Source organism: Papio anubis, chromosome 5 (genome assembly GCF_008728515.1).
Source record: "Papio anubis isolate 15944 chromosome 5, Panubis1.0, whole genome shotgun sequence".
In the NCBI taxonomy this organism is placed as follows: Eukaryota; Metazoa; Chordata; class Mammalia; order Primates; family Cercopithecidae; genus Papio; species Papio anubis.
The window spans coordinates 147,796,507-147,940,685 of record NC_044980.1 but is presented as its reverse complement, the minus strand read 5'-3'; the positions used below and the strand labels follow the sequence as shown (position 1 = coordinate 147,940,685).

General features: G+C 41.0%; 1 long non-coding RNA gene across 1 annotated transcript; it reads right to left on the bottom strand.

Moving 5' to 3' along the window:
- Positions 1–31,607: 31,607 nt before the first annotated feature.
- On the bottom strand, positions 31,608–127,473 carry LOC110743555. Its single transcript, XR_002522826.2, has 3 exons — positions 126,222–127,473; positions 94,597–94,741; positions 31,608–31,626 (listed from the first exon to the last, which is right to left on the bottom strand). It is a non-coding gene; the product is annotated as an uncharacterized LOC110743555 (long non-coding RNA).
- Positions 127,474–144,179: the final 16,706 nt, after the last annotated feature.

Genomic DNA, 144,179 nt, shown 5'->3' with positions numbered 1-144,179 from the left:
GGGGAGAGCAAGCCTAGGCACCAGCCCTAAGCAGTCTTAGATGACAGAACAACACTGAGAAGCTGGAGATGGACCCAAAGAAGGAGGCACAAATCAGAAAAGCATCACCTTCCTCATTGCTTTGCCAATAGCACGCCCTGCCCTGCACACCCTCGTTGGGCCTCAGTCTTCTCATCTACAAAATGGGCATAACACAAACCACTTGTTAAGATTGGGTAAAGATTAAGTTAAGGAGCATTTGTCAAGCTGGTAGAGAGCTTGGTATAGAGTAGACATTCCATAAATAAGGGCGGCCTTCTCTTTCCTTCTCACAGGAGTGGCTAATTAAAAAAAAAAAAAAAAATCATAATAAGACGATGACAGAGTAAGCGCACAGAAAGAAACCTGAACCCTGAACAATGAAGACTAATTCTTTTTTTTTTTTTTTTGAGACGGAGTCTCACTCTGTCACCCAGGCTGGAGTACAGCGGCACGATCTCGGCTCCCTGCAAGCTCCGCCTCTGGGGTTCACATCATTCTCCTGCCTCAGCCTCCCGAGTAGCTGGGACTACAGGTGTGTGCCACCACGCCCAGCTAATTTTTTCTATTTTTAGTAGAGACGGCGTTTCACTGTGTTAGCCAGGATGGTCTCGATATCCTGACCTCATGATCTACCCACCTCTGCCTCCCAAAGCTCTGGGATTATAGATGTGAGCCACCATGCCTGGCCAATGAAGACTAACTTTATATATGCAGCCCAAGATGCAAGACACTTGCTTTAAAATCATTCCTCTGGAGAAGGCAGGCAGTTTAGAGATGGGTAGATGGAGCCTCCCCCACACTGAGTCAAGGTATCTGTGGGTCTGAAGCATCTCAGGCTTGCCTGAGGTAGACGAATGTTTCTACTTTATCAGTGGATTTCTCTTCTAATTAAAATGCATGAACTCCTGTAAGCCCCAGATGCCCAGGGGAAGGAGGGGGGGCAGCAGAAGGGGAGGAGGAGAGAAACAAACTCCAAAGATCCTCTTTCGTTTAAAATCCAACTTAAAAAAAAGTGTATTACTCAAAAATGTAAGGAACTGACCTCGCCAGAGCATTCTCTATGGAGACACAGAGACACTAAAGGAGAAGGAAAGATAAAAGACAGGAATAGATGCCTAGAGGCACTTCCCCAACGAGGTGGGGCTCCTTATGGACTGGTGGCACCTTAAGAAAAATCTTTCTATCTCAGCTGCACTTCCCAAGTGATAGCATGGTAGGGCGCCAAGAAGTAGTTTCCATAAAAGGACTATGGATTATAATAGTACTAGTTAACCTTTACTGTGTAATCCCTTTGTGCCAGCACTTTGAATTCATCATCTCGTTTAGTTCTTACAATTCTTTTACTATTATTATCCCCACTTCACAGATGAGGAACCTGAGAAACGAAGAAGGTAACTTTCTTAGCCCTCGTAGCTAATAGATGGTGAAGATGGGATTTAAACCCTAGAAACGCAATGATAATCACGAACATTTATTGGGCACTAACTAAATGCCGGATGATGCAAATACCTCAGTACAACATTTCATTTAATCCTTATAACAAACCTAGGAGGTAGCTGTTGTCATGACATCCATTTTACAGATGACTAAGCTAAGTTCAGAAACTTTGGTGACCCACTCAAGGTTACACAGCTGGTAAGTAGTAGAAACAGGACCCAAACCCAGAACTCAAATTCGTCTAGTCAAAGGTCATACTCTACACACCACACCAACTAGACAAATAGCTGAGTTCAAAGAAGAGGATGCAGGGTCTTATAATGGAAATATTATGGGTTGCAGAAGCCTAAGGGGCTGGGGGAAATGAATTTAATGAAGGCCATTATATGAAAGGCTGCATTGAGAAATGACCTTTGTTCAGGACCTTGAATTATGCCAAGGGTAGCAAGCCTGTTGGCATAAAGCATTCCAAGCAGAGGAGGGTGTGCAACAGGTGGAGAATGCCATACCCATTGAACAAATATGGAGTCACCCAGGGCAGGCTTTGGCCCTCATCAGAATCATGTGCAGGACTTGTCAAAGCTCAGACTACTGGACCCCATCCCCAGAGTTTCTGAATCCAATAGATCTAGGATGGCACTCAAGCAGCTGTCTTCCTTACAAGTTCTCAGAGGAAAATGATGTTGCCGGTCCAAGAATCACACCTTCACATAAGAACAGGTGATCCAGGAAGCCTGGCATGAAAGATGAATGTGCAAGTAGGAGGAAGATGAAATGGAGATGAAAATGGGAAGGAAAGAGATGGAATACTTAGAGAGCAGCTGCTCTGTGGCACACACTTTATAAGACACTTCATAGCACAAGGCAGTTTGAGGCTCTGACATCACCCCCTGTACAGATGAAGTACTTTTTGACCCAGCCCCTGTCCTCTGACCAACCCAGGAATCTTCTCTCCAAACTCCTCCTGAACTTGGAGTTAGATGTGCTCTCCCCTCCAAAACCAGCATCACACTGCATTATAAAGACTTGTTTTATGTGTGTTTCCTCCTCTGTGCAATGTTAGGCTTAAAATTAAGGACCAATATTATGTGCCCCTTTAACATCTGAAACCAGGAAGGCTTCAAATGACCAATCACAAATTAGCCTCCTAACTCTGCCCCTACAGGTAAGGTCCTCCTGATCAAGGGAGACCAGACGCTGTTCTTCCTGATTCCTGAGTAGTAGCTTCCAGTTCCTAGCCAGCCCGTGGAATTATTCAAATCAGCCAATCATATCCTCCTATGGGAACCGAGGGGGCACCACACCCTCTTGATACTACAAAGCCTGCCTCTCATAGACCCTGGTTTTTCACTCTTCCCAACTACAACCCCCTCAATGAGTATATATGACTAATAAAATGCTGTTGATGCTATTTGTCCAGTGTCAGGTGTTATGCATTCACTCATCTCCATAGCCCTAGGGTAGGAATCCTTCCACTGGGGTGAAGAGGAGCGGATTAAAACACCCTAGATGATGAGCCCCATGAGGGGAACATTCTGTCCGTCTTACTCATTGTCCTCTCCACAGCCTGGCACAGCCCCACAGCATGGCAACAGTGCATTAAAGACACATGAGATTAGTTGCTTCAAAACCTCATAACCACCCTCCCAGCTCTTTTTTTGACCAATGGAGGAACTGAGACTGGAGGGTTGACATGAGTTGCTGGGCCTGCTGTCAGTCCACAGCTGAAGGACAATGTCGGGGGGGAACACAGAGTTTCCCTTGCTGGTAAACAGGACCCTGGGGGCAGACCCATTCGCTCTGTGGGCAACCCTGTCACACCAGCTGCACAGTTCAGGGGCTCAGTGGCTACAGGAAGCTGTCCAGCGTGGTTTCAAATCACCTTCCCTTTCTGCCTAAGCAAGTGCAAACATGAGCAGTTGGGCCTGATGCAGTGAAAAATTTCATCTCCAGGGAGCCCTGTTCAAGGCACATGACCTTTGTGTATATTCTCATAATTCCAGAAGTAGTACATAGTGAGTTATACGAGGGTTGGCCAACGTGCAAAAGCATCAGGATGAAGTGCTTTGAAACTGAGATGTCCTGATTGTACTCCAGGAGTGATGCCAGGGAATTAGGGATCTACTCAGACCTTACCAAGCTCATACCATAAAAATCATGCAGCAACAACCATGACCTCCACTTCCTGCATCCAGCTCTGTAGAAGGCTCAGTGTGTACAATATGCCATTTCATTTTTTATGTCTTTGTTTGTTTGTCTGTTTGTTGTTTTTTTGGTTGTTTTTTTTTTGTTTTTTGTTTTGTTTTGTATTTTTTGAGACTTGGTCTCGGCTCTGTTGCCCAGACTGGAGTGCAGTGGTGCAATCACAGCTCACTGTGGCCTCGACCTCCTGGGATCATCAAGTAATCTTCCTGCCTCAGCTTCCCATGTAGCTGGGACCACAAGCGTGCACCACCAAGCTCAGCTGATTTTTTGCTTTTTCATTTTTTATTTTTTATTTTTGGTAGAGACAAGGTCTTACTTTATTGCCCAGGCTGGTCTCAAACTCTGGCCTCAACTAATCCTCCCACCTTGGCCTCCCAAAGTGCTGGGATTCCAGGCATGAACCATCATGCCTGGCTGCCATTTAATCTTCATGGCAGAGCTGAGAGGAGGGTATAATTATTCCCCTGTCACAGATGAGGATTCAGAGGCCAAGAGGCCTTCGTTTTAGAGGAAGATGAAGGTCAAAGTACACACTGAGCGGCACAGCTAGGGTGTGAACCCCAGATTTTGTGGCTCCAAAGCCTGTGCTACAAATGTTCTCTTTGTGTCCTGGGTATGATGGATGGAGGGGGATCCAAAACAACAGATGGCACAAAGCTTGTCTGCTGAGAATTTACAGCCTACACAGAGAAGAGAGAACACACACAGGGAAAAACAACTTAAGAGATCTTATAAAGCAACATACAAGGAGGTTGGAAGTCTCTTTTCCCACTTTGGAAATGCTGCGTTTGCTCACACCAAGTGACTTCTCTTTGGGGATAAAAAAAATTAGTATGAAACTTGCAGGCCCATTTAAAATAACATCAATAAGAAGAGCAGCTAATATTTAGTGTGTTTTCCTATGTGACAGACACTGTTAAGTGTTCCTAGGGAAAACTGAAGGCCCATTTGGAAAAATAATACTTTCTTCCATTCATCAAGCACTTCATTATATACCAGGTATTGTGCTAAGGGCTTTACATACACTTATATATAGTCTCAAAATTACTCTAAGAGATCACGGAAGTATTTGGTCCATTTTACAGATGAGAGTTAACACAGAAAGGTTGAGACTAGAATTTCAAACCAGAGTTTGTGACCCATTTCTGGGTTTTGAAATTAATTCTGGAGGTCATGGCAAGCTAGATGAGAGAGGAAAGACTATAGGAGGCGGGAGGGGAGTGAAATGAAACAGAACATATCAGAATGTATCACATGTGGTAAGGGTGTTATTTCATCAGTTTTATCCATCTGTGTATGTAAGTGTAAAATGTTATAAAATGAAATGAGTACAGTGGGTCTCTGTGGAAGGTCTGAAAGCCACTTTGCCAGGGGTCACACAGGCAGTGATTTGGAGCCAGGGTTTAAATCAAGATAGACTATCTCCAGAGCCCACACTCTTCACCTCTAAACCAGTGCTGTACAGTAGATATATAAAGTAAATCTAGACATGTAATTAAAAATGTTCTAGTAGCCACATTGAAGAAGTTTTAAAAGCCACATTAAAAATTAACTATTAAGGCCAGGCCCTGTGGCTAACACCTATAGTCCCAGCACTTTGGGAAGCCGAGGGGGTGGATCATGAGGTCAAGAGATTGAGGCCATCCTGGCCAACACGGTGAAAACCCGTCTCTACTAAAAATAAGAAAATTAGCCAGGCATGCTGAAGCGTGTAATCCCAGCTACTTGGGAGTCTGAAGCAGGAGAATAGCTTGAATCTGGGAGGTGGAGGTTGCAGTGAGCCAAGATCGCGCCACTGCACTCCAGCCTGGCGACAGAGCAAGACTCCATCTCAAAAAATAAATAAATAAATATTAACTACTAAAATTAATTTTAATAAGAACACAAGGACACATAGAGGGGAACAACACACACTGGGGCCTATCAAAGTATAGAGGGTAGGAGGAGGGAGAGGATCAGGAAAAATAACTTGTGGATATTAGGCTTAATACCTGGGTGATTAAATAATCTATACAACAAACCCTGAAGACACACGCTTATCTATGCAAGAAACCTGCACATCCTGCACATGTGCCCCTGGACTTAAAATAAAAGTTAAAAATATTGATTTTAATAATACATTTTATTTCACCCAACATATCAAAAATATTATTTCAATATGTAAAAACTAATTTTGAAATTAAATCAAAAAATGAGGGTTCTTTTAAACATTTTTGTACTAAGTTTTGGAAATTTGGTGTGTATTTTACATTTTCAGCACATCTCAGTTCAGACTAGCCCACCTCTGAGTGACCAGCAGTCAGAGGTAGCAAGTGATCACCACATTGGACAGTGCAGCTCTAAACTGTGCTATCTCCAATATCCCCTTGGGCCCAGGTCCTCGTCCTCAGATTTCACCACAGTGGAAAATTCTCTGTTTTTTTTTTTTTTTTTTTTTTTGAGATGGAGTTTCACTCTTGTTGCCCAGGCTGGAGTGACATGGCACAATCTCGGCTCACTGCAACCTCTGCCTCCTGGGTTCAAGTGATTCTCCTGCCTCAGCCTCCCAAGTAGCTGGGTTTATAGGCACCTGCTACTATGCCTGGCTAATTTTTTGTATTTTTAGTAGAGATGGGGTTTCAACACGTTGGCCAGGCTGGTCTCAAACTCCTGACCTCAGGTGATCCACCTGCCTCGGCCTCCCAAAGTGCTGGGATTACAGGCGTGAGCCACTGCGCCCAGCCTTCTCTGTCATATTTCATTCATGCCTATTAACTTCCAGTGGCCTCCTCTTCAAGTAATTCTAGAATATTTAAACCCAAATGCAATGTCCATTGTTATTAGTTTCTGCTTACCTTAGCTAGTTTCAGATGTCATATCTTTGCTAGGCTTTGAGGGAGAAAAGCTGGTGGGAAAGGCGACCACAGCAAAGGTGTGCTGGAACAGGGTGGGGACAGAGACCCCAGATAGTAGCAACTGTGTGAAGCATTGGTCTCCAGTGAGCTGTTTGCAAAGCTGCAGGCTCACTGGCAGCCGAACACTAGCTTTTAATAGCACATTCTCCTGTTCAGTTTTGCAGACACACTCTTGATACTTCACACTCATCTCTGACAGAAATCAGCTGACCCCATTTCCATTTGTTTGCCAAAATAAGCAAATTGTGGAATTGCAAAAAGACTGGCGCCTGGACAATCATTAAAAGAGGAAACAGCTATAGAGGGACTTGAGAATTACCCATTAGACACTCTGATAAATATCACTTCTAAATATACTGTAACCACGGTTCACGACAACCCTGCCAGGATCACAGTGCTCCAAGGCCCAAGTGGCCATGACCTAAGGGGCTCCTGTGAGGTGAGGGAGCTTCGTGCAGACATGTGGAAGGGTAGTGCTTCGGTGTCCAGCTGCTGCCAGGGCTGGGCAGCCAGAACGGACATCCTCCTGCTTCCTGCACTGAGACCACCATCATGTATTGAGGCCAGAGTGCTTGTCAGTCTATTGATCTGTTTTTCAAAGGGACTGGCAATCCTCACACTGGACGGGAGAGGGGTAGCCTCACCATGGGGAAAACAAAGCCAGGACTGAGAGAAAACTATCAGTCACGCCTGCCTAGATAGTGTGGTATCACTCCCTCAGACTGAGAAATGACATTGTAAGTCATGAGGGGTTTCTTTATAGCAGTGGAACAGATCAGAAGTTCCTCTACCTTTCACTGGCTTCCCATTTACTGAGCAAATTCTGTGTGTCAGGCCCCCTACCTGGGTCCTGGGTGCTCAGATGCACTGCTTGCCCTCCTTGCAGCTGGGAACTCCCACACCAGCCAACAAAATGGACTGCAGAGAGCACAGCATAGCCGGGGCTGTGGGAGCAGGGGCAAACCATATAGGGTGGGGACTTGGAGGAAGAGATAATTAATGTGCCTGGGGAGGGTCAGAGGTGGGCAACTAGTGCATAAGGGATCCTACAGCTGGCGCCTTACAACTTAGGAGCACTTCTGAGCATTGTATTTGAGTTTCATAATTTCATTAGGTTCAATAGGATATACACTTCAGCATTGAGGAAGCTGAGGCCCAGGCATCAATGTACTCATTCACAAAATAGAAATAAAGCTCATATGAGGCACAGATTGGATACTGGATAAGGGATAGCCAAGCATAATTATTTGATGATAGAGATGCCTGACCTGTCTACTCTGCCTTCCTACATCCCTGTAAGAGAAGCTGCCCCACCCCTACACCACAGAGTCTGCCTCACAGCCTCTGCACAGGACAGCCACCACATGACCATACCTATCGGAGTCTCTTCCCCAGGAACTTGGAACTGAGACCAGACACTTATTTAACTCTCTACGGACTACCTGGACTGAGATGTTATGGAGAATTACCTAGACAGCTCTTTCCTCCACATTCGTGAAGAAGCAAAATTTAATAGTCTGTTTATAATAGCCAAGTGGAAACAACCCAAATATTCATCAGCTGATGAATGAAGAAACAAAATGTAGTGTATCTGTACAATGGAATATTACTCAGCCATGAAAAGGAATAAAGTACTGATATCTACTACAACCCAGATGAACCCTGAAAACATTATGCTAAGTGAAAGAAGCCAAACACAAAATGCCACAAGTTTTATTTCATGTAAAGCATGACCTTTACATGAAATACCCAGGATAGGTAAATCCAAGAAGACAGAAAGTGGATTAGTGGTTCCCAGGTAGCAGAACGAGAAAGAATGAGGAATACCTGCTTAATGAATGTGGGGATTCATTTTGGGGTGATGAAAATGTTCTGGAACTACATAGTGGTGACATGCCATTCTTTTGGGGAAAAAAAAAAAAACTGGTTCAGTAAGTTTGTGTCCCTCATAACTAAAAATCACTAAAATATAAATGGGTATATTAAATGCCTTCTCTAGGGTGCGCAGCTGTTAGAATCCACAGCCTGGACTCAGAACCTGTGTCCTGTGTCCTGCTGATTGCCAATCTAATTCCTTCTCCAAACCACTTCCTTAATTAGCCTGGAGGGGACTTTTGCATATCTTAAAGAGATCGCTGGCTACTTCCCCAAACCTACCAATGGGTGGTAAGCGCCCATCCAAGTGCGTTTACTTTGGGTCCTGTCAGCAAAAAACAGACTTTATTAAGAGGATGTTAGCAGGCCTCTTTGCTTCCCTGCTTTTGTGAGAATTCTTAATGGCTCCAATGCGCATATGTCGTTTTTCAGCAAAATCTAATATTTATGTCATTTCCAGGGGAAGAACATTTGCAGCCTTTGTAATATATCACTTTCTCATCGTTTTGCTGCACAGCACAGGATGGACAAATCGCTCAGGTATGTGTCAGTACACCTTCCCTCACCCACCTCCGAGGTGCAGGGTTAGGCACGTGGTTCACAGAGACGGAAAAGGGAGTGAGATGCCAGGACAAAAACTGAGCCAACATGGCCGACACTTCCTGATCTGGCATTTTTTAGAATCCTGGATAGAGAAGTAAAGATCTTGGCAGTTTAAAAAGTCATAGAACTTTTGTATTTTTTTTTAAAAGGTCAAACCATTGATTTAGCTATAAAGTTTTAATGTTTAATATTTATGTAAAGTCAGTGATTCCTGTTGTTACAGCTTAAATTATAATATAAATAGCTAATGTTTAGAGGAGCAAAGATGGAGATAAAGATGGTGGGGTGAGTATATATAGCCTGCTTCCGAGTCACTTACAAGAAGATGAGGGTGTGTGCATATGAGTGTATGGTACCTTCTAGGTACACACTTTATGTGCATCATCTCATTATCTCATGATCTTATCTCACTTTATGTGCATTATCTCAGTACCAGTGAATGGTATTGTCTTCCCTTTGCAGATAAAAAAACTGAGGCTAAGGTTTCAGGATCTGCCCCAGGTTGCAACATTAGATTAGTGAAAGAGATAGCTCTGATCTCAAAGCTCCATATTCTCAATCACCGTAATATAATAAAATGATTATATCATAAATATTTTAGAGTCACATATTGAGCAGAAGACATAGTGCTTTTTGGCACTTTATAATTTGCAAAGTGATTTCACACTTAGATTGCTTTACTGTACAGACCGTGAAAGCTGTAGCACTTCTGAGATGAAAGAAATGATAAGGGGCTAGAGATAACACCTAAGATTCTATAGATGGCATGGCCTTCAGAGGATGGGTTATATTTTAATAATTAGCAAGAGAGTGACGAAGGCAACATAGGATTGGGAAAACAGCAAAGGCAAAAGCATGGGAGGTGGATAATAAACAGCTGTTTGGGTAAGGAATGATTCTAGTCTCTTAATTCTCAGTATGGAATATAACCACTAATTAGGTATTACAAAGACACTTGTTTTGGGCTTCCTTCTTCATGGGCAGTTGATGATGATGATGATGATGATGATGATGATGATGATAGTGCCAGCTACCATTCACCAGGCAGTTTAAAGTTCAGCCAATCACTAGGCTAAGCACGCATGGTGAATTATCTGTTTTGATTCCCTCCTCTGGTAACCAACCACAATTCTCCTGTGGGTAATCACAGGCACACATTTTCAGGCCACATGGTTCTGTCAAAGCTGAATACAAGCCCAGCTCCTAGGGTGACTTATGGGACCCAGGTCTATGACAATGGGAGCATCATATATGAACCAATACTGGCCTCGATATTGGTTCAGAGATGGACATGATAACCAATCAGTGCCAATGATATGACTTTTTCCCTGAAAGGAAACAGGGGTTGGAACTACCACTGCTATCTTATTCAAGGTACAGAGTTCAGATAACATTGTCTGAGCCTGGAATCCAGCCCTCGCCCCAGACTTTTGCATTTTGGTGACCAATAAATTGCCTTTTTGTTTATGCCAATTTGGGTCAGGTGTTGGTCATTTTCAACGGAGGAAGTCTTAATCAATATAAGCACTTACAAACTAACAGTTAATCCTCACAAAAATACCATGAGGTAGGTATTATTTATATGGTATTGTTTTCTCTCCCACCCCACATTTGTTAGATGAGGAACTAAGGCCCAGGGAGGTGACATCAACCTGCCCAACTGGTAGAGGCAGGATTTGAACCCAGACAGTGTAGCTCTAGAGCCAGCATTCCCAACCACCTCAACAGCTGTCTGGAGTCTAAGTCTGCTCTTATGAAACAGGACTCTCCATAAGCCCCAAATAAGTCTTTTTGCTCAAAATAGTTCTGAAGGCTTAAAATACCTTAAAGGGTGTAAATTTTCTCAAGCTTCTTTAGGTTTGCAATGATCCCTTTTTGGCTTCCGTTGTCTCCCTGAAAGGAATCATTTAAGCAATAAAAATGTCTCTTTCCAAGTCATCCTTCAAATGCTGATACTTCACTTTCCCAAAAATTACAGATAAAAATAACAATGCACAGAAGCGAAGACTACATAGCTGCTAAAAGGGATAGGAGGGAAGGAAATAGGAGATCCTGACCAAATGTTTTCTGTGTTGGCATACAAGAAGTTTTGAACCACTCTTCATGGTCATTTTAGAAATCTGTTTCTTAATTAAAGTGTGTTTTTGTCCATCACAAAAAAAAAAAAAAAAAAAAAAAATCTTACACTGGTGGCATAGTGAGCCACAGCTGCTACTTCCTAAATGCTTTGGAAATTTAAAAATAAAATAAATACTGGCAACAAGGACAGTTTGACATGCATACCTCATCTGGGTAATTTTCTCTCTTTGTTCAGTTTCGAAGCAATTTACCAGAGACTCAGGAACTTCCTGATGAAGGAATAAGTAGCAATCTTGAAATGCAGGGAAAGCAAGGAGACTGTGCCATGCTGGAACCATGGCCTCAAAGAACGAAAAGACCTATTGGTATTCCCAAGGCACATCAAAGGCACACACTGGTCATGAGTATTGCTTGGCTTAATCAGTTTAATCAAGGGAGAGAGCTTGGAACTGGGAGCAGAAGTTCTAGTTCAGACTGCCACTAACTAACTTTGAGCCTCAGGTTGGCAATTATAAAATGGCTTGAGAAGACCATATATATTTGCTTGGAGTCTAATAGTTAAGACTTTATATAGCATAAGGAATAAAACCATGGGCTTTGGAATCAGAAAGAGCAGAACCCACACCCAAAGTTCTGTGATTCACCATCGATGAGACCTTGAGCAAGTTACTTAACCTCACAAGTCTTAGTTCTTCATCTGTAATGTGAAATAAATACTGCCTACTCCTTAGAACTATTGCAAGAGTTAAGAGAGTGGGGGTAAATACATTTATCACAGTTCCTTGCCCAGTATGAGGAGAAAAGTAAAAAGATTAACCATCACTATTTTCATTAGCATTATTAATAAGGTTTAAATTTATGTATAACTACAAAAGCAATAATGTCCTCATCAAAGACCATATCACAAAGCTTCCTGGAAAATGTTGTCAATATAAAGATTTAGCCATGAAGAGCAAATCTTTTTTTCTTTAATCATCACTGTTCTTACTAAAATGCAGGGATGTGAGGATATCTGACTAGTCCCTAGCATATGTTGACATTATAAAGATTTGGCCTCAATTTGACTCATGTGAAACTTTGAGTGCCAACAGATGGACAGGTTACACTGAAATCCCGGCAATGCTGCTGAGCCCAGCCACTTTCCAGCGCAACCTTCATACTACCTTTAAGCTGACCTTGCAAGAAGTTTATACTTCAGTTGCATATTGAGTCAGGACTGTTCTCCCTCAAGGACCATCCGTTATCATCTGGACTCTGGTCAAATGATTAAGAGAAACATGTTTTGTCATCCACAGGACTTCATTCAGCCTAAGAGTAAGTCTGACAAACCTCAGGACTTTACAGCATCTGCTTGGCCAGAAATTTGATTTTGACCAGAGGGTATAAAACTCCCAAGATAGGGAACATGGCACGGGATGTGGCACTACCAGAGAAGTGAGATAAATTAAATAATTGTAGCTGTAGGTACAGGGGCTCCTTTGTCACTTGGTTTCTTGGCCTCCAGGTGGCATATCTCCCAAAAGAAACTGGATCTAGTTGAGTTATTCACCCAGCTGCCTCCAGTCTCTGAAACTCAGCAGCTCTCTGTGGTTGCACTTGACATTTAATGCTTAATTATACACCATCTGATGGTAGTCTCTGATTTCTCATGAGTTTCAAGGAAGAGTGAAGAGAACCCTAGAGTAGGAATCAGAACACCAGACCCCAGGCCCAGCTCTGAGCTCTTCCTCCATCAGACATCCTCCATGGTGCTCACATGGCCAAGGGCACGTACAACAGCCATGAGGTGTGCCATGTGGATCCCCTTTCAAGAAAGGAAATATAAGGAATGCAGTTATTTGAGTCTGCAGTGGCAGCACCTCTGGATCTGCTTCAGCTTTGAAGCTGAGGCCATGTTTTTGTAGGAAGCCAGTGACTGAACATGGCATAGATCCTAGGGGCTCGCCATTTCTGCTCAACATGGGGCTCCTCTACTGGACCATCTTTGTTCTGGAGCTCTCCACCTGTTAGATATGCACTGTGGTCTGAGGCTGTCACTCCCCCAAATCCTGCCCCCTCCCTGTCTTCCTTCCATAGGCATCAGATGGGCATGCTGATCTGACAGCTTGCCCTGATCCATCAGCTTCCTTTCCTTATACCTTTTGCAGGAGTCACCACTCACTCATGCTCCTATCTCAGTCTCAACATCTCTTTCCTGGAACACCCAACTGACACAGTATTCACTTTTCTAAACCTACTTACTCTTCTTTTAAAATGTACCTCCTCTTCTTCCTCCTCCTCCTCCTCCTCCTCATTAAAAGAGAAGAGGATGAAGAAGCAGGAGAAGGGACCAATAGTTTTGGAGGATAATATTTTGAGGTATAAACAGAACATACCCTCCCAATTTCTTCACACCCTATGATCGCTCCACCACCAACACCATGTACCCTGAGGTATGCTTTGCATTCGGGGATGGCTGAGAGGGCAGAAATGCAGAGAACCCGCTTTTGAGTTTCTCTGTTCCACCTTCTGAGTCATAAGAGCCAGGCTTTTTGATGTTCAGGCATTCAATGTCCCTGAAGCATTAGGAACAAAGTTTGTGCCCTAGTGAAATGGATTTGAAAGAGAAATTGCTACAGCTAGTGATCCTCTAAATAAGGATTAAATGGACTAAGAGGAAAGGGGAGGATGGTAGGTTGAGGGGCAGGTGTGAGTGGAGCTTGGCATTTTGAAGGCAATGGGCCTGGAGGAACCACTTGAGGGTGATTGGCTGCAGCATCATGCAGACAAAGCTTCCCTTTGAGAAAGCGCCAACATTCTTCCTGCCCCTGGGGCCCAGAGGGAGCCAAACCAGCACCACTGACTTCCCAGTCTTCATCTAGGGGAGTCCTGGGTGAGCACTGCCACTGACTAGTGCAGCTGGCAGGAGCGTCACCTCTCTGGGCTCTGAGAAATTGCTCAGTCGCCATCCAACTCACATGAGCAACCTCTTCCTCAACAACTTGGGGTGCCCATCATCAGCCTACAGCTTCCTGAAAGGATGAACCCTAAATACCTAGAGGAATAGAGTTGACGGTGGTGTGGAAAATAAAGCAACTGTCACCCCAACTTGAGACAGTGGTGAAACAGAAACAGTGCTAACAATAAACTATTTTTATATAGTTCTCTAGATAGCTGAATATATGCCAGTTACTGAAAGCTGTTCTTTCCAGACATAACTCTGTGAGTCCTCACAACAACCCCCTGAGATAGGTAACAATGTCATCCTCATTTTACAGACACAGTAACTGAGGCTCAGAGAGGCTCACTGAATTGCCCAGACTCGCTTAGCTGTGAATGGAATAGCAGAGTTCCATGTAATTCAGATTTCTTCCAGGTCTTTACACTAAACTCCTTGAGGACAGGAAATGTCTTAGACTTTGCCACCTCCCACCCCCAGTCAGCCTAGTGATGGGTAGCTAGAAGATTCTCAGTAAATGTTTTGTGCTTTTACCAACTGATTTAGATATTTTCCCCCTACAGAAGGAAAAAAAAAAAACTGCTTGAAATGTGTGTCTCCAGTTCCTTAGCACCAGGAAAACTCCTGGTGCCTCGAAGGAGGTGGGAGGCAGTGAGTGTACATCCACAGGAGAGATCATATTTCAGTCTTTTCATTTCATTTGACAGGAGAAATACTGATTAAAATCAGCGGAACATGTCACAAAAGGGTAACTGGGTTCTTCATTTTTTTCTGTGCAGAGGCAGCTGCAACTGTACTTTTAGGAGATAACTCTTCATGCATAAAATTACTAATAGACACCATCTATCTGATGAATGTCTTCTCCTTAATAATTTACATCACTTGATCTATTTTCAAAGGTTAGTCTTACATTAAAATTACAATTCTGAATAGGTCAGCCTGTTATTTAAGGATAAATTATTTCACCTCTTCATGTTAGTGTTGTGTTTGGATAATGATGAGGTTTTTATTTCTAGCCCCCAGTGAAACCATGGAAGAAATTGCTTGTTTGACCTAACCTCTGTCACTCTGATTCCTATTCTTTGATTCATGCTGACTCACTGACAGTTCTTAGCCTGCATGTTTCAAGACACTTCATTCCCATTCTTGTCTTCTTGTCACTTTTATACCTTTTTCTCACCTCTTTGACCATCTCTCCCCATTTCCCCTCCACCCCCACCATCTCACCTTTCCAATCCAAGAACATTCTTGAGTACTCTCACTGGACACACAGCCCTGTATTTGTGTCATCATTGGTCCATCCCATTTCATTTCTAAAGAGGTAGTATCAGGCCAGGCGTGGTGGCTCACGCCTGTAATCCCAGCACTTTGGGAGACTGAGCGGGCAGATCACCTGAGGTCAGGAGTTCAAGACCAACCTGACAAACATGGAGAAACGCCATCTCTACTAAAAATACAAAATTAGCCAGGCATGGTGGCACATGCCTGTAATCCTAACCACTCGGGAGGCTGAGGCAGGAGAATCGCTTGAACCCAGGAGGCAGAGGTTGCGTTGAGGTGAGACCACGCCATTGCACTCCAGCCTGGGCAACAAGAGCAAAACTCCATCTCAGAAAATAAAAATAAAGAGATAGTATCTTTACAGAAGGTTCACAATACCTCCTCTAGCTTTTCCCAGACTGAGACTTATTCATTTAACAAATAAGAACGTGAAGTTTCTGGAGTTAATGAGAAAAGGACTAGAAAGAAGCCAGTTTGAGCCCTAGAAGATCTAGGTAAATCAGTGAACCATTCCTTGTTCCCATTTTTTTTAATAGGATGGAAAAAGCACAGGCTGTGAAGTCAGATAGTATAATCTGGGGTTCAAATCCAATATTCCTCATTACTTAGCAACCTGGGGCAAGACAATCTTTGACAGTTGTTTTCTTTTCCTATAAAATGAGGATAGTAATCACTTAGCGATTTGTTGTAAGAACTTATAAGTTAAGTAGAAAAAATATTCCACAATACAAATGCAATGAAAGGCATTTAATAAAAATGTGTTAAATGAATGAGTGTATAATCAATAGGTGGCAACTATTATTATTGAGAAAATCATTTTTAATGAAATGTTTGCTTAGCAAGAAGACTAGAAATGGTAAGTTGAAGGAAACTAAGTTGGCCAGGTGAATAGTGGTTAAAAGAACGGATCCTTCAGGCCTAACTTTAAGCTCTGACCCCACCAATAACCAGCTACGTGACCTTTTGACAAGTTGCTCAACCCCCAGTTTCCTAATCTGCAAACGTGACAAATAATACCCACTTCATCAGCCTTGGGGAAGCTTAAAAAGGAAAATGCCTAGAAAAGACGTGACGCAGTGCCCATCATAGTGTAAGGTCTTTATAAAGGGAAGATCCCATTGCTAAGGTGAATATCAAAGAGAATGAAGAATCTCAGTTGCATCCACTTCATGGTACAATTACATAAGTCAACTGGGAAAATTCTTTGTTACCAGAAAGTATATAAACACATACGGAATTGTCATTGTTATTAGGAAAAATAATGATGCAACAAATAAATGACTTGTATTGGAACAAGTGCAAACCCCACAAGGCCCTGCAATTGACATGTGTAAATGTGCACATGTGCTTGAGAAAGGTATGGGTTTGGTTTGTTTAATTAAAGGATAATTTTTGTTATTGCTCTCTGAGTATACAAAGTCATAAAGTGTGGATGTTTAAAAGGGAGGCTGAAGTAATGTGTGGAGAATGTAATTGATACTCTAAAGCTGTTGATTGTAAATATGCTCAGGAGGTAGATAAGTTCACACTGTTTTCTAGCAGGAAGGCTTTTATTGGTAATTTCATGTAATTGTGAAACTGGAAGAATTACTGGACTGGAGGTTTTCTATGTTTCCAGCAGGGAGTATTTCCTGCTTCACAACCCTGAAGAGCCCCAAGCCCAACCCCACCCCCACCCCCCCAGCCCTACAGCCACTGGCCATGACTATCCATTTCCTGGGTACAGGGTTTTCTCTGAAGGGACCAAGAGAAGGAAACCAAGAAAGCTCTTCAGATGGAAACAGCCCCATTGGTTGTTTTCCCAGGCTGGTTTCCACATTCCCAAGGGTGTCCATTACCTATAAGCCTGTGTTTCTTAAGGTTCTTTCAACTACAAATATCAGAAAACCCCTCTACGAGGCTCTGCTGGGGAAGAGCTAATCTCACTGTGGTCAGACATTGCAAACTGACAGGAACCAAGACATACAAAGCCTTCATGACCCATGAGATTGGCTTTCTCATTCTCATGCCCTTATTTCACACTGTGTCCCCTCCCTCTATACTGTGGCTTTTCTGGTGTCTCTTCTACCTCATCTCCTTTATATCTGCCCCATTGTCTTTTAGTAGACTGGTTCCTCCTTTCCTCCACAAATATGGTGGAAGATTATTGCACCCCAGCTCTCAAGTTTGACTTATGCCCAAACATCTAGCAAAGGATTGGCCTCCTAGCTGAGAGCCCTTTGGGCCAGGTGTCCACCATCTTTGTCTATTGGGTCACATAGTAACAACATGGCTGCCATGACGTTCTGAGGCAGTAATCAGAGAAGGGTCACAGGTGGCACAGATATCCTAATAGGTCTCTAATGCACTGAGCTACAAATATATGACAGTAAGTTTTTAATTCCTAGAGATGAAGCCCAACTATTGAATTAAAATGTTAAACACAGAGAGGACTTAGCCATGCATGGTTTACTTTCTCCTCAGGCCTTAATGGAGCCAAGAGGTATATGATGCTCCCATTTCAAAAACCATCTTTCACGTACTCAAAAGAGGCATGCGGTGGAGTTAACCTTTCAATTCTACCTTAATGAGTCAGTTTGGCATACTCCCTTTTGACGTCAAACAAGTATTTTGATTACCTATGTATCACAAATTACAGCCGAGATGGAAGCACCCATTTGAGGTCAGTGTAGGTTTGTTTTTTTGCTTTGTAACAAAGCCACAGATAAAATCTGAGGAGCTCACCGTGACTTAATTTATATCTACACAATACAGAATAAATAGGATTAAATGCCAGATGTGTTGACAATGAATTTTCATAATGGCCTCTTTCTACAAACAGCATTGTTCTAAAAGTATTACCTTATCACTCATTTGGTATAACAAGCCAAGGGCTATTTCTTGCCATGTTATAGCTGACAAAACTGAGGTTCAAAAGGATGAAGCGTTTCCTAACGTCGACTGACTAGTAAATGGTAGTCAATACTAAAGTTCACATCTTCCCAGTTATAATCCAATTGCCATTTTGCTATATCACTTTGCTTCTTTATGAACTACTGGATCTTTTTCCCTCTGCCACTCCAGAGCTACCCTCCACTCTTCTCCATCCTGTTTGGTGCTCCAGGGGGATGACTTTATCAGTTGAATTCAGAGAATTCCTTGGCCTCTGGCTTCTAGGGAATTCAGTCAGTAGGAAGCACCAGCAAAAATCAGAGTGAGGTCATTTTTTGGACTCCTTCTTGCAAGATGTCTCTCTCTCAAAAGCCATAGCTCCTACCGGATAGCCCCTACTTTCTCTGGGTTTCAGTAACTCCCTCTTCCTCTCGACCTCGTAGGGATAACTGTGGTAATATCTCTCAACTCCTGCTAACCCTAAAGTGCTATACCACCCCTTGTTGGTTTTCCTTACCCCTTCCATCTCTTCAGCTCATCTGAATTACCCTGAGTGTCTTATCCTTTTCCTGCCAAAACACTGATCAACAAACAGTACGCATTAAACTCCTAATTATTGTGCAATTAAAGCTTATGTAGATATAATTTCTAATAGTGTAAATAATACCCTTTAAAAGAACAGATTTTACAATCTATTTACTTGCAACTCACTACCCACAAATATTCTTTTGATTTACTCAGAGCTTGCAAGTTTTTCCATCCCACATTCTAGCTTCTTTCCATCCATGCCAAAGGAAACATCCTTTACTGATCTGAGCTTTAAGCAGGTAGTCTGGGCAGCTGGAACTCACTGCCATGGTTCCCGTCTACCACATTTGGGATTATCTCTACTCCTCCACAAAGGAAGCTCAAAGAAGAGGAAATACGTAAAGGAATTGCCTTCCTTGAGGGACACGTGGGAAAAAAAGACTGAGACTGAGAGACAGAAAAGAGTGACCAAAAAAACAGAGACAGGAAGAGAACTTGATAGATTGCACATAAAACTACAAACTTGCACAACCACAAGAGACAGTCCAGTCCATCCTGACTGTGTATAGGCAGGAATTGCAGCTGACTTTCAGTCAACTGTTTATTTTCTGATATATTTGATTCTGCGTAAGACTAAATACAGAGGGTGTTAAGTGGGTCACCATATTTCTCTCTCTTCACCCAGATATACATACATCATAAGTCAATATTCCCCATGCAAATTACTCTGCATGGCTATTTTGGTGTTTACTGATCCCTGTCAGCCAACTGTGCTCAAAACACTAGCAACAATCATGCTCCAAATGACAAATTTATTCAATCAGAGTAGCTTTCCTATGTCTCATGACTGCCCCAGGATCCAGCACAGTGCCTGGTACACAGTGCACATTCAGCACATAGTTTACATAAAAATGAATGCCTGCAGGATTTTGGAAATGCTAGAACAGTGGAATCATGTCAGAATGGAAGAATGTGGAGGGGCTCTAAGAGAAAAGAGACAATGGAGGATGTGCTGTGAGATGGCTTTCTGTGCTCACCATCCTGTTCTCTCTCCAGCCACCTTGGGAAGAGTCACCCTCTCAGAAGCTGCTACTTCTAGAGCCCAGCAAACTTAGCTGCTTTCCTAATTCTAGCTGTAAATGAGCATTCATGCAGGCATTTCAACTCAATTTGTGTCAGGTTTGACCAAGAAATGCTTAACAATGGAAGAAAATAAGTCTTAAATTATTCTCAGAGGAGAGCACAGCATGGAGCAAGCTGAGAGGGTGGCTTGCACTGCATTCTGCCCCTTCACACCAAGGAGCCACAAACCTGTAAGCCACAAAGGCTGTAATGAAAGACACCTCCAGCCCTTCTTGGCAGTAAGCACCTTGGTTTTTCCTGGGTAACTGAAAGACTCAAAAATAGTTTTTCAGACACCATTTTGAGTCTCCACAAGAAATTCAGAATGTTGCTGAAGGCAAAATATTCAGCTCTCCAGAAAAGAGGATGGCAAAGTGAATTCTTTTCTGCTGCAGCAAAATGTTTTATTTTATCCTCTCTGGTAAAGAAAAGAGCAGGCACCACCCCCACCACCTTCTGCTGCACCCCCCTCCATAGAAATTTTGGGCACAGTCACACCACAGAACACTTCCCTATGCCTGACACTTCTTAATCCTCAGGATCCGGAGATTTCACTTCAACTAAATTTAAGATACTTTTTCTGGGTTCTAGAACCTGCAGAAAATGCTTAAACAAAGTTGGTTCTTACCTTGAAGGAACTTACAGTCTAGCATTTAATTTTATTTTCATGTATTTATTTATTTGTTTTTCAGCCTGAAAAGGATTGAGGTGGCTTACAGAAATGCAAATCCTACAAATGAGATAAAATGAAACTCAGAATAAGCTGGTGAAGAAATCAGGAAAGAAATAAAATGAGGACAAGAAACATAAGGTGAAGCTAGGAATGAAATTAACACCCAAATTACAGCCTGTAAGATTCTGTAGCTTGCTAGGTGTGATCCTCAATTTGACTCTAGGCTCCCTAGAAGACAGGATATGGTCTAGGAGAATAGACACGTCAGGCCTCCAAATAACCACAGAGATGAATGGTGTGAGCTCTGGAGCCAGATCGCCTGGGTTCCACATCCCAGATCACAGTTATAGGATCTAAGCCAAATCACTCAATTTTTCTAAATTGCCCTTTCTTTATATGCGAAATGGGGATAATAGTGCCTACTTCATAGGATTATTTGAAGAATAAAAGCATGTGTGCCTATAAAAATACAACGTACCCAGTACCCAGTAAGCACTTGCAGGCGAGTGAATATTGGCTTCCTTACTCTCTACTAAGTTCTTTGGCTGTGTTATGAATTAAATTGGCATAAGACAGAAGAAGAACCATATTAAATTATATATGTATGCAATGGAGTCCCACAAAATATGAGACTTGAAGAAGGGTCAGATGATTGAAGCTTATATAGCATCCTGAGCTACCCACACAAAGGAACGGGGGCCAGGGCTTCTGGAAGCAGGTGGCAACAAGTTATGGAAGGGTCAAGGGAGGAAATGTATGTTGAATAAAGATTGTCTCATTATGCAGATAAAAAGTCTCTCAGGTAATAAAGGTTGAATGAAGCAGCCCTTTTCCCAATACAGATACAGTTACTAATGTAGATTTCTCTTATAGTTATAAATTTTCTTTTATGACAGGGCAGCTTTTCAGAGCCACTCTTGTGTCTGCAGTTTCTCAGAATAACCAGCTCAGAATATACCAAAGAAGTATATTTTGGGGTGGCATATTTGGACTCTTACAGTCATATTTTGGGGTGATGTGTCCAGAGCCCTGATATGCTCCATAAGCGCTGCCTAGTACAAGACAGAATATGACAAATGTTATAACAGAAGTCCAAGTTTATTACCAAACATAGGAGAAAAAGATGGATTTTAACTAAAGATAGGGAAGGGATGTAGATCAGGGAGCATTTTGCACAGGAGACAGTAAGCAAGTTTACATTGAAGGAGAAGTCAGATTTTGTCCACCAGATGGAAGAAAAAAAAGAAATGGAAGGTATTTTGAGCAGAAGGAATAGTACAAATGTGAAAACAGAAGACCACAGCATGTGCTAAAGGAACAATAAGTATTCGAGAATTCAGACATGAAGACACTTTTATCATCACCGTATTAGTCAAGAAACTTGTAGGTATCAAATGGCAGAAACCCAATGCAAACTGGCCTAAGGAAACAAAAAAGGCGGGTTGTAGTATTTCACATACCTTCGAAGCCCATGGGTAGCTTCGGGCACAACTGGATCCAGCACCTCCAACAATATATCATCAGAATTCTATTTCTGTCCTTCCCTCAGCTTTACTTCCTCCCACGTTCGATTCCTCCTCAGGCAGATTCTCCCACTGGAATACTACCCAGCACATCCAAGTTTTCATGTCTCCAATCTCAGGTCGTGGAAATGGCCACATGATCATCATTTAAGAGATGCTATGGGAATTTTAGAGAATTTCAGAGAATATTTCTGTTCTTCTGGGAAAAAGACAGGATGGTCCTGTGGCCATGTGGCTAGTGTTAGCCAAAAACATATGAGTAGAGGTGACTTTTCCACATACCGGAGTTGTAAGCAGCTGTTAGCCATATTCCCTTCAATTGTCATTGTGATCCTGGTCCTCTCGTGTCAAGATAAGATTTCATCAACCTAGTGAGCAGAGGTTCCAAGCTTCATCTCCTCTCCCTCAAGTTAACCTAATGGTTTTCTCTATTCTACAGAAAGAGCTTGTTCATCTTACTTCCAGCATTGGGCCACTTGCCAACGAAGGCAGCACTTTCCACTCGTCCTGTCTTGATCTTTCTACAGTGTTGGCGAACTCTCTCAAGACATGTCTTCTAGAAAAATCTCTAAACTCCTTTAACACCCTCTTCTTTTCCATAGACCAGAGGCTTGTATTTCCTACTAGTCACGTACCAATACCACATGGCCTACCGCAAAATGCAGGGCAAGAGTTGGTGGCTTCAACTCTGTAGTCAGGTAGATTCGTGCAAATCTCCAGGAGCTGGTTATCCCAGCCCTGATTTGACAAAGTTTCCTTTCATCCGTGAACATCGGCAGGTTTTGTTTTTCACTGTTACTCATGAGTAAGTGAATCACCTGGTTATCCATTTTTTTGTATCTAAAAAAGGCAAATTTTCAGCCCTTCTGGGTTTTTACCCAGGAAGCAGCCTCACGATGTGTATAATAGTGCACTGGCATTCAGCTGGGTCCAGTACATGCCTGCGCTAGGTGCAGGTCATCCAGCAGCAAAGGAGTTATCAACACTTCCTGCCCTGCCCAAATTATAAAGTAGGCAACATCACCTTGACTCGCCCAGCACCTGAATGTCCTGAGCAACTTCCTTCTTTGCCGTCACAGCCTTCCTCACCTTTACTGCTCTCTGCTGACAATTTAAGAACCCGACATTTGTTAACTCTCTCCCTGTCTTCCAACCCACCCACTTATCACCTCAGTGCCACGCTCCCAGGTGGTGAGCAGAGAGGACTGTGGCTTGATGAGTTCATTCATACCATGGCTTTAATTACTGATAAGAGCTTGATTATACACATTCTCAAAGGCGTTGGAAAGTTAAAAGGAAGTTCTTTGACGCAGCAGTCCATGTCAAATGCAGCTCATGAAATCTGTGTCCTTTTCATTTCCTTCTGAGTAATTCCTCTCTGTCTCTATTAACAAAGCCTTGGATACTCCATGGTTTACTAGGCAGAAACTTATCCATCCAACACAGTCACAAGGATACAGCTTTGTGCTTTTAGACCATAACTACTTGAGAAAACCTGACCTTTTCCCCAACTCTTCCATTCAGCCTTTGTCCTGCTAAAAACAAAAGGACATCCTCCCCCATTGTCATCCACTGTGCCCTACTCTTGAGAAGTCTAGTGGGGAAAACAGGCCCTATAAAGAGAGACACTGCAATGCCATGGGGTGAGGATAATAAAAGTGATGGCAGCAGAGCACTGGAGAGCAGAGGTGGGGACACCAACTGCCCAAATGGCACTGTCCCCTCAGAACTCTTGCATTTGCTTTTAATGCAAAAGGGCCCACAGCAAATTATCACCATCCAAGAAAGAGACAGTTCGATGGGAATCTGGGCTGCCATGTTGCACAAGTCCAGGGGCTACACCATTCATCCAAGGGAATGGTGCTCCTGGAGGTGTGCCACAGAGTGATGCTGTTAGGAGGAGACAGCGCAGTTAACAAGAGGCTCTTTCAAAACTTAGCAGTCAGTTCCACCTACTCTGCTGGGCAGGTAAACCCACTCTGGGCAGTTGGTGGAGATTCTTCTACACTTCAGAAGATTTTCTAGAGATCTCTGAGTGAAAAACAAATTAAGAGAGAGTACCAAGTGGACATGAAACTTCCATATGTGACCTAGTCCCGAAGGAGGGGTTACTCCCTGACCCATCCACCCATCCTGACTTCTGATACCCTTAGTTTCTAATATGAGTCGCACTCATCAAGGCAAAGGTATTATTTTGCTCTATGACATCTGTTCCTTAAGGTTAACAAATATGTTGTGATGGAGTTAGGGTTGGAAATTTAAAACTCTTTCCCTGTGATTCACCACACACTACCTAAAAGTTTCTGGAATTCTTTTTTCAGTTCTGAATTTCTTAGGAATCATTTTTTAAAAGAATGTATTGTTTTCCCTAACAAAGGAGTTCTTTCTCCTCACTTGCCAATTTGTGTTCATGGCATATTTTCGTTTGGTGCTGCCCCCAGCCCTCTGAGCCACCCACGCTTCTGCCTCCTCTTTCCCACAGTTTAAATCCCCTCAATTTGCCCAGTTTGTTGATTCTATCTCTGCAAGTTTGTTGTAACCTGTTTCCTCATTTAGTCTCCCAAAGGCACCATCTCTCTTTTAATGGGTGACCTTGACTCCAATCGCTCTCTCCTCCAATCCTTCACAAACATTATTTCTTCCTTAAAAGGAAACCCCAGGCCAGGTGCAGTGGCTCACGCCTAGAGTCCTAGCACTTTGGAAAGTAAAGGTAGACACATCTCTTGAGCCCAGGAGTTCAAGACTAGCCTGGTTATCATAGAGAAATCCTATCTCTACAGAAGATTTTTTTTTTAATTAACCGGAAGTGGTGGTGCGTGCCTGTGGTCCCAGCTACTCAGGAGGCTGAGGGAAGAGGATCACTTGAACCCAGGAGGTCAAGGCTGCAGTGGACCGTAATGTCATTGCCCGCCAACCTGGATGACAAAACGAAATCATGTCTCAAAAAAAAAAAAAAAAAGAAAAGAAAAGAAAAAGGAAACCTCAAAAAGTTCTAGTGCTATGTTTAAATACCCTTAATGGCAATTACGTACAAATTAAGGACAGGTCGTCAGTCCGGCATGAAAGCGTCTCTACAGTGTGTCTCCAGGTTGTTGCATCTCCCATCATCCTCCCAGACCATAGCTTCTCAGAATAGGGCCCATGGAAATAAGGACCAGGAACTGATCCGAAACTACTAGTCTTTTCCTCAGACCTCAAAAGCTAATTATGAGCAATTTCACAGATGATTGTTTATGCCTATAACTGAACATTTTTACTGAAAATCCACGAAGTAGGCAAAGGGACCAAAATTAGGTAGTCATAAGTTCTCATGAACACCATACAGAGTTTCTCAAGAACTCCAATGCAGTATCCTAAACAGTCTGGCTGTTGTACAAAAGCCACCTGCACACATGTGGATAAGTGACATTCCTGTGGATAGGCAACGGGTGGACTGTGAGGTGTTTTGCCTAAATGGTCCCTAGTTTTAAAAAGTTTAAGTACACTGCTCTAGGAGTAATCTAAATTCCAGTCAAACTAAGACACTCTGTTCTCTGAATAAGCCTGTATGCTTTTCTGACTATCTACCTCTGTTAACTCGGTATCCTCTGCCTAGGATACCCTTCCTATATCTGACTATACAAATTTACCTCCTTCTGGGTTCATTTCAAACCTCCTCATCTTGTCAGATATGATGCTAATGTCTGAACCCTAGGTGGTCCTTGCAAATTCCTGTGAAACTTAATTCATCCTATCATGGATTACCATATTTATATCCTTGCATGAATTCCTCTAACAGATTGCAATCTCCTTGAAGGTAAGTATCATGCTTACGTGATATTTGCATCCCTTCAAGCACCTAGCATAATACACAACACATAATGATCACTCACAGATTTTCACTAAAAAAAAAAAAAAAAAAAAAAATCAGCCACAAAGATATAACTCTACAATGAATTTACCTTGGAGTAACAGAATAGTTTTGTAGAGTTGAGTTACTTTGGCTAGTGTAAATTGAACTATTCAATTCACAAAGATAGTTATCACACATATAATTTTAAAATTTAGCAACAGGCAGGATGAAGCATTTTAGGAAGGAAACGGTAAATATATCTAAGCCTGGGGCCTATTGAGAATTAAAGTACCCAAAAAATTACCACATTATCCTGAACATGAATCCTCTCCACTACTGAGCCTCTGCGCATTCCCAGAGTCATACTTTCTGCTTCCCTCTCCTCTTCACTTCCCTCTGCCACACACATGCGCACACACACACACACACATACACACATGCATGTACACACATACATACAAGTACATGCACACATATGTTGCTCCCCAGCCCATTTAGGGAGCTCCCCGAATGTTGCTTTTTCCTCATAATTTGCTTATGCCTTTAAAATTGCTTACATTAAACTACAAAAGTCACACTTTCCTAATGGGCCGATATTTAAAACTGTATGTTCCAACTTGAGTTCTAGAAGGCAGCTGGGATGTAACGAAAAGAACACTGGCCATGGACTCTCATTACTGGGGTTTCAATTCCAGCCCTGCCTCTTTCTGGCTGCCTGTCCTTGGGAAAGTCATCCTCTCTGAATCTCAATGTCCTTATCCTGAAGATGGGGATAAAAATCACTACATAATTCACAGGGTTCTTCTAAGAATTCAACACAATCATGAATATGGAACAGCTATGGAAGCTGTAATGTGTTCAGGAATCACCCTTGTTCTATAAAGTTACTGCAGAGAAGTTAACCTAAGCCCAGGGATTTTATCCGATTTTCACACCAGTGCAGAACATGTCAAGTTTCAGTTTTTAGTGTGACTTCAGCCCTTCTGTAAAGCAGAATGACTGTGAGTCTGGACTTGATCAGTGATCAGAGGAAAAGAGACACAGGGAAAGGGGAAAAAATCAGATTTTTTCTTGATGTTTCTCAGACGCTGATAAATGACAGCCTTCAATCCTGTGAGGACACATTTCTGGTCCTCTCAGAGTCTGTGTATCACTGCCTTAGTCACACGGTTAACCTGTCATGTGCACAGAGGTGGCAAGGCTCGAGCTAGAAGCAGAAGCCTCCCTGAATTCACAGACACCTTCCATAAGCTTCTGTTCTCAGGAAGTTCAGCCCCCGTCTCCTGAACAGCAAAGAACTCCTACGGCATTTCTGCCCTCTTGACTCCCCAACGAAGAGGCAGAGGAGAAGTCAAATGACAAACATTTCTCAACTAAAGGGTCATTGAGGCTAAAGCAGGTGCAAAACAGGGACAGCCAGTTCCCCCTATTATTAATATTTCAGGTCTGGCGGCATGGCTCTGTGGTACAGAATGTGACGCCAATGTAGATGCAGTTCTTAACGAGCCAATTATTTTCTCCCAGAGATGGGGAAGACTGGTCAAAGACAACAGATGTTGGACGCCTAGTACTCAACAGTCATCCGGCAAACATAATTGGGGGGAAAAATATTCATTCCTTTATTCACTCAACAAATATTTATCAGGCCTAACTATGTACCAGGTATTGTTTTAAGGGAGGAGACCACCCTTCATATTGTCTTATGCCCAATTTCTACCTCCAAAGAAAGAAGAAGTAAAAACTAAAAGGCAGAAATGAAATCTACGAGCAGACAGCCCGGTGCCACACCCTGGGCCTGGTAAAGATCAACCCCTGACCTAATCGGTTATGTTCTCTATAGATTACAGACATTGTACAGAAAAGCACTGTGAAAATCCCTGTCCTGTCCTGTTCCGTTCCATTCTAATTACCAGTGCATGCAGCCCCAGTCACATACCCCCTGCTTGCTCAATCGATCACGACCCTCTCACACAGACCCCCTTAGAGTTGTGAGCCCTTAAAAGGGACAGGCATTGCTCACTCGGGGAGCTTGGTTGTTGGAGATGTGAGTCTTGCTGAAGCTCCCAGTTAAATAAAGCCCTTCCTTCTTTAACTCGGTGTCTGAGGGGTTTTGTCTGAGGCTTATCCTGCTACAGTTTCAGGCTGTGGAAACTTAACCAACAAGAGCTCCACTGCTGCACACTATTCTTTCTGGGGCATGTGTGTATGTGCACATGGTTGTGTACCCATGTGTGTGTGGGTATGTGTAGGTGTGGGGGTGCGGGTGTGTGTGTGCACGTGCATTGGGGGGCAAGAGGGAGAGAAAAATGAATTGAGAAATTAATTTTAAAACTAGGATAATTTCAGACAATGCTGAAGGTCATTAAAAATGATACAGAGTAGGACCAAGCATGGTGGCTCATGCCTGTAATCCCAGCACTTGTGGAGGCCGAGGTGAGCAGATCACCTGAGGTCAGGAGTTTGAAACCAACCTGGCCAACATGGTAAAAACCCGTCTCTACTAAAAATATAAAAATTAGGCAGGTGTGGTGGCGGGCACCTGTAATCCCAGCTACTTGGGAGGTTGAGGCAGGAGAATGACCTGAACCCGGGAGGCGGAAGTTGCAGTGGGCCGAGATCACACCACTGAACTCCAGCCTTGGCAACGAGAACGAAACTCCATCTCAAAAAAAAAAGATACAAAGTAATATGATAGAGATTTTAGGGTGTAATGGGAGAACAGCTTTAGTTGGAGGGTAAAGGAAAAGTGCTTCAAAGAAATGACATTTGAACTAAGATCTAATAAGAAGGATCCAATTGTGCAAAGTTCTGCCAAAAGAGTCAGGTGGAAGTCATGCCATCATGAGAAACCCCACCACGTCTATTTGAAATAGTGTTTCCATGGTAGAGTCTCCATACACAGCTCATTAATACTTCAGGAATTATAGTATCTAAGTTGCTTATTCCTCTAATCTCCTGGAGCCCAGGAACACTCTTGGGATAGATCAACAAATTATCAAGAGCCTCATTTTGCCTCTTCCACATAGGATGTTCCTTAATCTTTTCAGAGTCTCTTTTCACAGAAGATCCCTGAAATTTACTTTTAAAAAGTAAGACAATGTATATGCGTTTGTGTGTGCCTACACACACATGCATATATATACACACATGCATATATACACACAGAGATGTATGTACACACCAATACATATATACACACATGTACACATATACATGTGTACACAGTTTAAACCCAACTTCTAAGCATGGCTGTCATAGACTTTGAAATGGACCTCAGAAGTTATGATGCTTGAGAGCACCTAGAGGAAAACACTCAGTCAAGTAGGGGAGTAGGTGTCTTTGTACCCCTTGACCTCCACCTACCTCAATACCTACCCCAGACTTGGACATGGATTAGTGTCTGAGCAACCTGGAGATGGCAGAAGCTAGAAGTGGTTTTAAACAGTGCAGGAAGCTGATTTAGAGACCAGGCAAAAATAGGCAGTTTAGCAGGGGAATAGGACATTCGAGGCAGGAAATATAGCCCCATTCAGGTATGGAGAGGATGTGCAGCTTTCTGCATCTCAAGAGAAAACCTCTTCAGGGACGTGTTTGTTTAATGTGTGCCTCCCCTCACTGGAATGTCCATAAGGCTAGGAACCCTGGTGCATTGAATGAAATGTAACGGATTCATAATGAACTTTTTTTTTTTTTTTTTTTTTTTTTTTTTTTTTTTTTTTGAGACGGAGTCTCGCTCTGTCGCCCAGGCTGGAGTGCAGTGGCCGGATCTCGGCTCACTGCAAGCTCCGCCTCCCGGGTTCACGCCATTCTCCTGACTCAGCCTCCCGAGTAGCTGGGACTACAGGCGCCCGCCACCTCGCCCGGCTAGTTTTTTGTATTTTTTAGTAAGATGGGGTTTCACCGTGTTAGCCAGGATGGTCTCGATCTCCTGACCTCGTGATCCACCCATCTCGGCCGAAGGTCACTGCCAATAATGACCAAAGATGGACATCACTGAGGAGTGTGAAGACAAAAGGGAAAAATGGGAAGGGATTATTTGTAGGCACCACAGGCAGTTCTTCATACACCCATGAACACATGGGGACAAATTATGCAAGTTAGGAGGGGGCCAAGAGGTAGCCAGGAAGAAGTAGGTTATTGCCATTAACTGGTTCCCCTTGTACCACACGATAAAGGAGTCTATAGACGCAAACACTATCCAGGCTAATGTGGCCTTTTAGGTCCTTGGAAGACCATCTAGATTCCATGGTCAAATTATGAGATCATTTGAAACTGTGAGGAAATACTCTGAATACAATCCCAAGTAGGCACTGTATTCAACACCAAACCCAGGCAAAAAACCAGTTCCACTTGTCCACCCTATTTTCCTAAATAGTTGTTGCCAGGCTCACCACCCTATTAGGAAATTCAGGTGATGTGGACATCCATGTTTTCTCAACAATTCTGATGTATTGAGCTATAGCTCTGTGCTCCCTGCTGAGAAGGCAGTGCAAGTTATTTTGCCAAAGAAAATTCACTGTCCTGTATGTCAATGCATTGGCAACCTGGTCAGATGTAGTTAGGAATCCTTTCCTGGAGAATTTGAGCTTGGTGACTGTGAGTCTCACCATGAGTCCAGCCGAGGAGTCAATAATTTTCCTTCCATCCACAGCAGGACTTTCCACTAAATGTATTTTGAGCCCTCTAAGTGCTTAACCAGACAAAGGTAAGCCTTTGGAGGCCGGTGTACCAGCTTGGTGCTCAAAGCCTAAATATATGCACACTTTACAAGGAATATTCATCCAAAACTTCAAAGTTATTAACTCTCAAAATCCATAATATTAATAATGCTAGCTTTAGACATAGAGAACGAGGAGCGGAGGTCTTCACAGAGAAAGGAAGATTTAAAGATTCAGTACTTCCATTGATGATTGGATTAAGATCCCTTACTAAAGGGCATAAGGATCTCTCTCTCTCTCTCTCTCTCTCTCTCTCCTCTCTCTCTCCCTCTCTCCCCCCTCACCCCCACCAGTAAAATGGGCATAACAAAGCCTACCTCCCAGCATGGGTAAAAAGATTGAAATAATGTGTGAAAAAATTCTTATCAAGAGTATCTGGCATTTAGCAAGCACTCCATAAATATTAACAAATAAAAAGGAATATAACAGAATTCAAGCTAACCCAATAAATTCCTTCCCATACCCTAATAAAAATGACCTGGGCAGCTGGTGATATGCCAGTGTAAAGCACTTGGAGATTCCAAAAAATTGTTGAGTGGGGGAGAGCAGAATCCAGTGGTACCCTGGCTTTAATTATTCGGATGACCTCATGAGACTCACGGGCTGAGTCATCTAGGGACACAAGCCCACATAATGGAGTCAACGAATGGTACCCAAGCCCAGTGACAGAGGCCATGTGTCCTTGTGGAAGCCCTGCAGCAGTTTCCTCCTCTAGCCCTGCACAGGGCACAAAGAAAACACATTTCCACCTCTCCATTTACCAAAAAAGGACTAGAAAACCTCCTGTCTCCAAGGCCTCCTCTTCCTCAAAGACTTCTAGTTCCCCTCTTACAGACACTGCCACCTCCTCCTAGTAGTGCCAGTTCCTTGTCACTACAGCTCATGCTCACTGTAGAGTATAATATAGTGGTTACACATACCAGCTCTGGAGAGATGGGCCTGGCTCAAGTCTCAGATCTGCCAGCTTCTAGCCAAAGGATCCTGGGCAAGTCATCTAACTTTTCTGCACCTTCACTCATCATCTACCTGTAAAGTGGAGAGAAAAGTTAATATCCACTTCCTAAGGTTGCTTCAAGTATTCAACAAGATGATGAATAGAAGCTGTTAGCAAGGGTCTAGTATACAGCAAGGGCTCAATGAGTAATATCATCCCCGTCACTCTTTATTGAATCAGTGCAGGGCCAGAGTACCAACGAAGAGTCTAGATAGAGCCCGACAAACCTTAGTGGCCACAGTGGTAGGTAAGGGCAGGCACAATGGAACCTCCAAAATCACTCTTCTTGCCTGCTTCAGCAAGACAAACAGGGAAAGGCCCCTGTGCCTGCCAAAACTTTGCCTGGTAAATAATTGATATCCCACCGTGTGTTCTTTTATTCAGAAATGCCTTTGAAGTTTCCTCTCACCCTTGCCGCAGGGATTTGGGGGATGGGAAGGATGTGAGGGAAGGAACTGCAGAAGAGGAACAAGCAGTGTGTGATCAGGAAGATGGAAAAACCAAAGCCATTTCTGCTACAAGTTCAAGTCTGAAGTCAATAATTGTAACTTTTAATCAAGCAAGGATTCCTAGCAGCCAAGTGCCAAAAAAAGGGAAGATCAGGAAGAATTCAAAAGCGATTCCTAGTAACAGCTGTGGGTGCTAGACCGACAGCTCCCTCCTGGGGAGGTGACAGTTGGTGAAAACAGTCTGCGGCAGGCAGGAGTTTACCTGGGCGAGAGCAGCCAGCAAGCCTCACAGGGACTAATTATGAAAATATGATTACAATGGATTAGTAATCTTGTCAATCAAAGCCACATGCCAGGTAGCACCTGGCAGTGGGTGAAAATGCCACTGGACAGAACAACGTGATGCTGTGGTTTTTTGAACAAAACGTTCTTCCCCAGGAGGGAAGGCCTTCCGGGGTCCAGGGGATGAGAACATGCAGGAGAGGCACTCACAGGCCCTCTGGGGAGGGGTGGGTGGGATGCTCAGCAGGACGGCCCTAGCATGTCTGCAATCAAAATTCTGCTTGGCGTCCCTTTATTGCTACCCATGAGAATTAGTCCAAAGCTTGCTTCCTGTATTACATAAGCCTGAACAGAAATTAGTATTATCTTCCCATGGCAGTCAAGGAGAAGTAAACAGATTTTAAGAAATGCTGGTAATTGTAATAATAATAACCACAAATACCTTTCCCTGAACACATAAAGTGTGCCTAGTTTGGTGTCCAGCATTTTACAATCTTTATCTCACTTAATCCTTATAAAACCCTGTGAGACGGAGTTATTATTCTCTATGAGCAGACAGAAACTCATGTATGTTTTGAATTGACCAACATCACACCATGAGAAAAGCAGATCAGCCCAACTCCAGAGCTTACTCCATCATCACCAGGTTCTGTTGCAAAATGGTAACCCAAAACCTGAACTCTTCCCCCTCCCTTGAATGCAGTCACAAAATATCCTGTGTCACAGTGACAAACATGAAAAAATGAAAGGCCAGAGTCCAGAGGGCAAGAGGCATAATTAAGAATCAGAAATATGTTTCTTTTTTGTTTTGTTTTGAGACAGAGTCTCATTCTGTCACCCAGGCTGGAATGCAGTGGCGCAATCTCAGCTCACTGCAACCTCTGACTCCCGGGTTCAAGCGATTCTCCTGCCTCAGCCTCCCACGTAGCTGGGATTACAGACACGCACCACCATCCCCAGCTAATTTTTGTGTTTTTAATAGAGGTGGGGTTTCACCATGTTGGCCAGGCTTGTCTTGAACTCCTGACCTTAGGTGATCCACCCACCTCGGCCTCCCAAAGTGCTGGGATTACAGACTTGAGCCACCACACCTGGCCAGAACTACATTTCTTAATAAGAACTACTTTTGATTGAGCATTTTCTATGTCTTGTCATTGAATTTGTTAAATTCAGTTTAACCTAAAGCTGCCTCCTTAACATATTTCAACCTAAAGTTTTCTCCATGTGTCGTAGTAAACTGTAACACTGTAACCTAACTGGATGTGTAAACCGACTGCAACCCACTCTTGTGCCAATCACTAAGTTTTGGCCAATCAAAGATGGCCAGCTGTTTAAACAGGGTTCAAATAAGGCAAATACTGACCTGTAACCAATCCAGCTATTTCTGTACCTCATTCCCATTTTCTGTAAGTCATTTTCCTTTTTCTGTCCATAAATCTTCTTCCACCCTAGAGCTATACTGGAGTCTTTCTGAGCCTACTCTGGCTCGAAGGCTGCCCAATTTGAGAATCATTTTTTGGTCAATTAAACTCTGCTATAGTTCATTTGTCGAAGATTTTTCTTTTAACAGATTAAATGCTTTAGTTGTATTTTGATATTAAATCCCTGATGTAAATGTACAAAGGAGGTATTATTATTCTACTTTCCAGATGAGAAAATGGAAATCTCAGAAAAGTTGGAGAAATTGCCCAAATGCCATAGAGCTGACAAGAGTCAGAAGAAGAACTCTAGACCAGGCTGCTCTGATCCCTGAGCTCGGCTTCTCAAGTTCGCTCTGTCCTGTGAGACACATGTGGGAGCTTTAACAAATCCTCATCAACCCTCACCCTGAACTTGTATGCAGAGCAGTCCACTAGAGACTCATCAGTTCATGCTTTACCTTCCCCCTCCACAAATAGGGATAACATTTGTCAAGCCATTTGGGGTGGGGAGACACAATTCTGTCCAAATTCATAGAATTACATTTGTGAAAATTGTTAGCGAAAAATTCTACAATGACCTAGATTTCATTCATTACTTCTCAATGCTAAAGGATCAGAATGAAGAAGAAAACAGATCTGTTTTCTAACTTATGATTGTTAGCATATGAAAAATGGAGGCATACTCAGCTAAAATTTGAAAAAAATGAAAATGTTTCTATAACACTGTTACAGCCAAACCCCCCCCCCCCCCCCCAAAAAAAAAAAAATAGTACTTCAGTGGAACATGGCTTGGGCTGCCATCTTTGCTTTACTCACTTCTTTAAAGCACTTACTATCCACCACAGTGATTTTTTATTTAGATGGTTTACAAACCTCCACCACTCCCCTGCGGGCAAGGGCTCAGTTTATAAATCATGTCTTGTGCATCTCTGTGTCCCAGCCCTGAGCACAGAGGCTGGTATGGTGCTGAGCAGTTATTCAGCCCAGCATTGTATTATGGGTTCCCTCTAGCTAATCCTATGTGGAAGCAGAGAGATAAAAGGATCTCTTCTCTTCCTTTTAAGGATTGACATCCCCCAGTCCTGGGGAGAAATTGATATAGGTGATGTATAAGAGGTATTCACCCCTCAGACTTACACTCCTTCTCACTGACCTGGAAGAAACAAACCTTTACAAAAAAAACAAACAACAACAACAACAAAGACACCGTGGGCACACTGGCCTTTTGCAGTGACGGATGACGTTGTCAGAAACTTGATAGGTAGCATGAACCGCCATGAAAAAGGATCTACACATAAAGTACACAACGAAATAAGGGGAGTACACTCCAGCAACATTGATAGATTCCCCCATTTCAAAGATGCCACTCCCAGTGTATATGCCACAAGCACAAAGACCGAAGAAAGAGAATTCTTATAAAGAGAGCTGATGAATGAATACTAATGCCTTGAATGAGACATGTGAATCCTGGGAATCAGAGGCTAAGTCTGTTGACAAACTCAGCAGATGCAGGAATGTGCCCATAGCTCAAAAACAGCCTTGATCCTCAATGTCTTCTCAGTGAACAGCATCTGGTTGGCCTTGAATATATGATTCACTATGTGAACCTAACTATTTCTGTACCTCCTCGTAAGCCTGCAGGATGAAACCATTGTGTTTCAGGGAGGGAAGGGGGAAAAAAAAGAAAGAAATCCTTAAGAGAGCTGAATCATCCCTTTGCAATATGCTGGTACCTTATCCAGACAGCAACTTCAAAAACAAGGGTGCTTTAAGAAAAGAGAACCCTCTTTGAGTTATGAAGAGATGAAAATCATGTTGTTCTTTAGGTCAAAGGATATGACTCGTGAGATTTCCTGGCAGTACGTAAAGCAGCTAAGTAGCTTCTTCTTTCCTCCAGGAGGAGGTCCTCCACCCCGTGAATGGCCTTTAACTCTCTGCCTAAAAGCATTGCCACCATTCACCCCTCACTGTCCTGAATGATGGCCCAGGTGCAGTCTTGCCATCACACCTCTATTCATATTATCATCATCTCCTGGACTCCTTTCCATTCCGGGAAAATCTCAGCTATGTATCAAAACCATATCAGATGCTTCCTTCCCAAATGTCTTAATCCACATAATCTCTTTTCTCTTGGAGTTACTGTTTAGGCTCTTAATCCTCCGGTGGGTGCCCCTGTGATTTAATTTTTCCCTGTGTCCACGTATTTAATCAACCCAACAAGATAAGAAAATCAATAGCTGATATTTACTGAGCACTTCATATATTTTGAGACATTAAACTAAATCTTTACAAGCACTATCACATTTATTCCTCACAATCAACCCATGTGGTAGCATCTGCTATTATGTCCATGTTGCAGATGAGGAAAACCGAGGCACAGAAAGGTTGAGTGTCTTGCTCAAAGTCACACTACCAGGCATGAGTCTGGGCCTGTCTGCCCCCAGATCTTGTAATTTTAACCATCATAATGATCACAGCCTATAATCCTCCTGGATCTCCCACAGTACTTTATACTGTTCTACATTTCATTCATTCTTAGTGAGAGAAACTTTAGAATTACCTACATTTTACTCATGACTTCACAACACTATTCACTTATCCAACATTCGTTGAGAATTTTCCATGTACCAGGCACTGTGCTAGGTCCTGGCACATGGAAATATGATGTAATATGATGATGAACAAGACACAGCCCCCGCCCTCCAGGAGCTCATAGTCACAGAGTAGGGGCTCAGTAACTATTGAAATCAAATTACCATAAGTAAAAGCCAATTACTGATAGCCTTAACCAGGTATGTGTGCAGTGGCCTCTTAGCTAAAGGAAGCATTAAGCTGTAGGAAGACCACTGGACTGCTAGGCAAGAGTGCTGAGGTTTCCCTGAACTGCCAATAATATGCCGTGTGACATCCAGCAAGGGATACCTTGTCTATCAGCTCACATATAAAATTGAGAGGCTGGACAGCATCAGTGAACTCACAACTTGCCCTACCATCAGAATCACCTATTCAATGATTTTTTTTATTGCCGAATAAGTATCTGGGGAGATGGATTAGGGAATGAATGACTGACTTGGCTGATCTATTGTGAGATTTGGAACAACCAAGGCAGAAGGAGGGTCTCTTCAACCATTGCCCCTTAATGAGGTCCAGTTGATCTTTGTTATTCACAGACTTTATAGAGAGAAATTTGCTTACCCACTAAAATGTACTTGTAACTTCAAAATCAATACAGTGGCACTTTCACAGTCATTCAAAGACATGCTTACAGTGACAAAAAAAAATTTAAGTTGCCCAAGGTACATGATTCCAGCAGAGGTCAGACAAAGAGATGCTCTCGGAACTCAGAATGTGATGGGGCATTTTGGCATGCTGAGTACTTTGAACTGAAGGACATTGGAAGGGTCAGCAAGTTCTCTCTAACTTTCTCCTGCCCTTCTGTCTCCCATCCCTCTTATAAATTATATACATCTCAGAGCCTCAGTTTCCTCTTATAGAATATAGGGGTAATATCTGCCCTGAACAATTGTTATGAAGATTAAATGGGATTGCATTAGTCAGGTCCTCTGAGAAGTAGATGTCAAGTCAGAATTAAAGTACAAGAAATTTATTATGATGGGGAATGTTGCTTGATGAGTAAAGAGTTTCTGTTTGGGGTGAAGAAAAGAATTTAGCAATAGATAGTGGTGATGGTTGTATGACTTTGTCAGTGTAACTACAGCACTGAATTCTGCACTTAAAAATGGTTCAACTGGCAAACGTTATGTTTTACATATGTTGCCATAATTGGTAAGAAAGCAATTTGTAAAGGGAATTACCCACGAAGTAAAATGGAAAGGGACTCACTGGGATAGGGTGGGAGAGCCATCAGACTATGATGCAGATCTGACCCCAAGCGAAGGAGAGAGGAGAGGAAGGAAGGAAGTGTGTTGGGAAAGTTTCAGACTGCAGTGCAATTCTAAGGAAAGTTCAGCAAGGCCATTGGTGGGACCATTGTCTCCCAGGAAGAGGCTTCCATAGTATCCCTGCCATGCTCAGTCACTGCCTGGGAGCAGCCTTCGGAAAGTATGTCATTGGCAAAGAGACACTAATGGATTTCAGCGCACAGAAGCTAGGGCCATTAGTCAAGTACGTTCCCCGCAGATGGGAATCTGAAAAGCACATTCTTACAGCTGCCCCAGGGGTCATGCATGTCAAGAAACTTATCACCCTGAAAAGATGGTGGAGAATAAAAGTAGTGGTGATTTCTGTACCAGCCATCAAAATCACCACCACTGTCATCAAGTATCAGCACTATAATCTTTATCTCAGTAAAAGTTTGTTCAAAGTCACATACAACCCACTTTAATTAAATCATTTCCATTTTGTGCTAGTTGTAATAAGTCTTGTTGATTATGATACTCATCCAGACAGTTTAAACTACATTGTAAACATCAGAATGCTTAAACCTCTTTATCTCCCACAGGTGCAGGAGGAGAGTAAGCTATGACTCAAAAGTAACACATGAGTCCTGGGTTGAATGGAACCTAGGCAGAGACTTCAAATCCCACAGCCTTCTACTGCTTTATATACATGGTGTTGGCCTCTGCTGGCTTGGGGATTGCCATATTACTCATCTATCATCTGCCTATATCAGTTCAGCACCTATAGGTAAAGTAACCAGAAGACAGAAGTCAGCATGGGCTTTCTTTCAACGAAAGTAAACCAGTATTCCATGGTGTATATGTGCCACATTTTCTTTATCCAATCTACCATTGATGGGCATTTAGGTTGATTCCATGTCTTTGCTATTGTAAATAATGCTGCAATAAACATACATGTGCATGTGCCTTTATAATGAATGATGTATTTTCCTTTGGGCATAAACCTGGTAATAGGATTGCTGGGTTGAGTAGCACTTCTGTCCTTAGGTCTTTGAGGAATCGCCACACTGTCTTCCACAATGGCTGAACCAATTTACACTTCCACCAACAGTGTAAAAGCATTCCTTTTTCTCCACAGCTTCGCCAGCAGCTGTTTTTTTTTTGTTGTTGTTGTTGTTGTTTTTTGACTTTTTAATGATAGCCATTATAACTGGTGTTAGATAATATCCCATTGTGGTTTGCAGGGACATGGATGGAGTTGGAGGCCATTATACTTAGCAAACTTATGCAGGAACAGAAAACCAAATACCACGTGTTCTCACTTATGAGGGTGAGCTAAATGATAAGAACACATGGACACATAGAAGGGAACAACACACACAGGGGGCTTTCAGAGGGTGAAGGGTAGGATGAGAGAGAGGATTAGGAAAAGTAACTAATGGGTACTAGGCTTAATACCTGGGTGATGAAATAATCTGTATAACAAACCCCAATGACACAAGTTTACCTATATAATAAACCTGCACTTGTACCCCATAATTTACAATGAAAATTTTTTTAAAAAAAGACATCTTGGTTGCTTCTGAGTTTTCGAATTTTTTAAATAAAGCTATTCTAAACAACAATAACAACAAAAGTAAACCAGGAAGCAGTTTCAAAACAGATAATCCCAACTTGCTGTTCATGGAAGCAAGATTATAACCTTACAATGCCCCATTTAGACACTTAAGGTGATTCCTTTGCCTGAAGACAATACATGTCTCCTTGCCATATTCCCTTCAGAAAGAAGACTGTGATACTTGATCAAATGTAATGGGGAAGAAATCCTTTCTCTGTCTTCCCATAAGGAGAAGTTTGTCAATTTTGTGTAAAAGGCAGAGCAAATGACTAGGAGAAAAAGGTAGACAGAAAAAGGTAGGCTTAGACAGCATTTTCAATTTTGAAACTGTTGTCTTTCCCCAGTAATTTAATTAGGTGATTCCTTTGTCTTTTATCTATTCCTTAGGAGAAAAATGAATCTATGAGGATAGAGTAAAATCTTCAGTAATACAGGTGGATGCTCATTTCTATTGCTATTCTTTCCACCAAGTAAAAGCTGTTGCTTGTCTTCCCATTATGACTCCCCTTGCTCCTCCCCCTTCTTATGAAATACCCATCTCCCTTGCCAAGGGGGTTAGGTCCTTGACTGGCCAAAGGCACAGTCATATCACTCAAGCAGGTCAATGCGAGTCCCTCCCTGGTATGTTTACAGACAAAGGGAAGAGTAGGAGAAACACAGAGCTTTCTCTTTCCTCTAAGGTAACTACCCTTGGATTATTTACCATTATACTACTTTGGATTATTTCCCTTTACCACCTGAAGAAAAACCATATGGTTTTTCATGTAAAAACCAAAATGACACAAAGTAGAGATGGAAGAAAAAATAGAGAAAAAGAGAAAGATTAGTTCGTCCTGATGACACTTGAATTATTGGTTTTATCATCCCAAAGTCTTTCTGACACTAACAGATGAGCTGTACCATGTAAGATGTCAAGGAAAAGAAAGACTACCAGATAAGATACCTGAGGACAAATGTCCCTGATTAGGGAAGAGGGTTACATGTGTGGAATGTATTCCCTGTATCTCCTGATAATTGCCCCTCTGCTTGTGATAGAATGCATTGGCAGAGAGAAGGGAGGGGACTAAGGTGCTTCAGGACTGAGAAATGCATTGCAATGTGGAGAAAGACATAAGCTATATAAAAGTTGGTCAATAGTTACTCCTTTGAGATGAATTAGAAATCTAACACTGCCCAGTCCATTGGTACAAGTGGAAATAATGAGGACAGTTAAGTTTCTTAAAGATTCTGCAAACCAGACTGGCCCTGAGGTAGGTCAGACTTATCAAGAGAGCCCAAGTCAAGTAGAATGATCAATCAATTGTGATCACAAGAAGCTGTGAATTCCAAAATTCTTAAAACCAGGATTCAAGGTAACAAGTCAAAATAGGAGGCTGATGCAGGGGCTCAAAGGCAGAAAACTATTGCTCACCCCTTCTCCTATGAAGATAGCACCTGGCAACCAGTTGTCCATTTGAATTATTTGATCTATAAGGCAGGTGCAGAATGATTAAGGAGGTTTTCAGCTCTCCAGGTAGGGAGGGAAGTAGAACCTTAGCAGTCAGCTGTCTTCATTCTCACCCCAAGCAGGATATGGTACACAAAACCAATGCTGTGCTGAGCAGTGTGGGCGGAAGAAGGTCAGAATTGTGCCATGCTGAGCACTCAGGTGTAGCCAACCTAGTGGTTCTGGTGCAGGTGCAGCTAGAAGAGACACACACTCCAGGAGCCCCTCAAGGAAGATGGCCGCGCCCACTTTCTATCCCTCTCTCTCCAGAGTGATCACCTGCTTTGGAGCTGGCGGCATCCTTGGGACAGAAAATTGTCCTGCCCTGCCTGCTGGTTACATTGGATGACACCATCTGCTACAAAGCCAACTCCAAAAATAGAACCCAGACCTTGTCTGGAAAATGTGGGCTAGACAGCACACCATCAAATAATGCAGTTATAGGAACCAAGAGATCTGGTCCAATTGTTGGAACACAAACCCCATCCTGCTCTCCATTCCAACACTAGCTCTGCTATTTATCATCACAAAGCCATTATCTTGATTACCCCACAGGTGCCTTGTAGGTCACAAGAGGAAATGATGAAACATCCCAATTTTCATAGTTATCCAAGTATAAAAATATCTTTCCTGAGCAATCTGAAAGGTATGATTTCTTACAGGTTGCACAAGCATATGAAACTCATGAAGAATGGACTTGCTTCCTTTCCTTTGAACCCCTACTGCTTTCCCTGCTCTGGGTCAGAGAAAAGCGCTGTAGGAGAGAGACAAAACATGCCTGATGGGATCTACCACCAGTCCATGCTGGCCCAGCTCTCCTGGGTCCTCACTGCTTTTGGCAATGCAAGGATCTCCTTATTCACCATCAGACCACAAGGAGGGATGTCTTTACCTTGAATCCAAATCGTGCTTCTATTTGCAACTCCTCTAAACCACTCACATTTTTTTCAAGCCTTCACCATGATCTTATCCTTTTACTCTGAATGCAAGACCTTCTTCCAAGACCATCCAATACAAGCTTCCTTATCTCACAGCTGCCCCTACTTCACTCTTCCCTTTGCCATCATCCTACCTACCTCCTACTCACCTCCCTAAGACAGTCAGCACTGTAGCCTCTCAACTATGCTCATTCTCCAGCCCCTCCCCATATCCCATCCATCCTGAAAGCTGCCTGCCAGGTTAATACTATTACAGCACCTCTTTGATCATTTCATACACATACTCAATTTCTTTGGCTCCTGATTACCTAAAGAAAGAATTTCTTAGTAGCTCGACACTCAAAGCCTTAACCACAACCTGCCTTTTCAGAACTGCATCCCATTGTTCCCCCATAGAGAGCTTGCTTCAGTCACACCTTGCACTTCCTTGCATCTCAACCTTTGCTGAAGCCATTTCTGTCACCTAGAGCGCTCTCTCTCCTCATTGCCAACTATTCCAGTCCTCCCTCCCCACCCCTACGATCCAGATTATATGCCACTGACTATATGAAGCAGTCCCTGTCTCCTCTGTGCTCCTGGAGCTCTTTGCAACATTGTGGATTTATACATGAGCAGATAATTACCAAGAGGTGTCCACATAACAGACACCATGTTATGTACTAGGATCATAGAAGTAACAAAGATAGAGTGTTGGGGTGGGGTGGACAGTAAATAGGCACTATCATAATATAGTAAGGAGTAAGACAAGGGCAAATACAGGATGTTATGGGATCCACATATGTGATCTCATTGAGTCTTGTTGGGTTCGGGTGTGGTTGAGGGTCAAGATTTCCTGGAGGAAATGACATACATACATCTAAGTTGAGTCCTTCAGGAGAAGTGGGAGTTACCCAAATGAAGAAGTGGAGAAATGAAAGACAAGTTTAGGCAGATAAAGAATGGTCTATTCAAGAAATCATACATTTGATGGTTCAGTGTAGCTGGAGCAGATAATTCAAAAAGATGCTGAAGTGATGTGAGAGAAGGCTGAAAGGGGAAACAGAAATCAGCTCATAAAGAGGCTTGTGGACCATATGAAAGAGTTAGGACTTGATCCTGAGGACACCAGGGAGCAGCTGAGGAATTATCCAGGAGTAACTGGCCCTTCTTGGGTGTGGTAAAACCTTTCTGCAAACAGTGTGGATTAAGAGATCAAACTACTGGAGTAATGTAGACAAAAGGTGAAGGTGGCCTCCACTAACAGTTTTGTAATGATAGGAGTGAGCTGCTTTGAGAGCTATTAAGGAGGTAGAACCACCATGATAAGCCATTGATTAGGTGAAGGTAGGGGTAGGAGTAAAGAGTGATGCTCAGGTTTCTGGCTTGGGCAACTGTTTGGGTGGGAGTACCATTTACTGAGATGAGGGAAATGGGTAGGAACAGTTTGGAAAGACTTAATAAAACGTCTTTGGAATTTTCAAAGCATGATGTCCAATTAGCCCATGCTTAGATAGAAGGGGATAGAGTTGAAAAGAATAACCTGGGCTTAAGTTTTCAATTTTGGAATAATCAGCTATAGGTAAATGGTAATTAAGGCACTACAAATAGAGTGAATCAACCTGGAAGAAGTGTAGAGCATGAGGATAAATGAGGGCCATGATGAATGCAGATATTTAAAGGATACACAGGGGGAAAGTTTCAGAAATAAGACAGGAAAGAGGAAGCCTGAGATCCAGAAGGAATACCCAGAGAAGGTGATGCCATGCAGGCCAAGGAAAGAGAATTTCAAGGAGAGACTTCTAAAAGTCAAGCAAAACAAGGGCAGGCATTCATCCTTTGGATTTAGTCACAAAGAGGTCACAGATGACCGTGGAGAAAGTGTTTTCCATGGAATGGTGGAATCAGATCCCAGTTGTGCTGTTATGATGCATATATGCAGCTTGACACAAGTTAGTCTACAAGTCTCCTAGCGCTCCTTCAAGAACCCCAGCTATGACTGAGGGGCCACAGAACCTCCACCTGTGCACCTTACACAGCCTCCTCATACACAGAAATCACTCAATAAGCACTTGTGGGAAATAAATGCAAATTGATATCCCCACTTTTAACAACTTCATTTGGAAGCCTAGTAAAAGTTACTGGAGAGAGGAGAGGAAAAGATACTTACATCTGCTCACTGACCTGTGTGGCATTTGTCTATCTCTCCCACCGATTTCCAGGCGTTAAATTAATTATGGCTTTTCTTCCCATCTCTACTCCTGGGTCAATAGACAAGGCCTTTCTGGTCTAATTAGACTCTAAAATGAGCTCTAGATGCTTAAGGAAGAGCCTAGGCCGAGGAATCCAAACCACCCTCCTTTCTTCTATCTAGTCCTGTTTAGTCGATGCCACAAAAAAATTAGGCTGGTTTTGCATCTGGTTATTTCTGCCTGGGCCCTTTGTGATCTGTCTCAGAGGGTGACCACTCATCACTCAAATGACACAGAGGAGATCCACACCAGCAACAGTCCAAGTAGCCAGCATTTATTAAGCATTTCCTACGGGCCAGAGATAGCATGCAGATGTTCCTACAGAACTTCTTCAATCATATCACAGTTCTGTTCAAAATCCTCACTGGCTCCACATTGTCCAAAGGATAAATGTAATTTGCATCTAATTCTTATTTAATGTCTTTAATTCATTCAAAACTAAGCAAAACAAAGGGATATATTAGGTTAAAAGGCTACTATTAGGCCAGGTGTGGTGGCTCACACCTTGTAATTCTTGCATTTGGGAGACCAAGGCAGGAGGATAGTTGAGGCCAGGAGATTGTAGACCAACATGGCAAGACCCTACCTCTATGTAATACAAAGAAAAAAGCTACTATGAGATTGCAGGAACACATTTGGGCTAAAAGTTACCTCTTGTTTGTTCCTCCAACAAGGTCATTCTAAAAGAGTGTCCTCTCTGATTAAATAAAACAGCAAATATATATATATATATTTTCTTTCCCCTGGAGTAATCAATTTGTTAATTATGGCAACAACCACATTCTATTACTATTGGAGCTCATTCTCATGAGAGATTACACAAATAGTCTTCAGTGCAAATCACCTTACAAAGGGAAGACATCACTTAAAACTGTAAGCCTAAACATCAGGGGGAAATGGAAGTATTTCACAGGTGATGCCAAGCATTAGCTATTATTGTGGATTATTTAGCGGTCTCACACCAGGGGAGCAGAAAACTGTACATGGTGAGAAATACTCAGAATTAAGAATTTGTTTCTTCACCATTTGTACCAGCTATCAATTTATTGCCTTTCTACTCCGAAATCACCCAGCATTGCCTGCTCTGTGAAAATGAGGTTTAGTCCTTTAAATAACTCATTCGCCAGCTGGCATAATGCTACACTTTGTCCATGGAGGATGCTGAAGAGACATTTGAGCTGGAAGGGTTTTTCTCCATTGAGGGCAGGCTTCTGCAGCACAGGTGGCTTCCCATGCCCAGTTCCTGCTGTGCGAGCAGCTTCTTCAGTGTCTGGCTTCTGCAGCATGCACGGCTTCTCTCAGCATCCAGCTCCTGCAGTGCAGGCAGCTTCCTGAGCACTAAGCTTATGAAGTGCATAGTAGTTAGTAGTACTTGGGAAGTTTACAGTAGAGTGCTCTACTATAGCAGAGTAGGGAGACGCTTCTCTGTAACAGTTTTCCTTAGTACCTTAGGACACATTGCCTACAAGCTCCAAAGGGCAGATTCTAGCAAGGTCCACCAGTGCAGCACCCCAACAACATCTCTGCCATTCAGTAAGTCACAGCACTGTCCTCTCCAACAAGGACTGGGTCTCAGCCTAGAGGGTCTCTTCCTGTGATGCTCTGTCTCAGTTGTATGGGTAGTGGTTGGCTGCACCTTATGTCTGATATTCCTATCTTCTTTAGAGCTCTCTTTTCTTCTTACTAGTCAATCCCTCATGACTTTAACCCCTGTAACAGTAAATTATTTATATTAAACTCTCCTTACTCAAGTTACCGTATGACTGCTGTCTCCTGATCGGTCCCTGATTGACATACTGTTGCATATGCACAGACACACACATACACACACACACACATACACACAATGACTTATAAACTGTAAAATGTGTACAAACTGTTTTTAAACCCTCCAGCCCCCAGCTCCCAAAATCAAACTTTTGCTAGGCTAGAGATGAACATACTAAATTATTTTACCCTCATAATACCCCTAAAAGCTGGTATTTTTAATCCCAGTTTTATAGATGGGGAACTGACGTATTGAGTGGTTAGATAACTTACCCAAGTTCCCAACACCATATAGAATATTTTATACATTAGTAGCACCAAGACTGTGCTATGCAGAACTCCTATTAATCTCAGTAGGGAAGGCACCATGCTCAAGTGGCCAAAGAAGAGACCCAGAGCCAGCAAATGAGACATGGGGTTTTATTGGGGGCTTCAATACAGGGGAAAGAGTCCAGTAGTGGTGGGCTGGATACGAGAACTGCCTTACATACAGAAACGGTCTAGGGGTAGTGGCCTGCACAAGATATCCACCTTACATACAGTCCAATGGTGGAAGGCTAGACAACATAACCACAGGGCCCAATGGCAGTGGGTTAGGCAGGAAAACCACAACTGCCTGCAAAAAGCATGAAGTTTATATACAGCATTTTCACTTAACACCATCCCCTTAATGACCTCCACCTGGCAACCTTCATTTAACCCAAAACCCAGGGCCTCAATCCCCTGTACAGCCCGTGTTTCACAAGATGGGCTGGGGGCTTAGATGTTTATCATACATAAGGAATGAATCTCCAGGCTGGCCATTCCAAGAATCCCTAGCTCAGAGCACACATTCAGGTGCATCTGAATACGGGGTGATTCTAAGGGTATGCTTGGATTATTGTTATCAGGTGCGTTTATGCAACACACTGAGAACTATATCTTTCTAAAACTGGAGAAGTTATTTACCTAAGATTAAGGATCGTTCTGACTTGTTTTTTCTTTTTTTTTTTTTTTTTTTTTTTTTTGTCTTTTTTCTTTTTTTGAGACAGAGTCTCACTCTTGTTGCTCAGGATGGAGTGCAGTAGCACAATCTCGGCTCACTGCAACCCCCGCCTCCCAGGTTCAAGCGATTCCCCTGCCTTAGCCTCTCCAGTAGCTGGGATGACACGCACATGTCACCATGCCCAGCTAATTTTTGTATTTTCAGTAGAGACAGGGTTTCTCCATGTTAGCTAGGCTGGTCTTGAACTCCTGACCTCAAGTGATCCGCCCCCTGCCGCCTCAGCCTCCCAAAATGCTAGGATTACAGGTATGCTTAACTTCTCTCTTAAAAGTCAGGATTCAAACCCAGGTTGATTCAGAAACACACACTCTCAACTGCTGTAATACACACACAACCTTGATGCTCCAACATTGTATTGCTATGTGATGGAGAGTGTGGGGGTAAAAATAATTCCAATAGAGACTTCAAGCTTGCCCTGGACTTCTGGGAAATAAACCCTTCATAAAATTCTACCCACGTCAAACTTCGTGGCTGCTGCAGTGAAAGAGGCATAGCCAGAGACCAGCAACTGAGGAAGGAGAGATGATGTCAATCAAGCATCTTTTCTGTGTTTATGTTGATATCCAATATCAAATTAGCAGCCAGCATTTTCAATACAGGGGACAATTAGTAGCAATATGACTGACAGATGTGTCTCTTCAAAACTGGGTAAGATATTTACCTAAGATTAAGGGCCATTCTCAATTTCTTTTTCCCTAGCCTCTCTCTTAAAAAAAAAAAAATTTAAAATCCACCTGCAAAGCATTTGTTGGAGAATTTTTAATGACTTATTAAATCCCAAATCATTATCAAAAAGACTCGCATCTGCAAAGGCTTAAATATTGTAATCCATTCTCCTCTCTCTAGAACTCACATTAACCCCCAAAAGAGTGGTGCCAACAGATAAACAGAGGAAAAGCCAAACAAACATGAATGTTTTAAAGCAAAATCCTTCCTTGGAAAAATAGCTACATCTTTTTATTTCAGTTAAGTCCTGGCTTAGAAGTCTGTTTTGCTTGAATCAAAGAGCAAGGTGGGCTGCCAACACTGACTTCCCGGTGCCTACTGGAGGAAGTCCAACCCCACAGGCCAGAACTCAAGGCCTTTAGAGACTAGCTTTGCCTTATTGGCGTAGATGCATCTTCTCCACGCCCAAGGCTAAGATTCAGCCAGGACTCACAGGACTAGCTCCTCCACTTACTAAAATATAGCAGTACTTTTGTACTAGCCCCTCCCCCATGACCTCACTACCTCACCCATCCTTCCACCATCCAGCAACTAATGGGGTAAATGCTGGCACAACCAAGAGAACTCTAGGGCCTGTTCCAGGCCTATGCCAACATAAGTCCTTGGTCATCAGTGTTTCTGCCAATCAGCCCCCAAAACTCCTGCTGGTTGTGTGGTCTTTGCCAGAGTAGTTGAGAACCCCAACAGAGGAAAGGGCATTCCTGACACTGGCATCTGTTACGGACATTCTGGTGGACAAATACATGATACCCACGTAGACCCCTGAGGCTGTGATCTTTCACTACCAGCCTGCTCTTCTGGGGTCGATCTCATGCAGCTACTGGTGGTAACTGCAGCCTCTGGGGACTTCAGCTATGAGACATTATGGGTTCAACAAAGAAAATGGAAAAGCAGGAAGGTTGGCGGTAAGAAGGCCCATCCTATATACCAGCCAAGAACTATGGGTTTTGTCCATCCAGTGGATTCTAGTAGGCCCTCCAGCAACAGAAGTGAGACTATAAATAACATAACCCAAGGCAGTGGTTTAGGTCAGGTGGCATCCTAGGCATGGGCCCCTAGGAATTTCACCTTTCATTTAATGGAATGCGTTGTTAAAACCTTCTGGATTCTTACCCATCATAGGCAATAACAACATTAATTGTATTCATAAAAATGAGAATTATCACATATACAGCATGAACCATGCTAAAGGCATATTAACTTATTTGAGTACTATAAACATCAATATAATTATCCCCATTTTACAGATAAATAAAACTGAGGCACAGAAAAATTATTTAAATTTAAGATACAGAACCAAATTTGAACCAGGCATTCCAGAAATAGGGCTGTGTTTCCTCTCTTCTAGCCTGAAGGATTAAGGCCTAATCAAAGATGACATTCCAAAAAACTGTTTTTGTGACACATTTCATAATAGAGATATTGAATATTTTAAAGCTGCAGAAAGAACTATTAATATAAGAGCTGGGAAATCTTGAGTGTAACTGGTGTGAGTTCAGCAGATGCCGAGATTATTTAACCCCATGAACATTACTGGGAGAGTCATTGCAAGGGTTTGATGCAGTTCCCCATGTCAAATTATGACTCAAATACGGGCATCGTTTAGCTAGGGATAGATCAAATGAAGGATCCCAATAATTTGTCAAATTAAAAAATTGTATGGAAGTGATTAGAATAATATCATGATTGATTTTTACTAAAAACTACATCGCTTGGCAAACAGTTTTATAATATAAATGTGATTTAGCAATATGTGAAAATCAAGGTCATATGTTACTTATTTTTGTTTACATTAATGTATTACCACCACATCAACAAATGTGTTTTCATTCCAACCCTATCCATGCCCCAACATCATATTCCCCACCAAGTCAAACTGGTCTATGCGTGTTACTAGCCTTCATTCCTGCGACAACCCCACCAGCCCCAAAACATCCACTTCTTTTTTTAGATGGAGTCTCACTCTGTTGCCCCAGCTGGAGTGCAGTGGCATGATCTCGGTTCACTGCAACCTCTGCCTCCTGGGTTCAAGCAATTCTCCTGCCTCAGCCTGCTGAGTAGCTGGGATTACAGATATGTGCCACCACGCCCAGCTAATTTTTGTATTTTTAGTAGAGATGGGGTTTCACCATGTTGTTCAGGCTGATCTCAAAGTTTTGACCTCGTGATCCACCCGCCTCAGCCTCCCAAAGTGCTGGGATTACAGGTGAGCCACCACACCCGGCCCCACCCACTTTTTTCATCCACTCAGATCAGTTCCTCAAAGACATCCCTAAAGCGCTTCCCTTGAGTTCTACCTAACCTCTCTTCATCTTAACTGCCTGTAGTGGGTTGAATAGTGTTCTCCAAAATTCGTGTCTACCTGGAACCACAGAATGTGACCTTATTGGAAAACAGGGTCTTTGCAGATATAGTTCATTAAGACAAAGTCATACTGGATTAGGGTGGGCCCAGAATCCAAAGAAGAAGAGGAAAGGACACACAGAGAGTCACAGAGAGAAGAAGCCACATGAAGATGGAGACAGAGATCTGGGTGATACAGTTGTAAGGCAAGGAATGCCAAGGGTGGCCTGGAGATGCAGAAGCTAGAAGAGAAGCATGGGACCAGTCTCTTCCTCAGAACCTGCAGAGGAATCAACCCTGACAACAGCTTTATTTGGGATTTCTGGCCTCCTGAACTGTGAGAGAACAAATTGCTGTCGTTTTAAGCCACCCAGTTTGTGGCAATTCGTGTGGCAGCCCTAAGAAGCAAATCCACCGCCCTTAACAGCTGTGGTCTACCAGTGGTTCTCACATTTTAGTGTGTTAAAACACACAATCCTGGAAGGATTGTCAAAACACAGAGCAGTGGGCCCCAACCCCAGAGTCTCTGATGCAGTAGGTATGAGGGGGAGCTAAGAATTTGCTTGTCAGGGCATGCTGATGTTGCTGATCTGAGGACCACATTTCAAGAACCACTGGTTTGTACCATCCATTTGAGCACTTAATTTAAATCTTCATTACATCATATTTTACATCATGTTTATAATCAGCTCATAAATGCAAGGTCTACCTTCGCAGTGATCCCATGTGTGCACAAAATCCACATTTTAACCTACTTTTATTTAGCCATAAGACAACATGGTGGCTGGCACGTTACTAAATTGAATAACCCAAGCATTACGGTTGACAGCATCAACTTTATGCTCTTAAATTTCATTCCCTCATTTGTAAAATGAGGTTAGTGGTATTTAATAGGAATCTTTGTGAAGATCGAATGAGATAACTTCAGTAAAATGCCTATTATATTATCTGAATTATAGAATGCATGCAATAAATGTTAAGTACTATTCTTTTGGGATGTTGTTTTTATTAATGCACACAAAGTCAGCTACATCTAGGAGGAATTGTCTGAAACAACAGACATGCCAAAACTGAAATCCGGAACTTGTAAGAGTCTAAACTCCAGTGGTTATGGACTTTGTGCATACCACATAGTTGGGAAGAATGCTGGTAGTCTAGGCTTTCGCTGCACACAAACCCGCTCTGCTCCTCCACTGTAACTCTGGATTGGCATGGCCTTGGCAAGGTGTTTATGCAGATTCATGCTTCAGCTAACAGCTATATCACACTTTATTCACTGCATTTATAATACTACAAAGGACCCTGAGTTTTAGAGAAAAACAGGATGTTAAAATCAAAACAAGTCAGGATAAGCTTGATACTGAAGCAACAAATGCTGAACTTCTCCCAGAAGGCCAGCTACTTTGAAGGTAATGAACAGAATTTAGGAGTGGAATACCTGGTTCAGAGCTTAGAGGTCCCCAAGAAATAGTTGACACAGAGAATTTCAGCTCAAGTCAGCAGAAATTTGTTGAACATCTACTATATGCCAGGCCATCTGCTAAATTTGATGAATACAGAAGGGAAGAATACCACCAAGGTTCCTACCCCAGTGAATCTCAGAGTGGAATGAGGTTTAAGTGAACTTCCAAAGTCACAGACTAAGCCAGAGGCAGGAAACAGAGTTCAAATAATGAAATTACTGGACTATTGTATCCCATTCCCTGGAGCTGAGTCATCACTACCTCCCAGAAGCCAAATGCCCAACTAACTCCCCAGATTCCAGCCTCTTACCCACCTAGAGACCTCCCCAGGTGCCAACTACCTGTGGCAGACCTCTCCTGATTGCATTGCCCACATGGTCCCAAAGTCAGTCTTCATCCAGTTTATTCCATTTAGCCACCTATGCTCTCCAAGCCCTTTTATGGAAATGTTCAGGTCTTAGTCTAACTGGAAAAGAAGAGACAAAAAATAGAGTCAAAAGGAGGCTGAGGGGTGTGGTGACGCATGCCTGTGATCCCAGCTACTCAGGTCGCTGAGGCAGGAGAATCACTTGAACCCGGGAGACGGAGGTTGCAGGGAGCCGAGATCATGCCACTGCACTCCAGCCTGGATGACAGAGTGAGACTCTGTCTCTAAAAAAAAAAAAAAAAAAAAAAGGAGGTCCCAAAGCCCAGCAATGATGGTGGGTGTCCTCAGGTGGCACCACAGCTACTGACTGCTATTCTGAGAGCAGTGCTTTGTCTTCTAAGGGTGGAGAGAAAAAGAACAATGAGTGTGCTGGCAACAAATGAAGGAAAAACACAGAAAAGGCAAAAGGAGAATAAGAGATGGGAAAAAAGATAAGACCCTAACCCATAACTGTGACATTTGACTACAGAAAACTAACCTCACCCAGTGACCAAATGTCCAAGCTTCCAGAGTCAATTAAATATGAAATATTCTTTCTCAATCACAAAATCATGTATTTTATTCTGCCGCCATTCCCCAAAGACATCGTGTCCTACTGGCTGGCAAATAGTTCACTGGAGTAAATGGAGACCTTTCTGTCACTTTCTCATCATGTGCCACTGAAGGTGTAAGAAAATTCATGTTGCAAGATACTCTGTCGCACATTCACAGTAGTGAACAGTGAAGGTCGATGATAATGAAAAAAGCAAGTACAGACAAAAATCTCAAAGGCAACAGGTAACATGAAGTGAGGATGTGGGTAATCCTCTGAATGAAAGTGCATAGTCATTTTCAGCGTCAAATTCTGGCCACTAAACTAGCAAGATGATACTCAAGAAGTTCATGTCAGGAAAATCACATGGCAGATTTGAAGGCAGTAGACCCAGGGGTCTGGTCTCTTCAGTGTTTCTGTTAAAGCCAGCAACAAAAAGGGAAAGCATCTTTCCACAAACTTCAACACTTGTCCTAGTCCCTTTCCTATACTCACCCAGAACTGAGCTCTCTTGCCCCTTCCTTGATGCTCACTAAATAGAAGCAGGCGGTGAGTGAGCATCTACCCTATAACAGCCACAGAGCCAAGTGCATGCAGGGGACTCAGCAGTGACAAGGACGTATGTGGCCTCTGCCTTCATGAAGACTGGATGGGAAGATGAATAAATATCTTTAAATAATAATTTAATGACACTGATGCCATAGGCTAAGGAAGAAGGCATGAAGAAAAACGTTAGAGTATGTTCAACACAGCCTGACTCCACTTAGCCAGAAAGAAAACTGCTGAAAACTCCTACAGCACCCAAGTCACAATGCTGACATAAACCCTATATCGACATGGGGTGTTATTTATGTCCCCATGAATTTAATTGACTGGTGATTTCTACTGGCTCAGTTCCTTTGTTTTCCAGTTGAGCAATTTTACAGACTGTTATGATCTCCCACAACTTGCAAGGTAAGGTGAGGAGCCTTTCCTTTAAATAGGGCCCTGAGGCTTCTCCATGACTTAGATACCGTTTTAGGAAATGCCTAAAGCACAGAACTTAAAACAAAAACCATAAAGGGAGAAGATTGCAAGAAGCAGACGGTGTCCGAGCATCCAACTGTAACATGCTTAAACTAAAGAAAAACATGATTACATTTTTAAAAATTGGGAGAATAGGCCTTATATATAATAGAGATTATAATGTCACTGTGTGACTTGGGTTTTCCCTTTGCCTCGGTTTTCCCAGCAGTAACTTAGGTTTATTACCTTTATTCCCATCTGAGTTGAAAATTATTATTATTGACTCCACAATGAAAACAATCTTCTATACAAATATTTCTTTTTTCCTTCTAAAGAGAGATTCCATCTAACCCTTGTGGAATATCTAAAGCCACTTTGAAGATAGGACCACAGGCATGTTCTAATCACCATCATTCACAAAAGGACCTATAAAATGGACAGCCCAAAATAGAGATGCTAATTCCTGCCCACAAGGTATTTAATGTGGTATAGCTCAACTTTATTCCTTTATTCTCTAGTGGGTGAGTGAATCCATGAAATTTACTGGGCACCCACAAAGAAACACACCCTAAGAATATTCAAAATGAATAGAAACTTGGCTCCTCCCTTCATCCATGGCCTCTGGCTTCTTAGATACAATTCAACGACTCTTAAGCTATAGAAATTAAAATAGTACAAATAATTTAAGTAGATTTAGGTAGGATTGCATGACAGCACATAAAGACTTTCAGAAAAAAGACTTACTGAATGAGAAACATAAATCAGTCCAATCTAACCTTAGTTTGAGCCCAGTAGCTTAACACTCTCTTTTCAGCTCAAAGTGGAAAACAGTCAGTGCAAAACATCTTATGTTAAGATGGAATCTATAGCATAATTGCTCTGGCACTCTATGGGCAGTAAAATTTCAGGAGGTGCTATTCAAAGTGCAAGTCTCCAAAATGGTTGTTACCCACGTGGAAGGAGATGAGGCGTTTGGAGGAAGACGTAGAACATGCACTGCTTCCTTCATCAACAGAATTTTGTCTCTCCCCTCCCCCATAAAAACGTCGTCTGGCCTAAAGATGTAGTTGATTTGTATGCTAGCTCAAGGTCATTATGTCATCAGGATGGTTACCAGTTTAGACGCTTCAGCCTGTCCTAAGACCGCATTTTGAATGGAACTGATTGAAGGAATAAGAGCTTGAAATCTGGAGTCAGGGAGGCTGGGGTTTGTATCACAACTTCATTACTTCTGTCTATATAACTTTGGGCAAATAACTCACCCTGCTTCAGTCCATTTCGTTGTAAGATGATAATAATAACACCCACTACAGTGGGTCATTATGAGGATTAAAGGAGAAAGTGTCTAAAACATTTAACAGGGCCTGGCACGTGATAAACAATAGAAGAATGTTACTCAGCTTCGTGATTTGGGTCCTTCATATTTTCTTTCTTTATACAGTAGAATGTTATAATTAGAAAAAACTCAGAGATCAGAGTGTTCCACTCAAAGCAAAATGGATTCTTTCTCCTGTGACTTTTATTTCTTGCTACATAGAGCAAAAGAAAAAAATTACACAATGCAGAGAAAGGATGTCTACACTAAAGGTCTCAGAATTCCTAGGTCCTAGTCCTGACTTATGACAGAGTCCCCTGGGGCAATTCATTCCATTCTTTGAGTCACAACTTCCTCATCTTTTAAACTAAAATAGTGAAGGGAGGGATTAATGCTTCAATCACAATAATAATATTACCTCTGCTGCCTACATCACAGTCACTGCTCAAATAAAACTGTGTCTGTGAAAGTATTTTATTAGCCACAGAACATGAATACATATGTGGGTGTTCAAGGAAGATGCCCCAAGTAAGTACTTCAGCTAGGAAGGAGCGTTCGTGCCCTCCTGGTCCAGAATCACCTATTCTCGTGTCTTCAGCTACTTGCCATACAGTATTCTTCTGAATGACTTCCACAGCAACTTCCCTCTGCATCCCTGAGCCAAACAGGGGAAGAGCTGTGAAAGCAATTCCCAGGCTCTGTCACTGCCGATCAGCTCTCCCAGCTGCCTCTGGAAACCCACTCCATGAGTTAATTACCCTTTGTGAGAAAGCCATTTATCCTCAAATCCCTGAGCACAGAGCCTTTCAGGTTGGTGCCCTCTAGTTTTTTGAAACTTGTTGCTTCTAATTGGTTGTGACATCTACCTTCTCTGTATGCCACGGAATATCTTCCCTTGCTTTCCTCTTCCCAGATTTCAGTACTTATTGCCATTGGAATTAATTCCAGGGTTTTCTGAAATCCTTGAAGACTTCATAGACACTTTAGGCCATCTTAAAATGTCAGCTGGTGAGAGGGGTGGAAAAAAGACACACAGAAAAACTGACAGACTCATCTAGAAAGATACTGACCTGAAACTGGAAATACTCACTGAGTGGGGTGGACACAAACAGAATATTCAGATAAGGAGCAGGGACTCGGAAGGAGTCCTATCCTACAGGTAAAAGTTGGTATCAGGAGGCATTAGAAGTGATATAAGTCAAACTTAAATATGTATAAAAATTCCCTGGGCCTTTCTCCTTACACCGTTTACTCTCTGCTGTATAGAGCAACAGAAAACAAATACATTATGAGTTATAGAGGAAAAATAACTAGACCACTATCTTTTTTTAAGATACAAAGTCTAATTCAGTCAGTGTAAAGTGGGACCTGAGATTCTGAATTTTTAACCAACTCTCAGGCAGTGCAGGTGCTGCTGGGCCCTAAGCAAGCTATAGAAGCGAGTGATTTAGAAAATGGAAATGCATGAAAGAGCAGCAGGAAAAGAGGCAGATAGTCTCAAAGACAGCCTGGTCTAGGGAAGAGAATCACATGGAAGGATTTAATGTATTTATGCAACAGATTCTTGAAGATTCCCTCTTTTTTATAGCAGATATGCTATAAGCTATATTCTCTAAACATAAACCAATGAACAAGACTTTCATCCACATACAGTCCATAATCTAATAGACTCTGATTTCAATAACAGGTGAGACCAGCAGGTTCACAAAGACAAGCACTCTACGTAGAACTCCCACATCAGAAAGTCCTTTCACCAATGCCTCAAAAATGAAACTCAAATGCCTCCACTTCTGTTCACCCCCACTGCTGTTGCTGTTGCCCATGTCTCCATCTACAGCTTCCCCTGGCCTGCCACAGCCTGTCTCCTAACTAGTCTCCAAGCTTCACCCCTCCCTTCCTGCTTCCAGGCCACACTCCATCAACAACTGACAGCAATCTTTTATACATATAAATTGGAACACTGCTTCTGCTCAAAATAGAGAAAGAGAGAATGAATTTACCCTGTTGTGTCAAACAAACAAAAAAAGACAAAATTTATGAACCAATAATTTTGAAGACACTCAACATCAGGCAATGGGAACAGTGATCCCTGAGAGATGTCAAACAAATGAGGTAAGCCCTGTAATTTTCCCCACTTTTCTATCTTGAGATTGTTTCCAGGCAGCAGCTCAGAGAAGGGGAACTTAAGCAGAGCCCATGGACTCCTGAGTTGAGACAGAGTTGGCAGTCTGGAGAGACCAAGGCCACTGAAGTCCATAGCACTGCAGACGAGAGAGCTGCATGGACTAGCCTGGATTGATGCACAGAGTCCCCCTCGTGTATTCAGCAGAGTACTGACTGGCAGGTATGTATGAAAAACTACCTGTGGCCAGGGAACATAAACATCCAAAAGGATTAGATGCCGGCTCCTTGTGCTCATCACCTTGGAACTCAGGCCCACACCAGCTACTGAATCAGAAACTCTGGAGGCAGGCCTTAGAGATCTGTGTTTTCACAAGGCCTCCAGGTAGTAGTCTTATGCACATTCAAGGCTGAGAATCACTGCCCTAATACAGTGATTCCTCGGGCAGAATATTGAACTATCTGGGAGATCCGAAAAATTCTCCCACCTATAACGTAGGCCCCACATAGACACCAATTATATCACTCTGTGGCTTAGTAGGTCTGGGTGTGGCCTGAAAATTTTCATTTCTAACAACTTCCCAGATGAGGCTTATAGCCACTAGTCTGGAAACTCTACTTTGAAAAACAACTGGTCCAGAGTCTGAGGAGACCGAACCCAGCCCTTAGGCATCATAGAGCTCTAACCATCGTGGGGTATATGGGGGATGGAATGCCACCGCTAGGAAATTAGGCAGAGGCTGACAGGTTGCCTTAAACCCCTCTAAAGAAGGTGGAATCACTATATTCCAAAGTACGCTATTTGGGGACAACTGTAATCATTAAAAATGTCTTACACAGATTGAGTCAAATCTTAGCTTCCTATAACCTTTCAGCTGTTAATCTTTATTAATTCCTTTTCCCTGTTCTGACTCTTCCATTTTTCTCCCTTTTGAAGAAATTAAAGCAAAACTGTTATCTCAAGGTGAAGTTAATTATTTTTAGTAATATGATGTTATTTGTTTTGTCAGTTTCTTAATATTCTGAACCTATTAGGACTGTAGTGCTCAAACTTCAATGTCCATAACAATGCATAGGAACCTGATAAAAATGCAGACAATTACGGATTCCAGGGAAGATGGCAGACAGGAGATAGGGCTATCATGTAAGCTCCCATGTGGACAGACAGAACAATGTGTGGAGATTCACACTGTAATCTTTTGCTCCAAGAACCACCACTGGAACATACCAGAAAAACCAAAATAATTCACAGACCCTTTGAAAGAAGTGGCACACCACTGCAAATTCCACAAACCAGGTGAAAAACTGAGTTCCCAAAGTGTGATCAGGGAAAACCTACCTCTGAACACATATCCCCAATGGAAAATCTGAAAATCCAGTTCACAGGAGAAGAACTTAACCCTGCCTGGAGATGAAACTGTTACTGGTAGAAGGCATCTGAATCACCAGTGGTGAATCCTTAAGGGTCTGCAGCAACCTCAGTTCTTGGCTCCTCAGAAGAAAGAATTGGATTGAGGGGCATAAAGCAGAGAAAGAGACCAAGGCAAGTTTCAGTGCAGGAGTGGAAGTTTATTTTTAAAAGGCTTTAGAACAGGAAAGAAAGGAAAGTACACTTGGAAGAGATCCAAGAGGGCAACTTGAAGAACAAATGCAGTGTTTAACCTTGATCTAGGGCTTTATAGGCTGGCCCGCCTCTAGCATCTTACACCCCTTTCCCATGATTCTTCCCTTAGAATGGGCTGTCCACATGCACAGGTGCCCTCCTTACTTTTGGGAAGTGAGAAGATGCAGTGTGTTCAGGAATCTGTATGCATGCCCGTCTGAGTCTTTCTTCCTTTTTCTGGTGGAGTGTCCTTGGAAGATCATACTCCACCATTTTTTCTCTTAATGCATATGGCCAGGAAGTTGCTTCTCCTTGGCATCTGCATTTAAATAACACTTAAAGGCAACTGGTGCCAGGAAAGACCTCTCCCTGGCACCAGCGGCCAATTTATCACTTTTAGAGAAGCAATGTGATCATTGCTAAACCATCACCCAGCATTCCTTGTGGGTTGGGGAGCGCCTTGTTCTGCCCTGTTCATGCCTGTCTATCTGTAACAAAATGGGTTTAGAGAGTCATGCGACACATAAAAGTACAACTAGCAATGGGAAGTGCCTTGAATGCACTCCCAGTCTCCAGCTTGAGCCCCAAGAAGCCATCCCTGACTATATCTCACAGGAGCCTTTGGGGAAGGCAGCCAGCAGATTTGGAAATGGGTCACAGGGCAAAGAAAGCTCTTCCCAACTGAAATTGGTAGTGGTTTCAACTTGGCCCAAATTTTCTTGAGTAGACTCCAGGGAATGAGTGAGAGCTGCTGTGGATACACAACAGGGAGCACAGGGGTGCAGGAGCTGCCTCTGACAGAGTGGGCAGACGGGGAGGGGCGAGGTACAAAAGCCATGCTTGCTTTCTCAGCAGGGTAGCTCACAACCTCACAACCTGGAACAAGATCTGAACAGGGACACTGTGGAAATGAGACTGGCCTTGCCAATGCATGGGAGCTGGGTAAGGCCTGTCACTACCAGCTATCCCCCACTTCCCTGGTGAACTATATAACACAACAGAGGCAGCCAAGATCCCCTCTGGAACATAACTGTATTGGCCTGAGAACCACCCCCCTCACCATTCCCCACAGTGGCCATGGCAAGCCATGCCCAAGGAGAGTCTGAGCCCAGACCTGCCTAATCCTGCCCCCACCTGATGGTATTTCCCTAGCTGCCCTGGTAGCTGAACACAAGAGACATAAATTCTCGGGAGCTTTATAGCCCCACCATTACCTGAGAAACCAAAATATTTACCCTGGCCGTCTTAGGGCAAGCTTAGAACCCCCTACTACTACTACTACTACTGCAGCTGGTGCTCTCTTGAAAGCACCACCTCCTGGCTGGAGGCCAACTAGCTCAGGCCATTACAGCAACTCAGGGCAGAATAACCGTGATCCAAGGAAGGAGAATACAACACTTAACTCCACTGCCTGCAACATCCTGGCTAACCAGAGGTCCTAAGGGTATCCACATGACACCTTCACCACTAGCATAACCAACATTCAAGAAAGCCAGCACACTAAACATATCTACAACCAAGGACTCTCACAGACTGTACTTCACTTCCCTACCACCTCTACCAGAGCAGGGGCTAGTATCCATGGCTGGGAGACTTGAAGATGGATCACATCACAGGACTCTTTGCAGATATCCCCCAGCACCAGCCTAGAGTCTGGTAGCCCTGCTGGGTGGTTAAACCGGGAAGAAAAAATAACAATCACTGCAGTCCAGCTTCCCTAGGGGAAGGGGAAGAGCACCACATCAAGGGAGCACCCCATGGGACAAGAGATTCTGAACAACAGGCCTTGAGTTTCAGACCTCTCCACTGAATCAGTCTATCCAAATGAGAAGGAACCAGAAAAGTAATTCCAGTAATAGGACAAAACAGGGTTCTACAACATCCCCCAAAGATCACATCAGCTCCCCAGCAATGGATCCAAACCAAGAAGAAAACTCTGAATTGCCAGATAAAGAATTCAGGAGACTGATAATTAAGTTACTCAAGAAGATACCAGAGATAGTTGAAAAACAACTTAGATAAACTTTTTAAAAATATGGGATATGGATGAGAAATCCTCCAGAGAAACAGATATAAAGAAAACACAACCACAACTTCTGGAAATGAGAGACACACTTAGAGAAATAAAAATGCGGTGGAAAGTGTCAACAATAGAACAACAAGAAGAAAGAATTTCAGAGCTCAAAGACAGGGCTTTCAAATTAACCCAATAGGACAAAGACAAAGAAAAAAGAACTTTAAAAAGTGAACAAAGCCTCCAAGAAATCTGGGAATACGTTAAACAGCCTAAGAAAAATTCGTATTCCTGAAGAAGAAGAGAAATCCAGAAGTTTGGAAAAGTTATTTGAGGGAATAATTGAGGAAGACTTCCCTGGTCCTTGGAAATCTAGACATCCAAACACAAGAAGCTCAAAGAACACCTCGGAAATTCATTGCAAAAAGATCATCATCTAGGCACATAGTCATCAGGTTATTTAAAGTTAAGATGAAGGAAAGAATCTTAAGAGCTATTGAGAGGTGAAGCTAGTTGGACTTCTGGGTCGGGTAGGGATTTTGAGAACTTTTCTGTCTTACAAGAGGATTGTAAAATGCACCAATCAGCGCTCTGTAGCTAGCTAGAGGTTTGTAAAATGGACCAATCAGCGCTCTGTAAAATGGACCAATCAGCACTCTGTAAAACGGACCAATCAGCAGAACGTGGGTGGGGACAAATAAGGGAATAAAAGCTGGCCGCCCCAGCTAGCAGCAACAACCCGTTCGGGTACCCTTCTGCGCTGTGGAAGCTTTGTTCTTTCACTCTTCACAATAAATCTTGCTGCTGCTCACTCTGGGTCTGTGCCACCTTTAAGAGTTGTAACACTCACCGCAAAGGTCCACAGCTTCATTCTTGAAGTCAGCGAGACCACGAACCCACTGGAAGGAACAAACTCCGGACACTCTATGAGACAAAAGCATCAGATAACCTATACAGGAAAACCTATCAGATTAACTGCAGACTTCTCAGCAGAAACCTTCCAAGCAAGCCAGAAGGGAAGCCATCTTCAGCTTATTTTTGAAACAAAATAGTTGTCAGCCAAGGATTCTGTATCCAGTGAAACTAAGCTTCATAAATGATGAAGAGATAGCCTTTTTCAAACAAATGCTGAGAGAAGTCACCACTACTAAGCCAACACTACAAGAAATGCTAAAAGGAGTTCTAAATCTTGAAGCAAAACCTCAAAATACACCAAAATAAAAACTCCTTAAAGCATAAATCTCACAGAGTGTATAAAACAATAACACAATGAGGAAAAAAAAAACAGGTGTTAAGGCAATAACTAATGTGATGAATAGAACAGTACTTCACATCTTAATACTAACATTGCATATAAATGGCCTAAATGCTCCAATTAAAAGATACGAAGTGGCAGAATTGATAAAAATCCACACACCAAGTATCTGCTGTCTTCAAGAGACTCACCTAACACATAAGGACTCACATAAACTTAAGGTAAAGGGGTAGAAAAAGATATTCCATGCAAATGGAAACCAAAGATGAGTAGGAGAAGCTATTCTTATATCAGACAAAATAGACTTTAACACAATAGTAAAAAAGAAAAAAAAGACAAAAAGGGACATTACATAATGATAAAGGAATAGTACAACAGGAAACTATTATAATCCTAAATATATATGCCCTAATACTGGAGCTCCCAAATTTACAAAACAAATACTATCAGACCTAAAAAATGAGATAGATGGCCACGCAATAATAGTGGGGGGTTTCAACACTGCACCACTGACAGCACTAGGCAGGTCATCAAGACAGAAAGTCAACAAAGAAACAATGGACTTAAACTACACCCTAGAATAAGTAGACTTAACAGATATTTACTGAACATTCTACCCAACAACTGCAGAATACATTCTTTTCTTCAGCACATGGAACATTCTCCAATATAGACCACATGATAGGTCAGAAAACAAGTCTCAATAAATTTAAGAAAACTAAAATTATATCAAGTATCCTCTCAGACCACAGCAGAATAAAACTAGAAATTAACTCCAAACGGAATGCCCAAAACTACACAAATACATGGAAATTAAATAATCTGCTCTTGAATGAACTTTGGGTCAAAAATGAAATCAAGATGGAAATGTAAAAATTCTTTGTACTGAACGATAATAGTGACACAACTTATCAAAACCTCTGGGTCATGGCAAAAGCAGTGCTAAGAGAAAAGTTCATAGCATTAAATGCCTACATCAAAAAGTCTGAAACAGTGCAAACAGACAATCTAAGGTCACACCTCAAGGAACTAGAGAAACTAGAACAAACCAAACCCAAACCCAGCAGAAGAAAAGAAATAACAAATATCAGAGTAGAACAAAATTAAATTGAAACAAACAAAAAAAAAAAATCCAAAAGATAAGTGAAACAAAAAGCTGGTTCTTTAGAAGGATAAACAAAATTGATAGACCATTAGCAAGATTAACCCAGAAAAGAAGAGAGAAGATACAAACAGACTCAATTAGAAATGAAATGGGAGATATTACAACTGATACCATAGAAATACAAAAGATCATTCAAGGCTACTATAAATACCTTTACACACACAAACTCAAAAATCTAGAGGAGATGGATAAATTCCTGGAAATATACAACTTCTCAGATTAAATCGGGAAGAAGTAGAAACTCTGAAGAAACCAAAATGGTAATTTATATGATTTATATAGAACAGTAATTTTTAAATTGCCAACAAGAAAAAAGTCCAGGACCAGATGAATTCACAGCTGAATTCTATCAAACATTCAAAGAATTGGTACCACATTTACTGAAACTATTCCAAAAGATAAAGAAAGAGGAAATCCTCCCTAAATCATTCTATGAAGCCAGTATCACCCTAATTCCAAAACCAGGAAAGGACATAACAAAAAAAGAAAACTACAGATGAACAACCCTGATGAACACAGATACAAAAATCCTCAACAAAATACCAGCTAACCAAATCCAACAGTGTATCAAACTATAATACACCATGACTGATATGGTTTGGCTGTATCTCCACCCAAATCTCATCTTGAAATGTAGTTCCCATAATCTCCATATGTCATGGGAGGGACCAGGTAGAGATAATTGAATCATGGGGGCAGTTTCCCTCATCCTGTTCTCATGATACTGAGTTAGTTCTCATGAGATCTGATGGTCTTATAAGGGACTTCTCCCTTCACTGGGCACTCATTCTTCTTCACCCTGCTGCCACGTGAAGAAGCACATGTTTGCTCCCCCTTCCACCATGATTGTAAGTTTCCTGAGGCCTCCCCAGTCATGCCTCTGTGAGTCAATTAAACCTCTTTCCTTTATAAATTACCCAGTCTCAAGTATGTGTTTGTTAGCAGCATGAGAACAGACTAATACAATGATCAAGTGGGTTTCATACAAGGAATGCAGGGATGGTTTAACATGCCCAAGTCAATAAATATGATACATCACATAAACAGAATTTATTTTAATCATATGGTCATATCAATAGATGCAGAAAAAGCATTTGACAAAATCCAGCATCTCTTTATGATTAAAACCCTCAGCAAAATCAGCATAGAAAGAAGATGCCTCAAGGTAATAAAAGCCATCTATGACAAACCCACAGCAAATATTATACTGAACAAGGAAAACTTGAAAGCATTTCCCCTGAGAACTGGAGCAAAACAAGGATGCCCACATTAACCACTTCTATTAAACATATTACTGGAAATCCTTGCCAGCGCAATCAGACAAGAGAAAGAAATAAAGGGCATCCAGATTGGTAAAGAGGAAGTCAAACTGTTGCTCTTAGCCAATGATATGATTGTATACCTAGAAAACCCTAAAGACTCATTGAAAAAGCTCCTAGATCTGATAAATGAATTCAGTAAAGTCTCAGGCTACAATATAAATGTACACATCTCTGTAGAACTCCTTTACACCAACAATGATCAAGCTGAGAAACAAATCAAGAACTCAATCCCCTTTACAACAGCTGCAAAAATAAAATAAAATACTTAGGAATATACCTAATCAAGGAGGTGAAAGATCTCTACAAGGAAAACTACAAAACACTACTAAAAGAAATCATTGATGACACAAACAAATGGAAAAACATCCCATGCTCACGGATGGGTAGAATCAATATTGTGAAAATGAACATATTTCCATAAGCAATATGCAGATTCAATGTAATTCCCATCAAAGTACCATCATCATTCCTCACAGAACTAGAAAAAGTGTTCCTGAAATTCATATGGAACAAAAAAGATCCCACATAGCCAAACCAAGACTAAGCAAAAAGAGAAAATTTGGAGGCATCACATTACCTGACTTCAAACTATACTACAAGCCTATCGTTATCAAAACAGCATGGTACTGGTATAAAAATAGGCATGCAAACCAATGGAACAGAATAAAGAACCCAGAAATAAAGCCAAATACTTATAGCCAACTGATCTTCGACAAAAGAAACAAAAGCATAAACTGGGGAAAGGACACCCTATTCAACAAATGATGCTGGGATAACTGGCAAGCCACCTGTAGAAGAGTAAAAGCAGATCCTCATCGCTCACCTTATATAAAAAATCAACTCAAGATAGATCAAAAAGCCAAATCTAAGACCTGAAACCATAAAAATTCCAAAAGATGACCTTGGTAAAACTCTTCTAGACATTGGCTTAGCCAAAGAGTTCCTGACCAAGAACCCAAAAGCAAATGCAACGACAACAACAACAACAAAAAACTGATGAGACCTAATTAAAGCAAAAAGCTTCTGCACAGCAAAAAGAAATAGTCAGCAGAGTAAACGGACAACCCACAGAGTGGGAGAAAATATTCACAAACTATGCATCCAACAAAGACCTAATATCAGGAACTCAAACAAATCAGCAAGAAAAAAAAAAATAAAGAATTCCATTAAAAGGTGGGCTAAGAACATGAATAGACAATTCCCAAAAGAAGATATACAAGTGGCCAGCAAACATGAAAAAATGCTTAACATCATTAATTATCAGGCAAATGCAAATTAAGATCACAATGAGATACCACCTTACTTCTGCAAGAATGGCAATAATTTAAAAATCAAAAAATAATAGATATGGATGTGGATGTGGTGAGAAAAGAACACTTTTACACTGCTGGTGGGAATGTAAACTACTACAACCACTATGGAAAACAGTATAGAAAGTTCTTAAAGAACTAAAAGTAGAACTACCATTTGACCCAGCAATCCCACTAGTGGGTATCTACCCAAAGGAAAAGAAGTCATTATATGAAAAAAACACTTGCACAAACATTTATAGTAGCACAATTCACATTTGCAAAAATATGAAACCAGCCTAAGTGCCCATCAACCAATGAGTGGGTAAAGAAAATGTGGTAAATATACCTCATGGAATACTACTCAGCCATAAAAAGGAATGACATAATGGCACTCTCAGCAACTTGGATGGAGTTGGAGACCATTATTCTAAGTGAAGTAATTCAGGAATGGAAAACCAAATATTGTATGTTCTCACTTATAAGTGGGAGCTAAACTATGAGGACACAAAGGCATAAGAATGATATAATAGACTTTGGGGACATGGGGGGAAAGGAGTGCAAGGAATGAAAGACTACACACTGGGTACCAGGTACACTGCTCAGAAGACAGGTTCACCAAAATCTCAGTAATTACTACTAAAAAATCTTATCCAAATAACCAAAAACCACCCATTCTCCAAAAACTACTGAAATAAATTAAATAAAATAAATCTATGAAATAGTAAAAAAAAAAAAAAAAAATGCAGACATATCAGCCCCCAACCTCAGAGCTTCTTATTCAGTAGGTCTGACGTGGGCCCAAGGTATCCAAATTTTAATAAACACCAGGAGTGCTTCTGCTGCTCTGGGCCATGCATTGGGACTTACTACCCTAAGATCTTGCTCTCAAGTTCAGTATCTCGTGAAGCATTATTTTCTGAATGAATCTTTTCAATAATATCTAAATAAAGATACAGTATCCTAAAAGCCTCTTCTTCCAAACACTAAAAATTCTGTTAAAATCTCCAGATACAATTATGCCAGCAAGGGCCCCTGCTGTTTCCAGGTGGCCTGGGATGACTACTGAGGTTTGTACACAAAGAAATAGCCTCCCTCCGCTAGGAAAGGTCGAGTCCCCTCCCCCTGCACCGGCTGGCTAACAGGCAACAGGCCCAGTGACCTTACTCACTGATGGAAATCTCTCATTCATTTCCCCCGACCTTTTTCCCTGAAGTTTTCTCCCTTTTTATTCTCCTCTTCATTTCCTGTCCCTCTTCTCTTTATCCTCTAACAATGACAATAGCTACTGTTTATGGAGCATCTATTTCAATAGCTAGGCACCACACTAAGAATGTTACAGACTCCATCTCATTTAGTCCCCACAGTTGCTAATGATTTTAACCTCATTTTACAGATGAGAGAAAATGTCACCTTGCTCAGGGTCACACAGCCAGTGCCTGGCAAGCTAGTCCCTATCCCCGACAGTCCTCATCCTCAAAGCCCATTCCTTTCTCCCCTGTACCCTTCTTTCTTTTCCAGCCCTTCTACATCCTCTCTTCCACTTTACCTTGTTTTTGCGTCTCTTCTCACCCTTTCATCCCCTCTCCACCAGTCTTGGAACTGAATTCACTGCTGCAGGTAACAGTGCCAGCCCAGAGCTTAGACTTAACAGGTGCTTTTAACACAATAACATGAGACAAAGAAGAAACCCTCATGTGGAAAACTTGAAGAGTTTTGGCTCATAGGCATGATTCCAACTCTCCTACAGGGTCAAGTACTCAGTACAATTCCAAGTGATACTGGGGACCAAGAGAGCTCCATAGAACTAAAAATTATCATGATACTCATTTGCTTAACACACATGTTTTAAGCCCTATGGATTTCTCCCAGGTCCTAAGCAGGCTGTCTACCTGTCTTCCACACCAAGAGCCACTGAGGCCTGCACGTACTGGATAGATGCTCCTCAAATACTTATCGAGTATATGAATGAATGAATGCATGAGTGTAATGTGTGCCAGGTTCTATGCTACATACCATAGATGAAGCAAAAATATACGTAAGTATTCTCTTCCTGTAGCAGAAGAAGGAAGGGTGTAGACAGGAGCAGGGACAGGGACTGGGGGAGAGAGACAGGAACAGGGAAGTAGGGACAGGAGCTGGATGAGGTTGGAGTAAAAAGGAGAAGGGGTGAGGGAACAGGAGGGGGAAAGAGGGTGGGGGACAGGAGCAAGGGGCCAGGGCAGGTAGGAGAGAAACAAAAGCAAAGAACATTACACTGAAAAGGTTGAATTAAGAACCACAGAGACCCAGGCCAAGGACATTTCATACACAAAGCATTCAATGTATTCAATCCTGTCCATTTACAGTTGAGGAAACTGAGGCCCAGAAGGAGACAGCATTTACTTGCACAGGCAGGTGGGAACAATGGCAGGATAAGAAGGACTCAGGAAGTCTGACTTCAAGGCTGTTGCCCATGATACCAAGCAGAGAACTATGTAGTAGTTTTCCGCACGTGTTCATTCTGAAGCCTGTAGTTCCTGTTCCCCAGGTCTTTGGAGCACAGTTGAGTGAGAGCAACAATGACAGGGCAAATCTGATGTGTGTGTCATCTATGGAGTCAGCCAGGTATATGGCAGCCTAGGTTTTGTGTGAGTGTCTATGCCATGGGCCAGGGTGGAGAGCCTGTGTCCTTTGGACATTTGTGGCCCCAGAGCAGATACAAGTAAAAAGCCAGGGATTGGAGATCCTCCAAGGTTTCGATTGGATCTTCTCCAACACTCTCATCCTTCCCAAACTGAAGACCTGTCCCCGTCAGCCCGGCCTAGGGACTTGTTCCCGCTTGCTAATCCTTGAATGTTCAGCAAGGGTCTCATCTGCAATTGGTACACTTAGTTGATACGAGGAAGAGCAGCCTAGGTAACAAGATTCAGCAACAGAAGTTCAGGGCCTGAATTCTCCCCCAGCAGCTTGCCTTGCCCAAGTTAGTGTGGCATATAGGACATTTGGCAGAAGAGTTTCCCGTCAGCTCTCATGCCAAGAAGTCAAGGCCATGCTAAGCAGAACATCCCTTAGATTCCATCTACAGCAGTTAGGGTTCCTTTAAGTACTGGTTAACAACCCAGGGTGGTGAGAGCCCAGACTCAAATAAAGCTAGCTGAAATTCTAGCAATCACTGCCTTGAAGAAGTTAAAGTCTTGCTGGCTATAAGCGGAGCTCCCAGACAGTTCAAGAATTCCTGTTTCTGGGAAGCCCTAGGAGATATGACCCAGAGACATGTACGCATGAAGCACTCAGAATGTGTGTAAGCATACAATTGTTCTTCCAATTAGCAACAGTTAGTATATATCACATTGGAGGGGGAAAAGTCCATCAAATGCAAAGATTTCTCTGTGAACTGAAAGCAGATTTAGAATAAATACTGAGCAGCCTAGCTAGGAACAGAGGTAAGGCCATGGACAGTTTAAGACTTTCGTCTGGAAAGTAAATCAGTGGAATCTAAACTTAGCTTAGCTAAGGGGAGTCACTCCCCAGATAATGTTGAAGAACCAATTCATGACAGCATAATGCAAGGGTAACTTCATATTCAAGACCCGCTTATAGGACTTTGGGCAAATCATTGATTCCCCTAATCCACTTTCCAAATCTCTGTAGAGGGGATGATTACCCTGTCCCTTAAATCTTAAAGCTCACTACAACCATAGAAAAATGTAACATAAATTATTTGAGCATGAACAGTGAATGCCACTTACATGTTGACATCATGTGTTTTTTAATTGACCCTAAGGGGAAACTTTTTTTTATGGTGGTGTTATCTGCAGTCATATCCCCAGCTAAAGACAAACTCCCTGCCATAGCCTTTGCTGGGGGGCAGCTGCATTCCATACCCATGACCCCCATTACCTTCTTCCAGTGACTCTGGTTGAACCAGGGTGACACACGTGTCTCAAGGCAGCCAATTCATGAGCTGGTTGGTCCCTCAAATTCTCATGAGAATAAAATCTCTGGCCAGAGAATTTGAAACAGGGAAGGAAGGGAGAATGATCAAGCCATGAGAAGAAAAATAATATGGCAGAAACCATAAGCAGGACTGAGGTGAAGACAAAGGTGTGGAAGGTTTGGAACACAGTAATGGGAGGAAATACATTCAAAGCAAAAGTAGAGGTCTCATTTGAGTTGATGGTAAAGCACCAGACTGCAGACCCACAAACTCCTGCTGCTGGATCCTGTCTCCAAGAAACAAGATTAGACTATGGTTTTTTTGTTTGTTTGTTTGTTCCTGCATTCCTGTGAAATCCCTGTTTTCTTTATTGCTACCTATCTCCTTTCCTAAGTGAGGTTTCTGTGCATCACTGTCTCTTGCAACCAAAAGAACTTAATGCATGTGACGTTAAACATGTGAATGTATGAGATTCTGGGCAGATATTAATGTGACAGGTGTTAAGAGGGGTCTAATTAATGTGACAGGTATTAAGGGGGCTCTATCCCCAATAATGACTTCCAAGACCCCTTCAAAACCTAGCCATTTGTCACTGAGTCTTCACAACTTCAAGCAAGATAAAATCTTAAAGATCCTCACCCTTCAACTTCCTCCCACACAGTAGGTTGGACTTGTCTGAGGAGCTTGGGCATGAACATCTCTAAGAGGTACTGATTTGCATAACAGTTATACCAGAGCTTCAGCTTATTCCCTTTTCTTCAAAATGTATCATGCCCTTTAAAAAAATAATCAAGGGAAGGGGCCTTTAATGATCTCTATTTTCTTCTCTTAGTTTAAGGCAGGCAGCAAGAGAGATGAGAATTCGTGGACTAAGCAATTTGCTGGAGTGGTTGTTAAAGTGATGTGTGGAGGGACAGCGGCAAAACCTGCTTAATGCTCAGAAACACCTGCTGGGAAATATTTTTTCTGCCTGGGTTGCAAACAGCATTAAAACAATTTTCTTGCCTCTAACAGAAGAGGAGGGGGTGGAAGGGGCAGCCACGTTTCTATGGGCTAGCTTCATGGAACAGAACTGGAGGGAATTAAGAGATAAGCAAGACGCTGGGAATGAAGGCAGGGGGTCTTCAGCTAACTTTGGGCGGAGAGCTTTGCTGAGTTGACCCTTGTTCTGCAGTTCCAAAGGGAATTGCTGGCTCAGGCCATGAATTCCCACTCGGCTGCCCTCATTTCAGAGTCTTAGGGGATTTCAGAGTGCCCTCTCAGCCTCAAATCCTCTCTATAGCTCAGTATGGCAAAAGCATTTGGTTGAGTGCAGAGGGTAAGGAAAAGGCATTTCCAGTTCCCCTGCTGTCTGGGGAGGTCAAGAGCTGACATACCCCTTCTGTCTACCCCGTCAGTCCTAGTTCAGGTTATGAACATTTTTCCACAGAATTATTCCAGTGGAATTACTCCTAACTGGTCTCTCCAGCTCCAGTTTCTCCCTTCTTCCATCAGTCTCCAAACTGGCACCATGACCATTTAAAATGAATCCGATCCTATCTGGCCAAGGCTCAAAAACTTCTATGGTTTCCTTTTCGCCATAGAATAAAGTACTAACCTTTCAACACTGCAACCCAGGCTCTCCACATCTGACTCCAAGCTACCAATCCATCTGTATTTATTTTTACTTTTTTGAGACACGGTCTCACTCTGTTACCTAGGCTGAAGTGCGGTGGCATGATCATGGCTCACTATAGCCTCAACCTCCCAGGCTCAAGTGATCCTCCCACCTCAGCCTCCCAAGTAGCTGGGATCTCTGTCATATGCCACTGTGCTGAGCTAATTTTTTTTTTAATTTTTATAAAGATGGGATCTTTCTATGTTGCCCAGGCTAGTCTCAAACTCTTTGACTCAAGCAATCCTCCCACCTTGGCCTCCCAAAGTGCTGAGATTATAGGTATGAGCCACCATGCCTGGCCACCTATCCATCTTAAATCTTTCACTATTAATCTGTGCTCTGCAGCTCATGGTTCCCTAAGCCCTCTTTCAGGTTCTCTTCCTCTATGCGTTTGTTCTTGCTATTGGCTCTCCCAGGATTGCCTTTTCCTACCTATAGGACTCTAAATGTCAGGCCCTAAGAAACAGAAAAGGTAATGATATCATTGGCATAAATAGAATGTCTGGAAAGGAAAGTGCCAAGTTCAGGTTCACATCATGTTAGGTTTGAGGTGGTATTGGGGCTTCCCCCAAATGTTCAGGGAATGGAAAAATACTTAACAGATCCAGGAAGGAGAGTCAACGCCAGTGGGATAGATTTGGGATGCATTGTCTAGAAGATAATAAACAGCTAAACCATGAATTATTTTGTTTGCTAAGGGAATGGGTGCTTTTGAGATTATTTCTATCTTCTCCAACTCTGAGATTCTTTTTTGTAAGGCTCTTGTTTCATATAATTTTCTTTTCAAAATTTCATCAGGCTAATTTGGACCTCAGAAGAACCTGAATAATTAATTGATTGATGAAGAAGGCGTGATGCATGGGCTGCTATGGTGATGAAACATTTCATAGATTATGTCAAAACTCATATTCTAAGATGAACTCCTCCTCTGGGGCACTGTTTAGGATATCACACACAGATATCCTCGGAACAATAAACTGCATTTTGCTTGGTATCTGTTCCCCAGAACAGAGCTTTGAACCTTTCCTCCCCCTCAAATTGCCATCATCATCTCAGTGGAAATAAGTAAAGAGCTAAAGAGCTTTCATGAATACACATGCAAGCTGGGAAGAGTTCCTTAGGTTTCTCATCTTAAAAATATGTAGAGGAGTTGTGTCAGTCCTAATAGACAAGCTTATGCTAAGGTAACAAATGACCCCAAAAAGCTCAGTGGTTCACAACAACAAACTTTTATTTCTCACTTATACTACATATGCATCAGTTGTTGGCATCTGCTTTGTTCTACATAATTTTATTTGGAGACTGAGGCTGACAGAGCAACCTTTATCTGAGACGTGCTTGTTTTCGTGGCAGAGGGGAAAACAACGTGAATCACACAATGGCTCTTAAAAATTTCTAAAACAGATGTATAATCCTTCCATAGGAGGGACAGGTAACAATGTAATTAATAATACAATCTACCTGCAAGGGCAAACATCATACATGCCAGATTGTCCTCTTATCTCTGCAGTTTAAGTATATTCACTTAAATTGGTAGCCACAAACTTAAATGCCTTTAGGAGTCAGGCAGATCACATCAATCTGTGAGTCAGCCAGAAGGAAAGACAATAGGGAGTAGTGAGGCCTAAGGCAAACGGAAAAGAACATACCCTGACCAGCACATTCAAACACAATTTAAGAAAAAAAAGCCCAAACAAACCATGTTTGCAGAATAGTTTATGACCCTTAACTTAAATCTGGAATTATTTTTTTTCTTTCTGAGGGGGACGGAGTCTCATTCAGGCCCAGGCTGGAGTGCAGTGGCATGATCTCAGCTCACGAAAACCTCTGCCTCCAGGGTTCAAGCAATCTCTTGCCCCAGTCCCCTGAGTGGCTGGGATTACAAGCGTGCACCACCTTGCCCAGCTAATTTTTGTATTTTTGTACAGACAGGGTTTCACCATGTTGGCCATGCTGGTCTCGAACTCCTGACCTTAAGTGATCTGCCCACCTCAGCCTCCCAAAGTGCTGGGATGATAGGCATGAGCCACCGTGCCCAGCCTGGAATGATTTTTTCTGGGAGAAGAGAATATATAATTTGATGAAGAAAAAATAACTTACTTATTACATGCTTGTTATATTTTAGGTACTGGGCTACATATCACTATACAAATACTAACTTGACTCTCCATATAATCCAGGGTTACCTGCCCTTTGATGTTTAGATAAAACTGACCCAAGACCTCTATCCCATATCACACAGCGAAAACTATGACCTCCTCAAGATTTCTGCGAGGCCTTCAGGTCTAGTTCTCATTTGTGCTTCTGCCTCCAAGAACGCTCAACCAACCTCATTAGCATCTCATTTCCAGGGGTTCTTCCCTCTGCCACAGTTGGTCACAGGCAGGGAATTCAGCCTCCTATCTTTGGCTTTCCCCAAAATCACTCACATAACATGTGACTGAAGGTTTGGCCTGACGAAAGAGGAGGATTATATCACAGCAACACAAATAAAACATCAGACTCTCTCCTCCCTAAATGCCGTCTTGCCCGCACGGTCACTGTTCCCCTGCCTCTACCCTAGCCATTACACAATCCCATTCACCCCGTCTCCCACTCCCCTCACTTCTCTCCCCATCCCTAAATTTATGCATGTCTTATACAGAATAGTTTTTTCCTTTGCTTTGCTGTCTCATTCTAAACTAGGAAAACAGTATCTACCTTCCATACTCCCAGAGCCATCTTCTGACCTTTTTCTATACACGTAAGTTCCCTCCCCAAGAGGAAGTCTGGGACCAGTTGTTAACAAGAAAAATACACTTACAATAACCTTTTGAAGTAGGTTTTATTGTTATAAAGTCTGTTATGCTACTTTATTTATTCATTTATAAAATGAGAACAATAAAGTCTACTTCAAGTAGGACTTTTTTCTTGATGTTAACCATGCACCTCACCCGACCCAGGTCAGTCATGACCTATGGAGCATCTTACAGGAGGAGAGATTCGTTCCTCTTTATCATAGCACAATAGCAGGCAAAGCAGCAGGGAGCCAATATGGCAGACATATATGAATACTGAAGAGTTCTGGAAAAGCCTTTCTTCTTCTACAACTCCCCTTGAGGAAGTTGTTTTCCCCTTCTTCAAGAATAAACTGTCACTCTGAACTGATCCGAACAAGACTTTCTAACCTGAGTAAAGTGTACGTCTTTAGAGTCAAAGTTAGTCCCTTGCCACCTTCACAGAAAAGCCAACATTAATCAGAAGTGTACCTGCCTAGAAAGCCCAAGAAAAGTGATACAGGGGCACTGTGGCCACTGATGACAGCAGGCTGCATTGGGACCCAGCACCCTCAACTCAGAAAGCCACATAAAGACACTCTGAGATACACAACTAGGTCCCCAGTCCAGCCCTCTGGGCAGAAGCCCTGGCAAGAATCTGGCCTGACCAACACTATCTCATCTCAGAATTCATGTTTACTGCCTCTTTCCCCTGTATTCAGCAGTCCCCAAAAGTTGTTACTATGAACTTAATCTTGCACATTTGTTTGTTTATAAAGCAAATATTTAAGGTGTGCCTACACCACACAGGATCTATTCTAAGCACTTTGGAAATAGTGAAAACAAAAAGGTCTCTGCCCTTGGGAAGTTCACATTCTAGTGAATAGAGAAAGATAACAGAAAATAAACATGAACTATATAGAATATTAAGGGGTGACAGGTGCTATAGAATAAAAAAAAAAAATAGGTCAAGGAAAAGCTGCCCTTATTCTATCTTCTCTGTAGGAAAACATCAGAAGTACATGGGTTAGCCCAAGATTTCTAAACCTCAGCACTATTGACTGGGACTGGATCTGTGCTATGGAGGGCTGTTCTGTGCATTGTAGTATGTTTAGCAGCATCCCTGGCCTCTGCCCACTAGATACCATTAGCACACCCCTTCCCTAAGTTGTGACAACTAAAACTGTCTCCAGACATTGACAAATGTCTCCAGGAGGGCACAATCACCTCCAGTTGAGGACCACTGGGCTAGAGACACATTATTCATGTCCTCGAAGACAAGGGTAGACCCTCACATCCAGTCTCTTTTACTCACCCAGGTTTGCAAGCTGGCTTTACCATTTACTGGCTGTGTGACCTTGGCCCAATTTCTCAACTTCTCTGAACATCTCTTCCCCTATTTGTAAAATAGCAGTGTTTATCTCAGCTATGGGTTGCCAGGATTAAATAGCATGATGTAGGCAAGTCACCTGGTTCACATTGCCAATGGAGAATGTAAAGACTTGTTAGCCTTTCCAGCTCAAAATTAACAACAAGTAGCTCATTTTTTCCGCCTGATAATCTTCTGATGAAGATAAGCAGGCATTATTGTTATTTTGTAAATCTAGATGCTAATAGGTTAAGCAGCGTATACAAACTCACACAATTAGAAGGTGGCAGAGGTAAGACAAACCAACCAATCTTGAATCCTCTAAATCTCAATTCTATACACCTTCTCCCTGACTGCACCACCTCCCCAATGTTAAATTGCTTGCAACCATTGAAGAACATGCCTGCTCTGCACAGGAAGGCACAAATGTAAAGGAAAACATTTGGATCACAAAGGTTGTTTTGGAAAATTGTTCAAACTCACGTGCAGCCTTGATTGGTATACTTTGGTGTGCCTCCCCAGAAAACTCCAGAAGGAAAAGCCACTGTCTAGCAGGCCCCAGCCTGCCCACTTTCAGCATTGTTGCATGTAAGCACAGATCACAGGGCATCCTGTGAGTGGCCTATTCTCTCCACACTGAAAGTTACTGAGGCAGAGCTGATGGTCTCATATATCCAGACTTTCCTCACCGGACCCCAGCATCTCAGAAGCTCAGATGCACACAGGATTCAAATAACCAAATGAATTGAGGAGGGGAAAAAAAGGAGAAAGACTGGATTAGACTATAGCCCGTGGCTTTGGACAAGCACGTGCATCCTCCTGTTGCCATTTTGACAAGACCGGAGTCCTCTCAGAACACTAATTCCTCCCTGGATCACTGCTTCCCGGAGCAATAACATAAATCCATCTAACATTTAAGCAAAAGGATATTGAGCTTGGCAGATCAGTACAGTGTATGTTTGCCTCCTGGAGTGATAAGGTCACCCATTCAAGACCCACTAGGAAAGGTGGATAGAAATGCCGAGAGCCACACCGTGAGGTGGCAAGGCCTAATACAGAGAATGGAGATAAACTTTAAAGAAACAAAGAATAATTGGGGGGAATCAAGCCAGTGTCTTCTAGGAAGCCCAAGCATGAGGTCTCCAGCTTTCTGTCATTAAGAAATGCAAAAAGTTAAAAACAGGTCAAAATGCATTCTGGCATTACAGGGATATAAAAAGGAGCATTCTTGGCCAGGTGCAGTGGCTCATACCTCTAATCCCAGCACTTTGGGGGTAAAAAATGATAGAAAACACGGGCAACACCTCTAATCCCGCAGAGGTGGGAAGATTGCTTGAGTCCGGGAGTTCAACGCTAGCCTGGCAACACAACAAGACTCTCATCTCTACAAGAAATTTTAAAATTAGCTGGATGTGGTGGTGGGTGCCTGTGTTCCCAGTTACTCAGGAGCCTGAGGTGGGAGGATCACTTGAGCCCAGGAGTTTGAGGCTGTAGTGACCCATGGTCAAGCCTTTGTACTCCAGCCTGGATGACAGAGTAAGATTATGTCTCAATAAAAGGGGGCATGGGAGTGGCATTCTTACGTCCAGAACACCCAAAGAGGTGTGTTTTCAGCCCTAAAATATTGATATTCAACTGCTCAGACATGATCAGGTGATTTTTGCAATTCACAGCCTCCTGAACCTAACTTGTACCCAACTTTTAAGACAAAGCAACCATGTTTTCATCATTGCAATGTGTCCTGGAAGCTAATCAAAACCATTCAAAGAACATATGAGAAAACAGACATCTTCTCATGCTTTTAGGAATATAAATTGGTACCACATTTTTAGAGGGCAAGAGAACAACATCTACCAAAATTTAAAATGAACATACCATTTCTTTTGGAAATTCCACTTAGGAATCTATCCAAATGATACAATCACACATGGGCAAGCTTGTATGTACAAGTACATTCATTGCAAAAAAAAAAGAATATTCTAAATGTACATCCAAAGGAATCTGATTAAAATGTGGCAATGAAACATAAAGCAGTCATTGAAAAGAATAAGGCAAATCTACAGGTTCTATGGCAAAACAGATAATCTCCAAACTACATTGTTAAATGAAAAAAAAAGCAAAGACAGTATTATAGTATGCTATTGTTTATGTTAAAAAAATAAAAATAAGATACGTGTTTATACTATATATGCAGTGGATGCATATATGCACACACATAGACACACATACATATACATACACACACACATGCAAATCCCCATATATGAATGTATCCATCTCTAAAAGGATACATAAAGGTATGCAAGGGTACACAGGGTAACAATAGCTGCTTTCCAAGAATGGAAGGAAAAATTTCTTTTAGACTATTTGAATATTTTGCTCTTTGCAGATATCATGATAGACCGAAAGAGAGAGAGAATATTTTAATGTAGATTATTTTGCAGGTTTCATTAGCAGGGTGGCCTGCAGAGACCCGTCAAATCCATATATCCAAGCAATCTCCAACCCATCTGTAAGGTATAATAGGGATCAAGGAAGAACAATTAAAATAAATATTCTTAACTTTCTATCATCTGTGCACACAGGGTACAATGTTGCCCATTATCTACTATTTTTTCCCCATTCTAAGGCATATTAATCCTGACACCTCAACACCCTTTTGAACCACTCTGGCCTACCATTGGTGTGCTGTGAAAACTGATTTTCCAATTAGCTGAAGAAAATATGATTTGGAAAGGTAAATCTACTAACCTAAGACATTTTCAAGTCCCAAACAAATGGTATGTTGGAGCTGATGGTGTGCCTTGGAAACCAGTGGCGGGGTGGGGTGGGGAGAGCAAATCACAAGAGCATACTTTCTAGTTGGCAAGGAAAGAAGACTCTTTGGTTGGGGTACAGCTTTGGGTAGGAAATCTTCCCTTGCTCCCATCCACCTGGAGGGCTACCATCATGCTCTCCAGCACGTCACCTACCATGTGGTGTCACAGTTGCCCATTTACACATCTGCCCCTCACACTAGACCATGAACCCATGTCATCATTTTCCCCCCAGTCATTCACACAGCATGTGGCCAATAGAAGCTGCTTTATCAACATTTAGTACATGGACTGCAGCAGTTTCCCAGCAACCCCTTCAATGCTCATCAAGTTCATTATGGGTGCTTGCAACCTTTGTACAGTACTGAATGCTATGTGTCTTTGTATGTCTAGCATGGGGGTGAAAATGATAGAAAACACGGGCAACAGTTTGAATCATTATAGTTGTATGACCTGAGTTAAGTTACTTCATCTCCTGGAACTGTATTGTTATGCATGAAACAGGTAATATCACCTACCTTACCAGACTGAGGTGAGAAGTAGATGAATGTATGGATACAGCCAATGCTGATCATAAATCCCAAAAGACACAGCCCCTAACATCTTAAGTCCCTAGTGTCTAAAATCCCAAATGTTGAAATCCTAAAAGCTGAATTCTTGGGAAGGGATGGATGTGCTTTCAGTGGTATACAGGATAGTTGCATCACGCTGCTTGCATTATGTTAGGTGGAACTTGTTATTGTCTTCATTTGAATTTAGTGGAAAATTCAGATGAGTGGGTTGGCCGTGTGATACAGCAATGGCAAAAACTTCAGTTAAAAAATGCATTTGAGTGCATGGGCATTTTTTCCAATAAATGAAAATCCAGGAGAGGTTAATGAATTAAAGTTACATTTGCTTAAAGAAACCAGCAAACTTACTGACTTTGGGTTGCAAAATAATTATGTGCAGGGTACTTATGCAATGGTGTTGCTGTTCGGTCACCAGTATTGTTTCCACCAAATCTGTGGTCCGTATATGAGTATATGCAGAATGAATTTCCACATCCTCAAGACAACATAGAAGCATGGCATTAAAAAAAATGGAAAAATTTAATAGGAAATGCTAATAGCTGTATATATCAAATCATAGAAGAATTTCAAAATGAGGGGGTCCACGTACAAAGTGAATGTGAACATGTTCTCCAAGGAAAGCCATGCTCCAAAAGAAAAAAAATAAGCAGCTATTTATTTCTATGCAAGACTTCAAAGAATAGTTAGCTCATGAAAGTCAGGATTTGAAACTTTAGGGATTTTGATCTTTCGGATGTCAACATTCGGGATTATGACCCTAATCCAGATGCAGCAGGTCTTGCACATGGTAGCCACTAAATATATGGTAATGGTTACTATCTTTTTCTTTACCTTACACATCTAAAAGATGAGCTTCTTTAGAGTAGATATTTTCTTTTTCCATGCCATCCTCCACATGCTTACTCTGGTAACTCGTACACACAAAGTGCTCAACAAATGAGAGGAAATGTACACTTTGGATACTATCAGACATGGGTAGGAATCCAGGCTTTATCTGACTACTTAGCTTGGTACTCCTGGGCAGATTACCTCATGTCTGAGTCTCAGTTTCTTATCTGTAAAATGGGTATGTTCATGTTTATCTCATAGAGCCATTGTAGAGACTAAATGAGATAATACATTTAAGGTATGCAAAGTTTAACACAAATTGTCACTAAATGGTAGTGCTTATTATTACCTATAATAAAACAAAAAAAACCCTTTGCACACTGGAGCTTTGAGGCATAAATACAGTTTATGTTGTTATTACTATTTCCCTTGGTGGTAGAGAGAGGAGAGGAGACATGCAGAATGATGAGATGAATTCCACTGAAAATTTAAAAATTGTATGGTAACTTGAAGGCACCCCAGCTTTGAGAAGCCAAGAGCAGTTGCAGATGTGAGAAGAATGGTTTGTCCAAGTAACTACATCATTGTTTGCTATAAGCAGTCCAGGAGGACAGACCCTGGCAGGCTATATTAGAAGGTTACACAACTTCCCAGTAAACCAGGTATTATTTTCTCCATTTTATAGATGCAGAAACTGAGGTAGAATAATTTGACTAGGGAAACTAAAAAGTTGTGGAGCTTGACTTACATATGGGTCTTCTGCACAATTAGCCCAATGCTCTTCCTACTACATCATCTGCCTTCAAAAAAAAATTGAAAGAATAATAATAATATACCCATATAATAATAATGAATGACATTTCTCAAAATATAATTTCAAGAAGTTAAAAACATGACTTTCATACAAATATAGAATTGGACATGAGGAAACTAGCAGAGCAGCACAAGCAATTCAAAGAGTATTTGAGGTAAAGAGATGTATAGAGAGACAGGAAAGATATGCCAAAAAGAAGTTTGCTAAGCTTGTTAGGTTAGACTTTTAAGGGACTCTTCTGCAGTGGACGGAGACCATTTGCATCTCTACTAGACACAAATCTACAAGTTAACACGTTACTTCATGGAGTCTGAGTATAATCAACAATAAAAAAACAAGACAAAGTTACATGTCCTAGAATGAAATAATCCTTGGTGAGCCAGTTAGACCGTGCTTCAACATATCATTGGAAGGGCATGATAGTCATCCTCTTCCAGGTTTGAATAATTTTTTAAACGTATTTATTAAGTTAACGTGCTATATAGAAGGCATTTTTGGCACTTTATATACACTTATTCATGGGATCCTAGCCACAACCCCATAAGGCATCTGCTATGATTTTCCCATTTTTTTTATTATACTTTTAAGTTCTAGGGTGCATGTGCACAATGTGCAGGTTTGTTGCATATGTATACATGTGCCATGTTGGTTTGCTGCACCCATTAACTCATCATTTACATTAGGTATTTCTCCTAATGCTATCCCTTCCCCATACCCCCACCCCACGACAGGCCCCAGTATGTGATGTTCCCCGCTCTGTGTCCAAGTGATCGCATTGTTCAATTCCCACCTATGAGTGAGAACATGCAGTGTTTGGTTTTCAGTGCTTGCGATAGTTTGCTCAGAATGATGGTTTCCAGCTTCATCCATGTCCCTACAAAGGACATGAACTCATCCTTTTTTATGGCTGCATAGTATTCCATAGTGTATATGTGCCACATTTTCTTCATGCAGTCTATCACTGATGGACATTTGGGTTGGTTCCAAGTCTTCTATTGTGAATAGTGCTGCAATAAACATATACGTGCATGTGTCTTTATAGCAGCATGATTTATAATCCTTTGGGTATATAACCAGTAATAGGATGGCCGGGTCAAATGATATTTCTAGTTCTAGACCCTTAAGGAATCGCCACACTGTCTTCCACAATGGTTGAACTAGTTTACACTCCCACCAACAGTGTAAAAATATTCCTATTTCTCCACATCCTCTCCAGCATCTGTTGGTTCCTGACTTTTTAATGATCACAATTCTAACTGGTGTGAGATGGTATCTCGTTGTGGTTTTGATTTGCATTTCTCTGATGACCAGTGATGATGAGCATTTTCTCATGTGTCTGTTGGCTGCATAAATGTTGTCTTTTGAAAAGTGTCTGTTAATATCCTTTGCCCACTTTTTGATAGGGTTTATTTCTTGTATATTTGTTTAAGTTCTTTGTAGATTCTGGATATTAGCCCTTTGTCAGATGGGTAGATTGTACAAATTTTCTCTCATTCTATAGGTTGCCTGTTCACTCTGATGGTAGTTTCTTTTGTTGTGCAGAAGCTCTTTAGTTTAATTAGATCCCGTTTGTCAATTTTGGCTTTTGTTGCCACTGTTTTTGGTGTTTTAGTCATGAAGTCCTTGCCCATGCCTATGTCCTGAATGGTATTGCCTAGGTTTTCTTCTAGGGTTTTTATGGTTTTAGGTCTAACATTTAAGTCTTTAATCCATCTTGAATTAATTTCTGTATAAGGTGTAAGGAAGGGATCCAGTTTGAGCTTTCTACATGTGGCTACCCAGTTTTCCCAGCACTATTTATTAAAGAGGGAATCCTTTCCCTATTTCTTGCTTTTGTCAGGTTTGTCAAAGATCAGATGGTTGTAGATGTGTGGTGTTATTTCTGAGGCCTCTGTGCTGTTCCATTGGTCTATATCTCTGTTTTGGTACCAGTACCATGCTGTTTAGGTTACTGTAGTCTTGAAGTATAGTTTGAAGTCAGGTAGAGTGATGCCTCCAGCTTTGTTCCTTTTGCTTAGGATTGTCTTGGCAATGTGGGCTCTTTTTTAGTTCCATATGAACTTTAAAGTAGTTTTTTCCAATTCTGTGAAGAAAGTCACTGGTAATTTGATGGGGATGGCATTGAATCTATAAATTACCTTGGGCAGTATGACCATTTTCACAATATTGATTCTTCCTATCAGTGAGCATGGGATGTTCTTCTGTTTGTGTCCTCTTTTATTCCATTGAGCAGTGGTTTGTCGGAAGCAGTGGTTTGAAGGACCTCCTTGAAGAGTTCCTTCACATCCCTTGTAAGTTGGATGCCTAGGTATCTTACTCTCTTTGTAGCAATTGTGAATGGGAATTCACTCATGATTTGGCTCTCTGTTTGCCTGTTATTGGTGTATAAGAAAGCTTGTGATTTTTGCACATTGATTTTGTATCCTGAGACTTTGCTGAAGTTGCTTATCAGCTTAAGGAGATTTTGGGCTGAGACAATGGGGTTTTCTCAATATACAATCATGTCACCTGCAAACAGGGACAATCTGACTTCCTCTTTTCCTACTTGAATACCCTTTATTTCTTTCTCCTCCATGATTGCCCTGGCCAGAACTTCCAACACTGTGTTGAATAGGAGTGGTGACAGAGGGCATCCCTGTCTTCTGCCACTTGTCAAAGGGAATGCTTCCAGTTTTTTCCCATTCAGTATGATATTGGCTGTGGGCTTGCCATAAATAGCTCTTATTATTTTGAGATACATTCCATCAATGCCTAGTTTATTGAGAGTTTTTAGCATGAAGGCTGTTGAATTTTGTCAGAGGCCTTTTCTGCATCTATTGAGATAATCATGTGGTTTTTGTCTTTGGTTCTGTTTATGTGATGGATTACATTTATTGATTTGCATATATTGAACCAGCCTTGCATCCCAGGGATGAAGCCAACTTGATCTTGGTGGATAAGCTTTTTGATGTGCTGCTGGATTCGGTTTGCCAGTAACTTATTGAGGATTTTCACATTGATGTTCATCAGAGATATTGGTATAAAATTATCTTTTTTTTGTTGTGTCTCTGCCAGGCTTTGGTATCAGGATCATGTTGGCCTCATAAAATGAGTTAGGGAGCATTCCCTCTTTTTCTATTGATTGGAATAGTTTCAGAAGGAATGGTACCGGCTCCTCTTTGTTCCTCCGGTAGAATTTGGCTGTGAATCCATCTAGTCCTGGACTTTTTTTGGTTAGTAGGCTATTAATTATTGCCTCAACTTCAGAGCCTGTTATTGGTCTATTCAGCAATTCAACTTCTTCCTGGCTTAGTGTCGGGAGGATGAAGGTGTCCAGGAATTTATCCATTTCTTCTAGATTTTCTAGTTTATTTGTGTAGAGGTGTTTATAGTATTCTCTGATGGTAGTTTTTATTTCTGTGGGATTGGTGGTGATATCCCCTTTATCATTTTTTATTGCATCTATTTGATTCTTCTCTCTTTTCTTCTTTATTAGTTTGCTAGTGGTCTATCGATTTTGTTGATCTTTTCAAAAAACCAGCTCCTGGATTCGTTGATTTTTTGAATGGATTTTTGTGTCTCTATCTCCTTCAGTTCTGTTCTGTTCTGCTCTGATTTTTTACGTATTAGAAAAAGTGAGGGCACAGATGGGTTAATCAACTTGCCTAAAGTCAAACGGATAGTAAGTGGTGTCACAGGGATTAGAACCCAGGCTTACAACAAAGCCCCCATTCTTAACATACTATTGTGCCTTACTAGGATAAAGTAATGTGACAGTCTACCAAGGCAGCAGGGATTGTATTTCATTACTGTCAAATCACCAGCACCTAGCTCAGTGTCAGACAGATGGGCAATCATACGTGTTTGCAGGTTTGAATCTAGAGCTAGGACTAAAATAAGCAATCCCTGAGACCATAAATTATTAAGTGCCACTATGTGCCAGACACTGAGCTTGCTCATGAATTAACAATTTGAGAATTCAGTTGAACTACTCAGAAGTTTACAACTAGTAAGTGAGCGTAGGAGACATGGCCCTGCTCTCACGGAGCTCATAGCCCAAAGGGGAGAACAGAAGTAAACAAGGATCAAAAGAACAACATGAGGCATACTGTGAATGGGAAAGTATGGGGTGGCATGGAGGACCATAATATGTAGGCTTAATGTGGTCCAAGAATCAGAATCCCCGAAGAATGATACTTGTCCATCTGTGACTGTCTAGTCCTTAGAAATCATCTGGACCTCTGGACCATCTACAAGTCTTCCTTCCTGGAAAACCAAAGAGGACAATGACATCTCTTTCCATTTTAGGCCAAAGTCAAAGATTAGACTAGTGCACACCTTATAAATACACTCATAGATATATTTCAGGAATTGGGATGGTTGGGGAGGAGGATGGCAGAGGACTCATCAGCCTGGTAGACCTATACCTTCTTATCAAAACACCTAACAGTACTGTGCCATGGGAGATGCTCAAGTAATATTTGATAAATTCATTCATTTGAATGTGTGAGTTAATGACTGTTTTTACAAAGATTACATTAGGTACAACCAAGTGAAATAATATGTCAAGTGTAAAAGACTACCTTGAAGTTAGTGCTTCTAGTTAGTGCTAAGTCTCTATGCTGTCACCTTGAAGTGGAGACAAGCATCATTTGGCACTGGAAGTGTCAACTGCTCCTGTGAAGTACCCTACTGCTGCTGCTGACTCACCTAAAACCGTAGAGAAAGTATCTTTCAGCAAGGTGGTGTTTTTCCGGGAAGAAGGATGGGAGAGCCATACTTTTAACAGTTCTGACTCATATCTCCTCCGGAGAAGGGAGCCTCTTGCCAGCTATAAAGAAGAGAATGGGGCCCACGGAAGACACTGAGAGACAGTGAACCTGGCAGGGAAGAAACCAATGACATATTTTATTCAATGAAAGCTGTTCTCTGTTTATACCAGGCTTTATGGACTTCAGCTAATGTAGCATGGGCCAAAATGCGTGGAGCTCCTGATGCTCAGGAGTTAACCTAATGGGCCGATGTTGCCTACAATCAGCTGACACTAAGCCCAGACTCATTCTCTGCTCTTTCCCAGAATTTACATCATATAATTCTGTGCACACCTCAAAGCCAGAAAATTCCAAATGTATCTTACCCACTTGGGTATCCCGATATACAAATACAGTGCTTAGAGCATGGAAGTGACTCTATAAATGTTGATCCTGTCTTGGTCTATGACCTCTGTGCTCAGAGGTGGACTCCTTTGACCTGGAAGTTCCCATTTAGCAACTGGGCAGAAAGGAACTGCGTGTTATGCCTCTCGGCTTAAAGAAGAGCTTTGGTTACCTCACCCTGACAGAAAGTCAATGGGAAGCCATATGATTTGTGGGGCCTGGCTTCATCTAGCAGAGATGGATGACCAAGGGCAGGCTGGCCTCTGGGGCAAGGTGGCACTGGGCCAGTGAGCTCTTCTGGGAGGGTGTAGTGGATGAAGCACGACAATTTTTAATGCAGCTCTGAGTTTTTTTCTAAAGGTAATATACTTCCAAAGCTTTGATCTTGGGTGTTTTCATTGCTGAGGTCTGCATTTTTACACATAGAGGACTCCAAGCTGGCTGGCCCTTAAGAGGAGATAGGATAGGATTCTGAGTCTCTTTTATTTTTTTTTTTAAATGTTTGAGGTTTAAACTAGATAAATCTAATTTTCAGAATACGCTCACGCAAAACTGACTGAAATAACAAAAGTGTGTGGAAATGTTTAAAGCCCAAATGATTTTTGTTATTTTCACATCAAACTGGGGTTTTCAAATCGGTCTATCTACCTACTGTGTGTGTATGGTAGAGGGAAAGGGTTTTTGTTTCAGGTTCCATACTTTTATGCAAATTAAATACCAAAACATCATCTAGTCCATAAGCTGGCAAACTACACCTGTTTTTGTAATGAAGTTTCATTGCAGCAGCCATGCTCATTCATATACGTGTTGTCTATGGCTGCTTTTGCACTATAGCAGCAGAACTGAGTAGTATGGCAGAGACAGTATGATCCACAAAGTCTAAAATATTCATTATCTGGACCTTTACAGAAAAATGTTGTTGACCCCGATCTTTCAACACATTTTGCATTCTTTCCAGGCAAACAATAAAGAAAATGTCCTTGGCACACTACTGCAGAAGCTTGAACAGAACCTTCTCTGCATACAATAAAGATAGTAGCATCAGAAATCCAATAATTTTATAGCTATTTTTATTTTCCAATATTTTTATTTTTCTCTCACTCATGTTCTTTTGTAACCTCTCAGCCTTTTACTCCATTGCAAGAGAAATAGTTGTCAGTCTTCAGCTAAGATAACAGGTTTGAAAGTCAGGCTGTGAAAGAGAGGAAATTTTCTCAATTCTTTAGCTTTCACTTAACATATCCAGTGTCAGGCCTGCTGCTCCACCAAAGTCAAAGAGACCCCTACTCCCATGTCCAATGGTCAGTTATACCAAAATAAAGAAATCACATTTTTTTTGGACATGGGAGAAACTCTATGACCCTGAGTAAAAAGAAACTGTATTGAAGGCATTCAGTCATTACTTTTTGGAACATAACTTCCAGTTAGTGCTAAGTCTCTATGCTGTCACTGCTTTAGTTTCTGTAATCCCACACTAATTCTGGTGCCTGTTCAGTTACTCCCCATGAAGAAAAGTCACGTGTGGATGCAATACACAGAAAGTAATGGGAGAAGTGTTGTTAAAAATCATCAGAATATATCAACAACAGAACCTACTCATTACCTAATAAACTCAGTTTATTTCTTCTTTCTTTGATTCATTTCTTCATGTTTCTTCACTTAATAGATATTTAATAAGCACCTAAAACATGTCAAGCATTGACCTACACTCTGGGGACACAGAAGGTAACAAAACAGAGAAGTTCACTTAGACCATATGTTCTAATGTGAGGACAGATAATAAATAAGTAAAGGAATTAAAATTGCAAATCATGATCATTGCTATGCAGGAAATCACCAGAATGAAATTAAGGTATAAAAGGGAGTCTACTTAGAATTCTCATTGACTAGCACAGCACCTAGTACACAGAATGTGCACCTTTTTTAAAAAAAAGTAATGGTCGAATGTAAAACCAAATATTAAAAATACTGTATTTGTTGTCACTTCTATGTGGGCAGCTCAAGGCAACTTTGATTTGTAGAACAGGACTAAAAGGAAGAGAGGAAAGGCCTAAGAGGCACTATTTTCCTCCAAGGAGATTATGATAGACAGAACAACAAATTCTCCTTCGAGTGCATTTGCAATGATAAGGCATGTACTTTACCAATAGCTGTTTTGGCCAGCAAGTCTGTAAATCAGAACTCAGTGATTAAAAGAACAGCATCTCAATTGAAAGGATCTGGGTCCCTGACCAGATTCTGACACTCATTTGTTTTGTAACCTCAAGCAAGTTTTTAACTTGTCCAAACCTCAATGTCTCATCTTTAAACTGGGTATAAAAACAGCACATATTTATTAGTATTATTACAAGGATTCAGGGAATTAACATAATAAAAATGGCACTGAGCCCTGAATCTTGTAAATATTCAATAAATGATAGACTCACTTAGACTCCTTGTGCCTGTCTTCTTATTGGTGTAATAAAGATAACAATATCTAACTCACAGGGTTAGTAAGAAGATTAAATGAATTAATCCACATAAAGCACCTACAACATTAGCTGGCACACAATGAGAGGTCAATAAATGTTAGCTTATCGTTAATCTGATTTAATTGCTGATGACTGTAAAATGGGAGGTGAACCATCCCGTTTTAAAATGAGAAATAATGAATTTGAGTCCTGGATGTCTGAGCAAATTCTGCAAAGGATTCACATTAGCTGAGACAGACCCACCCAGACCATTGATTTTTCTGCAGTAATTTATTCATCGCTTGTCATAGAATTGTGGGGGATGAGGCATGGGAATTCAGTGCTACTTTAAGCATTTCAAAGGTTTCTATGTCTATCATGCATTAACCACTTCCCCCCAAGTTTATTCAAGTTACTTTTGTTTTCCAGATCATACTCTTCATATTACTGTACTGTTTCCTCAGTTTCTACTGTTGGAGAGAGGCCAAGAGTATATCAGTCAATATTGTCTTTTTCCCTTCATTCTGAAAGCTTACTTCTACACTAGACTGTAACTTCCACGAGGGCAGGGAGCACGTCTGTTTGGGTCTTGCGCTGTCTCCAGTGTCTACAGGGTTTGGGCTGTGTATGTACAATAGGTGCAGAATTACAGGGTTGCAGAGAAGAAACAGGTAGTGAATAAGCGTCTTATCTGTCCAGTATGAGTCCCTCTACCTTCTGATAGGCGGCTGAACACACAACCCAGGCCAACCAATCATGGCAGAGCATCCAGGAACTGGTACAGGGATGGGCATATGATTTCAGCTCAGCCAATCAGCCTCACTCCCATTTTTCTGACTAGAGCTCGTAGGAGGTTTCTTTTCCTCTCTAGTCAACCTATAAGGATAAAAGCCTGAAGATATCTGATGGCACATTTTCCCCTGCAAAGGCAAAGCCTCGTCTGGAACAGAAGCAAGATGACGGCACACAGACAAGAGGAAGAGATGCTAAGGAGGAGTGAGTTTAGACAAGAGGAGGAGTGAGTTTAGACTAGAGGAAGAGTGAGTTTAGACAAGTAAGCTAATTCAAGTTCACTTTCCTTCCTTGTACACAAGAGTCTTAAAAGTTCCAACAAGGAATCGTCAAGTCCATTATTAACAATAAAAACGACAACATAACTTTCTTCTTGAGGGCTTACTCTGTGTGGCACACTGTATCAAGCACGTCTTTCTGATACAACTCCATGATGTAGGGGTTTGGGCCATAATACCAAAAGACACAAAATCCTGAAACACCAAATCCCAAATGTTGAAATCTTGAAAGATCAGAATCTCTCCAGCTTAAAGTCCTAAAAATCACAATCCCAAAAGACCAAAATCCCATAAATATAATTCTGGAAAAAAAATTATTTAAAAAATTATTTAAAAGACTTTTATTTACATTTGTAGAGTACTTATTTGAGAAACATATGAAAACATGACAGAACACTTTGTAGGCCACTTTACATAGTAAGATAGTCTATAAGAACATAAGCATTTTGTGAGTATGAACATTCAGGTATACTAATGACGATTGCATGGGTATAAGAGTTATGAACAGACAAATAGTATTCATAAAGAAATAAGTCAGAAAGCAAAAAGTATAAACATGTATCCCTATGGTCGGTAATTGCATGCACCCAGTTTTATACCTACAGTCATTTGAAATACTGTTATGGACAACTTAAGTATTTTGATAAGATGGATCAAAAACTGATGGGTTACCACCAAGTATGCAGTCACTCGGAGCCAAGATCAAGAAATTTTATCCTTCGCAAGTATAAATATACAAAAATGTCATCTCTATATATTGAGAAATTTTCAAGATTTTTACATACATGCTCAATGTTTACCCACGAAGTCAACATTGTGATAATGCATTTCATGTAGTCAAGTTTGAAAAAAAATGCACAAAATGAATTAGTACACAGTAGAAGTCTTTGCTCAATTTATACCTCCAGTATTAGAAATGATGCAAAGATGAAATATGTAGCATATATGTAGCATAATAAATAGTAAGAAATAATGCTAATGACTTAGATTAGTGGGGAATAGAACTTAAAAAAAATGTGAAAAAAAATATATATCACAGACATAGATGATGGGCAATTGCATGGAGGTAGTCCATAAGAGCTGGCCAACTTTCACGATCATTAATTATATTTTGAAGGTTTGCATCTCAATAAATAGCTGCATTTTTTCTTTTAGGATATGGCTTTCCTTGTAGAACATGTTCATATTCATTTTTGACATGGCCCTGCTCTTTTTGAAATTCTTCTATGACTTGATATACACCGATGTGAGCCTTCCCTGTTAAATTTTTCCATCTTCTGTGCCATGTTGTTTGGGGACATGGAAATCCGTTCTGCATACATTGATACACAGACCACAAATTTGACGGAAACAGTAGTGGTGATGAAACAGCAACACCACTGCATAAGTGTCTTCTTAATCCACCATGCACAAAATTATTTTTAAACCAGTCAGTAACTTCACTGGCTTCCTGAGGCAAATCGGCTTTAACTCATTAAAAGTCTAGGAATTTCATTCATTGGAAGCAATGCCAATGCAGACAAATGACGCATTTTTAAACTGAAGTTTTCATCATTGCCATACTGTGTTTCTAACTACTCATCTGAATTTTCCGCCAAATGCAAATAAAGACAATAAGAAGGCAAGAGTTCACCTAACATGATGTAAGTAGCATGATGCAATTATCCTACATATAATCACAAACACACTAAACCCTTCCCCATAATTCAGCTTTCAGGATTTCAACATACAGGATTTTAATCTCTTGGGATTTTGGACATTCAGGATTATCATCAGCACTGATGAGGTAGATACTAATGTTATTTCCTTTTTATACAGGGAGAAATAGTCACAGAGATATAAGGTAACTTGCCCAAGGTCACACAGCTAGAAGGTGGCCAAGCTGATATTCAAACCATATCTATCTGACATCAAGGCCGACCACATACATATGCCAATGTCCACATGTCTCCAACTATGATCCCTGGATTACCTGCATTAAGATTACTCAGGATGCTTGTTTAAAATGCAGATTACAAGACTCCACCTTCAATTACTGAATCAGAAGCTCTGTATGGGGATTAAACTACAGTTTACTAAATTGGTGGGGGTATCTTTGAACTCCCCAGAGACGAGGACACACCATTTTGGGGGGAATATGTCTTCACTGTTATGTTTGGTATTCACCAGAAGAGGTCAGTCAAATCAATGGCAATATAATCTCAATCCTTCATGGTGGAATGCGAGAGAGAAAGGAAGGAAGGACAAAGAAGAATCAAGAAACCCTGTCCCTGCTTTTATCCTTCCCCTCCGTACCTAATTGGAGCCACTGACTTTATAATAGCAAATCAAGAGTAGGGCAAGTTTAGCAACTTGGCTTACAGAATATTATAGATAATTATCCCTCTGCTTCTTTTATAGTATGCCTTAGAACTTCAAAGAAATAAGCAGTCTTTACATAAGTTCTTTATTTCAAAAAGCAATTTAAGGCAGATCCTCTGAAAGCTCTTTGAGCTCCAAGTAGAATCAAGTTACAAGTGTAGGCTCAATTCCACCTTTTCTACTTTTTCCTCTGAATTGCTTTTCTTTCTTTCATTCTAAAAGGACATTTTCATTTTATTTTCACATTTGAGTTTGTTTGGGCTTTTCTCTCCAGAAGCAATGATTTCATACTTCTCCTTGGTTGACTTGTGTTTTATTTATTATACTTCACCGCCCCCCGCCCCATGAAGTTTCTCCCTGGAAAGGTTTTATCTGTATGTTTGAGCCTCACCTCTCGCTTGACCCACCACTAGGAGATGATGGGCAGCTGTCCTCATTATTTTACAGTCACTCTCCACCAGCAAGAACTGCATCTCTGCAGAAAGGGAATCATAACTATGAATGCCTAAGTTTAGTGCCTGGCTAGTATGAACAACAATAAGAACTCATGCCTAGGTTTACAATTCTATTCTAAATATTCTCTTTTCTTTTCTTTTCTTTTCTTTTCTTTTTTTTTTTTTTTTTCAGTTAAGAGGTCCAGAATCCATTTCTGTAATAGTTAGTTATGGCCCCAACAGAGGGGGCAGAAACCCTTTGAATTCACAAAAGGATAGGAATTTTAACTGGGTACAGGGTAGTCCAAGCATGTTAGAAGAACAATTACACAAATTTTTTCTAAGTCCCAGTATTGCCATTTCTTTCCCTGTTTCCTCCAAATCTCATTGCTACCACCACCACCAATTGCCATGGCAACCCACCCAAGGAAGGTGAAGTTGTCTTATGTAACCTGTTTGGGGTCTTGCTCTTCATATCTTATTTCATGACTTATGCTATCACCAGGTAGGCCTCGGCCAGACTCCATGGTTTCTATCCCCACCTAACAGGTGCCTAATAAAACACAGATAGCTTAAACCCTACATAACCAAATTTAACATATAAGTTGTGCAAATCCCACCAAGCCTCCCAACTGTAACAGAGGCACCTTAAGACAGTAGTTGGAAACAACAGGAAAATTATTTGGCAAATACATGGTCCTTCAAGGGCATTCTGCCTTGAGGAAATAGTGTAAGGTATAAGGTCGAGAATGGTGAGGTGAAGGAGTTAAAATTTTTTCTTCCCTTCTGTTTCACTCCAGTTCTGTTTAAGTATTAAAAATCTCTGACATTTTCATCCATTTAGTACTGTTCAACTCATATCCTTAACTTGGACAACAACTGGAACAATCAACATTTTGTTATTGTTGTTGTAACTAGCAATGATGACAAATATATAACTACCTTTCTTCAACCAACACCATGGGACCATTTTACTTTTTGAAATTCTGGTTTCAAAACTGGTTAAATTACAATGAAGCTATCAAAGAAAGGATTTTTCTCAGTGATTCTGTGTGAAAGGAAAGTTCTACCTAGCCTTGGAACAGGCATATTTAGTGTTGCCTGCTAAGTGATCCAGAGTCTACTAACCCATTCTGGAGAGCCTGACTAAGGACTATGTTCTCAATATCAATGACACAAAACTGAGTAATAGCCTGTCCCAACAGAGACCTTCCAGTCTATTTTTAATCCAATCGGAAATTAATTTGCAGATTTTTACCTTACTTAAAATAAAACTTCTTTCTCAGACTAGATCTAAATCTCTTATTTTCTATTTAAATAAACTAAAGTATCTTTCCTAAGGAATGTGGGTCTCCCTTGCCTAGCAATCAATCAACTGAGCTTTGCTTCAGACCATTTGTCATTGAATCTGTCCTGTGATAGTCCCACCTAGTTATTTGATTCTATTACATTGTACAATAGACAAGCATAATTTCTCATAAGTTAGGACATCCAACTATTCATCCATCTATATTGTTGTTCTGTTACTCACCCAACGACTGCAATGTTTCCCAACCTTTTTAACATAATGGCGCATATAAGACAATTTTACTTCATACTTGTATAAACAGATGAAGTTGCCAGAGGTGGAAAGAGACTGGTCCTGAGACCCTTGCAATCTCTACCTGAGCCCAGATCTTCAAGGGCTAAGTGATCAGTATCTTAGCACACATGTTACTCACTCAGGAAGCCCATTTGTGCCATGACCTTCTGCTTGGGAATGACTATGATATTTGCACTAAGAACTAAGCTAAACCATGAAGACAGAATTCAAAGACATGGTTCTGGCCCTTATGGAGCTAAGAGCCAAGTGAGGACAAACTGAACAAATTATTTTGAGGGTAATAAGTGCTGCAAAAGGAGAACTATGGGAGTGGTATAAGCATATAATAGAAGACTTGCCTAATCTGGGAAACTTGTTAATTAGAGCTCAGTGAACTTTGGAAGTGATCCAAAAAAACTGGGTCAGAATTCAGCACTGTGAGGAGGTGAGAGGTATGTTTAGAGAACACTATAGAAGGGATTAGGTGTGCTAATCTGTTCTCTTTTCGAGATACTGTCATGATATCTAACTCTTTCCTCTTTTTGACGTCATTGACCATTGCACAATTGCTGCATGTATAACATACTTCCCAGATATAATTTTTCAAATACTTGATTTTCTTTCATATTTACATACCTCTCACACATTATTACCAAAAAAAAAAAAAAAAAAAAAGTCAGCACCCTCATTTCAAAGCTGCAGAAGTGGACTAATGATGCATAACATTCATTGAATGCTGAATCCATGCAAGCCACTGTGCTGAGCATGTTTATATCAATTGTGTCTTTTGAATCCTCACAATGACTCCAAAGAAGCAGGTGCTGTGTGTTCCCCCAATTTACATATAAGGAAACTGAGATTCTGAGACAAGAAGTAATTCACCAGAAGTCAGAAGTGATGGGACTCAGCCAGGCATTGTGGCTCACACCTGTAATCCCAGCACTTTGGGAGGCCAAGGCAGAAGGATCACTTGAGCTCAGGAGTTCAAGACCAGCCCAGGCAACAGAGTGAGACCTCATCTTTGCAAAAAATAAAAAGATAAAAAATTAGCCAGTTGTGGTGGCATGTGCCTGTGGTCCCAGCTACTTGGGAGGCTGAGATTTGAGGATCACTTGAGCCCGGGATGTTGAGGCTGCAGTGAGCCATGATCATGCCACTGCCTCCAGCCTGGGCAACGGAGCAAGACCCTATCAAAAAAAAGAGGGAAGTGTTGGGACTCAAACTGAAAGCAGGCACTATGAAGTCAGAGCTCCTGTTCCTGCCATTAGGCAACACTGCTTCCACTGACGTAAGACCAGAAAAACCCAAGACTCAAGAAGGACTTTAGTGCCAACATGAACTCTCCTTTTTCAGTAATGAGACTCACTCACTGAATACACATGACTGCAAACACTTCCTTTTCTGAATCTAAAACTAGTTCCCAGTAGGTACGACTGCTGGAAGACTTTCTACATAGATCTGTCTTGCACTCTGAAAGGTAAACTTTTATTTGATTTCTACTGGCAGAAAGGTGATACAGGAATGCAAGAAGCAGTGTGAGAAATCGAGTAGAATCTTAGACTCACAGACTTACCACCTGGAAGTGAGCTGAGACCAGGAAGACTGGCTGTTTCAGTTCTTCTGCAGCATTAGCTCAGGCATTTGGCATTCAAGGTTTTCTAGTGGGATTATTCCGAGCAGTTATCAAATTTGAGCATGAATCACAGTCACCTGAAGGGCAGGATAAAAGACAGATTGCCAGAGTTGCGGAATTGTAAATCTGGGTGGGTTCTGAAAATATGCATTTCTGGTTGGGTAAGGTGGCTCATGCTTGTAATCCCAGCACTTTGGGAGGCTGAGGCAGGAGGATCATTTAAGTTTAGGAGTTTAGGAATTCAATGCTGCAGTGAGCTATGATCATGACACTGCACTCCAACCTGGGCAACAGAGACCCCGACTCTTAAAAAAGAAAAAAAAAAAAAAAAAGTAGAAATAAAGAAAATTTGCATTTCTAACAAGTTCCCAGGTGACGATAATCATGCTGATCCAAGACTACTCTTGAAGAGGTATACCAGGTTTTGTCGTTGTTGCTTTTTTAAGAAAGCAAGCAAGCAAGCAAGATGGAGAAACCAAGACATAGACTTAGCTTCTTTTTTAAAGATAGAGCAACTGAGGCATAACAAGGTAAAGTAACTTGCTCAGGATCACACGGCAAGTTTTGCCCAAAGTCTTCTTTCTTTAAGCATGAGTGGTTTCTCCTCTCTCTTTGGTCCAAATTTTATACACACACACACACACACACACACAGTTTCTCCTTTGTTACTACAGAAAGCTTGTCTATCACTAAAACAAATGTATTGAGCTAGGAAGTAATTACATCGAAAATTATAGTAGGACTATACTTCCACAATACACTATCTTGAAATTATTCTTAAATTCTTCTTAGTTTTTCACTCTTATACTTAACAAGCCTCTCAGGCATTCTACTTTGCTCAAGGAAGTTAATGAAAATAGTCCTATTTGGAGTCAGGCATACTAGTGCAACATACACATTAAGACTCATGTTATTTCTCTCTGTGATTTTCACAATCCATATATCAGAGAAAAGAAATGCTCAATGTCCAGTTGTGGTTTTGCCTTGGGCTGCCAGTCTCTTCTCCTAGCCTCAGGTTTTTTTTTTTTTTTACTTGTAAAATGAGGAGAGTAACCTCTAAGGTCTTTTCTTCAACTCCAAATTTCTACAGACCTGAGTAAAAGCAGAAGCAACATATCTGAACCAAAGGAAGCCTGAATGACAATGAATTCTGTTTAAACAGCACTCCCATCACAAATAACCACAGAGAAAGAAACACACAGTCCCTAGAGAACAATGTTGTGGTGATGGTGGTGAACAGAAGGCAGGGAGCCATTTGAGGCTGGGTCTGAAAAGGTGGAAGCAAATGAATCAGCACATTCTCAGGGACTCTTTCTGTTTACCCTATTTTTCTTTCCCTCCAATAAATAAATAGATTCATGACACGTGAAGTTTCTTTAGATTATTTTTATTTATAATTTTTGTTTATGCTTGTCAAAAAAAAAAAAAAACAGAGTCAAAGGATGCTTGAGTATTTTTTCAAGAAAAGATGCTGTGAAGAGCCACAATGTATTGCTCATTAAGGGAAAATCCACTCCTTGCATAGCAACAAAACATATGCCAACCAGAAATATGAAGCCCAGTTCACCCCCATTTAGGTAAAAGGATGAAACTGTCAAAAGACTACGCTGCCATCATTTTAAGATTAACACCTGTCAAGGAGAAAAGGAAACTAGCGTAGGTGCATAATCTGTCTGAGAGTCAAGGTCAGAAGCAAGCAGGTCCTTATTTTATTCATTTTTCTACAGGTACAAAAAGATTACATCTAGCAGATGGAGGCTTTTAGCATAAAACAAGCTCCTGTGGCTGCTTTTACTCACAACAACGAGAAATATATGGCTACAGATGGCCATCTGTTTCTTAATTTTAAGGTAGAGGGCAAAGAAAGTATCTCAACTTTAGTTTTTAGATTTACTGAATAGTCATTATTATTTGTAAGCACAGACTCATTAATAACTTTCATCCTGCATTGTTTGTGTCTAAGGCTTATGTATATTGTATGAAGGTTTTTGCCAAAATGATAATATCAGATGCCAACATATATATATCTCATCAGCCCTTTTTTTAAAAAGTAACTGCTTGCAAATTAGCACCTGAGCACCCATTCCTATTAAGGGCTCAGTTTGCATTCTTAACATTCTTCTTTGTTCTGAGTGATATATGCTCACAGAAATGGAGCTGTTTCTGGAATTACGGAAGACAAAAAACTCATGAGATTTATTTTCTTTATCCTGAGGCTACCAAATGAGACCAAGGCACTTAAGAACAGAAAGTTAGGCCCTGACACCAAAAAGAGATGTGCACATTGTGATGAGTTAGGAAGTTTTATGTTGAGGCATGCTACAAAGCACCTTTTCCAAGTCCTACAGAAATTAAGATGCTCAGATTTTCCCATATACGGCTCCTCAGAAAGAGGCCATGCTAGGGTGGAGATGATGCCTGGAACCTGCACAGGCATCACAGGGTAAGAACAGCACAGGGAAATACACAGAGCTTGAGTTAAAAGTGAAAGTGCTAAAGCATTAAGCAAAGAACATTATGTGAGATGCTACTCATGCATGGGCCAAGGGGAAACTTCTCCTTGGCCCTCTAAAGGTTTGCTGAAAAAAATAAATCAACTCAAAAAAAAAGGCAAATTAATTGGAGAAAAGGCATCCAAATTTATTTAATGAATATACATGGGAGACTTCAGAAAGAAGACCCAAACATACTGGGTATAAACTAAAAATAAAATCTTAAGCCTCATCCTTCTTGGCCAAGGGACCTCAGAGAAACCTTAAAAACTGAGTTTCCAGCCATGACAGGAAGGAAAGTCAGACATGCCTCAATACACTGCCCCCCTTTTGGAGTTTGCACACAACAACTGACTGGGATTCATGTTTTAAAAGAGGTCATAAGACTAACAGACTATGGCAATAAGATACCAAATTATAAGTAAGACCTAAGGCCATGCAGGCAAGGGTTAAATCACACCTGCAGGCCATCAATCTTGCTAAACCTATCATGTTTTGGCTGACTTTGACGTAACGTCCTTATCTTTTCATAAACCTTCCTTTCTACTAACTCCAAGTTTTTAGACAAAGTCGTGTTCTTTTAACCAACTGCAGATTAAAGAATCTCTGAATCCATTGATGACTTACAAGCTCCTGCTTCAAGATACCCTGCCTTTTCGTGCCAAACCAAAGTATACCTTTCATATATTGACTTATGTCTTTGTGTCTGTAACTTCTGCCTCCCCAAAATATATAAAACCAAAGTGTAAAGCCAAGCATGGTAGCTCACACCTATAATTTCAGCACTTTGGGAAACTGAGGCAGGTGGATTGCTTGAGCCCAGGAGTGTGAGACCAGGGTGGGATAAATGGCAAAACCCTGTCTCTACAAAAAAAACACAAAAATTAGCCAGGCATGGTGGCGTGCACTTGTAGTCCCAGCTACTCAGGTGACTGAGGTAAGAGGATCACTTGAGCCCAGGAGATGGAGGTTGCAGTGAGCCAAGATAGCACCACAGCACTCCAGGCTGGGCAACGGAGACAGACTCTGTCTCAATAAATAAATACATAAATTTTTTTATTTTTTTAAATGAATTCATTATATTTTATTAACAATTTTAACTAAAAATCATATTTATCTAAATCTTTTTAAATTTTGTTTTAAAATATTGTATGTATTTAAGCTAATTATCCAGGTTTTATATATTTTTTCCCATAAGTTATTGGGGTACAGGTGGTATTTGGCTACATAAGTTCTTTAGTGGGGATTTGTGAGATTTTGGTACACTCATTACCAAAGAACTATACACTGAACCATATTTGTAGTATTTTATCCCTCACTCCCCTCATACTCTTCCCCTCAAGTCCCCAAAGTCCATTGTATTATTATTATGCCTTTGCGTTCTCATGGCTTAGCTCCCACCTATCGGTGAGAACGTACGATGTTTGGTTTTCCATTCCTGAGTTACTTCACTTAGAATAATAGTCTCCAATCTCATCCAGGTCACTGCAAATGCTGTTAATTCATTCCTTTTTGTGACTAAGTAGTATTCCATCATATATAATATATACCAAAATTTTTAATCAACTCATTGATTGAGGGGCATTTGGGTTGGTTCCATGATTTTGCAATTGTGAATTATGCTGCTATAACATGTATGTGCAAGTATCTTTTTCATATAATGGCTTCTTTTTCTTCTGGGTAGATACCTAGTAGCGGGATTGCTGGATCAAACGGTAGTTCTACTTTTAGTTCCTTAAGGAATCTGCACACTGTTTTCCACACTGGCTGTACTAGTCTACATTCTCACCAGCAGTGTAGAAGTGTTCCCTGATCACCGCACCCATGCCAACATCTACTGTTTTTTTGGTTTCTTGATTATGGCCATTCTTGCAGGAGGAAGGTGGTATTGCATTGTAGTTTTGATTTGCATTTCCTGATCATTAGTGATGTTGAGCATTGTTTTCATGTGTTTGTTGGCCACTTGTATATCTTCTTTTAAGAATTGTCCATTCATGTGTTTAGCCCACTTTTTGATGGGATTGTTTGTTTTTTTCTTACTAACTTGTTTGAGTTCATTGTAGATTTTGGAAATTAGTCTTTTGTCAGATGTATAGATTGTGAAGATTTTTCTCCCACTCTGTGGGTTGACTGTTCACTCTGCTGACTGTTCCTTTTGCCATGCAACAGCTCTTTAGTTTAATTAGGTCCCAGCTATTTATCTGGTTTTATTGCGTTTGCATTTGGTTCTTGGTCATGAAATCCTTGCAAAGCCAATGTCTACAAAGATTTTTCCAAGGTTATCTTCTAGAATTTTTATAGTTTCAGGTCTTAGGATTAAGTCCTCAATCAATCTTGAGCTGATTTTTGTATAAGGTGAGAGATGAGGATCCAGTTTCATTCTCCTACATGTGGCTATCCAATTATCCCAGCACCATTTGTTGAAAAGGGTGTCCTTTCCCCACTTTATGTTTTTGTTTGCTTTGTTGAAGATCAGTTGGCTCTAAGTATTAGGGCTTACTTCTAGGTTCTCTATTCTGTTCCACTGATCTATGTGCCTTTTTCCTTTGCAAGATCTCGGCTCACTGCAGCTTCCACCTCCCGGGTTCAAGAGATTCTTCTGCCTCAGCCTCCTGAGTAGCTGGGACTACAGGTGCACACCACCACACCCAGCTGTTTTTGTATTTTTAGTAGAGACAGGGTTTCACCATGTTGGCCAAGCTGGTCTTGAACTCCTGACCTCGAGTGATCTGCCCGCCTTGGCCTCCCAGAGTGCTGGGATTACAGGCATGAGCCACTGCACCCAGACCTGTGTGCCTATTTTTCTACCAGTACCATCCTGTTTTGGTGACTACGGTGGCCTTATAGTATAGTTTGAAATCAGTTAGTATGATGCCTCCAGATTTATTCTTTTTGCTTGATCTTTCTTTGGCTATGTGGGCTCTTTTATGGTTCCATGTGAATTTTAGAAATTTTTTTCTAATTCTGTGAAGAATGATCGTGGTATTTTGATGGGAATTGCATTGAATTTGTAGATTGCTTTTGGCAGTATGGTCATTTTCACAATATTGATTCTACTCATCCATGAGCATGGGATGTGTTTCCATTTATTTGTGTCATCTATGATTTCTTTCAGCAGTATTTTGTAGGTTTCCTTGTAGAGGTCTTCCGGCTCCTTGGTTAGGTATATTCCTACGTATTTTATTTTTTTCACAGCTATTGTAAAACGGGTTGAGTTCTTGATTTGATTCTCTGCTTGGTCGCTATTGGTGTATAGAAGAGCTACTGATTTATGTACCTACTCTTGTATCTGGAAACTTTGCTGAATTCTTTTATCAGTTCTAGGAGCTCTCTGGAGGAGTCTTTAGAGTTTTCAAGGTAAACAATCATATCATCAGCAAACAGTGATAGTTTGGCTTCCTCTTTACTTGGATGCCCTTTATTTCTTTCTCTTGTCTGATTGCTCTGGCTAGGACCTCCAGTACTATGTTGAAGAGGCATGGCGAGAGTGAGCATCCTTGGCTTATTCCAGTTCTTAGAGGGAATGCTTCCAACTTTTCCCCATTCAGTATTATGTTGGCTGTGGGTTTGTCATAGATAGCTTTTATTACCTTGAGGTATGTCCCTTGTATGCCAATTTTGCTGAGAATTTCAATCATAAAGCAATGCTGGATTTTGTCAAATACTTTTTCTGCATCTAATGAGATGATCATGTGATTTTTGTCTTTAATTCTGTTTATGTGGTGTGTCACATTTATTGACTTGCATATGTGAGACCATCCCTGCATCCCTGGTATGAAAGCCACTTGATCATGGTAAATTATCTTTCTGATATGTTGTTGGATTCGGTTAGCTAGTGTTTTGTTAAGGATTTTAGTATCTATGTTCATCAAGGATATTAGTCTGTAGTTTTCTTTTTTGGTAATGTCCTTTCCCGGCTTGGGTATTAGGGTGATGCTGATTTCATAGAATGAATTAGGGAGAGTTTCTTCTTTCTCTGTCTTGTGGAATAGTGTCAAAAGGATTGGTACCAATTCTTCTTTGAATGTCTGGTAGAATTCTGCTGTGAATCCATCTGGTCCTGGACTTTTTTTTTTTTTTGCTAGTAATTTTTAAATTACCATTTCAGTCTCGCTGCTTGTTATTGGTCTGTTCAGGGTGTCTAATTCTTCCTGATTTAAGGTAGGAGGCTTGTATTTTTCCAGGAATTTATCCATCTCTTCTAGGTTTTCTAGTTTATGTTCATAGCAGCCTTGAATGATCTTTTATATTTCAATGGTGACAGCTGTAATATCACCTGCTTCATTTCTTAGTGAGGTTATTTGAAATTCTTCTTTTCTTGGTAAATCTTGCTAATGGTCTATTAATTTTATTTATCTTTTCAAAGAACCAGCTTTTTGTTTCAGTTATCTTTTGTGTTTTTTGTTTTGTTTCCATTTCATTTAGTTCTGCTCTGATCTTGGTTATTTCCTTTCCTCTGCTGGGTTTGGGTTTGGTTTGTTCTTGTTTCTCTAGTTCCCTGAGGTGTGACCTTAGAATGTCAGTTTGTGCTCCTTCAGTCTTTTTGATGTAGGTCTTTAGGGCTATGAACTTTCCTCTTAGCACCACCTCAGCTGTATCCCAGAGGTATTGGTAAGCTGTGTCATTATTGTCATTCAGTTCAAAAAATTTTTTAGTTTCCATCTTGATTTCATTTTTGACTCAATGCTCATTTAGGAACAGGTTAATTTCCATATATTTGCATAGTTTTGAAGGTTCCTTTTGGAGTTGATTTCCAGTTTTATTCTACTGTAGTCTGCGAAAGTGCTTGATATAATTTCAATTTTCTTAAATTTGTTGAGGCTCGTTTTGTGGCCTATCTTGGAGAAAGTTCCATGTGCTGTTGAATAGAATGTGTATTCTGCAGTTGTTAGATGAAATGTTCTGGTATATATCTGTTCATTCCATTTGTTCCAAGGTATAGTTTAAATCCATGGTTTCTTTGTTGACTGTCTTGATGACCTGTCTAGTGTTGTCGGTGGAGTACTGAAGTCCCCCCCACTATTATTGTGTTGTTGTCTATCTCATTTCTTAGGTCTATTAGTAATTGTTTTATAAATTTGAGAGCTCCAGTGTAAGGTTCATATATGTTTAGGATTGTGATATTTTCCTGTTTGACAATGTGAGAAAACATTTTAAATGGTCCATTTTCAAGGCATGATAAATCTAAGTACTGGCAGCCAGCCTGTGAATATGACAAACCGCATGTCTCACACACCTAAAAAGTCACAATAAGCAAACAGAATGTAGAGGAGGGGTCAGCCCATAAAAGGGAAGAAAGTTTCGTTGTTCGGAAATTGAAATTTAAGCAGGGAAGGGAATGGGGTATAACCTTATAAGGGAGATAATGAAAATTAGGTGACATCTGGGAAGATTGTAACCCCAGAGTACTCGACCAATGAGGAACTGGGGGAAAGACTTGTGTGCTAGGAGATAAATTATCTGTTGTAACTGCCCCAGGTGTGCCTGCCTACCAGACACTTAATTTTGCAAGACAGCCATTAAAAGTCTCGCTTCTGCCGTTCTTCGTGTCTCCGAGTCCACTCTTTGGGTTTGGATGGGAAAATGTGTGTTTCTCACAGACAAGGTCTTTTACCATTATATAATGTCCCTCTGTCTCTTTTAACTGCTGTTGCTTTAAAGTGTGTTTTGTCTGATATAAGAATAGCTACCCCTGATCACTTTTGGGGTCCATTTGCATGAAATGCCTCTTTCCAACCCTTTAAGTTTCTGTGAGTCCTTACGAGTTAGGTGAGTCTCCTGAAGGCAGCAGATAGGTGGTTGGTGAGTTCTTATTTATTCTGCCCTTCTGTATCTTTTAAATGGAGCATTTAGGGCATTTACATTCAAAATTAGTACGGAAATGTGAGGCACCATTACATTTACTGTGCTATTTGTTGCCTGTGTACTTTGGTTTTTTTGGTTTTTTGTTTTTGCTTTTTAACTAGTATTTTTGTTTTATAAGTCCTGTGTGATTTATGCTTTAAAAGGATTCTGTTTTGATGTGTTTCCAGGATTTGTTTCAAGATTTAGAGCTCCTTTTAGCAGTTCGTATAGTGGGGTCTTGGTAGTGGTGAATTCTCTCGGCATTTGTTTGCCTGAAAAAGACTGTATCTTTCCTTCATACATGATACTTAGTTTCACTGGATACAAAATTCTTGACTGATAATTGTTTTGTTTGAGGAGGCCGAAGATAGCACCCCAATACCGTCTAGCTTATAGGGTTTCTGCTGAGAAATCTGCTGTTAACCTGACAGGTTTTCCTTTATAGGTTACCTGGTGCTCCTGTCTCATGGCTTTTAAGATTCTTTCCTTCATTTTAACTTTGAATAACCCGATTAAACCGTGCCTAGGTGATGATCTTTTTGCGATGAATTTCCCAGGTGTTATTTGTGCTTCTAGTGTTTGGATGTCTAGGGCTGTGATAAGGCTGGGGAAATTTTCTCCAATTATTCCCCCAAATATGTTTTCCAAGCTTTTAGAATTCTCTTCTTCCTCAGGAACACTGATTATTCTTAGGTTTGATCATTTAACATAATCCAAGACTTCTTAGAGGTGTTGTTCATATTTTCTTATTTTTTCTTTGCCTTTGTTGGATTGGGTTAATTCAAAGGCCTTGTGTTTGAGTTCTGAATTTCTTTCTTCTACCTGTTCAATTCTATTGCTGAGACTTTCCAGAGCATTTTGCATTTCTATAAGTGTGTCCCATGTTTCCTGAATTTTTCAATGTTTTTTCTTTAAGCTATCTATTCCCTTGAATATTTCTCCCTTCACTTCTTGTATCATTTTTTGGATTTCCTTGAATTGGGCTTCACTTTTCTCTGATGCCTCCCTGATTAGCTTAATAACTAACCTCCTGAATTCTTTTTCAGGTAAATCGAGGATTTTTTCTTGGTTTGGATCCACTGCTGGTGATCTAGTGTGATTTGGCGGGGGGTGGGGGAGATTAAAGAGCCTTGCTTTGTCATATTACCAGGGTTGGTTTTCTGGTTCCTTCTCATTTGGGTAGGCTCTATCAGAGGGAAGGTCTAGGGCTGAAGGCTGTTGTTCAGATTATTTTGTCCCACAGGGTGTTCCCTTGATGTATTACTCTCCCTTTTCCTATGGATGTGGCTTCCTGTGAGTCTAACTGCAGTGATTGTTGTCTCTTCTTGGTCTAGCCACCCAGCAAGTCTACCCAGCTTTGGGCTAGTACTGGGGATTGTCTGCACAGAGTACTGTGATGTCTATGGGTCTCTGAGCCATGGATACCAGCCCCCGTTCCAGTGCAGGTGGCAGGGGGATGCAATGGACTCCATGAGGGTTCTTAGCTTTGGTGGTTTAATGCTCTATTTTTGTGTTGTCTGGCCTCCTGCCAGGAGGTGGCGCTTTCCAGAAAGCGTCACCTGTAGTAGCGTGGAGAGGGACCAGCGGTGGGCATGGCTCTAGAACTCCCAAGAGTATATGCCCTTTGTCTTCTGCTACCAAGGCGGGTAGGGAAGGACCATCAGGTCAGGGCAGGGGTAGGCGTGTCTGAGCTCAGACTCCTTGGGCAGGTCTTGCTGCAGCTGCTATGGGGGATGGGGGTGAGATTCCCAGGTCAGTGGAGTTGTGTACCTCAGAGGATTATGGCTGCCTCTGCTGAGGCAGGCAGATTGTCAGGGAAGTGGGGGAAAACCAGCAGTCACAGGCCTCACCCAGCTCCCACAAACTGAAGAGCCAGCCTCATTCCCACTGTGCTCCCCATCCCAATAGCCAGGAGTTTGTTTCCAGGTAGTGGGCGAGACAGACTTGAGAACTTGCCTCAGGCTACCTGCCCCCAGAAGTAAAAGAAAAGGGCTTGGTTCTTCCCCTGCCTGTGGAGTCTGCACAGGGATTTGTACCCTCCCCCGAGTTCTGGCCAGGAGGCTTCTCATCCTGCTCAAATTGTTACAAAGTTCAGCTAGAGATTTCCTTTTCCCTGTGGAGTTTTACCCCAGAGTCCTCTGCCTGCCCTCCCAATGGATCCCTGTGGTGCTGGGCAGGAACAGGCTGCCTGGGGACCCAGCGAGCTCCCAGGGCCTTTCTGCTGTTTCTTCTGCCACTGTATTTTGCTTGGCTCTCTAACTTGACTCAGCTCCAGGTAAGGTCGGAAACTTCTTCCACAAATAGACCTTTAGTTTATCCAGTGGGGGTGTGTGTTCAGGAAAGGAGGGTCTCCCTTTCCCACTTCAGCCGTTGGGGCACTCACAGTATTTGGGGTGTCTCCTGGGTCCTGCAAGAGCAGTCTACTTCCTTCAGAGGGTTTGTGGTTCCTCTCAGGATTGCGGGCTTGTTCTTGCAGTCGATCTGCAATTAAAATTCACAATGCAAGCCTCTGCACACCGCTCTTCCCAGAGCTGCAATCTAGTCCTGCCTCTCGTCCGCCATGATGATCCTCCTTCCAAATAAATATTAAAAAATAAAATAAAACCAAACTGTAATCTGACTGCCTTGGGCACACCTTCTCAAGGCTCCTTGAGACTGTTTTTCTGGGTCACGGTCACTCGTCTTGATTCAGAAAAAACCTCTTAAAATATTTTATAAAGTTTAGTTTTCCCATTAACAAGTAGAAACTGTCCATCTATACACTTAGGTTCAACAAAGTACAGATGACTATGTAGAAATAGGATTGGGCAAAAGGGTATAATCCAATGTTAATAGACGAAGTGGGGGAACCCAGCAAGGCCTGTCTGTCTAGTTGTCTCTTGGCCTCTCTGAGCAGAATTCCTTCCTCCTGGATATGGGGCAGGACCTTCTCTGGAATGGGGGTCCTCCGATCTATAATCAAACAAGATAGGTCAGATAATTTCTTTATGGTCTATTTTTACAGAGTAAGGCAGAGGAAAGTTAGAGTAATGTTTTCAGATTTTATAGCTGACTTTGGAGAGAAGAGATTTTGGATTTTATGACCCACCTTCAGGAAGGGGAGTTCTAAATTCTATGGCTACCCTCACCGGGAGAATGGGACTGAGAGACAGGAGGACGGAGATCAGAGAAAAACTTCTGCTTCTGAGGCTGCTTCTAAGGCCTTCATTCTGGGATACTGTTTTCTGAGCTCCAACACTCAGAATGGAAGAACTAGAGCCAACCTAACCAGGGGTGAGAAAAGGCTCATTCCGTATGTTCTGCTCCTGATTTATTTGGCAAATTCTTCCTTATGTTACTTGTGTTAGTCTGTTTTTGTGTCACTATAAAGAAATACCTGAGACTGGGTAATGTATAAAGAAAAGAAGCTTAATTGGCTCATTGATCTACAGGGTGTACCAGAAGCATGGCACCAGCATCTGCCCATCTTCTGGTGTAGCCTCAGGAAGCTTTCAATCATAGTAGAAGGTGAAATGGGAGTAGGCACATCACATGACAAGGGAGGGAGCGAGGTAGGAGGGGTGAAGTGCTACAAGCTTTTAAACAACCAGATCTCATGTGAACTCATTATATAATAGCAAGGACAGCACCAAGCCATTCACAAAGAATCTACCCCCGACCCAAACACCTCCCACCAGGCCCTACCCCCAGCACTGAGAATCACATTTCAACATGAGATATGGAGGGGACAAATATCCAAACCCTATCAACTCTGTTGCACCACAAAGCTCAGAGCTCCTTCTGCCAATCATGCCCTTTCGTTTTTCAGGAGTGGGAAACCTAGCACAGCAAAATAAAATAAACAAAAATCCTATGTCACAAACTTCAGGGAAATCAGTCAAAACTCAAAACAATACAAGTTAGTTAGATGCCATTTGGGGTTTTCCAAATGCCAAGTCTAACAGTCAGGCTGCACGGGATGGACTCCCAAGCTTCCCTTCCCCTCGCAGAGAATAACAGAGGCCATACTATCCCAATACCATTACAATTATTCATTTTGCTTTTAGTGTTGTCAATGGAAGGGAATGGATTTGAGATACAGAAAATACTAATAAGCTAAAACAGGTTTATTTTATTTATCTAATGTAAGTTCTCTGGTCAGTAATCTAACATTTAAAAAAAAAAAAAAAAAACTAAATTACCCAGACATGTTTTTTTCCTCCTGAACCAAATTAACACATGCAAAAGACAAAAGTGCTTGCCTTTCCAAGGTACAGTTCACCTCAGTTGCTATAAGATGGGCTCATGTTAAAATAGCCTCATCTCTTTAGAAAAAAAATTTTTTTTCTTTTTTTTTTTTTTTGAGATGGAGTTTTGCTCTTGTCGCCCAGGCTGGAATGCAGCAGCACAATCGCGGCTCACTGCAACCTCCGCCTCCTGGGTTCAAGTGATTCTCCTGCCTTAGCCTCCCGAGTAGCTGGGATTACAGGTGCTCACCACCACACCCATCTAAATGTTGTATTTTTAGTAGAGACAGGGTTTCACCATGTTGGCCAAGCTGGTCTCAAACTCCTGACCTCAGGTGATCTGCCCGCCTCGACCTCTCAAAGTGCCACTGCACCTGGCCTAGACACAATATTAGGGCAAAGCATTTGTTTCATTTTCTTTTGTGAGATGGTCACTTGGATGTGGCCACAAGAGGAGACAGATGAGAGGCTCAGGAAAACAAAATTTGTTATATTCACAGGTCCTGGAGATAGGAGGCATGGCATGTCACCCAGGACCACAATGGAAAGACATCAGGAGGGTTAGGAGGCAGGAGACAGGATCAAGGGAAAGGCACTAGACCAGAGCTTTTGTCAGGGTTTCCATGGGAAAGACAAGACAAGGCAAGGTAAATAGTTTAGCATTTGGCGGGTTGGTTTAATTGGCTCACAGTTCTGCAGGTTGTACAGGAAGCATGGCACCAGCGTCTGATTCTGGGGAGGCTCTGGGAAGCTTTTACTCAAGACAGAAGGTGAAGTGACAGCAGGCACATCACATGGCAAAAGCAGGCGCAAGAGAGAGAATTGAGGGGAGGTGCCACACACTTTTAAAAGACCAGATCTTGCAGGAACTCACTATCATGAAGACAGCACCAAGCCATGTGGGATTCGCCCCCCCGTGACTCAAACACCTCCCACCAGGCCCTGCCCCACCTCTACCACTGGAGATTACAAATCAACAAGAGATTTGGGCAGGGACAAATACCCAAACTATATCATACACTAATGCCATTCATGAGGGCTCCACCCTCAATAACTAATCACCTTTCAAAGGTCTCACCTCCTAGTACTGTCACCTTGGGGGTTAGGATTTCAAAATATGAATTTGTGGGGAACATAATCATACAGATCTCAAAACATCATAATATACAGAATATAAAAATAATAAATATGTATATGTATGTATACACACACACACACACACACACACACACAATACAGCATTTATACTAACTGGGTCCTAGAAAACAAGATCTGAAGTTACTATTGGCTCAGGGGAAAGTCATTATAGGCTTTAATGGTAGCAATAATAATACTACCAGCTCTGCCTCAGAACTAATGGGAGACTCACTGCTTTCCCCTGCTAACCCATGCCCCCACTGTCCAGCTCTGCTTGCTGTAGCTTTTTCCTTTGTGGGCCAAAGAGCTGTCCTCCCAACACTTCAGAAATACAAGATTGATTTGCTCTAAACAAACTTGAAGTTCCGTAAATCAGTACTTTTAGCAGGCAGATTCTATGTACCAATATTTATTTATAACATGATTATATCTACACTGAACTTCCTTCATAAAACTATTACTTGTGCTGGCCTTTAACACCATCTCATACAAAGCTGCAGTGGGCCATTACTTCTTGAAAACAAAAAGTTCTGTTTTGGTGGCAGAATTTTGTTGATTCTTAGCATTTAGATTGATTCTTAGAATTCTGAGAACAAATAATTTGAAGCTCTGGAACTGTGCTGTTCAACACAGTGGCTACTGGCTACATGTGGCTATTTAAATTGAAATTAGATGAAATTAAAAATTCCGTTCCTCAGTCACAATTGCCATATTTCAGGTCCTAAATCGCCACATGTGGGTAGTGGTTACTATATTAGCACAGCATAGAACATTTCCATTTCAAAAGTTCTGTTAGACAGAGCTGCTCTAGAAGCTTAAGTTGGAAGGGATCTTTCATGTCTCTCTAATTCCACATGCTATGAAACCTAGGACTTCCCATAGAAAATCACTGACAGAGATTCTAAAAACAAAATTTGAAGAAAGGAAAGCAAAGATGTCTGAGATCTTCCTGAGAGTTTGTCACAGCAATTAAGACCCCAGGTTTGGAAGTTCGAGCTCCATTCAAAATCTAGTTTTCCACACACTGGCTATGTAATATTGGCATGTCACAGCATCTCTAAGCCTTGCTTTCCTCGCTGTCTATGGCCTATCTGCAGTCTCTCCCCACTTCCTTCTTTCCTAGTAACAGAATCCCAGTGTATTTCAGTGGTTAACAGAGATCCTTTGATTTCAAGAAGGTGGATCCCACCGCAGACATAGGAGATGCAGTTCTGTATGATATATTAAGGGAACTAGGCTCAGGAGGAATTCTCTTCCCAGATAAAAAGGCAAAGCCTGTTAGGAGCAGAACTTTGGTGCTTCCTCATCCTTCTTGCTTGCTCTGTGGACATAATGCCTAGAGCTGCAGCAGCCATCTTGCAGCCATGAGCTGTCAAGCATTAGGATTAAGGCCAATCTTCTAAGGGTCGAAGAACAGAAGGTTGCAGAGAACTTGGGCTCTGGATGACATCATTAAACAGCCACATACTTCTTCACTTTACAAATTTTATAAACTTTATAAAAAGCTTTATAAATTGATATTTAATCTTAGATCAACAGTATTAAGCTTGGCTACTTTAATTGAAAACCTCAAATAATGGAAGTTTTAAAAGATAGAAGTTTGTTTCTATATCAGGTAAAAAGAGACCTGAGATACACAGTCCAGGAAAGGTCCAGCTCCACATGCATATCAGGGCCTCTTGCTGCTTCTCTCTTTCTGCTCCATCATACAAGCATTTGGTTTCCATCTTCAAAGTTACCTCATAGTCCAAGATGGCTACTAGAATTCCAGCCATCACAAAGACATTCCAGGCATCAGGAAGGAGGAAAAGGAAGGGACAAATGGGTACTTCTCCCAGATGAGTTAGCATCACTTAAACAGCCAGTCTTAGAAGTTACACACAACACTCCCACCTAACAGCTCCTGTAGCAGAATACAGTCCCACAGTATGCCTGGTTGCCAAGTAGCCTAGAAATACAGTGTTTTAGCTGGGAGCTATTGCCACCCCAATACAATCAGCATTCTTCTACTTAGGAATAAGGAGAGAAAAATTCTCAGGTGACAACCGACAGGCTGTTGTAAAACAAAGTGAGTTGATGCCAACAAAACATCTGGCATGGTGCATGAGATATAAACTCTAAAAAAGAGTTGGGAGTGGGGGTAGGAAGGGAGTAAAATATTTTATCTTCACTTTTGAGTTATTTTGTAATGGGTTGGTCTTTGTTCCATTAATACAGCATTCCCCGCATTTTAGCATTTGCATGCCATCTTTGTGTTTCTTCTGTATTCATATACCACCTATATATTATTTCCTTTAAATCAACTTCACATTGACATTTAAACTTAAGTATATAATTCCCATAAATAGAAAACCAATATTCCTCTAATAATAACACAAAAATTATAGCTATTACAAAATTTCACTTTGGATATTACCTAAAACCACCTTACATGCCACATTTTTGGAAAACATTTCTCCATTAAATACTTTGGAATAAATGACTTTTTTGATTGATTGCCTCAGGTTTGCTTTGGTCATTAATCAATCTCCACTGCTATTTATTTGCTTCATCTAACAGCATAAGATGGAGATTATTCTTTAAATATCTTTAGTAATTAGCAAAACTGACATCTTCTTTGGGTTCAACCAATCTTTAATGAGAATTGATGGCAAGAAGAATATGCTTATGGGACTTCAAAGAAAGCTGACACATTCAGCAGCTTCTTAATTTTCTTTTTTAGGATGCAGACAGAACCCTATTGAGAAGTAATTTTTAAACACATTGTCAAATTCAAGTATGTCTTCAATATCTTTTCTTTTCAGTCCTAATCTATCTGTATTTAACTTTCCAGGCCAAACTCCTTGACGTGACATTCAGAGTGCTCTATGCTATCTCCCTACATTCCTCCACACACTTGACACTCGCCCCCCAGTGTCCCTGGCATGTACAAGCCACCACGCTGTTCCTCAGCTGCTGTTGGCATCACTGTTCCCTCATACGTAAACTGGCAATTTTACCTCCTGCCTCATTTAACTGCTAAGCCTGTCATGAGGATAAAATAAGACCATGCTGCGAAAGCTCTTGGAAACGTGAAAAGTGCTCTCTGTAAGACGGCATCATCTCAGTCAACTGCCCTCATGCTGAAGTGGCTCTGAGCATGGGCTCTGCAGCCAGAGCACCTGGCTCACAACCATTTTCATGCTGTGTGACCTTGGGGAAGTTACTATACCTCTTTGTGTCTCAGTTTCTTCTCCTGTAAAATGAGACTAACACCTACCAACGTGGTATTATGAAGATTCAATGGGTTAATCCACAGGAAGCACTTAGAACAGCGCCTGGCACATAATGAGCTCTCAGAACATGTTAGCTATTATCCTTATTATTATTATCTCCAAACGACAGCAGTGAAAAGAGTGGGCTCCGGAGTCCTGCAAATTTGGTTTCAAATCCCAGCCCCATGACTCACTACTGGGATGTAAATAGGTCACAAATTCACTCACATTGCTCTCTCAGGTGCCAAGGAAATGGTGTTTCTGTATTTATCTCCCTAAAAGACCTGCCTTTCACACAAGCACTCACTTCCTGGGCAATGGGAAATGGGCAAACAAACAAACAATAAAACCTAGATGGAGTCCACTCCAGCAAACCTGAACTGACACAGTGATTTAAAATTCCTTAGGTAAGATTCACTTACTTTAAATATAAATGTTTGGTCATAGATTTCCACCCACTTCCCTGCTCCTCTCCAAGACCAGAAATGTGGGAGGTGGACTTATGTAACCTCATAAGTTGTAAGTGTTGTAACCAGGGCTGAGTTAGACTAGAATGCAGACTAGAATGCAGCAAGTGAGGTGTGTAAGCTGCAGAATTTGGAAAGAACTTGCACAATCCTGAGAATGAGCCCCTCCTTAAATCTGGTGACCTTAGTGCTCACTTGCCTCACTCTAGTGCCAGCCCTGGGGCAGGAAAACCCCTAATCTCCTGCTTCTCATTGGTTATGAGCCAATTGGCTGGGGACTTCATGGCTGTTAACTGGTTCTCTTCCTGGTGTGCTGCTGTTGCTGAAATTAGCGTCTAACATACCCCAAAGTCTGGCTGTGATGATAGCCTGGATAGGTTCTCTAGCTGATTTGGTCTTGCCATAGCCCTTGCTAAAGCTGCTGAGTCTTGGTCTCAGAAACAGTCACCCACATTATGTGTAAGGCAGTGCTGGTGTTCCTCAGACCAGCTTCTCCAGGATCCACTCTCTGGAGCACACAGGCACTTCCCTCCATGCCACAAGTACACTGAAGGCAATTTAGAAAAGCTAAACCTTGGCCTTCTCTCTGCCTAATCATGTGGGGTGGCCAGGGGACTTTTGATACACTGTCCCCACTCCAGTTTGGAGCAGGGTAGCCTAGAGGTAGTTTCTGCCCAGAGCCCTAAATGTGCCTTGAATCCAAAGCAACTTGACATTGTCACTTCCTCAGTTAATCCCATCATCCCCATTTGCTGCAGCCCAGTGTCCACAGTAGGGAGATCAGGACCCACAGTCCCACTGCTGACTCTCCTCTTCTCCCCGCAAACACCCTGGCCTGAAGAATCAGGCTTCTACTTTCTCATCAGACTTACCATATCCTCCTCCAACTTGGGGCAGCAAGCCTTGTGGCCTAGCCAACACATGGAAGAGGTTTCTTCTCTACACTATGGAAGAAACTATGATCTAAATCATGCAAGTTTTCTTCTAGACATACTAAAAATACTACAAAATAAATAGATTTTCTATCCTCTTCTCTTTCTCTCTTCTTACATTCTTCCTTCTAAAGCCTGGCTTCAATTTTACTGTGAAGCCTAAATCTTATTTTAAATGTCAGAAGCTGATTACCTTTTTTTAATTTTTGCATGTCTGCTATAATTTTCCTAAAACTGAAGTAGATGAATGACTTGGGGCTAATTTGGGGATTCAGTAAAGCATACACAAGTGTAAAAAAAGAAAGCACATGCTGTATTTTTTCAAAATATTACTCCTGTTGCATTTATCACTGATATAGTTTGGCTCTGTATCCCCAGCCAAATCTCATCTCAAATTGTAATCCCCACATGTCAAGGGAGGGACCTGTAATCCCCACATGTGGAGGAAGGGAAGTGGTTGGATTATGGAGGCAGTTTGCCCCATGCTGTTCTCATGAGTGAGAGAATTCTCATGAGATCTGATGGTTTTATAAATGGTAGCTTTTCCTGAATGTACTCTCTCTTGCCTGCCCCATGTAAGACGTACCTATTCCCCATCTGTCATGATTGTAAGTTTCCTAAGGCCTCCCTAGCCACGTGGAACTGTGAGACAATTAAACTTCTTTCCTTTATAAATTACCCAGTCTCGGGTATTTCTTATAGCAGTATGAAAATGGACTAATATAATCACCTTGGGCAAGTTATAAATTTTTTTATTCTCTGGAGAAAAATAAATTGTAATGGTACTAGCCACAGGATAATTGGGACAACTAACATTCTGTGTGTATACAAAGCAGTATAAGGAAATATTACAGCAGTGTTGTTCATAATAATCCAAAACTAGAAACAATTCAAATAACCATCAACTGGTAAATGGGCAAAGAAAATGTTGTATATCCATATAATGAAATACTATTGGCAATAAAAATAAATGAAATGTGGCTATATGGTACAATATGGATGAATCTCAAAAACATTCTGCTATGTGAAAGAAGTCAGACTCGAAAGATCATACATTGTATGTCTCCATTTATTTGCAATGTCCAGAAAAGGCAAATCTATGGAGACAGAGAATTAAGCAGTCTAGGGCTGGGAGTGGGAATAGGGATGGGATTGACAGTAAAAAGCATAAGGAAACATTCTGAGGTGATGAAAATGTTCTCAAACTGGATTGTGACGATGCCTGCAGAACTTTATAAATTTACTAAAATCATTAAATTATACGTGTGCAGTAAGTAGAGATTATAAGTAATTATACCCCAATAATGCTATTTTTAAAAGTGTTTGTGTGTGCATATACACAGCAAGGAGCATGTGTGCATGAAGACACACACAAACACACACACACACACACACACACACACAGAGTGCCTGGCACAGAATAGGCACTTAAAAATGTTGATCACATTTATTATATTATTGAAATGTTTATTATAGTTATTAAACTCCGTATTTTACATCATTTACATGGGCTATTGCCCTAAAATAATTTTGGGCACTATTGAAGTTTAGGGGATTATTTGTTTAGTTGTACTATCTATTATCAAATTCTCAGCATCTTGAGAAATTCCAGGAGCTGTACAGAAGGTTAGCAAATGCCTTCATTATTTTATTGTGCTTTAGAATCAAAGGCAAATATCTATTAGACTATTATTAGAATCCTCATTTGCTCTTTGGTTGTTATGAAAGTCAGTTTTCCAAATCACAATACTTGAGACGGAAAATAAATAAATAAAAATGAAAGCATTCAAGACACCTGCTTCACTCAAATGCTGGAGCCTTTTTATAGAATGTTAATATTGAAACCCTTGCCTTTGGTTTGTATAAAAGATGCTTCTTCCTTAATGCTTAAAAGCATAACTACTTCGAGTTTATAGTTATTTGTCCTATTCATAAGGTAATTTCTGTTTTAGCAGAAAGAGAAATCTGAGGCACACATGCACCTCCCTGGTAAGCAAGTGCTCAGGCCCAACTTCACACTGCTCCCTGAAAGGAGCTATTTTGTTCCACATTAGATGTGATTCACTATCCAATCTACACTCTCCAGAGCCCAAGTCCTTGTTAGGTTTCCTCTCCATTTGGCCAGTTTCCAAAATTCATTCCTTTTGTCTCCCCAAACTGGTCTTTTCCCTCCAGTCAGCCAGGTCCCTAATTACCCAGTCCCCTGATAACAACTGCCCCTTCTTGCTCAACTCCCACCATTGAGATTTTACTGCTGCCATTGTCCCTACCACAGATATCTTCATTCCTCCAAGTCCTGCCAAGTGCTGGGCGGCCTGGCTTAAGATTCCTCTCTCCTTCCTTTGACTCAACACTAGGAACAATTTACCCTCAGGCACGCATTTATTTCAGAATTAGTGGCATTGTCTTCTCAGCATTAGTTACAATCTTCTCAAAGACAAAGACCCTAGCTCCTACTTCTTTGAGAGTCCACTTCATGCTAATCTGAGGAATGTACCTCCTGCTGCTCACTCTCTCCTGTGCATGTGCTCACTGAGGAAATGCCATACTGAATCGCCCACACAATTTCCTCTCTCTCTCCACAGAGGTGAATTCCCTTAGCTCAGTGATTCTCAAAGCCCAGCAACAGCATCACCTAGAAACCTGATAAAATGCAGATTCTCAGGCCCTACCCCAGAGTGACTAAACCTGAAATTCTGAGAGTAGAGCCCAGCAATCTGTATTTTAACAAGCCCTCCAGTGTGGATTCCAGTGTGCTTCTGATGCACACTTAAATTGGAGAACCACTGCCCTCTGTGGTGCAACTTGACTCTAATTGACATCAGGGGAGCTATAACCCTCAAACTGCTCACTGTATTACCCATGCTTCTAAACTGTCAGCTGCCCCTTCAAGACATCTCTGTCACCCTCCATGCCTTTATGGTAGCCAGACAACCACAAAATGAGGAAGAAAGCAAATCAACTGGTTAACTTCCCAGACTGTTTCCAGAGCTGAGCTGACATTATTAATGATCATCATCAAAGATGCTGATGGAAGTGAAAAAGTACTTCTGGTGAAAACCATCTTGGCTTGTGTTCCACTGGAAACAGGAGTGGGAAAGGGCCAGCTTTTGGCAGGTGGAGGAGGAGCACCTATGTAAAGGAAAGATAATTTGCTGCAAAGCTTTGAGCAGGACTTAGAAAGTGAAAATACAGTGATCTTAAAACTCTTTTATTCTAAAACAAGTGGCAATCCCTAAAGTACCAATGATAGTCATCAAAGAAATAGGGGGGAAAAAAAGCCCTAAAATGTATATAGAACCACAAAAGACACAAATAGCCAAAGCAGTCCTGAACAAAAAGAACAAAGCTAGAGACATCACCCTACCTGACTTCAAAATTTACTACAGAGCTATAGTAACTAAGCCAGCATGGTACTGGCATAAAACAGACATACAGACCAATGGAACAGAATAGAGAACCCAAATATAAATCCACACATTTACAGTCAACTTATCATAGACAAAAGTGGCAAGAACATACAATGGGGAAGGACAGTCTTTTCAATAAATGAATAACTGGGGAAACTGAATAACTGTATCCAGAAGAATGAAACTAGACCACTATCTCTCACCCTACACAAAAATCAAATCAAAATGGATTAAAGACTTAAATCTAAGACCTGAAACTATGAAACTACTAGAAGAAAACATTGGGGAAATGCTCCAGGACATTGATCTGGGCAAAGATTTTTTGTGTAAGACCTTAAAAGCATAGACAACCAAAGCAAAAATAGACAAATGGGATTACATCAAGTTCAAGGCTTTTGAACAGCAAAGGAAACTATCAACAGAGTAAAGTGACAACCCATAGAATGGGAAAAAGTATTTGCAGACTATTCGTCTGACAAAGATTAATAGCAAGTATATATAAGGTCAAAAAACTCAATGGCAAAAAACTAATAATCAATTTTTTAAATGGGCAAAAGATCTGAACAGACATTTCTCAAGAGAAGATATACACATGGCCAATGGGCATATAAAAAGCCACTCAACATCATTAATCATCAGAGAACTGCAAATCAAAACCACAATGAGATGTCATTTCACTCCAGTTAAAGTGGCTTGTATCCAAAAGACAAGCAATAACAGATGCTGGCAATGATGTGGAGAAAGGGGAATCTTCATACACTGTTGGTGGGAATGTAAATTTGGCCAGGCACAGGGGCTCACACCTATAATCCCAACACTTTGGGAGACTGAGGCAGGCAAATCACTTGAGCCCAGGAGTTCAAGACCAGCCTGGCCAACATGGCGGAACTTCATCTCTAATAAAATACAAAAAATTAGCCAGGCACTGTGGTGCATGCCTGTAATCCAGCTACTCAGGAGGCTGAGGCAGGAAAATCACTTGAACCTAGGAGGTGGAGGTTGCAGTGAGCCAGGACATGGTGCCACTGCACTCCAGCCTGAGTGACAGAGACTCTGTCTCAAAAATAAATAAATAAATAAATAAATAAATAAATAAATAAATCAGTACAGCCACTATGGAAAGCGGTATAGAAGTTCCACGAAAATCTAAAAATAGAACTACCATATGATCCAGCAATTCCACTCCAAAGTATATAGCCAAAGGAAAGGAAATCAATATACTGAAGAGATACCCCATGTTTATTCCAGAACTATTCACGATAACCAAAATATGAAATAAACGTAAGTGTTCATCAGATGAATGAATTAAGAAAATATGATAAATACACACAATGCAATATTACTCAGTCATAAAGAGGAATGAAATCCTGTCCTTTGCAGAAACATGGATGGATCTGCAGGTCATTATGTTAAATGAAACAAGCTAAGCACAGAGAGACAAATACTGCATGTTCTCACTCATATGTGGGAGCTAAAAAATGGATCTCATGAAGATAGAGAGTAGAATGGTGGCTACCACAGGCTGGGAAGGGTAAGGAGGGCAGGTGGCATGAGGGTTTAAAAAAAAAAAGATATAAATGTATTTATTACCAATGAAGTGTACACTTAAAAATGGTAGAGATGGTAAATTTTGTATATTTTTACCACAACTAAAAATTTTTCTAAAAGTGGAGAAGAGGGCACAGAAGTTCTCTTTCAAATAGATGCAATAAATATACCGTATTAGCAGAATATAAAGGAGTTTGATTTTTAATTCTTTAAATATTGTTTTAATATATCACTCGTTTTAGTATTTGGAGCTTCTAAGAAGTCACTCCCTTTTTTATGGTCTGAAAAAAGTAATACACTTAAAACTTCTTTTGAAAAGAAAGTAAGAGTGGAAGACAGTGCATTTGTCTCAGTTACATGGGTTTTACCAATACCCGACGGAGGGAGGGAGAGTGAAGTCCAGGTGAATGAAAACCTCAAACATTTACTGAGCACCTCTGATATATGAGGATTTCTGCTAAGAGGTGATCACCACCTCCACCACCAAACCACCATCATCTCTCACCAAACAATTGCAAGAGCCTCCCAATGGCTTTTTCAAGAATGAAAACACCCTTTTGTCCTGCATACACCAGCCCCAGATGCTTCTGAAATATAAACCAGCTTATGTGACTCCCCTATTCAACTCCCCACCCCCAAGATTTCCATCATAGTCACACTAAAGTCCAAAGCCCTAACCTTGACCTCCTCAGCCTTTGGTGAATGGTCCTCTTCCCCCTCTACCTCTAAACTCTTATCCTACTACTCTGCCCCTCCACCATGCCACTCCAGCCCCTCTTGCCATCCTGCTGCATTACAAACACACCAAGAACACTCCCACCTCAGGGCCTTTGCATTAGCTGTTCCATCTGCCTGGAACACTCTTCCCACAGATAGCCACATGGCTATTTTCTGTACTTCTTTCAGTCTCTATTTAAATGTCATGGGATCAGAAAAGCCACGAACATAAAATAGCACACACATATATACCTCTCTTTTCATTCTCTCTCCTCTTATTCACCTTTTTCTTCATACCTATGTATTATACTTTTTTGCCTTGTCCTCTCCCTAAAATATAATCTCCATAAGAGCAGAGATTTTATCTGTTTTATTCACTGCTATATCCTCAGCATCTAGAACAGCATCTGACACACAGTAGGTGTTCAGTAAATGTTTGTTGGATGCAATAATTGTTCAATGGATGAGCAAATGTGAGGTGCTAAGGATACAAAGATAAGCTACAAATCCCTGCCATCGATGAGCCCAATATTGAGTTCATATTTATATCCTTTCTCCACTTGAAGAAATTAAAATTGATGGCAGATGTGAATTAGGCAAGGTTCTCATGTTCACAGATCGAAAACATACAAACATATTGGCCCCTGAATTGTTTTTGTAAAAGTCTGGTAAATCAAATTTATCTAGTAGGACTCATGAGAACAACCGCTTTAAAATTCTGTGTCTTCTTAAAAACCAATCTGTCACTATTGGCCGGAACAAGCAACATTACTTCTCTCTGTTTGATGGTGGAGCCAGGTGTCTAGAAGTAACTTAATAACTGAGAGGTGACTTTTCTCAAGAAAAAAAAAAATTGATGCACCTTTAAATGCTTTTGACTGCAGGAAGGACAAGATTTATGGTTTAACCAATGTGTAAAATACCTCACTTTATAAGTGCTTCCCTGAGGAGTTGGAGAACACTCAATAACCTCTCTTCCGTGAAGACAAGCAAAATAATCATTACTATTAGAAATGCAGTTTGCTCATTAAGTCAGAGTAGCATGTCATGATTGACGTCAGCAATATTTTCCTTCTCTCGTGGTTTGTTTTAATGAAGGTAACATTATGAAGACATTCTCTCTCACTTTAACCCTGTTGTAGAATAAAATAATTTTAAAAACAACCTCCTGAAATAGTTTGTTCTTTGTATAATTCGTTCCCTTGGTTGGTGTCTTTTTATACATTGGACTTATGAAATAACTTAGCTTTTAGCACGAACCAGCATCTGTTGATGAAATATTCACCAACCATTGTACAGCAATGCCCTGGCAGAACCTTAGGCATTATTTTCAAAGGTCAAATATAAAAATGTATCTAAGGATCTTAAGTCAGATCAAGTTAGTATCCAATAGAAGTATTTCTTACACAAACCTGAAGAAAATGGAAAGTATTACAAAGGTAGAAGCCTGAACCCTTATGAGTTGATCTTATATGGGTTGGTATCCCATCTCTGAATATACTCAGAGAAAGGGGCTGACCTGTCTGTATGAGTTCTCATCTCCCTGGGAGGAGGGCATCCACAGGAAAGCACCTCCCATGCCAAGCCAGGAAAGTGGGGCTTTCCAGTGGGAATTGGTCCTCCAGTCCTCTAAAGGGCTCCCGGTATGGGGATTGACAGTTTGGAAGTTTCCTCTGGACCCATAATGACAAGCATCCTACTACTAACCTGGCATCAAAGATTGGTCCAGCAAGAGTTTCATTCCATCACACACAATGTTCCTGCCTCAGAAAGAGTCAGAAGCCTGAAGGGCTGGTTGGTAAGACGTCCTGTTTCCAAAGAATGGCACCTAGAGAGGGTCCCACTGTGTAGTCCTCATGGCTGTAACTCTCTAGAGGAGTTTCAATTCCAAAAGCCTTGGCATTAAAGTTCCACCCAAGGTAGATGCGCAATCAGGAACCCAGTAAGCATGGAGGGATCTAAGCTTTCCTTGGCCTTCAGATCCTAGCCTAAGGTGCTTCTGGCCACATAGCTTTCTACTCTGAGGGATACATTGTGTGTTTCCCAGAGCTAAATAGTAGGCAGCAGACCCAAGGACATAACCACAGTGCTCAAGCACATCCCCCAGTAAGCACTTCAAGAAAGAAAGTTGCAAAGTTTTATTAGCCAAAACTTACCAAGATGTTGAATAGTGAAATTGAAATAGAGGAGCCAGGAAGGGAGAAGTGTCTGTGGGTAAGAAAGTGTGAAAAGCTATTGCTAACATGTCAATGAAAGATCCAAGCAGCCTGGGAACTGAATATCTCTCAGAGTCTCTTTAGTCTCAAAGTAAAATGGCATTGAAAGAGAAGAGACTACAGGAAGTGCTTGATTAAGCTCAACAGTGGATAAGAAGTCAAATGAGAAGCTCCATACCCACATGGAGAGAGGAATTTGGAATAAAATAAAGAAAGTAAACAAGATGTCAAAGGGATTCTAAATATCAGGAATGCTAGCGGTTAGAGGTTCCTGGGGAAACCAGTGTATTTGTCCCTTCTCACACTGCTATAAAGAAATACCCAAGACTGGATAATTTATAAAGGAAAGAGGTTTAATTGATTCACAGTTCTGCATGGTTGGGAAGGCCTCAGGCCTCATGGCCTCTTCATAGGCTGGTAGGGGAGAGAGGGAGTGCCCAGCGATGGGGGAAGCCCCTTATAAAACCATCAGATCTTGTGAGAACTAACTCACTATCACAAGAACAGGACTAGGGGAAACTGCCCCCATGATTCAATTATCTCCACCTGGTCCCTCCCACAACATGTGGGGATTATGGGAACTACAATTCAAGTTGAAATTTGGGTGGGGACACAGCTAAACCAAATCAACTAGGTTAGATCTTTAACCTAATATATATTAAATGTATAATATATATTAAATACCATAGATTATATTAATATATGCCTAACCTAATATCTAATACATATATTTTAATAATTTTATATATTCTACCTTTATATTATATAGAAAATATTATATAGAGAAAATAGCTGGTAACTAATAGACCTTATGAACAACAGCAAATAACATTAGAGAAAAGACATTACAGACATTAGAGAAAATACTAACAGAAGACTTTACAGTACCCAAAGCATTTTGATGGATATAAATACCCCAAGTGGAGTAGTGGCCCTCACAGCTTATGATTGTAAGAGTACCAGCCCACCACTAATAGCTTCCCAATGGACTATTACAGCAGCATGAAATTAATCCAAGTGAGACTGACGCCCCAGAACTTACAGATTCATCGCATTGTAAAATGTTTACTAGAGTAATTCAGAGGCATTTGCCCTATCAGCCTTTGACATCTCGGTGTAAGTGAAAAGAGGTACTCAGCCACAGTTAATCATGTGAGTTCCAGACTCAGATGAACCTAGGTTTGGACCTTAGCTCTACCTCTCATGAGCCAATGGGTCCTGGACAAGTTTCTCACCCTCCAAACCTGTTTCCTCACATATATTGATTATGCCCATCTCACAAATTGTTGTAAGAGTTAAATGAGCTAATGAAGAGTAAAGCATTTGGCACAGTGCATGTACTAGACTCAAACTGAAACAGTGTTGAAAGAGAAGAGGCTCTAGGAAGTGCTTAAGCTGAACAGTGGACAAAAAGTCAAATGAGAAGCACCATACCCACATGGAAAGAGGAATTTGAATCATTTACAAAGAGATTGACTGGAAATTTTCTTTGGACTAATCCTGACAGGTGGACCCTGAGTCTACATCCTATTCGTCTTTTGCCTGTGAATTACCAAAAGTTGGCCAAGAGAAGAGTTCAACGTATCTTTCTCAAACCGAATTGAATTTGTCAGTGAGGCCAGACTTCAGACTTCTGTCTAGCAATATTTTATCCCACTCAAATACCTACATCTGTTGTTTTTCATTTTCAACACCAAATGAAATATTTAGGGGCTAATTTATTCCCCTGTTTATTTCACATGACTAAGAATGGTGTGTGAAAATGGCTAAATATTTTTTAAACTTACTGTTAAGTAGCTGCCATGTGCCTACAAAACATCTGCATCCCGCGCTGCAGGGGAAAAGAAAAAAAAAGAAACAGAACCCCATCTTTAAGAGGGAAAAGAAAATCTAAATGGGCACAAAAAGTATCAAAAGACATGGAAGAAGTGATGTGGCTTTTTACACAGAAAACAACGATAATATATTGTTTTAAAATAGAGAAAATATCTCTTTAAAATCTAGCTTTTAAAAAAGGTCAGAGAAGTTTAAGGTTTACTCAAGTGTAAATGTCAATTGGAATAAATGACACCTGTGAGAAAATGGGGAGCCCACTGACCTTTTATCCAAAAGAAGGCCAGAAACGCTGTCTAGGAAGGGTGAAGGGCAGAAAAATTTTAGAAAGATTTTGAATGAGGGAAAGAAACCAGAATGAATGGAAATCTAATATCCAAAATAGCTACTTCCATACACTGAATGCTTTTAGTTGCAAAGCCATACCCAATGTGGTTAAAGCAAAAAGGTGATGTGGCAAGTGTATGCTTCAGGAGAGGTTTCACCAGGTCTCAGTGCAATCCCAGGTAGCTCTCACAATTTCTCAACTGTTTTAACTTCAGAACTGGGCTTCATTATCTGACACGTTTTTCCCTGGTAGTGGCCAGAACCTTCCATGTTCCCATAGAAAGAATCTGCTCATTGGACAACTTGAACAAAATCCTAGAAGTCCGCCTTCTCTTGATTGGTGTTTATGTGCTCATCCCAGAGCCAATTACCATAATTATGGGTGTAGAATCTACTAACTTGTTTATACCCTTCAGAGCCTGTCTGTGGAGCTGATAGTCAGGTCCCTTTCACCCTAATCACATGGCTTGGAATATTGTGATATATAATAAAAGCTGGACTATGAGGAACAGACACAAGGTAAGCAACAAATAATAAATACTTCCTACACAGTGTGACTAGGTTTCTATTTGAAAATAATCTTCATACCTGTCATTAACCTTCTTAAGAGAATGGCATTCAAGCATTCTTATAAACCTCACAAGCTCATCACAAGATACATCTAGCATTTAAAGAAATGGAATCTATGAAGAAGTGCCACCAACTAAACTTTGCAGAAAAATCTTTTTTTTATCACAGTTGGTGGGAAAAAGCTCCATTAAATATTCAAAAGATATTCACTAATTTAGACTGGTTTATAATGTTCTTCATAATCAAGCCCCATATGCCTTTCTAGCTTTATCTCAAGATACTATGCTCACTCCACACTTTTTATACAGTCAACATCTTTACCAAACTTCTCACCACTTCCCCCAAAGCATAATTTACTTATTTATTTATTTTTCAGACAGATTCTCACTCTGTCACCAGGCTGGAGTACAGTGGCACAATCTCAGCTCCCTGCAACCTCCGCCTCCCGGGTTCAAGCGATTCTCCTGCCTCAGCCTCCCAAGTAGCTGGGACTACAGGCACACACCACCACACCCAGCTAATTTTTGTATTTTTAGTAGAGACAAGGGTTCACCGTGTTGGCCAGGATGGTCTCGATCTCTTGACCTCATGATCCGCCTGCCTCGGCCCCCAAAAGTGCTGGGATTACAGGCATGAGCCACCGCGCCTGGTCGTGTCCATGCTTTTAGATTGAATTTTTATTCTATTTTATTTCCATTATTAGCTTATTATTTATACTTCTCATTCTAATATTTTCAGTTGGTGCCCGAGGACTTCAAATAACATTATATTACTTCACATAGTGTGTAAGGACTTTACTTTTCTTACGCTTACTTTTCCAATTCCTCCCTCCCATCTTTTGTGATGTTGTTAACATACACTTTACCCTTACATACATTATACACCAAAATACATTATTAGTCTTTTTGCTTTAGGCAGTCAATTGGCTTTTAGAATGATTAAAAATAATAATAGGATTTATTTCTATTTATCTTCAATTTTAACCATTTTCAGAACTCTATTATTTTGCTTCCATTCAAAGTTCCACCTGGCATTACATCACCTATGCCTGAAGAACTTTGTTTTGTAGCACAGCTCTGCTGATAATACATTCTTCCAACTTTTGTTTATCTTGAAATTTTAAAATTTTACCTTCAGGTTTGTTTGTTTGATTTGAAACTGATCTCATCTCACTGCCATTCCGCCTCCCAGGTTCAAGCAATTCTCCTGCCTCAGCCTCCAAAGTAGCTGGGATCACAGGTGTGCACCATCATGCCCAGCTAATTTTGTATTTTTAGTAGAGACAGGGTTTCACCATGATGGTCCTGCTGGTCTCAAACTCCCGACCTCAGGTGATCCGCCCACCTCAGCCTCCCAAAGTGCTGGATTTACAGGTGTAAGCCACAGAGCCCAGCTTACCTTCAGTTCTGAAAGCTATTTTCACTGGTTGTAAAATCCTGGGTAGTCATGGTTTGTTTTCCACTTAAACATGTCACACTCTATTGCCTACTGATTTGCATATCTTCTGAAAGAAGTCAGCTATAATTCTTACCTTTAATGTATGGTACGTGTCTTTTTGTCTCTGGGTGTTTTCACTATTTTCTTCTTGTTACTGGTTTTGAGCAGTTTGAACATGGCTTAGTTGTGTTTGTTGTTGTTGAGTTTTTCTGGGGTTTGTTATATTTTGGGGACTTTTGTTGCCTTGTTTTTATCATCCTGCTTGGAGTTTTCTGAGCTTCCCAGATCTGTAGTTTGATGTCTTTTGTTATTTTTTTATATCAGCTGTTATGTCTTCAAATATTTATTCTGTTCTGTTCTCTTTCTGGGATTCCAGTTATACAAATACGAAACTGTATCATAGCTCTCGAATATTCTTTTATGTTTCTTTTCTCATTGTGTTGCAGTTTGGGCAATTCCTACTGACCTATCTCCAAGCTCATTGATTCTTTCCTCAGCTGTGTCAAGTTTACGGGTGACCCATCAGAAAAATCATTTACCTCTGATTTATGTGAAGTTTTTTTTGTTTCTAGCATTTCCATTGGACTTTTTCTTATACTTTCCATTTCTCCTGAAATTCTCCATATGTTCATGTATCTTGTCTGCCTTTTCCACTAGGTTTTTTAATATTGTAAATATAATTATTTTAAAGTTTCTGGCTGATCTGAAGTTCTGAAATCCTGGTCATCTCGGAGTCTGGTTCTGTTTGTTGCTTTTTCTTTCGGCAAGAGTTTTCTTTAAATGTTTTGTGTGTCTCGTAACGTCTTATTGAATCCCAGATATTTTATGGAGAGCAGTAAGAGTAACAGTACTTCTGCCTTGAAATGGGCATGCCTCTTCTTTGGTAAGACTATTAGCACAGGGGTTAAGTCAGTCTAACAAATTTAATGCAGCAGAGTCTAGAAGTGCATTCATACAGTTGGACTTGATCTCTCGGGCCTCTGCCTTCCCCTGTAGCAACAATGAGTCTTTACCTATTCCCTGTAAGTTATAGGGTGCTGCCCTTCCCCAGCAATTTAGAAGTTTGGCTATGTAGGAAATATGGTTGAGGATAGGAGGGTGGGCTTTGTGCCTTTCTTTCTCACAGTGGCCAACCCCTCCCCCATACCTGCATAAATGAGGATGGCTCTCTGGTCTCTTGTTCTTCCCCCAATCTTTCTTGTGAGGGCTTGGCAAACATCTATAGAAAAGAGCCTACAACTGGATACTAACTCCTCTTGTGTCAGGAGGTCCCTGGGGTTTTCTTTTTTTGTGGTAACCCATTCTCAGCCTAAAGAAACTCATGAAAATGTTACTTGATTTATCTTATTCATTTATATAGCAGCCTCCCCCGCTTCCTATGTTCCGTCACAGAGGAGGCAGTTCACATGTTCATTGTTTCCCCAGAGGGACCTCTCCCTTCTCAGAATTCAGGCTATTTGCTTGTTCTGTGACCTCAGCTCTCTAATGGGTCTCAACACAGTTAGGAGTTTGTAGTTTCACTGGCTTTTCTCATTGTTAGAATGGGAGTGATGCTCACTCCAGCTTTCTGCATCCTTGTCTTAGTCTACATGGGCTGCTATAACAAAACATCACAAGTCAGATGGCTTATAAACAAAAGAAATTCATTTCTCACAGTTCTGGAGGCTGGGAAGTCCTAGATCAAAGCACCAGCAGATTCAATGTATGGTGAGAGCCTGCTTTCTGGTTCATAGTCAGCACCTTCTGTGTCCTCACATGGTGAAAGGGCAAGGGACCTATTGGGCCTCATTTATAAAGGCACTAATCCCATTAATGAGACTCTTCCCTCATTACCTAGTCAATTCCCAAAGACCCGCTTTTTAATATCATCACCTTGGGGGTTAGAAATTCAACAAATGAATTTGAAGGGTTCACAAACATTCAGCCTATAGTACTCCTCTATGCTTTTATACATTCACAATAATAAGAGCTAATATTTACTGCATACTTATTATGTGCCTGAGATAGTGCTATGGGATTTACATGGATTTACTCATTTAATCCTCACCATTATTACATTCATTTTGTAGGTTGGGAAACCAAAATACAGAGCAGTTATTTGCCCAGGTCTTGCAGCTGCTAAATGGTAGGAACTGAATACAAACCCAGACAGTGTGGCTCAAGAGCAGTGATATGATTCTATAATGTTGTCTCTTTTCCTCGGGGGCAGGGAGCAGCCTTTATTCTTGTATGTATCCTTCCAGAGTCCATCACATTGCCTCATTCAAAAGAAACCTTCACCCAATGATTGTTTAAAGAAGTAATTAGGCTGGGTGCAGTGGCTCACGCCTGTAATCCCAGCACTTTGGGAGGCCGAGGTGAGTGGATCATGAGGTCAGGAGTTCAAGACCAGCCTGCCCAATATGGTGAAACCCCATCTCTACTAAAAATACAAAAATTAGCTGGGTGTGGTGGTGTGCACCTGTAGTCCCAGCTACTCGGGAGGCTGAGGCAGAAGAACTGTTTGAACCTGGGAGGCAGAAGTTGCAGTGAACCGAGATCATGCCACTGCACTCCAGCCTGGGTGACAGAGCAAGACTCTGTCTCAAAAAAAAAAAAAAAAAAAAAAGGTAAGGAATTAATTGCCTCTCTCTTGCCACTGGAAGTCAAAGTTGGGTTTGGAAGCAATGACCTGGTGATGGGCTCACCCAGTTTTGTCTCTTCTCACCTTCCAGTATCACACACATGAACAATGTGTCATAATACATGATGAGAAAAGGTTTCTCTTTTTTTGTTTGTTTTCCCTTTTCTTTTTCTTTCTCTTTTTTCTGTTTGCCAGATACCTGTTAGAGAAAATTTTCCTGTATCTTGAACAATCTCCTTCTTGCACTCAACAAGTCAATCCATAACAAGAAAGCAATGATTGATGACTTTTCTGCCAAGTGATACTTGTGTAAGAGAAAATATGGTGCATATTTCATATGATTTTTCCTAAACTTCTACCACAGAGACTGGAAGTTTAGACATTGCTCTAACAAGCTATGGTTTCACAATGTGTGTTTTTATCCTACTCTCATTGCAATTAAGCAATAAAACCTTAAAGGGCAAACATCTATAAATTATACTTTTCTGTATCCCACACAGTACCTGTCACAAAGCTCTACAAATACCTGTTGAATGAAGAAATGGAAAAGATTAACTTCAACCGCTCCAATGTTGCAGTCCAAATAAACCATTTCAGAGTGACATTCTTCCATTGAATGCTGGAAGTTTTTAGGAAACATATAATTCAAAGGCTTGGCACCCAACTGTTTGAAGGATAAGTCAGTTTTATCCCAGATGAAAGAATGTCACTGTTAAATCTTTGTACTAGATATTCTCCTTCTGATTTTCAATCCGAAAGGCTTCTGGACTTGGGAAATACAAACTTTAGGTTCTTGTCCAACTTTTGCCATATTTTAGCCACAGGACATTAAAACAGGGATAATGATATTTTAGATACTGATTTGTTGTACAAATTGGATGAGCAGACAAGTGCAAAATACCTCAATAATTACAAAGTACTATACAAATGTCTGTATTTTTACTATAGTCATTTCCACTTGGGTTAGTGCATTTTAATCCTATTCTTAATTAGAATTATAATAAAAACAATTTTTATTTAAGGCTCACAAGGATCTAGGCTATAATCTAACTTAACCCTCATAAAATTCCTATATGTTAGATACTATCATTAGCCCCATTATGTAAGGAAACTCTGAGACTCAGCAAGTTTAAAGGGTTGGATTAAGGTCACAGAGAGCAAATTACAAGGTTTGGATTCAAACCCAGGCATCTACTCCAGAGCCCTGCTCTTAAGCACAGCACTCTTTTGCTTTCCAAAGAGAAGGCAGAGATTTTGTTCAAATCTAGTTATGAGGAAGCTGGTTGGAGAAATTATGGGCTAGCTGATGGGTTCTGCACTTGACTCTCATCTCTATGCCATTCCCAGATGATTTCCTCTACTCTTATTGCTTCAACCATCATCTATATGTGAACAGTAACCAAACCTCTGTCTTCCTGGCCTCTAATTCCATCCATGCACCCAACCATTCAGGCATTTGTTCAGCAAATACTCATTAAGCATCTACATGTCAGGTCTGAGCTAGATGTTGGATAGAGCATAAGATAAACAAGGGACCTGATCTCATGGAGTTTATTCTATACTGGGAGGGAAAAAGCAATGAACAAATTAATTCATTAAGATACAATAATTTCACATAGTATTACATTATATGAATGTATCATCATTCATTTAACCACTGACCTATTGGATGGCCATTTAGGTACTTTCTCATCTTTTGCAATTATATACAGTGCTACAGTGAATAACTGTTTACACAAACCAACATATAAATGTTAAAGTAAACTGCAAGATAAAACTTAGAAATGAAGTTCCTGTGTCAAAGGTCATAGACATTTTCAATTTTGATAGAAATTACCAAATTGTGCACCATAAAAATTATGCCAAAGTATTATCCCACCAAAAATATATTAAAATTCCTAATTCTCCACATTGTCTTTTCCATAAATGTGAACTGGACATGTCACATACAAACTGTATAACCCTAGGCAAAATGAATTAACCTCTCTAAACTGCTGTGTGCTCTGTAATTGGAATGGAGAGGAAAGAAACTACTCAAAAAGCATTTCAAAAGTTGAGTCAATCAGACTGCTCATTTGGCTAGAGTCGGGGAAAGGAAAGTTAAAGTCAACTCCAAAATGCTCTGCAACTAAAAAGATAATAATGTTACTAGCTAGCCTCCAGAAAGCAGAATGAGCAGCAATTTTTGATGGAAAGGTAGTACATTGGATTTTTGACACACTGATTAAGAGGTGAGCATGCACCCGGAAAGAGTGGTAAGGCAGATAGTGAGAAGAAAGGATTCAGCAGGAGAAGGGCAAAGGTCTTTTTACCCTATAGTGTGCTTAGCACCATTCTAGGAGCATTATAGTTGCACCATAGCCAGGGATATTCATAAGCAAACTAAGAGGTGAAAGAAACAGGATTTGATTGGCCAGAGCGTAGTGGATCATGCTTGTAATCCCAGCCCTTTGGGAGGCTGAGGCAGGCAGATCACGAGGTCAGGAGATTGAGACCATCCTGGCCAACATGGTGAAACCCCATCTCTACTAAAAAAAATATATATATATATACAAAAATTAGCTGGGCGTAGTGGCACACATGTGTAGTCCCAGCTACTAGGGAGGCTGAGGCAGGAGATTCGCTTGAACCGGGGAGGCAGAGGTTGCAGTGAGCCGAGATCGTGCCACTGCACTCCAGCCTGGGCGACAGAGCGAGACTCCATCTCAAAAAAATAGAGAAAGAAATAGGAGTTGACCATTGATCATTTATGTTGCAAACTTGAAAGCAAAACAATTATACTAACAACTATGCTTGCATCTACTCCCCTATCTACAATTATAACACCCTTAATGTTATCTTTACTTCCTTTCCTTTTTATTTATTTTTAATTAATTTTTATTGATACATAGTAGTTGTACATATTTTGGTGGTACATGTGATAATTTGATATATTGATATAATCAAATCAAGGTAACTGGCATATGCATCACCTTAAATATTTATCTTTTCTTTATTTTATACTTTCTTTTCTTATCATTATTCAAGTACGTAAGTCCCCATGAGGCAACTCTCTATAGGTTTTTGGATAGCTTAGGGTCCATCTTCCTTTTAAACCAGAAGAGAACAATTTTACATGAAATTGCTTCCTATGCCACAGGAGCAAGCTACCTGCTCTCTGAAGTAATTGTCCAGTCACCAGGTGTTCCATTTATCTATTGCTATTGTAACAAAACACCCAGAGCTTAGTTGTTTAAAACAGCTACAACATTTATCGTTCTTCCAAGTCAGCAATTTGTGTCGTGTTCAGTGGGGACAACTGGTCTGTGCTCTACTTCCTGTCACCTGGCATGGCTCGAAGGCTGGGTGCTGGAATCATCTGGGTCACCCGTTTGCGTATTTGACAGTTGAGGCAATGCTAGCTGTTGTCCAATGCCTCAGCTAGGGCCACAGATTTCCATGTGGCTGCCTGGCACCCTCACAGCATGATGCCTGGGTTTCACAGGTGAGCATCTCAGAAGAGAGAGAGCCTGATGGAAACTGTATTGCCTTTTCTAACATAGACTTGATTGAAAGTCAACTACGTCGCTTTTGCCACATTCTATTCATTACAAGTGAAGGGAAAGGAAATTAGATCCCATCTTTTAATAAGAGGCATGTCAAGGAATTTACTGACATGTTTTAAAACCACCACACCAGCCACTTTCCCTAACCTGTGGAGGGATAGGAGCATCTCAGCTCTCATGGTCAAAACTGGCAGCTTTAGAGATAACAAGACTTCCCTGACGCCAAGTATCAACTTAACTACATTCTTTAAGGAAATTTCCTCTGGAAATCCAGGGAGCTGGCTCTGTCCTCCTTGCCCAGCGTAATCCTTCCCTCTTCTGAGATCACAGCACTCACACTGTCATCATGACACTGCCTCAATCACTATTCCATATTTTAATTCTTAGTAATATAGAACTTTGCCTTTCTGGCCTCGTCTAGGTCATAGGCTCCTAGAAAGTACTAAGCATGTACTATACATGTCATTTCTGAGTATCTTTCACAGTATTTTAAACAGTACTATACTAATACATTGTGAAATGGGGAAAAAATAAATGAGGTTTTTTTTCTTTTTTACTTTCCAAAATACCTGAAAATAGAAATCCACTCTAATTTTTATACTACATGTAGTATAAAATACACATACACACACTCTATGAATTGCTCTGCAAATTATGTGAAATATTAGATTCTTAGACACCTCCTGAAATATCATCTAGGATACAACCATCCTATTTTTTCCTAGGATTTGACAAACATTTCCTTATTTAAATCTCACAATAAATCTATGAGGATGGTCCTGTTACATTATCCCCGCTTCTCCCATGAGAAAAATGAAGCTAAGAGTGAGCTATCACCAGGTTCACACTAGTCGGTAAGTGGAAGAGCTGGAGCCCAAATCTGTGTCTGCCTGAATCCAGTCCAGGGACCCCATCAATGAAGAACCTCAAGTCCAGAAAGAAGCAGAGACTTGCCCAAGATTAGGATTTGAGCATCCTAATTCCCAATTTAAAGTTCTGCTCAAATTAATAAGGGAAAATTATTTCCTCACTAAGTTCAAAGTTACAGTCTGTTCTCCCCCAGCCTGAAATTTCAGGCCACATCTTTTGTCTTCATTTTTTTCCTCTCAGGCCTGAATTCAAATAAGTTGGAAAGGGGAAAAGGGCAAAAAAAAAATCATAGAAAGAGGGAGTTCTGATAATACAACATCCTGCCACATGAAAAGGTCATGGTGGTCTGTTTCAGTCTGTAATAGGCTGCAATTTGAGCAACCCCAGCCATGAAATACTGGGCAATTTTCTGACCTTTTTAGCTGTGGCTGCAGGTGCTTTGATTCTTGGGACATTCTATATCTATATTTGAAACTAACTAAAAAGAAAAGAAAAAAGTGTTTCTAGACACTCTGCTTTTGTAATATAAAATATAACCCGCAGGCATGTGTGGCAGACATTGGCTGTTGCTGGGTTTATTTTTGTGCTTTGTGTTGTTTTGGCCACCAAATATCTGAATGGATGTCCCATCTTAGGAATGTTGGAGGGACAGGATTCATCTATCACCATAAAAACTAAAAAGGCAAGACACTCCTATCCCAGTATATTCACAGCTAGGGCATGAGACCTGGGCTTGATCAATCAGACACCTCTATCTTGGACGTTGGGCAAGGACCTAGTGATAAAAATAAGCAGGAACAGAGGAGAATCTATTCTGGAAGTAGGAATAACGGTGGCAGCAGAAGCTTCCAGTTTTCAAAGACAGCAAATCAGGGACAGCATCCTCTGCCCAGTGCCAGCGGCAATACAAGCCATGGCATCAGCATTCCACGATGGAGACAGCTGTGTCTTCTCAGACTGGGGCTTAGCATGAGCTTGGCTGTGATGGTGGCTGCTACCCATAATCCCTTGTTTCTGTCCATATTCTGAGCCTAGATCCCTGTCCTTCCCAATGATTCTGTCAGCAGATCAATATCACTTTAATAAATTTTCCTCTCCTGTTTAAGTTAACCAGAGGCAGTTTCTTTGGCTTGCAACTAAGAACCCCAAAACAACAAAGAATAAAATATAAATGTAATAAAAATATGGAATGTGGTGTGGGTAGAATTTCATAAAGAAATTGTATTCAAATGTTCTTGATGAAAAGTTTAACTCAAACTGATTCATGTATAAAGGAGTCAATACATCTGCCTGTTATCATGTTTTTACAATTTGTATAACAGGATCAAAATGTGGACTGATTTCTTACCCATAGCTGGGTATCCCTCTAGATATCTCTATTTCTATCAGAGATATCATCAACTTCCTCTTCGCTCAAGCTTGAAACCCCACAATTATTTTCATCTCTTACTTTTTCCTTATATCCATGATATGGTTTGGTGGGGTCCCCACCTAAATCTCATTTTGAACTGTAGTTTCCATAATCCCCACATTTACCTTTATAAATCACCCTGTCTCAGGTATGTTCTTATAGCAGTGTGAGAACAGACCAATAAAATCTGTTAACCAAATACTTTCTATATTCCTTTGTAATAACCTCTCAGGTCTCTTCCTGCCTTTCATACTCTCAGTGGCCAAACTTAATACAGGAACTTGTCACCTCCCACGTGAGTTACTGCTATGATTTTTTAGCTGGCCTACCTACAATGCATCCTGTGCCAAATTAATCTTCCAAGACACTATTTGTGTCTCCTCACTCTTCAGGTCAAAATCTTCAATGACCGACTATTGCCTACAGAATAAAATCCAAACTACTCAGCACGACATATGAGACCTCTTATGATACAATACCTTCTTACCTTTCCAATTCAACCACCATATGTTTCCATATATTACTACAATAGTGTTTGACCAAGGAACATATTTTTAAACATAACATGTTGATATTTAAATTTTTTATATTTTAAAAAAATTTTTTAGAGACAGGGTCTCACTCTGTTGCTCAGGCTGGAGTGCACTGGTAAAATCATAGCTCATTGTAACCTCAAACTCCTGGGACCAAGCTGTCCTCCCACCTCTGCCTCTCAAGTAGCTGGAACTACAGGCATGCACCACCATGCCTGGCTAATTTTATTTTTTTTAGATACAAGGTCTCAGTATGCTACCCAGGCTGATCTTGACCTCCTGGGCTCAAGCAATTCTCCCACCTTGACCTCCCAATTCCCTGGGATTACAGGCATGAGCCACCATACCTGGCCTGAATTTTTTTTTCTAGATGGAGTCTCACTGCGTCACCAGGCTGGAGTGCAGTGGCACAATCTCGGCTCACTGCAACCTCTGCCCCTCGGGCTTAAGCGATTCTCCTGCCTCAGCCTCCCAAGTAGCTGGGACTACAGGTGCACACCACCACACCCAGCTAATTTTTGTATTTTTAGTAGAGACGGGGTTTCACCATGTTGGCCAGGATGGTCTCAATCTCTTCACCTTGTGATCTGCCCACCTCAGCCTCCCAAAGTGCTAGGATTACAGGTATGAACCACCATGCCCAGCCCTGATTTTTTATAAACAGAAAATCAAAAGATATAACACATGCTTAAATAAAGAATGTGACAATTTAACTCAGGAGGCTGAGGTGAGAGGACGGTTTGAGTCCAGGACTTGGAGGCTGCAGTGAGCTATGATCATGCCACTGCACTCCTGGGCAACAGAGTGAGACCTTGTCTCTTAAAAAAAAAAAAAAAAAAAAAAAAGAATAAGAATGCAGCAATTTAAAAATCACCAAAGTTGTAAGAAGATCTCTATAGCTACAATGTTATGCTAAAAATAACTGTACTAAAAATGACAGTTATGTATAAAATGCTTACCGCATGCCAGACTATGTTCTAAATGTCCTATTAGTATTGTCTATATGAACATTACAGTAGCTTTATAAGGTAGGTGTTATAATCTCATTTACATGTAGGAAAATTGGAATGTTGAGGGGCTAAGAAATATATTTAAAATGATTCAGCCAATAAATGCAGAACCAAAATGCAAGTGCCAAGAAGTAACTCTTAAATAAGGAGCATATTTTCTTAAAGGCAGATTATCATGCAGGTAGAGCAACTACATAAATGCATAAGTTATGTTGTGATATGTGCTTTAAATCAATTGTGAAAGGAACAATATTGCTAGCATCAATTTCCCAATGAAGCCTTACTAACCTTTTATAGACAATCAGTGTTCTGTATAAACCTTGTACTACTCCACAATAACTCTGAAATCTTGTTAAACATCTTGATTCTCAGGCCCCACTTTCCAGGAGTTGTATTCCACTCGTATGACATGGAGTTCAGCACCATACATTTTTATTAAGCACCCATGGGTTGCTTGATACAGCTGGTACGACTGACCCATGAATCTAGCATTGAGAAATCCTGAGAGAAGTAATCAGTGTGGGGTCCTGATCTTGAGATGGGGTTCTGTTTCTTCTGGCTCTTCAACTCACTTGTTGCATGACTCTGATTAATTATTTTACTGACACTCTGTGTTATCATCTTGAAGTGAAGGAGGATGAGATAGATTATCTAACTGCCACCACATAACCTACTCACCAAGGTGTTACTCCAGGAGGACCAAAAAAACTTATCTCACATGCTCACAATCTCAATGGGTAGTGCCTTCTTGAAGCTTTGTGTTGGGAAGGATTCTGAGGTGCTATTTCACATCGGTGGGCAAAATAAGATGATAATTCAGAGATGTGTATCATGAGTGCATGAAGAGGACTGAAAACATGTGCCCTATGTGTGTGAGGTCTCAATATAACTACACAGATCTATTTTTTCTTGCTCAAACAGACCATTCCTTTACTCATACTGTCCCCTTAACTTTACCGAAATTATCCCTGTAATTTCACTTTAAAGACTTCATATACACTTTCTTGTCACCCCTTTCCACATCTCAATTTTTATGCTTCTAATAAGTAGTTGTTCCATTCTGCCTTGTAACACGGGTAGTAGTTTATCTCCCTCTCTCTCTTCCTCAAAAGAAAGGTCACTGAATTGTTGTGAAGTTTAGTAAAATAACAAATCTAGAATGCTTGTCACATGGTATATATGTGACTATTATTTATCACAGCCCATTCAGCTCTAAAATTCTAAACTTTCAGCATAGACATTATTAAACATTGATGATTGGGTGCAATCGATAAAGATACTTGAGTTGAAGCATCATCTCAGCACCTTGGACAGCTCACGAGACTTTCTGGCATTCCTTCTGCAGTTCCGACACAACCTACAATTTTCTCCAGCCCCACCTCTCTGTAAGGATAATTAAAGGCTTTCTTATAAATATAACTCTGTTAGTCTACAGAAAGGGGGACATCCTTTCCTAATTAGCTGATCTCACTGCAGTATATCAATGAAGTTAAGAGTCCAGGCTCTGGGTTAGACGCCTTGATTTTGAATCCTGGCTCCCTACTTACTAGCTGTGTGACATTACACAAATTGTGTAGTATCTTAGTGCCTCATTATCTCCTCTGTTAAATGAGAACAGTTATAGTACCTGCTTCATAGAATGTTAGTGAACACGAAAAGATATTATCTACATATAGTGTTTAGAACAGCCTAGCACATAGCAAGCCCTCAGCAAATATTAGCTGTTAGCTATTACTGGCTACCTTGAGGCCATAGAACTGGTTCTATCCTAGATCTGTCATAGATTCATGTGACCTCAGGAAAGGCACTTTATTTCTCAACTGTGAAATAAGAGAGTTGGAACAGAGCAGATGTTTCTAAAGTAGGATTCACAAAACCTGAAATCTTTCTTATATACTAGTAAATTTTTTCCCATTTAACTTGTGTTCCTTTTGTTTAGTTCCCCTTGGGTGTTGTCAAGATCCAGACCTTGGAGAGTCTGAGGATTCTGGACCAAAACTTCAGCCTTCAGCTCAGGCTCCCTGACTTCAGTGTCCTAAATTTTAGATGACTCAAAACAAGCATGAGGTTCTCAGCATCCCTCCAGCCCAGGTTTTCTGAGCCTTCCTTGGGCCTAACTGCAACCCCAGGAAGACGCCCTTAGAAAAGGGAAGGAGGCATGAGGCACTAGCATTTCCAGGCCATGGCCCTGCTCGATGCTATCCATCAAGATCTTCCTCAGTCTCTGCAGTCATTCATTTCAATATTGCTAGATTGTTCCTTCAAGTGGTTGGATGGCTTGCATACTTCAGTTTTCTATTGCACCTTTGTTACTGAGAGTTCCCTAAACCAAGGCATGGAGCTCTGACTCCCTCTGTACAAACCCGCTTATGAGTTTTTCCTTTAATCCCCAGCATCGTTGCCTAAGTGCTTTTAGAAGTGTTAGGAATCCAAACAGCTTCCTGGCCGACTGCAGCTTCTAACATGAGATCATGGCTTTAAATCTCAAAATCACAGTATACCTAGTTATTAATAGCAGGGGATTTCAGCTCAACACAATGCTTTGGTAGACTGCCAACAATCCAAGTTTAACATTCTCCAAGGTGTGAAATTAAAAGAAAAAAAATCCTTAAAGGCTGAGCATTTCTGTTTCATTTGAACTAGAGTTTTAACTCCTTCTCTACATCTTCCATTAACTGTAAGATTACTGTACAGATGATCAATTTTTTGAGGGCCCCTAGGGGAAATGGCTATACCTTATTCATCTTTTTAGCCTTAGTGACTAGTATATAAGACTTGAAGTAGATTGCATTATTGTTCAATAATATTTACTTCCTCCTCTTCACTCCCACAGAAGGAGCATATATCTCTGTTTCATTGATGTTGGGCTCAGCCATGTGTCTTTGCTTTGGCCAACAGGATGTTAGCAAAGTAATGCAGAAAAGGCTTAAAATGTGCTTATGCAGTTGAACCTGCTTTCTTGGACCTCTGCCATAACTATGAGAAGAAAATTTCTAGGCTATCGCACTGGTCCCAGAAGGAGAATAAGAAATATGGTGAGCAAAGTTCAACAGCCCCTGCTGAGCCTCAATTAGATCAACCAACTCCCAGTTAACCCAACTCATAAGCTAAATAAATGCCTATTGTCATAGGCCACTGAGATTTAAAAGCCACAGTGTTACAGCACATTGTATCAAGAGCAAACCAATAAAGATCTCAATCAATGAGTGAATAAATGAACAAGCATTAAGACTGCAGGATTTCCATACACAATTTCTTTATTTCCTGGAAAGCAATAAGAGAGAAATCAGGTCATTCATCACTAGAGAAGTATTCTAATACCTGTTTCTTTTTCTACTGGGGATGATGGCATAAGAATGTCATGACCACATTTAAAAGTTAGTAGCCATTACCTACAATTTGTTGTTATTTAACACCAGGTTGAAAACAACATTTTCCAGTTTTGTTATATACCCTCTCTTCTTCCCTGACCTTGTCCCCATCTCACGGAAAAGAAAACTACCTTTTTTGAGAAGGGCACAACTGTCCTGAAGTCACACTGTGCTGGGGAAAAATCTAACTTCTGCTGTAATAAAACTCTTCAGAATTTATAAGAATCAAGATTTCCCTGTAAGCATATAATTGAACTTGTTTTTACTGCCCTGACAGAACTGGACTGAAAATTAAAAATTCATTCCATAGTGCAGTTTAAAGAAGCTATGTTTCAGCTACTTGGAAAAGGTTCCAAATCCACTCAATTTAGCAAACATAAGAACACAAAAATGACCAAACCATGCCAGATCCCTAGTACCCTTCAGCACAGAGTTCTTTGACAGTTGAAAAACAAAGCTGTCCTTGATGAAAAATTAGGTTGCAAGCCAGAGACCCCTTGTTGCCCTTAATAAATCATCCTAGATATATCATTCAAGTAAGCTTCTGATATAATTAACTGGTACCAGACTTGCTCTATGCCACCAAAAAATAAATAAATAAATAAATAAAAGTTAAAGTAGGCAAATAAAGGAAGCCACTGTATTCAGGCGTCAGAGCAACCTGCCTGGGGATAACGTCCCAGCCAAGGCATAATGAGAAGTCCAAGCAGAGAACACTGGTCCTGCTAAGTGGCAAAGATCAAAGTTTGGGGCAGTTAAAACAGCTGGGAACTATGGGACAGGGCACTGGAGAGGACAGAAATATAACAGATGGGCACCACAGAAGTTCATTTGGAGTTCTCCAAAAGTCCTAGTCCAAGAGCTAGGCTCACATGCACAGGATGAGACTGCATGAAGCTTACCAAAGACTGGTGCCTGTGAGCTTGATAATGAAACGGACACTAGAGATCAAGTGGTGCTAAAGAGCATTGGGAAGTTTAGCCCAACTTGACTGGAAAGACTTTATTAATACCTTATTAATTCCTCAGGCAGTAAGCTGACATATCAGAAAGACTTCCTCTTAGGATTAAGGACCATGTGCTAGAATAAGATCTACTCTAGACCTACCTTAGCCTTAATCTAAGCCCTGACAAGAGCCACAGAGAAAACAGTTTAGAAGTTCAGTCCCACCAAATTAGAGGGCCTTCTGAAACACCTCAGACTTTCCACAGATATGGCATAACAAGATATAAACGCAAACCTACACAATCATTAGGTGACCATCCAGTAATTGAACAGTGCACTGAACAAAAATAAGTCATCTTCAGAGGAAGATTACAGAATCCAGTGTCTCTACAACATATTATCGACAAATAGTACACAATAAAATATAAATGATGGGAGTAAAAACAGAAAAGTGTAACTATAGCAAAGCAAAGAAACAGTCAAGAGAAGCTGGCACCTAGGTATTTACCCAATAGAAATGAAAACCTATACACAAAAATATTTACATGATGTTTAAAGCAGCCCTATTAATCATTACCAAAATTGAAAACTTCAAATGTCCTTCAGTGGGTGAATGGATAAACAAACTATTGCATATCTATACAATGAAATGTCACACAGCAATAAGAAGAGATAAACTATTGGATACTTATAACAGGGATGACTCTCAAAGGCATTATGCTGAGAGAAACAAATCAATCTCAAAAAGTCATATGCTGCATGGTCCCATTTGGAAAAGGGCAAAAATATAGCTACAGAAAACAGAGTAGTGGCTCCCAAAGTTCAGGAGTGAGGAGTGCTTAACTACAAAGGGGTGCACAAGAGAGTGTTCAGCAATGATGAAATTGTTGGCCGGGCGTAGAGGCTCATGCCTGTAATCCCAGCACTTTGGGAGGCCGAAGCTGGTGGATCACCTGAGGTCAGGAGTTCAAGACCAACCTGGCCAACATGGTGAAACCCTCTCTACCAAAAATACAAAAATTAGCTGGGTGTGGTGGCGGGCACCTATAATCCCAGCTACTTGGGAGGCTGAGGCAGGAGAGTCGCTTGAAGCCAGGAGGCTGAGGTTGCAGTGAGCCGAGATCGTACCACTGCACTCCAGCCTGGGCAAGAGAGTGAGACTCAGTCTAAAAAAAAAAAAAAGAAAAGAAAAGAAAAATTGTGCTGTATTCTGATTGTGTGGTGGTCACACAAATCTATAACTGTGCTAAAACTTGTAGAACACCAATAAAGTAAGTTTTACTGTATGTTAATTTTTTTTAAAGTCTGAAAGGAAACAGGAAGCAAATTAAATATTATAAACATTTTTATTGTAATAAATTCAATAACAAAAACTTACACTTCTGAACTAATGAAAAATGGTCAAAGGATATCAATAAACAATTTATAGAAAAGGAGACACAAATTGACATTAAACATATGAAGAAATGTTCAACCCCCTTTGTCATTCACTAGATTGGCAAAGATCAAAGACTAAGAATATATCATGTTGGTATCTGGGGTCAGTAGTCACTCTAACACATTTCTGGTAGGAGGTAAATTGGTATAACTTTAATGAAGGGAAAATTGGCAAGACCTATCAAAATGTTTAAAAAATGATATGTCATTTCACTCAGCAAGTCTACTTTTAAAAATTTATCCTACAGATATACTTGTACATGTATCAAATGACCTAGGAGCCAAATTATTTACTAAAGCCTTGTTTTTATTAGCCAAAATGTGGGGGACAACCTAAATGTCCATTAACAACAGATTCGTTAAACCAAATATGACACATATATGTATATAAAGATATAGATACAAGTACATAATGGAATATGATGCAGCCATTAAAATGAAAGAGACAGTTTTCACATTCTGAAATATGATTTAGTGAAGATTGTTATATGAAAAATGCAAGGCAAAAAACCACTCTGCAGTAAGCTACTATGTAAAATAAAAATAGAAAAAAGACCCATAAAACACTATAATTGGCATAAAATGTCTTTAGAAAGATACACAAGAAACTCATTAATTTGGTTGCCCCTGCAGAGGGACCTAGATGGCTGGGGAACTGAGGACAGGAGGAAGGCATTTCACTATATATCCATTTGTTCCTTTTAAATGTTGATCCAGTGATTGAATGACTCATTTTTAAATAAATGAAAATTTTAATCTGTCAGAACCTTTTGGGAAACTATGTGTTCGGGCCTAGGTTATTTGAAATTAATCCTTTCCTTACTGAAAGTGTTCACTGTGCTACAGTGATCTGTCCCACAAAACAGGGACCAAGAAAAACTTAATCCTACCAACCACGCCTCTGCTGGCTATAGCAGTGTGACTCAGAGCCAAGCAAGAACATAACCAAGTACAAAAGAATCCCTCACATCAAAGACATACATGCATTGCCCATTTTTTTCACAAAATTGTATTTTTTAAATAAGTCTTTAAAAAGGCTTATTGTCCCATTTTTTAAATTAACCTGTGAAAGATTAATCATATCTTTTGACGGAGGTAACAGCCACTTTAAGAGTCCGATATGAAGGATTTAGTATGAGCCCCTAAATTTTGCCCCAAAACATCTACTCTTAGTATATGCTGATACCTAAAATTCTGAGAATCATAATAATAGAAATAATAATGATGGTTAAAATGTATTGAGCTCTTACCATGGGCTTAGTATACATGCTAGGTGCTTTGCCATGCCCTTTACGTGAATCATCTCAATTTCAGCCTCAGTTGCAACTCTTTAAGTTGTGCAGCATTTTAGGTGAATCATAGATGGCAGAAGAGAAAGATCAACACAGGTAAGTACACATGCACACATGCACGCACACACACCACTTTTTATATGAGAAAACTGAGACTTAGAGAAGTTGCCCTGCCTAAGGTGACTCATCTCACTAGTGGTAGACCCAAGATTCCCAGATTCAACTATGGTCAGCCTTACTCCAAAGCACGTACTCAACCCCTTACCCAAGACCATCTCTAACTGCAGAATCTGCACAGGACAAAGTATTGAGGCCACCTAGTTAACGCTCCCAATCACTACACGGACACACTCTACAACATGCTGACAGGAAGTTACCCAACTCGGCTGAGTGACAGGAAGCTCACAGTCTCCTGGGACAGCCCATTCCATCACAAGACACCTCTAATTCTAAAAAAAAAAAAAAAGAAAAAAAAAAAAAAGCTCTTCTTTCCACACTGGTCAAAGTGTCTCCTTCCCTGACACTTCCTCCCTCTCTTGTAGAGCGACACACAATAGGTGTCTAACTCTTCACAAGACAGCCATTCCACTCCAGGGAGCTGGCTCTCCTGCCTTCTCTCTGTCTCTCTTCTTTGGGCATGGTTTTTAGACTCTTCCTGTAGGAAGGCTCCAAGATTCTTCAAGAGACAAAAGGCCCTCTTTGGTTTTTTTTTTTATTTTATGAATAAAATATTTTATAATCTCTTTGTTTTTTTACTTTATAAATTGACTTTATTGCGGTATAATTTATATAAAATAGCACAGACTTTACGTGTTACAATGTGATGAGTTTTAACAACACATACATACCATGCCTATGAAACCCACACCCAGATAAAATTATAGAATATCCCCATCACCTCAGAAAGTTCCCTGGTGTCCTTTCCCAGAGAACACCACGTAGGGAGCCACTGATCTGATTTCTATCACCATAGATGAGTTTTGCCTATCATCACATGGTAAGCACTCTTGTCTCCGGCTTCTTTAACTCAGCATAATGTTTTTGAGATTCATTCATGTTGTTATAAATTACAGTACAGATACTCTTCCACTTACAGTGGAATTACACCCCAATAAATCCTTCGAAGTCAGTCAAAATATGTGTGGCTGATGGAGCTGCGGCTCACCACCTCTGCCCAGAATCTCGAGAGAAGTACAATTTCTACTGAATGGTGTTGCTTTCACACCATGTAAAGTAAAAGAATCATAACTTGTATAATTATGTCAGGTATTGCCTATAGTTCTTTCCATTTTTATTGCTCTTTTTATTTATTTTTATTCTATAGTGAGAATATATCATAATTTCTTTATCTGTTCTCCTGTGGATCAACATTGGACTATTTCCAGTTTGGGGCTGTTTTGAAAAAAGCTACTATGAACATTCTTTTATACATTTTGTTTGAAGGTATGTTTCATTTCTCTTTACTAAATATCCAGGAGTGGAATAACTGGGTTTATGGGGTGGCGTGTATTTAATTTTCAGGAATATGAAACACCCAGGACTGGGGAAAAAATAATTTTTGGAAAATGCAATTAAAATCACAGAGAGATACCATTTTTTACCCACAAACATAGGTATAATTAAAGACTGATGATTCTTGAGTATTGGCAAGGATGTGAAACAATACTCCTTTGAAAGTGAAACTCTAGTAATTGCACATTCACAGTGTTGGCTGACATTAGCTCAGGTACTGTTAACTCCTCTGTTCTGGGCACTCAGTATCCATTAATTAACCCAGCTGGCATTGCCCTGGCTCCCACTGAGCTTACCATCAGCTGACATTCCAAAGACTTTTTCACATCTACTATTGTCAAACTTACTCCCTCCAACCTCTTCTGTGCAAATGATTTTTATAATCCAGATGCCAAGCATAATTTTCCAACTTCAATAAACTTCATAAAAAATTACTCTTGTTCCAATTATAAAGGAGAAATCACTGCTTGGCATTAAAGCAATCAAAGACAGCATATAAGAAAAACTTAAAATGTTTATAAAACAAAGCAAAACCAGAAAGTATAAAATTTTTAGA